Below are 144,179 nucleotides of genomic sequence, written 5' to 3'. Positions count from 1 at the left end.
ATCCTTTAAATAGAAGTGGGGATAAGTTAGACAGGTATGTGTAACACTACAGAAACTAAAATGATCATATGGAGTTATTGCTAGTAACCCAACAAGTATATCATAAAACATACTTGATTAATTCAAAAGAAGTCAAGGAAAGGCAAAAACGTCAGGGATTTGGAGTGGTGGCAAAGGAATAGATGGGTTGAATAGAAGACAAATAGCAAGGTGGCAAATTTAAATCTAACTATAATCACATATAACGATGAGTCACAGCAATGTAAAGGTCTTAACATCCCAATTAAAAGACAGACAACATCAGATTAAACTGTAACTACATGTTATCTCTGGTAAAGTCAAATTAAATATAAAACACAGGTTACAAGTAAAGGATGGTAAAAGATATTCTATGCTAACAGTTATCAAAAGAAATGTAGAGTGGTTATATTAACATCAGTAGGTTTCAGATCAAAGAATATTCCCAATGATAAATAAGTTTATTTCATAATAATAAAGGGCCCAACTGCTTATGAGGTCATAGAAATCTTAAATGTTTATGCACTGTTTGAACTTTCTGCCTGTGCATGACAAATTACCACAAATTTAATGACTTTGAAACACCTAGTGGGTCTCAGAGGTCTGTAGGTCGAAGCCTGGGCACGGTGTTCAGTTTCAGTTGGCTGAAATCAAGGTGTCAGCTGAGCTGTGTTCTAATCTGGAAGTCAGTGTCCTGATTCAAGGTGACAGGATTGTGTCAGAATTCACTATCTTGTGGTCACAGGACTAAGTTCCCCAGTTCTTTGCTGAATGTTGACACATGGACTCCATCATTTTTAAAGCCAGGAACACGGACCCTCCCTCCTACAGAATGCCTATCCTACATCAAATCATACTTGGATGCTTGTCCTTTTAAAGGTTCACCTGATTCAATGAGATTCATCAAGGAAAATCTCCAAGGATTATATAAGCATGTACATCACAGGGCAAGATCTGGGGTCTTAGACTCTTAGAAATTCAAGGAGTATTAGACAAATCCATAATTATAGACTTCAACACTCTTTCCTCAATAATTATAAGATAGGTAGACACACATTCAGTTAAGATATAAAGGACTTAAATAACATTATCAATACATTTGACCAAATTGATCTTTTTAGAACACTCCACCCAAAATGAGCTGCACCATTTTCAAGTGCATATTTAACATCTAACAAGATAGACCATATCCTGAGCCATAAGGCAAGTTTCAATACATTCAAAAACCATTAAACTCATACAGAGAATGTTCTCTGAATATAACAAAATTAAATTATAAACCAATGACAAAAAGCTTCCCCAGAAAATCCCTAAGTGTTGGGAAATTAAATAACACACTTCTCAATAACATATGAGTCAAAGAGGAAACAAAACGGGATATTCAAAGTATCTTTAATGAATGAAAATAAGCAAATGGCATATAAAAATTTGGGACATATAGATAAAGGAAGGACATTTCCAGAACTAAATGCCTATATTAAAAGGAAATAAAACTAGGAAAATAAGTGCAAGTACAATCAAGAATAAGCAAAAAGAAAGGAAATGATAAAGACTAGAGTAAAATCAATAAAGTAGAAAATAGAAGAATAAATTTTAGGAATGAAACAAATATTACTACAGAATCTATAGATATAAGAAGGATAATAAGAAAATATTTTGAGCCACTTACCACCAATAATTTCAAAACTTAGATTAAATAAGTGAATTCCTAGAAGGACAACAACTGTCAGATCTCATTCAAGAAGAAATTAGATCAGTAGATAATCTGAATTGCTCTGTATTAATTAAAGAAATTGAACTGAAATTATAGATTAAAATCTTCCCACAAGGAATCCCAGACACAGATAGCTTCACTTAAGCATTTTACCAATTACTTAAGGAAGAAATAATATTTATACTACACAAAATTATCCAGAACATTGAAGATATGTGAATACTTTCTAACTCATTGTGTGAGGCCACCATTATTCTGATACCAAAAGCAGACAAACATTTTATTTAAAAAGGTAAATGGTGTGCCTGGGTGGCTCAGCCAGTTAAGTGTCGAACTTTGGGTCAGGCCATGATCTCAGGGTTCGTGAGTTCGATCTCTGCATTGGGCTCTGTGCAGACAGCTCAGAGCATGGAGCCTGCTTCACATACTGTCTCCCTCTCTCTCTGCCCCTTCTCTGCTCACACTCAAAAATAAATAAATATTTCTTAAAAATTTAATAAATAATCTAAATTAAACAAACTCATGTAGAACTTTTAAAGAAATAAATCTACAAGTATATTTAAACATTTTAAGTATTTTTTTTTTTATATTTAACAATGTCTAGAATTTTAAAAAGCTGCCAAATCAAGTAGGGTCAATAATGTGGGGCAACTAGAATTCTCATACACTTTGATGAAAATATAAAATGATGCAACCATTATGGAAAATAGATAGATAGTTTCTTAAAAAATTAAATATACACCTATCACATAAGACGGCCATTTGATACCCTGATATTTTCCCAAGGAAAATGAAAGGATACGTCCATACAAAGACTTATATATGAATATTCATAACAGTCTGATTTTTAGTAGCCAAAAAACTTGAAAAAATCCATGTATATATTAACAGATAAATAGATAAACAAATTGGAGTACATGCAGAGAATAAAACTCTACTTAGCAATAAAAACAAATGAACTATTGATATATGCAACAACATGGATAATTAGAAAAAATAATTATGCTGAGCTCAAGAAGCCAGGTGTAATAGTGTGCTTGTAGTACAATTTTACTCATGAAATTCTAGAAAATGCAAGCTCATCTACAGAGACAGAAATGCCATCAGTGCTTGCATGAAGGTGGAGTAGGGGACAGTGGGAGTGAGGAATTGCAAAGGGTGTGTAGGAAGTTTTGGGAATGATAGATACATTCATCATCTTGATTAAAGTGATGGTTTCATGGCTACACACATGTGCCAAATTTACCAAATTATATACCTCGAGTATGTGCGATTCATTGTATGGTGATTATGTCTCAATTAAAACATGAAGGCAAATAAATCTTATTTACCTTGTTTTCTTGGCATTAAAATAACTTGGACTCTATGCCCTGGAGTTCTCGAGAATATTTCTAGATTTGTGGATACATAAGCATACTCTAGATTCTACCTTAAAAAATTAACTCCCAATATAGGTAAACCAATCTAGATTCAAAGAGCAGATCCATACATGCAGCAAAATTATTGTACACATGAATCTAAAATACTTTGGTTTATATTCAGTGTCTATTTACAGAGTGTCTATTTAAACTGACAAATGATACAAATCAGCCCTCCTCCTCACCACCTACACAAACAGTGGTTAAATATTTTACCATCACTAAGTTTAAAGCTCATTATTTGAGCCTCTTTAGTTTATACTTAAGAAAACTGAGTCCTTATTACTTTCTCAAGCCTACTGCTAACTAGTGCAAAAAACAGTTTAGCAAATCAAAATAAGAGAATCCTTTAAATGAGTACCATTGTCTTCATCTATCAGTTTTGCCATATCTTGTTGTTTTCTCTCTTTCCCCTCTATATTCTTTTTCTATTAAACTTCTCTTACTTAGGATCTGTTTTTGGCTCTGATATTTGTTGAAATGGGGACCTGACCAGATATGATGAAAATATGATAAAACTTTTGTCTCAGCATTTAGGTGCAAGACAATTCAAACATGTATTCACATGGAGTTTCAGAAAATATGAAAACCATAACGAAATAAGGTAATTTCAAAGAATATTTCTCTGAAGTATGTGATAATAAATTTACTAAATATATTCAAAAACACTTTAAAAACAGGATAAAGTCTCTGGTTTCAGATACCCCCCCTCTTTCTTGCATAGTGATTCAACAATTCCATGTATCATCGGGTGTTCATCCCAAGTGTGCTCCTTTATCCCTATCACATATTTAACCATTCCCCAAACTCCCTCCCCTCTGGTAACCATCAGTTTGTTCTCTATAATTTGGGGTCTGTTTCTTGATTTGTCTCTCTTTCCTCTTACTCTTTTTCCTCCTCTTTGCTCATTTATTTTGTTTCTTAAATTTCACATAGTGAAATCATGGTATTTTTCCGACTGACCTATTTCGCTTTGCATTATATTCTCTAACTCCACCCATGTCATTGTAAATGGCAAGATTTCCTTCTTTTTCGTGGCTGAGTAATATTCCATTGTGTGTGTGCACGCACATGTGTGTTTGTGTGTGTGTGTGTATGTATATATATACCATATCTTCTTTATACATTCATCAATCAATGGACACTTGGGTTGCTCCCATATATTGGCTATTGTCGGAGGCCGCGCCAGCTCCGACAGGTCCAGGGTCCCTGAAGGATGGACAGTGTCAGCGAAAGAGAATGAGATAGCCCCGAGATTCTTTCTGATCACCAGGCAGGCATCTCTGTCCTGTCGGTTTTGGTGTCTTTATTTTAAGGTTCAACAACAACATGACATCAGAGGACAGAATTTTTACAGGGGCTAATTATTTGTGATAAGATGCTTTGATCAGCAGAAGGTGTACAGAAACAGGCTTTACAAAAGTATTCTTGCAGAACCTCTCCATATTGTTGACGTCAGTCCCCCAGATTAAGGTACTAACAAACTTACCTTATTTTGCATGGGTATACCTCTAGACAATTTTTAATCACAAGAGGAAGAATGTATATTAGGCTTGTTCCTAAATTGCTTGAGCAAGGCTTTTCCTTGATGCTGAATGTGCAAGCACCATGGGGGCCAGAAATGTGTCAGTCTTTGCACCTGGGTTTATGTTTTAGCTACTCTTATCTATCCTCATCCCAGCTGCCAGTGTAAGGGAGGGTGTTTGTAGAAAGTAGGCCTTGAGGAAGGGACTGCTATGCTTCACCAATTAGTAAAGATATGTGTAGTAACTTATGTTCTGCCCTGAAATAGGCTCTTTGTCTCAGGGCCAGGCTCAGTTGTAACTCTTGTGTTCTTAACCCCTTAAGTCTTGGATCTGCAAGGCCCATAGGAGGAGCCTTTTGACAATCATCCATAGAGCTTTCATCTAAAATCTCTCTTGCAAAGGCAGAAATATGCTTTTCCTTATGGGGTATCTGTGTTCAGAATATGGGTCTGATATAGAATATTGTGAGGCCTGGTCAATATCAGCAGGCTTATATCCAACATGAGCCAGTAGTAGTAGAAGGAGATACCAGTTTTCATTTCTCATGGGAGGAGCTGCAAACACTGCTATTTCCTTGCTGTAACTGCCATCCAGAGAGGTTGGTGCAGCTCCCGGCAGGCTATTATAAATAATGCTGCTATAAATGTAGAGGTACATGTATCCCTTTGAATTAATGTTTTTGTATTCTTTGGGTAAATACCCAGTAGTGTGATTGCTGGAGCATAGGGAAGTTCTATTTTTAATTTTTGGAGGAAGCGCCATACTGTTTTTCAGAGTGGCTGCATCAGTTTGCATTCCCATCAGCAGTGCATCAGGGTTCCTTTTTCTGCACATCTTCGCCAACTCCAATTGTTGCTGATTTTCGCCATTCCCTGATGATGAGTGGTGCTAAGCGTCTCTTCATGTGTCTGTTGCCCACTTGTATGTCTTCTTTGGAGAAATGTCTGTTCTTATCTTCTGCTCACTTTTAAATTGGATGATTTAGTTGTTTTGGTGTTGAGTTTTATAAGGCTTTTATATGCTTTGGATACTAACCCTTTATTAGATATGTCATTTGCAAATATCTTTTCCCATTCCATGCATTGTCTTTTAGTTTTGTTGATATGATTTCAGATTTCAAAATATTTTTAAGCTATCAGTTTCTTAACATAGCATTTTGTTTTAAAATTTTCTTTTTTTTTTAATGTTTTATTTATTTCTAGGAGAGAGAGAGAGAGAGAGAGTGAGCAGGGGAGGGTCAGAGAGAGAGGGAGTCACAGACTGAAACAGGCTCCAGGCTCTGAGCTGGCGGTCAGCACAGAGCCCGATGCGGGGCTCAAACCCACGAACCGCGAGATCATGACCTAAGCGAAAGTCGGACGCTTAACCGACTAAGCCACCCAGGCGCCCCTTAAAAATTTATATATTTATATTTATGGGTATTATATGTATTTTTTCTCACAATTAATATATTATTATACTATATGTAACATACGTAATGTATAATTATCTTATATGTCATATTTATAGGTTATATTTATAGATAAAATAAAATTGATTAAAAATAATAAAATAAAATTGATTAAAGTGCCAGTACTTTACATACTTGGGATCCCATTTCCACTTTATTCTCTCTGCTTCCCACAGGTCCCCATGTTTAAAATGTTCCATTCTGTCTGGTATATGTTCCAAATGACTTCATCATTCATCATTTTCACATGAAAATATTCATCATTTCTTGATTATCACTGTACTTAGATCTAATCTACGAAATTCATCATTAAGTATGAAAAAATAAAAGATTTAGCTCTCCAAAGAGCTTGCATTTTAATACATAACTTTTGACTCTAATGGAATCTTATGGTGTGGAATGTTGTCTGAGATATTCGTGAACAAGGAGATTGTTTCTGTGCTTCTTGGCCCATTTGAGGTGAACCACATTTGCAGCACTGCTCTCCTTCCTTCAATACTCTCTCCCATTCCCCAAAGCCTTGCCTAGTAACCACAGATGAAAACTTAACAATTGCTGTATCTCTACTCTTCTCTCTTCAAAATCTGCCCCATTAATTTATTTAGCAAGTACCTTGAAATACTGTAGTGACTACAGCAGGAACAAAATTCTGCCTTCGTGGAGTTTACAGTGCTGTGGAGGATGATCAGGCAACATACAAAGTTATACGTTTATTGTAGACTATATGATAAAATAATAAGAGCTATATAAGAGAAAACAAAGCAGATACAGAATATTGGGACATGGCAGGTGGGTGTTACTGTTTTAAAGAAAATAATCAGATCTAATGTAATGTGACTATAAATAACACTGTATTGCATAATTTGCTAAAGAATGGGACTGAAATCTCCCTCACACACGAAAAAGTAAATATGTGAGATGATAGATGTGTTAATTAACTAGATGGAAGGAATCCATTCACGGCATATACATCTCTTAAATCATTATGTTATGCACTTTAAGTATCTTACAAATTTATTTGTCAATGGTACCTCAATCTTAAAAATAAATGAATAAATAAAATAATCAGGTAAAGCCTCAATGAGACAATTAAGGAAGGACCTAAAGAAATGAGGGAGCATTCATGTGGATACCTGGAGAAGTGTGTTCCTGACTGAAGAAACAGCTTGTGCAAAGGTCTTGTGGTAAAACCATCCAAAGAGGCCAGTGTGCTGCTCATAGTGAGCAAGGGTAGAGTCGTGGTCAGATGTGTTTGGGGCATAGCTGTGTGGCCATATATGCCATTCTATGAAGGTAATCAAGTGGTCTAGCGACAATGACACAGAACACAAATCCCTAAGGAAGGATTCTTTGGTTTAAATCGCTTTCTGCAAGAGCAGTAATGTAAATAAGCAAAATAGATGCTATTTTCAAAACTATCAGGATATTTCTTTGTTTTATCTACTTTCAAGCCATCAATTTTTCATTGTTTTTTCACTCAGTCTTCCTTTTAAAAATGTATTCAAAAAAGAGAAAATAATAATATAATTTCCCATATATCCTATACCCAAAAAGATATTTTGATAAAATTGTGTTTTTTATTCTTTTTCTCCTTTTCTGAAATATTTTAAAGCAATTCCAGATCTACTCATTTTACCCCAATACTTTAGCCTGCATTTCTAAAAACAGAGCCATATTCTTATGTAACTACAAAGCCATTATCACATATAACTATATCAGATTATTCCTGTTCATCTAACACTCAGTTGATAACCAAATTTCCCTGGTTTTTCAAAATGTCCTTTTGAAATTGGTTTGAACTAATATCCAAACACAATGGGACTTCCTAAAAAGTAATGACAATTTTACTGTGCATGTAGTCTCACCTGGAATCATCTTATTATTAAAATATTTGAGTATTAAATTAGAGAATTAAGATATTGATTATAATTACAAGCATCCTGAATTCTATACTATATGTGATGTTGAATGAAGTTGCTCAAAAATAATGCATTATTATTACTAATATAACTAATCTATTCAGCTATTACATAAATCATAGATCTGTTGTTTTATTATTTTTTGTTAGTCACAGAGGACTTAGCATACATACACGTAGCTTAGATACGTTTTAACTTTACATGAAATTACTACAGAAAAGAAAATTTTAAAAACCAGCCCAGGTGATAACATCACAGAAAATGAAAATGGCTCCAGCAGGGATAAGTGGAAGCCCAGTGTCCTTTCAAATAAGCACTTACATCACGTATTACAATTAGAAATGTTAGGTCTTCATTCCAACATTATTGCAATGCATTTACAAAGCAACATTTGATTTAGGTCATATAAACACTTAGCAGGATTTTTACAAAGCCTTCAGTTTTCCCTTAATATATTTTCCTCAAACTTATGCATACATTTTTATAAAACTTAAAAGTTTCTCTCCCCTTTTAGTTCAAAATCAATGATAGCATCCCTCTTTTTCTTCGTGTATATGTTGAGTTTGGCCTTCCTTCATTAAATACCCTTCAATAGCAAACCACATGGTGTAGAGAATGTAGAAAATGATTTTATGCTGATGACCCCATTTATCAAATACCAGAAAAATATGATTTTGTGTCATCTTCCAGTGTACATTATTGACCTGAACTGAACGAAGGAGACAACTTTAATTAACCCTCCTCTCCTTTTCCAAAAGTTGTATGCTGACTGATGATAAACTTTCCCGTGTCCTCCAAGTATGAGGGAGAGGGGATTTGAGAATTCTGACATATTCAAGCCACCATGTAAACTTTTCATGATGTAGATTTATCTCTGACTGACTTTGAGTGTAATGACATCAACTTCCCATAAGTGGAATTGTTTTTCACCTTCACAGATATGCTTTAAATGTAAGGTATCATATGGTTTTCCATTGGAGAGAGTTTGGAGACACAAAGTTGAAAATATGGGTTATACCAATGTCATTATCTTTCCGGCTCCAGAGTCAACACCCAGGACTATTTTTCTCCCCTGTACAGTGATGTATTTTACCACAATGAAATTTCTATTATAAATAAAACTATGTTGTAGTATCATATTTTGTTTTTCTTCTATTGTCAGATGAGAAGTTAAATATGAATTATATATTCTTAGCACACTATTTTCTTAGGAACCAATTGTTTTTCACCAAGTGCAGAGAGAATGTCAACTTTTTTAGCAGGATTTATTCCCTTTGAAATTGGATCATTTTAATAGTATTGCTCTTAGAGGATTGTATAAAATACCCTATTTTTTAGACCTTACCAAATATATCTTAGAAGATATAAAATCGTGTTTATAGTAAAGATTCAAGCAAAGAGGGAAATTGGGGCAGTGGGAAGAGAATACATTTTTTATAGTCTTATTCAAGGTGATTTAAACTAGAGCATAACATTTTGTATTTCTTTTTTTTCTGCCTTCAAATATAAATTGTTAAGGTGCCATTCAGGAAACGAGTCCCATTGTTAAAGTATCTTTGCCTTCTTCTGTTCGCATTATCTCTTATTCACATTCACAGTGAACATTTGCCTAAAATGTTCACTTTCCTGTAATTATTCATTTATTGATTCAATTTTCTTTATATATATTTAACCTTTATTTATTTTCGAGAGAGAGAGAGCTAGCATGAGTGGGGGAGGGGCAGAGAGAGAGAGAGAGAGAGAGAAAGAAAGACGAAAGAATCCCAAGCAGGCTCCACGCTGTTGAGCACAGAGCCCAATGCAGGGCTCAAACTCACAAACCACAAGACCATGACGTGAGCTGAAATTAAGAATCAGCCGCTTAACTGACTGAACTACCCAGGCACTCCTGTTGATTCAAATTTCAAAACAATGCTTGAAGCTCTGTGTCATGTACTAGGTTAGTTAGCATTTGTGTTTGATGCCAATTACTGGAAATCCCCATTAAATCCCCATGGCTTAAACTGGATAGAAGTTGACTTTTCTCTCTATTCAGGCAGTCTGGACATGGTCAGTCCAGCACCCGAGTGATAGATCACCATGCCCAGGACCCAGACTCCTCCATCCTAATGCTATGCCCTGTATGAATTTTGATTCCAAGTTATTCTCAGGATTCAAGCTAACTCCAGATATTCCATGCAGTAAGAAGGAGGAAGGGGCAAAGAAAGATGCAAATGCAATTTTAAAGGACGTTTTCTGGCAGGGGGACACACAATTTCTGCTATAACCCCCACACTTAGTCACATGACCACAACTGGCTGCAGGAGATACTAGGACATGTGGCCCTCATTCAGCTAAAATTAAGGCGTCTCTATTACTACGGAAAAGGGAGAAATAAATATTTGTAGATGATGCAGTTCAAGTTCTCAGGGAAACAGATTACGAGATGGAGATTACCTCCGAGGAAGTTTATTAGGCAGTGTTACTAAGATCAACAGTTACATAAGCTTGAGGCAGTGGTTGTGGGTTGAGAGACAAGGTGAGCTGCTTTTCAGTCCCTGTGAAGATCTAAGCGAAGCCCTTTCAGAAGTATCCCTAGTCAGATTGAGGAAGCTGGGTCTTCATATTTCAACTCTGGTCGTTTTTTGCAGGCTACTGCCAGAAGGAGGTATGGCACTGAACAAGGCTGAGATAATTCCCGAAGAAAGTTGTGGGCTGTCTTCCAGCAGTTGGGGGAATGAATTCTTTATTCCTGGAGAAGAACCTGGGTAGCATACTGCATCATCTACCACAGGCAGACTGTAGATCTGTGCTATAGATAATAAAAAAAGGAAATAAAAAGCATGTCTTGCCCTGGACACATGAGGACTTTATATTCCAGTTATATTCCAAATAGCTCTAAAACAAGTAGAAAGGATTAAGTGTTTAAAGAGAAATACAAATAAAGAGCTATGGGTATTCAGAAGTTACTTTTCATTCACTCAATTTTAATTCTCTCTCTCTCTCTCTCTCCTGAGAAAGACAGCATAAGCAGGGGAGTGGGGTAGATGGAGAGAGAGAATCTTAAGCAGGCTCCATACTCAGCACAGAGTCTGACACGGAGCTCGAACCTACAACACTGGGATCATGACCTGAGCCAAAATCAAGAGTTGGACACTCACTGACTGAGCCACCCTGGTGCCCCTCAATTTCAATTCTTATTTAGAACCTACTGTATGTTAGATACTGTGCTAGGCAATGAGATAAAACAACAGAATGTGATTAACATGTTCCTTTGCCATCATGGACTTTAGTGACTCATTTGGGCTAGGATGATTAAAAATAAATAGATAAGTGGAGGGGCATCTGGGTGGCTTAGTCAGTTGAGAATCTGACTTTGGCTTGTGATCTCATGATTCATGGGTTCAAGCCCGGGGTCAGGCTCTGTGCTGACAGCTCAGAGACTGGAGCCTGTTTCGGATTCTGTGTTTCCTTCTCTGCCTCTTCCCTGTTCATGTTCTCTGTCTCTCTGTCTCTCTCTCTCTCTCTCTCATTCTCACTCTCACTCTCTCTCTCAGAAATGAATAAACATTTAAAAATTTTTAAGAAAGAAAAAAATCAGTGAAATAACCGCTAATTGTGTTACGTGGTAGGGAGGAAATGAACAGTCAATGAGCAACTAATTGTAAAATACATTATTGAAGGAAATACTTGTAGGGACGAGGGAACTATATAATTTGAGAATTAATGATGAAAAGAAAGCAGCCTTGGGAAGCCTGGGAAGACAGATTTGTAGGCAAGAGGCCTCAAGTGTTCAATGACAAAGTGACAAGTTTGAGAACTGAAGGAACATCAGCGTGACAGGGACATAGTAAGCAGAGAAGGGAGTGGTGTCAGATGAGATTGAAGTGGTAAGATCATTAGCATCTGAGAATCTTAGTTATGTTTTAGGCATAATGGGAAAGACAAGAATTTTACACACACAGGAATGTACGTATCTGATTAAAATTTTACATCAATTACCTCTGGCTGCTGTAGAGAAAGTGATATTTGGGGATTAAGAAAGTTCAGAAAACTTGACATTACTTTTGAAAACTGCTTTCAACAATTCTTTAATAAACACATAAATGTGTCACATTCTAGAGATATAGTGATGAGATACAAAGAAAAAAATTTGACTTGCCAGTTACTTTTCTACAAGGAGATTCTCTGTCTCTCTCTCTCCATACATATATAAACATGTACATAAATTTATGAAAATAAATGAATGAAAAGTAACCTCTGAATGACTCCCATGTCTCTTTATCTTCCTTTGACTCTTTAAAATGCTTATTTCTTTACCTTGTATTAGAATGATTTGGGCTATATATACAAACACACACATACTCTCCCCCCATATATATGTAAATAATATATATACACTATATATTATTACACTAAATTATACATGTATATGTATAATATAATATATGTAATATATACACTATATAAAACACTAAATTATATATATTCTATATGCTATGCATGTATATTATGTTTGGATACATGTATATAGATATGATATAGTACATACATAATACTACATAGACATTATATATAATATGCTGTATACTAAATTATGTAAAAATATTGTTTTCATATTTTTAAAACATTTGAATAAGATCCTAATTTTGCTAGAGTAATTTGAAAAGTAGAATCTCAGTTTTGTCATGCCCAATGCTGTCCATCATGGCCATACAATATTTTCTGTTGAAAATCATTTCATATTTTTCTCATAATGAACAATTATTGTTTCAAAAGCCTTTTCATCTTTTTCAATTTTATGTGGAATTATGTGCATCCGGGCATAAGTTTTAATTTTACAATGTAATGTCTAAGGCAGACATTAGTGTCAAAGCAAACATATTTTTATTGACCTATGACTCATTATTTAATTCATTCTATTTGTGATGGGAAAATATATTTATAAAGCAATTCGGTAGTTTTCTACCCAGACTCTAAATAGAGCAGTGTGGTGGAGCACAGAGGAGGGCTGGATGCAATGCTCTTCAAGACTTTGAATTTTTATAGAATTTTGTGATCAAATTTTGGATTACTTCATATGAAGGGCACCTGAGTGGCTCAGTTGGTTAAGGGCCCAACTTCACCTCAGGTCATGATCTCGCAGTTCAAGCCCTGCATCAGCCTCTGTGCTGACAGCTTGGAGCCCGGAGTCTCTTCAGATTCTGTGTCTCCCTCTCTCCCTGCCCCTCCCCAGCTCTCTTGCTCTCTCTCAAAAATAAATGAACATTAAAAAAAAAAAAGAATTACTTCATGTGAGAGATTAATGATAGTATGCTACGATTCTACCTAGTTCCTAAAAGCTAGGTAGCTAATGGAATACTGGTTTCAAACAACACAAAACAAACAAACAAAAAACCCACTGTGTTCCAGTTTTTTTCCCCCCTGAATGGATATCTATATCTATATCTATATCTATATATCTATATATATATCTATAGTCCCTCAAAAGCAGACACTAAAAACTCACTGAAATGTAGTGACAATGAAACTTCCACCCATGTGCATCTAAACTTTCCAGATGTTTCACACATAGATATCTGAATGTGCTAAAATCTGGAGATGGTTTTTCAGCAACAAACAATGCTCTTAGTTGGGGAGTTTCAGCTTATTGGAGAGAAAAATCTCGATGGGAGTACATTATAGATAAGGAAGAACTCAAACTTATGTCAAAGCTTCCACTACTTCTAGCTACGAGGCAGGCACTATGTATTTATAGATCACCTATCCTGTGCAAGACTGGTCCCAAAGGACATAAAAGGTGACAAAGCACAGGCTCTCCCACCAGTTCGCAGAGGAAGATCTGCTTACTCAACAGAAGAAAGGTAACAAAGGCTGAAACAGGCAGAAGCTGAGTGAAGGGATTCAGCTGACTGAAATTTCTCTATGTCCTAGAAAGCTTTGTCTGAGATGCAGACTCCTAAAAACTCACTTTCCACCCACTTACAGGAGCTGTGTAAGACACTATAGAATGCTCTAGCATTAGATTTATCAGTGAGGTGTGGCTATGAAATGCACTCAGGAACGCAGCCCAGGGCAGCAATAATGGTGTTAGTCAAAAAAGCTAGAGCAGTTTATCCTAGTTTCCTTTATTATTTTTCTTGTTTCTAAATGGGATTCTAAATGGGATTCTTGTTTCTAAATTAAAAGTTTAAATCTTAATAGCTATGCTTTCCATATCATGCCTGTTTTCATGCAGGCTTAAATATTACTAATTAACAAAATACGTTGCTCTCAAGAAGTTTGAGAAAAGTCTCTTAGCCTTGCATTATTTGGAACACACTAATCACAATGGTGACTAAACCTTCAGCTTGGATAACACTTTTTAGTAAGGCTCTAGGATCAAATGCCACAGTGAAAGGACACGAGGCGGGCTGGGGTCAGTGCCCTCAGGCATCTTAGTTTCTTGGTCTCTGGGCTTCTATTGCTAGGCATTCACAGAGAGAATAATGGCAAGGCCATTGTAAGGGTGCTTTTCCCCCTGCCCCTCTTAAGCTCCTGTTTCTCTGCTTCTGAAAATAAGTGAATATTCGGAGACAGCCTGAAGAGAGGCCAGCAGAAGTTTCCACATATTAGCATCTAGTATAAACCCATGTGCAAAGGAAATTAAGGTAAGAACGACCAATGCTTTTTTTAAATTAACATGTTACTTGAAAGAAAAAAGAAATTAAGACACAGAAGTTTGCTATTGTTGCTTCTAGTGAGATTACAGGTCTATTTGGAGCATTACTAGTGTTAGCACTTTGTGTAACATACAATGAAGAAGAATTTTAAAGCATTTATATTCCTTTAAAATGTGTGACACATCATTATCCAGTAGTGATGTGGGTAGAGAAAATCTTCTGGCAGAATTTAGCAATATTTATGAAAACAGCCTTAAGAAAAGCATTATACTGAAAACTGTTGCAATGTTATTATTGCTCATGGCCCAGCCAGTTGTTCAGCTACTCTTGCAGTTGACTGACTGAATCATCTACTAAATCAACAGACTTTGCTTTGAGAAACTGTTACTTTTTTGGACGCAGCCTGTTGCTGCTTTAATGTTGCAGATTGATAGAAGCCACAGGCGAAGACAATAGGTGGGTTTGCAAACACGGCTGCTCTCTTTTGAAACCAGGCTCTGTGTTTGCTGTTTCCACCAGTTTCAGAAGTTGACTTCCACTGTTAACAAAAATTAAGAATCTAAATTAATGTATGAGATTGGGTTAACCTGAGGGCGAGGGTTTAGTTTAAGCCGCAGACTTAAAGGGCCTGGATTCAAATGGCAGTTGTGTCATTTTCAGCTACTATACCGCTGTCAGTCATTTGATTTCCTGGTAAAATAGGGATTGTGAGTCATAATATCACAGATTGTTAGAGAAATTAAATACGATTAATATTGTTTATGCGCCACTTAATGCAATGCTTAGCACAGATTCAGTACATGGTGAGCTAACAGGTATTATAATTATTAGCAGAAGGAAAATCAGTGCCAATCTCTCCTTCTATTGGCCTCAGAAGGGAAAATCCAGCAAGTGTTATCATCTGTCCAGTGAGAATTTCTGGAACAGGGTGGGCACACAGAAGGCTTTCCAGTGCTTAGAGTAAGAATAAGGATTAAAGACATTCAAGGGTAGGTGGGTCCAGACTATTGCCCTGGCAAGGGGAGAAGAATGTAATGGAAATTAAGTATGGATGGTAAAGTATAGCTCTGGTTTCTTGAGATAAAAAGATTCCAACTTTTACCAATATGTTACTTTACATTGTATAAAGTGGTCTCATATGCACTAAGCCATGTAATCTTTGGAGGAAGAACACAGAGGTGATAACTGAAGCTTGGCAAGATCGAGAGACAGCCCTAAAACCATACCAGTGGTAGGTGACAGAGCAGGGATGAGAAAAAAAAAGATCTCAGGTTCAAACCTGAAGCCATTTGCCATGCTGCCCTCCTTAAAATAATTCAGAAGAAAGCGGTCAATGGAAATATGAGAAAAACTGTATTAGGGTAGATGTACTCAGAATAGAGATTATTATCTACTGGGATTTGGAGGCAGAAGCACTGATAAATCTAAAGGCAGAAGCACTGATAAAAGTTTATTTGTTGGCTTTTTCAATGAAAATCCGGAGAATTTCTTTGTCTGTATTCATCAGAATGTCTTGAGCAGGTATTTTCCTTTTCTGCTTCTCTAATTTAACCAGGGATACACAGATTTGCATAAAGTAAGAGAAGCAACAAACTATAACTGCTGATGGAGGTAATTTCTTAATTTTATTGGTGTGTTGCTAGCGTCTAGTTAAATTTAAATTGACCTTAAATTCTAATCTGGCAAATAGATACTTAAATACATACTTAAATACTTAAAGTACAATTTAAAATGTCACCTGTAAATTTGAAGTGAACACATTTCTAAAACATTTCTTAAATTTAGGAACTGCTTATTCTAAGGTATTAAAGGACTCCAAGGGAATGTGGCTGTTTCTAGTCATGACATACAAAATCTCCAAAATTTGAGAATTAATGTTGAGTATACTTAGTTTGTTAAAATAAGTTCTTCTAACTGTGAAAGCAAGTGTTCTCATTTTGTGTGAATGATAAGAATAGATCATATGTCTTTTCTTTCCTTTTTGTTTTTAACGAAGGCCTGAGAAAGGAATGAAAGGTGTTTTGTGTTTGTTAAAGTTGCCCAGGGTGAATGTAAGATGTCATTATAATCAGTCCTGTTACTACAACTCTATTAATGGTATATCTAGCATTGATTCATATGCCTACGTACTTAAGTATTGTACACCTTCTTCAATCTATCGATATATTATTGCTAATTATATACTGAATCCATTTCCACAAGGCTACCTTTCGATTTATAATTTAGCTTCTGAAAACTGAACAATAATGATACAACTAATGAAGGGATAGGGTATAATAAGTTAAAATCACAGTTACTAAGAATACCTCAGATGAAAGTGAAGTGTTTTGTGAGCTATTTTTGTTCTGATTATAACTTTTGTTTATGACATCTGGCCATTTCCTAAATTTATTACTAATGAGAGTTTGTCAGCAGCTGATATATCTCTAAATTTAAGCTATGTTTATTTAAATTAGGGTGTTAAATTAACCATTTTTCTGAGGCTTAAGAAAAGTAACTCTTGCCAAAAGATTACTTTCATATTTGAGGACATCTAAATATGATAATGACAGTTAGTAGAAGGACCATACTTTTTTTTTTTTTAATTTTTTTTAATGTTTTTTATTTATTTCTAAGAGAGAGAGAGAGACAGCGTAAGCAGGGGAGGGTCAGAGAGAGAGGGAGTCACAGACTGAAACAAGCTCCAGGCTCTGAGCTGGCAGTCAGCACAGAGCCCGACGCGGGGCTCGAACCCACGAACTGCGAGATCATGACCTAAGCGAAAGTCGGACGCTTAACCGACTAAGCCACCCAGGCGCCCCAGGACCATACTTATTTAATTCCATAAACTGGGGAAATATTATTGGCTTTTTATTTTCCTACCTTAATTGTGTTTTCTCGTGGTAAAAAAAAATAATTGTTGGATTGCTATTCAACTCAATATAGTATTCTTGATATTGAACCATTTTTAGCAATATTTTGGTGTTGGTGTAAATATATAAATAGGTAGATAGAGATAGATGTAGATACCTAAATATATAGACATATGTAAATGCATATATGTGTGTATCTATATGTGTAAATATATTTGCTGTCGAAACAGTAGTTTAACATTTTCCCCCATTAATAAAATTAGAACAAATCTTCTAAGCTTTAAATTGAACTGGGATTGGGTGGTTTTAAAGAAACTATATTATAAAGACAGAGTTAAGTATACAAAGACTACTGACTTGGTTTAGAAACCCTAAATTTTAGTGCTGATTCTAACAGTGAAGTTTCTTAGTGTCCCACAGTATTCTTTTCCTCCATTTCATGTTCCAGGTGTATTAAATTTTTGGTAAATATCAAGCCAACTTAAGTTGAGTTTCTGCCCTGGAGATCATCTCTGCTCTACAGATGAATGGAAGAATTAGATTTGTTGTATTTGGAAAAGGAAAGATTGTACACTTGATTTAAGAAAGATCAACTTACTGCTCAAAAGGGGCAAACATTCTTGATTCCAAGCTTATTAAAATCTTTTCTCACAGTTAAAAAATTAATGTGTAAGTGACATACAATAAAATGTTTAGCTCATAAATGTTCAATTCAATGATTTTGCCAATTGCATATATTCAAAACCCACAACCCAAAGCAAAATGTAAAATTATTTACACTATCCCAAAAAGATCTTTCATGGCCACTGCAATAAATCCTCCTACTCCCATGGGGCACCTGGATGGCTCAGTCTTTTTCGCACCAGACTGTGGCTCAGGTCATGATCTCATTGTTCATGAGCCCAGTGTCAGACTCTGTGCTGACAGCTCTCAGCCTGGAGCCTGCTAAGGATTCTGTGTCTCCCTCTCTCTCTGCCCCTCCTCCTCCTCAGAAAAAAAGAAAAATTTAAAAGATCCTCCTACTCCCAGAGGAAACTACTTTCTGATTTCTATCACCATAAACTAGTATTTCCTGTTCGTCGACTTCATATACATAGAGATCTGTAACATAGGCATTCTTTTTTGTTTCAAATCTCACACTCAACATGTTAGTTTTGATATTCATTCATGTTATTATATATATATATTCATTTTATTCTTTTTATCATATAATTGTATTTCCTTGTATGGATATATCACTCTTCATTTATATCTTCTTCTCTTAATGGACATTTGGGTTGTTTCCAATTTGGGGCTTCTACTATGAATAAGGCTTTTCTACATTTTTTTATATAGTTTTATTTATTTTTGAGACAGAGAGAGACCAAGCATGAGCAGGGGAGGGGCAGAGAGAGAGGAAGTCACAGAATCTGAAACAGGCTTCAGGCTCTGAGCTGGCAGCACAGAACCCGATGCATGGCTCAAACCCACGAACTACAAGATCATGACCTCAGCTGAAATCGGATGCTTAACTGACTGAGCCATCCAGGCGCCCCTAGGCTTTTCTAAATCCTCTTGTACAAGTAGTTGTGTGAACATGCTTTTTTAAAATGTTATTTATTTGAGAGAGACAGAATCTGAAGCAGGCTCCAGACTCTGAGCTGTCGACACAGAGCCTGATGTGGGGCTTGAACTCATGTATGGTGAGATCATGACTTGAGCCAAAGTCAGACACTTAACCTACTGAGCCACCCAGGTGCCCCTGTGGACATGTTTTTATTTCTCTTGGGTAAATATGTCCATGTAAAATTCCTTTGTCAAGGGTGAGATGCATTACTTTCAACTTTATAACTACCACTCAGTTCTCTAAAGTGCTGGTACCATTTTACATTTCTTCTTTTTTAAAAAGGTTTATTCATTTTTGAGAGACAGAGTCTGAGTGTGAGTGAGTGAGGGGCAGAAAGAGAGGGAGACACAGAATCTGAAGCAGGTTCCAGGCTCTGAGCTGTAAGCACAGAGTCCATTGGGGATTTAAACTCACAGACCGAAAATCATGACCTGAGCAGAAGTTGGAGCTTAACCTACTGAGCCACCCACTCCATTTTACATTTCTACTGGCAATAGATGAGAACTTTCATTGCCTTACTCCCTTCTAGCATTTAGTGTTGTGAGGTATTTTGGTTTTAGTTCTCCAAAGGCCTAGAAATGTTATCTAATTATAGTTTTAATTAGTTTGCTTTACTCTGATAAGAGAATATGTTGGATATCTTCTCATGTGTATACTGGCCATTTGTATATCTTCTTTGTTATGTGTCTTTGCAAAAGGCGTTTGCTTATTTATTAATTGGATTATTTGTCTTTTTTATTATCAATTTATAGAAATTTATTTTATATTCTTGATGGATAATTTGTCCTAGTATCTAAATTCCTAATTTTTCTCCAATGTAGAACTTGATGTTCACTTTCCTTAATTGTGTCCTTTGAACAGCTGAAGTTTTCAATTTCGAAGGAGTTCAATGCATCACCTTTTATTATGGTGCAGGCTTTCTGTGCTCCATCAAAGAAATCATTTTTAAGATCATAAAACTATTCTATGTTTGCTACTTGAAGGTTATGATTTAGTTTTTATTTAGTATTTAGTCTATGATCCATATTAAATTAATTTTAAGTTTAGAGTGCACTAGACATGAAGGTTTACTTTTAAAAATTACATAGTTATTGCTCCAGTATCTTTTGTTAATAAGATTTCTTTTATTATTACCATTGAATTGACAGTGCTTTTGTTCAAAATCAGTGTGGGTTGATTTCTGGACTCACTCTTTAAGTGTTTTATTTTTAGAGAAAACTCTCTTTCTCTTACATTATTTGGAACACCAATATTACACTCTTCTGACTACTGTAGATTAAATCTTAAAATCAGTTAGTGTGAACAATTCAATTTAGTTCTTTTTAAAATTTGTGTCACTATTTTAGATTTATTATATGGTGAACTTGCCTAATTAGTAGGTTGTTATTGTTGTTGTTGTTTTACTTTTGAAGATGACAAAGAGTTTCTCTGTGCATAGTTATGCTATTTCTGTATAATAGCATTTTACTTTTTCCTTTCCAATCACTCTGCTTGTTGTTTCTTTTCTTTACCTGGTTGCAATGGCTAAGACTTCCAACACAATAGTGAACAGAAGTTATAAGAGCAAACATTTTTGCTTGTTCTTTATATTAAGGGACAAGCATTTAATCTTCCATGATTAATAAAGATATTATCAGTACACTTTTTGTTGATGCTTTTGTACTTCTAGTGTGCAGAGGGATTTTAATATAAACCAGTATTTAATTTTTTCCATTGCTTTTGCTGTACCTATTTAGAAACATACACATACTTTTTAAACATTAATTTATTTTCTTTTGCTAATATGGTGAATTACATTGCTTGATTTCCAAACGTAAACTAACCTTGAATTCTTAGAATAACCCCCTTGTGGTCATGATATATTAGCCTATATCTATCTATCTATCTATCTATCTATGATATATATAGTGCTGTTTAGTTAAGAGTATTTGTTTTCATATCTGTGAAGGATATTGGTCTGTGGTTTTATTTTTCTTGAAATATTCGGTTTTGTAATGTTTGATATTCATATTTTTCTGGCCTCATAAATTGAATAGGGATATATTATTTCTTCTTCTATTTTTTTTTGGATAAAAGTTCACAAATACTTGTGATATTTATTCCTTAAATTTTTGTTAGAATTTGTTAGAGAAGTCATTTGGGCCTGGAATTTTCTTTATTGAAAAGTTTTCATTATGAATGAGGCTTTTTAGATTTTGATTTTCTATGGCTCTTTCTATCACCTTTAGTAATTTTTTTAAAGGAATGTATCCATTTAATTTAAATTGTCAGTAGACTGGCATGCAGGTCTTCTGGAGACAAATTCTTTCAAGTTTTGGCTAATGAAGATGTCTTTATTTCCCCTTTATTATGAAAGATATTTTTACCAGATATATAATTCTAAATTAACAGGTCAGTTTTTCTTTTGAATACTTTAAAACTGTCATTTTATTGTCATCTTGCATTAACTGTAATGAAAAGTCAGCCTTTTTTGTTGTACCCTTTATGTAATACAATTGTTTTTATTAATTATGGAATGGTTTCAATATTTTTTTTATTTAGGTGTCTCAGGATTTTACTGCAATATGCCCGGGCATAATTTCCTTCTTGGGATTTTCTCAACTTCTTGAGTGTTTGGATTGATGTGTTTTATTAATTTTGGAAAATTTTTATCTATTATCTTTAAAAATTTATGTTGTCCTAATATTTCTCCTTTATTTTCATCTTTATTTNCTTCTTGGGATTTTCTCAACTTCTTGAGTGTTTGGATTGATGTGTTTTATTAATTTTGGAAAATTTTTATCTATTATCTTTAAAAATTTATTTGTTGTCCTAATATTTCTCCTTTATTTTCATCTTTATTGAATCAGATTATATGTATGTCATACTGTATGAAGATGTCCTACAGACCTTAGACATAGTTCCTTCCTGTTCTCTACACACTTATCTTTTTTGTGTTTCCATTGGATATTTTTTTTTACCTGTCTTCAAATTAGCTGATTGTTTTTTTTCTTTGATACTTCCACTGTGCTATTAAGTTTATCAAATAAGTTATTTCTGATCTCATACTTTTTATATACAACATTTCCATTTAATTTTTTTAATAGTTTTGTCTCTGCTGAAAGGCTTTTTTGTGGTCAGATGGGTTGTCCACATTCTCTACCATATTCTGTCAGAGTTATGTTAAATTATCTTTCTAATACACCTAATATCTCAGAGTTTCCTGAACCTTTTTTCTTGCTGTTTTCCTTCTTTTTAAATGCTTATGCATTTATTTTGAGAGAGAGACACTGAGAGCATTAGCAGGGGAAAGGCAGAAAGAGAGAGAGAGAATTCTAAGGGGGCTCCACACTCTCATCACAGAGGGGCCCAGTGAGGGACTCAATCCCATGAACCATGAGATCCTGACCAGAGCCAAAATGAAGAGCCAACGCTTAAACATCTAAGCCACCCAGGCTCCCCTGATGTTTTCTTTCTTGACTATGGTCACATTTTCTTATTTCTTCATTTGTCTCATAATTTTTGAGAACCATTATGTGTAAAAGAACTATAATAGATAAACTTTGCCTCAGAGAAGAGCATACCCTTATTCCTGTCAGGACTCAAGTGTGGAGGCTGAGTCAATTTGTAGTTGAGCTGGGACTAATCTAAACTAAAGTTGTTTCATCTTTTATTAGTTTTAAGTCAACACAGTATTTAAATACTTCAATAGCATGATCAAGACTTTCCTTCCAACTAAGTTTTCTGAGCACAGGCAAAACTCCAGAGAGTTCTTATCCTTTATAACACAGAAAAAGGTTCTCTGAACTTTGTGTGGTATAAGGTCTAAAATTAAAAGTGCAATATTATGTGTTGACTTGACATGTGAAACCCAGAAGCCTTAGATGGCCTAACCACAAGTTGCCTTCCCCACTCTGCTCTGGTGGATAAGGTCCCCTGGTCAAACAATCTTCCTTATCAAAGGGACCAGGCACAGTTCCTGCTTGTCTCTAAGTCATGGGTTTCAATTCCCTGCCAGCATGGAGAATTATTGAAACAAGACAATTGCATCCTCTCATGGGAGCCAGGAGGCAGCCTGCACTCTCATATTACAGAGCCTGCTTCATATAGCCCCTGGTTGTTCACTCTGCTCCTACGTGCTACCTCTGTGTGACCAGCATGGTGTGCGATGTTGTCCTCCCCACTTGAATATATGTTTGAACTGCTGTCAATCTCATCCATCCAATGTCAGGTATCACATATTCTGCCATCCCCACAACCCTTGGGTGGGAATTCTCCCTCATCAGTGCGGTAAAGAGGAAAATTAAAACACTACGGGAGACCTCCAACATCACAATAAGAAATCTTTTTTTAAATTTCTGGTGAGTTCTCTTACTTTTCCAGACCCATCTGTGAATTTCTACACCAATTTCTCCCAACTTTTCCTTATCTCCAGCCTTTGGGGGACCATTGAAGTGTACTCAGTGAAGACCTGGCGTGCCTCAAAGCTATTGTTTCTTTAAGTTCTCTTGCCCTTTCCCCAGCCTTTGGAGGGTTATCACAGTGACTCAGTGGAGCTTTCTTGATAATGAAATTTCTGGCTTTTCTATTGGCCTTTTCTGACACCCAGGGGGAGGATGGGGGCTGACACCTTGTTATAACCTTGTGAGGGTGGAAGTCTAAATCTCTCCACTTAGCTTTTGCTGGCAAGTGTGGGGCTACGATCACATTTTTGCTTATAGTGATTGGTGGGAGTAGTGCAGTTATTGTCTAAATAGACTCCTGTCTTTCTAAGCTGACCATTTTTTAGTTCTTTTGGCCTTTCTTGCAACTTTTACTGTTTGTGCCATTCGTGTTTCTAGTTTGCCAAATTCTCTAGCACTGGAAGATGAGAAAAAAGAAAATCCAGAGAACTCAATGTTATGTTGTTCCTTGGGTCCTCCTAGTCAGTCTGCCTTGTTTTCTCCACCTTTCAGACTCTTCTTGTATTTGTTTTACATGACATGTCCAGGGTTTTTTAGCAGGAGGAATAAGGGGAAATTGTATGTATTCCGTATTTCCTGGAGAAGTCATTCAAAAGCTAGACATAAATTGGGAAGTGAAATATTGTTACTTCTAAAATTTTCAAAAGAAATTAGTCTTAAAGAATTTTAAAATGATCTCTTTCATTTGAAGTGTACGATTCTATTTAAATGGGAAATGTAACTTGAGCACTAGGGTGATTTTATGAACTATCAAAATAGACATTTGCTACTGAGGGATATTTAGTCTTGTCTTATCAATGTGTTTTTTATGTTATGAATTATAAAGTTAAAAATTTAATATTAAGACAAGCTATATTGTGTTTTTCTTTCCTGAAAAACCAATATGCTTCTCTCACTTAATATTAAGAATTATGTAGCCCATTATAATTCCATATTCCTTTTCCTACCAGCCCACTAGCACCTACATTTTGTTCTTAATTTTAATTTGTTTGATACCTTGTTTTTTTTTCTCTGGCATTCCTACTGCTTCATGATCCTTTATGATACAGTTCTTGGTCTTCGCCTTGATTATGGTTTCAAATAAACTTTTTAAAATACATTTTGAAAACAGGTGAGTTAAAAACAATGGGATTTCTAAATTTTATTTAGGAAATATTTGCAAGAGACAATCTAGTTTAAGGAGTATTCTAGGAGANCCCTTTATCTGATGTATCATTAACAAATATCTTTTCCCATTCAGTCAGTTGCCTATTAGTTTTATTGATTGTTAAGAAGTATTCTAAAAGACTTCTGAAGCTGTATTCAGTATTTTTTGTTGAGACTGTGTGTGTGTGTGTGTGTGTGTGTGTGTGTGGCTATGAGTTGGAAAAACAGAACACTCTTTTAGCCCTCTGACAGGTGCTATTACTATGTACAGAAGTACATTCACAGTTTCAACCATTCATTTGTTTATTCAACAAATACTTATTGAATGCCCACTAGGCACTGTTCTAGATGCTGAAGCCATAGCAGTCTTCTGGTGTCCTGGAGTTTCCATTTCCCAAATGAAAGAAGAATATTATTGTGCTGTCAAAAATAAGACACTGTCATCCCTATAAACACTGTGCACAAATTGAAAAAGACACCTAGCCAAAGAGAAAAAAAAAATTAGAAAAGTTTAGACTAAAAGCAAACTTATAAAAACACAAATTTTCTCCTCTAATTCCATAAATTCAAACTAATAGCAATCATTAAATTATTAGTGTGTCTCAATGCATGTTTTAGCTGTGAGATAAAGCAAAAACTAAAGAAGGTAAAAACCACTGATAAATGAATTTAAGATAATTTGACTTTTTTTTAAAATTTAGAATTTAAATCTCTGTGAATTTAGAAGTTTATCAGTTCTTTGGGGGTGTATTATAAGATGGTGGAAAGAATCAGAATAGGACATAAATATCTATTCTGTCAGTTAACTGTGTGTTTACTCCTTGAAATTATTTAGCTTCTTTAAGCTTAATTTTTTATCAGCAAAATGAGGGTAGAATACTTACCTGGAAGAATTAAATAATATGCCAAATTTAACTGTTTGGCTTATCAAAATCTCACTTAAGTCTGTTTCTTTCCTTCCCCCAGCCCTATTACTGTATGCTTACAACTCCTTTTGTCTACCTGTACATTCCACATGTTTCCAGTACTTTCATGTGACATAATATTGTAAAGGGCTTAGAACTTTGTTTTCCGGATTATTTTTTGACAGTGACAATTTATGGAAGAGGGTTACAATGAAGTATTATTTTAAATGTTTTAAACTATTTTTAAAAATAAGAATTTCTCATGTCAAAAGGAAAGAAAGAAGCTGCTAAGAAATCCTACTAATCTAGTGGAAGTTATTCTACATGGATAATACACTCACAGCCATAAAAGTGGCTTTAAATAATAGACAGCACCATCTATAAACAATGAAGTTACTAATTTAAGATCATCATTTAACTCATTTGTATGTTTATTTCAACTTAATAAACACTTTTTTGTTTTTTTTCTAGTTATTAGAAAATTGATTCATCCTTAAGGGAAAAAAGAAAAATACAATGAATCTATTATCTCATTACCTAGAGAGAACTCGTTTTGCAAAATGTATTCAATCTTCTGTTTATAATACAATGAAAAATGACATAAAAATCTGTGATAGCACATAATATGATGAGTTTCTTAGTTTCTTTCTTTTAAAAATACTCAAAGTGAATAAATGGTAATAGAGGAAAACATAAAAACCACCTAGTGGGCAATGAAGGGCATAGCAAAATGATGGGACACATGTATATAAAACTCTGATGGTATAGTTTAATCCACAGATAGTATTTTAAGTAGCCAGAAGAATGGATAGAGTAGCCTTTAGGCAACAATCACAAGAATATTATTTTTCTTAATTGTTATTTGATAAGTATTAACAAGTCTTAGAAAGCAGAATTTGAGTTTAGGCCTTTGACAGTTTCTGGAGTACAGATATTTTGTGTCTCCAATTAAGGGATTATCCATACATCTAAAACCTTCAAATGAGCTGGGATTCTCTGGGGAGTTATATCAAAAGATGGCTTGGTGGACTGATAATGAGATACAGAACCTTTAGCCTTTTGATCACAAGGTCATTTGTAAGCTAGGATGGGGGTAACCAGAAGTCATTATTGGTCAATAACTTACAAGAGCAAAATGAATTGCTTAGCTCAGTTCAGTTTTCATTACCATTTGAGAGCTATTTGCTACCAGTTATAGATCCAATGATTGACCCTTTACCACTAAAGTTCACTTGTCCTGAACAGGATCAAGATGTTTTTCACAAACCTTAGAAACAAATAAGCAAATCTATGTGTGCCATTATTCTGGTTGTTTCTTAAACTTCCAGGAGAGTCTATTCATCTACTTATACTAAATCTAAGAAAATGGATTTAAAACTTTACACTCTAAGAACAATTTACTTGGGCTTTCCAGAATTACTAGTCTTCTCTAAGTCACAGCTAGCTGCTTGTATATTTTACAGATAAAGATGCTGTAATGTCTTTTTCTTAGTACTGAAAATCATGTTTGTGCTGTGAAAATTATGCAGTTTTACTGCTCTGTTTAGTGACAAATTCCTGCCTGGATTGTCTGTGCTGGATGTGTTGGCTTTTACTAATGCAAAAGGCTTGTGGGATTATTCTGTGGTATATCCAAGAAACAGATGCTTTGTACTTCATATCAAAATTAGAGTTGATACTGATTAATATATCTTAGTTTAAATAACCTCATATTATATATCTCTAATGTGTTCACAATATAGTTGTAGAAGTGAGCGACAAACATTAAGGGGAGACAAAAAAGTATTAAGGTCAAGTAGTTCATATTTCAGAACAAAATTAGACCTTCTTTCAAATCTGGTGCTCTGCATCCAGGATTTGGGACAGTAGTATACATCGACAATAATACTTAACCCAATAGGCACGAAGTTTCTAGTTACCCAATTCTGAAAGAAAAATAATTCTATGACTGAATATTCAGCAAGAACCTAATGACTGGCACAAAAATTGGCAGAAAGATTAATTACACATAGATCTGGCCTTCGGCTAACACAGTAGACCATAAGCAAATAGAGAGCCAAGAAAATTCCTGCTTTATAATCTCAGAACCTAAGAGAATACCTTGCTGAAGCTGATTGAGGGTTTGGGTAATTACTGAAAGAATGAATGAATAGATGAACTGTTATAACATATTATTTATGTGCCCAAAGGGTCTGCTGCTCTTCTCTGTAGTAGTGAAATCAAAAATCCCATGAAGCATCTTTACTAGGAAAACAGCTCTCCTAAATTAGACCAATTTAGTTCTCTGTTATCTGCGGCAAATATATTTTTGCACCACAGTAAAAGTAAAAAAGCATTATATATGATTCCATTTTAATTTATTTTTATGTGACTTCACTTTTTCTTCACCCATTGTTATCCAAAATTTTGACTTTTCATTCCATTAAGTGGTTCTGGTAGAAGTTTTGAGAGCAAAGCTTAAGTAAGTTCCTTGTATACCTATGTAATTCAATAGTTTATACTTTGTTGTTATTACATATCATCAAGAGTGACTTCAGGTAATGCTTTGGCTGAAGTATATTTATAAGAACGGGGGTATTTATATATTTTTTTCATAATTCAGTTTGTGATGTGTAAAAGGGCAGAGACCCTGTTAGTCAGGTTGTGTTTATGTATGTGCAAGCATAAAAGCACTTGAACAAAATGTGATTCTCTGGATAGGGCACAGTGGAAAAGAAGTGTCACAAAGTTTTTCTCAATGTCCTTGCATAGTAGAACAAAATGTTAAGTTCCTTGATTCAGCCTAAGCAAACAAAATTCCATACTCCCCGTCATCAATGTACAAGTTCTCTTCAAAATCAGCAACAAACAGAACATGAGTGGAACTAGGAAAGTTACTTCATGCTTTTTTCATGGGTTTTCCTGATAATAATTGCCTGTGTTTTCCCATATTCACCCTTAGCTTTGTCACATACCCTTCACCACCTCCAGAGACACATCCTACAGAGGTCACGGATCACACAAAACGTACAGAAACAGGAACTCAAACTTCCTGAGTCCACTACAAAACACAGAAACCGATTTCCTCTTCATATCTCAAATTGGCAAAGCTCTGAAAGTGGATTCAGTGTGGAGCAGCTGTCTAAAAGACTAGAAGGATTGTATCTCCTAATTTCACCTGAGCTTTCTTCCTTCAAACTACTGAGATGAAGGGAGCAGGGCTATTTGTCCTGCTTTCGAGTTTATGGAATGGGGGCTTTGGTCTTAACACCACGTATACTTGGACTACACCAGAGGATGCAAGCTCCCCGGAGAACATGGCCTCTGCTACAACTCCTCTAAATAAAATGCCGCCAACCCTTCAGATCACATCGGCTGAGATAGCCACAATTCCTGAGGCAAGAGCCTCCGAAGATAGTCTTCTAAAATCAACACTGTCTCCATCAGAGACAAACACACCTCCTGAGGATGTGAGAAACCAAACTCTCACACCCACGGGGAAGACAGAAGGGGTGCTGAAGTTGCAGATTCTTGCCCTCCCAACCAAACCTAGCCTCAAGTCCAGTCCAAGAGCTGAGTCGGTGGTCCTTTCCAACTCTACTCTGAAATTTCTTCAGAGCTTTGCCAGAAAGTCGAACCAACAGGTAATCTCTCCCGACTCGGTTGCAGGCGGTGTGGGAAATCGATCCCCGCGGGAAACGTACCTCAGCAGAGGTGACAGCAGTGAAAGCCAGAAAACCAACAATCAAAAATCAAGCTTTGAAACAACTAGAGGAAAGTAAGAAACATTTTTCTTTTCTTTTTTCTAACTATAAAGTCTACTGTCTCAGTGTCAGAAAATGTTTTCATGTTCAAGATAAAATTCAATCACATTTCAATTAGATAAGGTAATCAAGCATTACTTTATCTAATGGAGAAAAGATGAACAAAAGAAATGCAGCAGTTTAGTTTTAATTGAAGTGGTCAAAGTCACTTATAAAGGGGCTTTTACTGGAGCTATTTACTAACAAACAATGTAACACCACAATGACTGTTAGTTGTTATTGTTAATTCAACTCAAGTGTATGTTGGTGGTGCTCAGAACCACACCCACCACATGAAAGAAAAAAAAAACCAACAATACGGTTGGGACGTGAACAGAACAGAACTTCATCCCATGGAAAATCCAGTGAAAATGATCTTAAATTATCTCTAGAGAAAATCGACTGTACTTAGAAACTCTACAGCCTGAAGTCCTAAGGCTTTCTTTTGCTAATCCTTTCCATCAAATCCAAGACTTCTTACTTCTTATGAGATGCAATTGAAAATAGTAGTAGAGGGGCGCCTGGGTGGCTTAGTCGGTTAAGCGTCCGACTTTCACTTGGGTCATGATCTCCCGGTTCGTGGGTTCGAGCCCCGCGTCGGGCTCTGTGCTGACTGCCAGCTCAGAACCTGGAGCCTGTTTCTGTCTGTGACTCCCTCTTTCTCTGACCCTCCCCTGCTCACACTGTCTCTCTCTCTCTCTCCTAGAAATAAATAAAACATTAAAAAAAAAAAAGAAAATGGTAGTAAACAGTTCCATCCCTTATGGACTCAAGGTTGATGCAAAGAAGCTTTGATAAAGTCTTCCATATTTTCATTTGATTAGCAAGTAATAATAATAGTAAACACTCTGACATCTGTTCCTACTGTACTGCTCTAAGTGAATATATATATCTATATTTCCCCAATCATTTAATCACTACCATAACTCCATGAAGAAGATTCTATTATTCTTTCTTTCCAGAGAAGTTATATAATTTAACCAAGGTCAATTAACAGTAAATCTCAGGGCAAAGATTCAAACCCAGTTTGGCTGGCTGCAACAACATGGCCTTCAACCCCTACATGATACTTCTTCAACCAGAGTATGGGTCTTCAGCAGAAATATAGGTCTGTTCTCCTAACTGGGTAAATGAGAGTGACCAGTTTATATCCCTGCCTATGAGCAGACAGAGGCTATCCTTTGCTTCCAGAATAAAGCCCAGATCTTTAATCAGTTAGTCATACAATGACATCCTTGATCTGGCTTCTGCCCACTTCCCCAGCCTCATCTTCTGTGACTTCCTGGAAGGTAAAATTTGTAGTTCTCGGGTCCACAATATGCTGTTTGCTAAACCTATCTTTCTTCTGGCTAACATCATCTTTTCTCATCATCTACTTCTTTTAGCCCCAATAGTAATAGCTCCAAGAAGCCTTCTCAGGCTGCTAGGTGGCCCTTCTAACTTTCAGAGAGCTCTCCCTGCATTCTTCTATCACTGCGCTTATAATAGTGTATTACAATTATAGGGAACTTTGCGATCTCCTTTCTTACAGAGATGTATTTTTAGTGCTAGCAAAATCTCTGACTTATGATAGGTATACGATAAATATTTAACAAACTGAATGTAAAATTTACCGATTAATATGGGAATATAAAGAAGAATCTTTTCCAAAGACATATTCTTATTTCTCTATGATGCAATCTGGCTGATTCATTTTAGGTTTTTGTTGTTGTTGTATTTGGGTTTTTTGTCTGTTTGTTTGCTTGCTTTTTCCTTACTGCTCTTGGAATTTTATAGTGATTCTAAGTAAAAGGAACACCACCTCTTTCTATAGGATTTTTCTGGCATATTTTTGTCTCATTTTGTACTTTCTCTTGTCCTAGTGCTGTAGAAACTCCTGGCTACACCAGAGCTGTGGTTTCCTATCTGGCAGAGTGGTTGTTGGTCAGTGACTAAGCACTTTGAAATAGGCAAGATAAAAAGAAGCAATTAGAATTAACATATTTATGCATTGAGCAAATATTTGCTAAGGACCTAAACTGTCCCCGGCATTGTGCTTGTGCTGAGGGTAAAATAGTGAACAAACCTTCCCACCTGTTCTACCCTCATGGAGTATCCAGTCCAGTGGGAAGGACACAGGGAGGAAAAATTGAATCACAAATGCTGATGGTGAATCCAAATGGTAAGAAACAATCTAAATGAAGCTTGTAAGAATATGTAACAGAGTGAATAGACTATCCTGACAGCTAGTGAGCCTTTCCTGAGAGGATAGTAGGTGAAATTGAAATGAGGTATTGATAGACATCAATTGCCTACTTTACTTTTCCCACAATCCCAACTCTTGCACACACATACGTGAATCTTGACCATTTCAGTAAATGTTTCGTTCTGTACCTAGAAACACTTGATACCTCCTTGACCTCTTTCTTTCCCTCCTAGCTTTTATCTAACCTACCACAAAGTCTTCTTAGTACCCCCTCCAGTATATCCTAAATCCCTCTCTACCTTCACTACACCATCCTTTCCTAGCCACTATTTTCTACCCCCAGACTCCTACCTTGTCCACATGTTACCACTCTCGCCTCCTGTAATCCATGTTGCACACAAGTGAGAGATCCTTTAAATGTTTTGGAAAGTAAATTTGCCATATATCATTGTGTAAATTTAAGGTATTTAAACTTTTAAATTGGGTTAATGCCCTTCATTTGATGTAAGACTTTATCTTTTGTGACACATTATTTTGCATAGTAATAAGAAAAAGTATGACATCATTATTTCTTGGAGTTTTTAGATTTATTTATCATATATGTAATGTATGATATATATATATATCTTTTGCATACTTAATATGAAAATGTAAATGAAACTGGTTAAGATATTTCCAAGGCAATGGCAGTAACTACTGTCTTAATACAACGACTGAATGATACCATTCCTTTTATTTTATTTTATTTTATTTATTATTGTATTATTTTTTATTTTAGAGAGGGGGCAGAAGGAGAGAGAGAGAGAGAGTGAGAGAGAATCTTATGCAGGCCCATGAGCTCAGTGTTGAGCCTGATGAGGGGCTCGATCCCTTGACCCTGGGATCATGACCTGAGCTGAAACCAAGAGTCACATGCTCTATTGACTGAGCCACTCAGGCACCTCATGATTTTAAAATATGTTCTTAATTTCAGAGATACTGTCTTAAAATCTGTGATATTTAGCATTTTGCTCACATGCTGAATATTACTCAGTAGCTTTCCATTCCATTTAGAACAAACTCCTAAACCCTCACCATGATCCACAAGGACTTGCTTGATAATACTCTTGACTGTCTCTATGATCTCATCTTTCATCACACTCCAAGTTCATTCAACATCATTTCCTCCAGTCACATTGGCCTTCTGTCTGGGTACTGAACTTGTCAAGTTAATTTACATCTCAAGGAAGCATTCTTGCTAAAATGCTCTCCTTTTAGTATAGAGACATTTCTTTTCCTCATGCAACTTCAGCTTTAATGTCCCTCTTCAATGAGAACTCTGATCATCTAGTAAAAATTTGCCATCTTTACCTTTTCACCTTAATTTTTTTTCCAAATTATTTGGTTTGTTTGTATAAGCAGTTTTGCATTTTCTATATTTTCATAAAAGAACATACATCCCATGAAAATAGAAATGTTGCCTTTCTTATTTACTATTCTATTTACAGCCCACAACAGTGCCAGGCACATAGAGAGAGAACTCAAGAAAACTCTGTGCAATAACTAATGACTGGATGAATTTTGAGTTAAAGGCAGAGATTGAGACTGGAGATATAAATTTGGAAAATATAGAAATATGGACACTTGAATGAGGAGAGTTTTTGGTTTTTGTTTGCTTTTGAGTGTTTTTGTTTGTTTGTTTTATTGAAAGGGAGGAGAGAATAAAGTAGAAACTAGGCCTAGTCAGAGAGTTTTCTACCTTTTTTGTTTGTTATTTTATTTTATTTTGTATATATAATGGTCATAAATATGGTAAAATGTTAATGAAAGGTGCCAGACAGGAAATGAAAGTTGAATACTGAACAAGAGGAATATTTCATTTGCTGAGATTAATGATCTTTCCTTTAGAACTTTACTTATTCTTTTTCTATAAGCTATATAACTTGCTTTATGTACAAATAGGTAGTTTACTTTAAGTGAATTATGATTTCTAATATAATGTCTAAAATGGTAAGTTCTACAAATCTTTCTCTAGATCACTTGTAAATAAAAATTTTAAACACCACATTTTTAAAAAGCGAAGTTTAAAAGTACAAAAATAATCATTAAATTGGTTCTATTATAATATACATTTTTCTACTTATCTCCGTAAATTTTGAGTAGGTTTTGGATATGAAAATCTGATAATTAAATTTATGTTGTCTCAGTTCATTGAGACTGCTATACTAAAATAACACAGACTGGGTGGCTTATGAACGACAGACATTTACTTCTCATAGTTCTAAAAGCTGGGCGTCTGAGGTCAGGTTGCCAGCATGAGTGAGAATTCTTTTCAGGGTTTCCAGATTTCAAACATGATGGTAGGAGTGAAGGATTTCTCTAGAGCCTCTTTAACAAGGGCACTAACTCCATCAAGAGGGCACTGTCGTCTCCCAATGGCCCAGTCCCAATATCATCATATTGGGCATTTGGATTTCAACATATAAATTTGAGGGAGACACAAACATTCAATCTATGTCATGTGTATTTTGCAAAGTTATTATCTGACCTAATAGCATCCAAAGGAAATTTTTCTCACAGGCTGTAAAATTCTCAAGAGAAACGCACCATTATGTTAAAGAATATTTTTAAAATTTCCTTGGGAAATTAATGCATCTCCTAGATTACTGCCAGTGAAAACTGTATATATTCTGTATCTTAATTTTTTCTCATTAGTAACCTTTTTTTTATCATTCCTTTGATATTTTCCTCATCAAATTACTAATGAATATATAAATACATATCGAATTATACATGCTGGAATTTAACAAGTGCTTATACAGTCTAGGAGATTAAATGATAAATTTTTGTATTTCCACACATTTTGGTTTTTTCAATATGAAAATATTATTTTAAACATTATTTAAGAGGAAATGCTAAAAGAACAACTGGATTTTAAAAAGAACCAGTTTAAAAGAATCCAGTTTACAAGAACAACTGGATTAAGTATGGAGTTAATCATCATAGTATAGGTTAGCCTGCCTTTTCTGAGGCTTTCTGGTGTGCTCGCTGGGACAGCCTGACACCTACTGGAATAGAAACAGTTCACAATGTCCCCGAATAGGCTGAAGTCACAGTGTGGGGAAAAGAAACAAAAAATAAAATAAAACTATGTAAAATAAAACAAATTTATTAAAAAGTTTATATATAACTCTAAGAATTGTTACTTATATAGGTATATATGTTCTACATTTCTTTTTTTTTTATTTTTTAATGTTTATTTATCCTTGAGAGGGTGAGAGAGACAGAGAATGAGCAAGGAAGGAGCAGAACGAGAGAGGGACACAGAATCTGAAACAGGCTCCAGGCTTTAAGCTGTCAGCACAGAGCCCAACACGGGGCTCGAACCCACGAACCATGAGATCACGACCTGAGCCGAAGTCGGAGGCTCAACCCACTGAGCCACCGAGGCGTCCCTATGTTCTACATTTCTAATTCAACGTATCTCTTAAAAATGCGCTATCATTAGCTTTAAATTTTAAAAAGTAGGCTAGATCAAAAAGCAAACTCCATATATAGTCTGTAGAATGGGGACACATTCAGTTCATTCTCCTAAAATTTTGCACTGAAATTATTGTATATTGTGTGACTCTGAGGCCCTGTACAATCATCTATCATCAAAAACTCAATTATATTTACCATACTGTGCCCACTGTGGAAGGCAAATTAATGATGCCTGACAAAAGACTCTAACTGCAAAAGTTAGCATATAAAAAAAAGTTTCTTTTTAAAACCTAAATTAACCATAAAATTAAAGTTATCAGAATATCAGAAATTCCCCATGATCTGAGTTTAGTTGATCACCTTCCAAAATTTGTTTTAAATATTTAGTTACACGATTTTTTAAATAAAATGAATACTTCTATCCAAGTTCAACTATTAGGTAGAGTTTTTTAAAATATGGACCATATAAACGTACTTCTACTAAAATAAAATGAATCACAAACATACATTTTGTTTGTTTGAAAATAAGTTATTTTCTTAAGGAGATTAGTATCTAGAGGAAATTACCTTTGGACTAATAGCCAAAACTAAATATAAAAGTTAAGTGGTTTATTCATGTGTGATTTACATATCAAGAATCCTTTTACTGAATCTACATACCTTAAATTTCTATTATTTCTTCTTTCATATTGTGTACATTTGCTTTGGAGTACTTTCTGGATTACTGCTAAACTCATGTAAATTCTAGTCTCTCATATTAATAATTTGATAATAGTGTTATTGTTATAGCTTGATTAAAAAATGAAGATGTGTATAAAATAAAGATTTCATAATATTTGGAAAGTATGTATGTTCATAATTTTTTAGGACTATAGAAGCATTTTGTACAGATATCTGATTGATATATAATCTAAGAGCTAAGCTTCATCATATGAAATGGATATAAATGATGATGATAATGTTCTGTAGTGGTTTTCTGGAAATTATTTTGACCTGATATATATACATAATTATATGCATTTTATATATACATATACATATTTGTATATGTATACATATACATTTACATATTTGTATATGTATACATATATACATATACATAAATATATGTATATATATATAGTTGTGATTATGATAAATTTATCAGGTCATTAAAGAGGTGAAAAAGGAACCATATCTCTCCATATAAGGCAAAACTGGGAGATACATAAATATATAAATAGATACACAGATATCTATTCCCTTCATAAAATAATTCTACTAACTCTCTGACTCATTTAATCATCATCAGCAGCAAGTATTTTATATATATTCTATTAATTCATTTGGTTTCACACCCACCCTGTAGGATAGGTAATATTATTATACTTACTGTAAAGATGAGGAAGCCATATTTAATGAACAACGTAATGGCTAATAGCTGTAGGGTCGAAATCTACAAGGAAGCAGTCTGGCTTCAGCATAAGTCAACAACTACATAACATGCCTCTCTATTCAGGAAAAATTTTCCTTATTATTTTGTTTCACTTATGTAGGTATCCCAGTTCCTGCTCTTCCCCTTCCACTTCCTTCAGGGAAAGAACAGCAACAAAACTCTGAACACAGAAATGCAATCTCTTTGAGGACACCTGGGTGGCTTGGTCAGTTAAGCGCCTGACTCTGGATTTCAGCTCAGGTCATGATCTCGTGGTTTGTGGGGCTGAGTCCAGCATCTGGCTTTGCACTGACAGCATGAAGAACCTGCTTAGGATTTTCCCTCTCCCGCTCCCTCTCTCTCTCTCTGCCCACTCCCCATCTCAAAATAATAAGTAAACTTTTAAAAAAGGAAATTCAATCTCTTCTTCCTTTATCTGCATGTGTGGAGTAAAAAAAGAGAATGAAAATCTTGTTCAGGAGGCCGCCCTTCATAATCAGAAATGACCTTCCGAATCTGACTTGCAGAAGTGGGGAAAGCATGTGTTTATGATGGCTGTGAAGCTGAGAGAAATGCCGCCTTTCCCTTCTGTTCCCCTTCCTTCTTTTCCCTTTTCATCCATTCATATTGTAGCATGTGACAGAATTCCCTTCCTTTTAAGACTGAATAATATTCTATTGTAGAGAGACAGATGATAGATACCTATATACCACATTTTGTTTATCCATTCATCTGTCTGTAGGCCTTTTAATTGGTTCCACCTTTTGGCTGTTGTTATTTACAATATTTTAATTTAAATTAGGATAGTGCAATAGGGAGAACATTTACCCTGACTAGTGGTGTTACATGAAATCTGTTCTCTTCTTACAAACTTAGAAACACATATGTATCCTCAGGAACTTAGTAATTGAAATATTGAACTAAATAAGGCTTTATTTGATTATTTTCTTCCCTAATTATGACATCAAAAAAATTAGGCTTGCTAGGATATCTTGCCTTTAAAATAAATTACTTTTTACTAATATATATGAGAGAAGGACACAGAAAGAGGAGTTGACCATATATGTTATTGAGTTGAGAACTGAGTAGGCTGGATTAACAAAAGTAGTAAACACTTGTCATTAAAAACACATGACTACTTTTGATATATTTAGAATATGTTCATCTCACTTATCACTGAATTTGGTGGGGATTTCATTGCTCTGTATTTGAGGTGGTTAGTGTTCAATGATGCACATATTTTCATAATTTTGCTGTTATTAATGGTCAATCGTAGCTCAGATAGGTTTTTGTTGAGATGTATTTCCATACAATCATCATCTTATAATTAAAACAAAAGTGTTTCTCATAAGGTAAATCAGAGGCAGCATGAGTGAATTATTCTCTTGTGAAGATTAATTAATATTTTTATCTATAAATTAAATCCCATGGACAATTTAGTGTTTTCCCTGAGGCATTTATGAATTCGTTAATACATGTATATATGCTTATCATTTATAATTTTTAGTCACCTTTAGTTACAAGGTAAAGACTGATTCTTAAGTCAGGGAGGCATAGGTGGATGTTAGGTGAGATGTGGGAGGCTTATAGGAGAATTACGAAATAATCCTTTTTCTTTGAGAATGTTTTAATTTTCAGGCATAGCCATGTCTGTCTTGTTTAGCTTCATTTTCCTCCTGTTCTTCTTCGAATCTCTAAATTCATTTCAATAAGGAGATGACAGGAAACCAAATCAGAAAGTCGTTTCAATTCAGAATGTCTCCCCAAACATAAACTCTTTTCCAACTTCTTAGGAAAAAATTACATACCATTGGCTAATTTATGGTGGGGGATTTGTTGGTTTACTTTGATGTCTCTTGAATATCCTCAAGACCTTTTATTTTCATACTATTGTGACTATTCAAGCCACAGATTATCAGTATGAAGTTTAAACATTCAGCCTTTTGTGAATAAGATGGCAAGAAATTTAATAATCTGAGTTTTAAGGTTTAGTATAAATGGATAATGTTAAATCATAGATTGTTTTCTTTTATTTATTACAGGAAATATTCATTGTGCTCATTATTTAAATGAATCCTTTTTTGTTTCAGTCCACTCTTGGTTCAGGATAAAAATGGATATGATTGAGTCATGGTTTGGTCAGGATGTGCTTCAAATGGCAAATCACTAATTAATGAAAAAAATGTTTTTTTTTGATTTTGTCTTTTTGCTAGCTCCTTGAAAGACTGAGTTTCTAAAACATTTCAATCAAAAGTACAATAAATTGTTTCTTTACAATGTTTCTCTTAGGTCATTACCCACAAGATTTCAAGTTGTGCAAGTCAAACTAGAATCCTTTCTCTGCCTTCTATTCTGTATGGTCTGCAAGCGAGGCTGATGTTCATAAATAACCAATGCTGTTGCTTTTCCCTAGAACAAACCTTTTACCTATTAACTTGGAAAATCCAAAGAATCAATACAAGCTTTTTTCAGTACATGTTGCCGCACAAAAGAAACAGTGTTATTACCCTTAAAGAGAATCCTAAATGCAGTCTGCTGTTTGGAGGGTTGCGACCCCATGGAAAGCTAAACACTTCAAAGTAACTGCTCTCCATCCACCATAATCAGTCTGGAAAGGTACAAAGGACTTCTAGATTTAAGCAAAATGCTTGTCTGGGATCATTACATTTGCCTTTGTACTGCCTGTCACCATTTTATCATGTTTAATTTTCTAGTTTTAAACTTACGTTTTCTGATAATTTGGTTTTAAATTTTCTATTTACATTTTTAACATCCCTCAACAAGCTTATTTCATCAGTAGCATAAACCTAATTACAAGTCACACTAGGGGCTCTTTGGCTGTGGATAGTTCTTCCAATTTCCACCAGATCAAAGATTGCTGGGTCATAAGCAATCTGCTGGTCTGCTTTCCGCCTACTAAACTCTTTTAGTCATGAGATTGTTTTACTATTTAGGAATTTAAAAGATCTCTGTGGGAGACACTGTGATTTGTCCTCATAAACAATATCTATATCTATCACCTATTATCTATCTATCTATCTACCTTTTCTTTTCCAAAGCCCTAAGTATGTATGGATGATGGTACTTTTTTCCTGCCTTGTACACAACCGTCAAGTTATGCAGCTAGTGTTTATGTGGCCGACTATTTAACTACTTCTGTTAAAATTAGTCATTCTCTGTAATTAGGATAGTCAGTGGATTTGCATTAGAAATCTAACTACATATATTTTAGACCACTTGAATTTCTGTTCATTTATGCCTCAATATTTTTTCCTCTGTACTTCAGTTTGGATGGTTTCTTGTGTTCTGCCTCCAAGTTCGTTGATCTTAACATCAAGGGTCCAAACTTCTGCTAAACCCAGTCTAATCAATTTTTATTCGTATCTTGTGTATTTTTGTTCTAATGTTTTTTGTTAGATTTGACACGAATTTATTCACTGTGCTCATTTTGTCTTTTACGATCTTGAATAGGTTTAAATAACTATTTTAGTCATTGGTTGCTAATTTAATATCTGTATCATCTCTCTTCTATTTTGTCTTTGTTCATTGGATTTTTACTCATGTATTGGTCATAGATTCCAGCTTCTTCACATATGCAGTTTTTATTGTTATTCATTTTTTTATGTTGGGCTGCTATGTGATGAACAGATTTTGTTATCTTCCATTATAGAGCATTGACCTCTGTTCTGGCATGGAGTTATTTGTATCAGGATTTTTTTAAGGCTTTGTTGGATTGTGTCTGGATTATTCTTACTCTCCTGGATGCAGTCTGTTAGGTTCAGATAAATGCTCAGATGTTTAATGAGAACTATCCTCTTTGGCTGGTCAGAATTCTCCACAACTGGGTAAAATCTGGAATCTCTGTTCAGCTCCTTCAGCTTTACAATACTCCTTCTCTGGTGGCCTTGCGAAAACTACCCTTTGCAAGCACTGCATGGTATTCAACCCAATATTGACTTTTAAAATGGCATCTCTGTCACTCCCCCTCATTTTATTCACTTTATCCACATATTCTAACCATCTCAGTAGCCCCAAACTCAGATCTCTGTTTCATTCACCTAGTGCTCTCTCTCTCTTTGATCCCCTAACCCCCATGTGATGCAGTTTGAAAACTGTTTGGAAGCAGAAAACTAGATTAAGTATGGAATCTATATCATGTTGTCACCTTTTCTAAAAAACTAATATCATTACATTGTCTGTTGTTCAACATCTAAAAATTNTTTTTTTTTTTTTTTTTTTTTACCAAGGGAAAGTAAATCTGATGCTCTATTATGGACAGAGCCAGATATTTCTTTCTTTTTAAAAAAAATTTTTAAAAATGTTTTATTCATTTCTGAGAAGGGGGGGAGAGAGAGAGAGAGCGTGAGAGCGCATGAGCAGGGAAGGGTCAGAGAGAGATGGGAGACACAGAATCTGAACGAGGCTCCAGGCTCTGAGCTGTCAGTCAGCACAAAGCCCGATGCGGGGCTTGAACCCACAAACTATGAGATCATAACCTGAGCCGAAATCTAACGCCTAACCGACTGAGCCACCCAGGCGCCCCTAGAGCCAGATATTTCTAAAATTCATGTTTTAGTTTACTACATAAACAATTGAATAAGCTTATTAAACTTGTATCAAAGTAAGGTTTGACTTAAAAGTGCACTAACTTTGTAGATTAACTTGAAGAGAATTGATATATTTAAATTGACTGTTCTCATCCACTAACAGAATTTATTGGATTTTATTTCAGGCCTTTCAACAAAGCTTAAAAGTTATATATATATTAAATTCACACTTCTTTTGCTGGATTTAATAAGAATAATGTAATTTTTGCTGTTATAAACGGCATCTTTTTTTACTTTTTTTGTTGGTACATTGAACTGTAACTGATCTTAACTATGTGATTATACTTTTTTATTATTAAAAGTGTATATTGATCTTAACTACATGGCTGAACTCTTATAGTCATATTTAGATTATATCTAGACTCATATTTTCTTTATTCACAATTATATTATCTGCTTCTAGCAACAGTTATTTTTTCCTCTCTTTGATTATTACAGCATGTATTTATTTGCTTTTGTCTTACTGCACATTGTCCACCAGAAATAATGAACCTAGGTCTGAGTCTCCAATCTAAGTACTAATATTGGTATTTGACATAGGGCAATCCTCTATTTTGACTTAATTTATAGCTGAACAATATAGATTCTGGTTTTAAGTCTTATTTATTCTCAATTTCCTTTTTCTTGTAGTGTTTGTTTACTTTTCATATGTACTTTTCATATCTACTCCACAACACTGGCAGCCATAGATAGAGGTCTATGAAAAATACTTTTAATGAAAAGAATTCTTTGTGACAATGATTTTTTTCCAACAAAAATGATCTCTTCCTTAGGAATTGGTGTGCTTATGTCCATACCAGATTATCTCCCACAGTGATACTAGACAACCAAGTCACTTATCTTCCAAATGGGAGAGGGCCTTGTGGCTGGACCAGGGGATCCTGTCCTCAGAGGTACGTGATACTGTTTGAAAATAGCCACTTCTTACTCTATATTCATGTATGTCCTGCAATATGTAGAGAAAGCGAATCATCCCAGGTACATATGTTTCATAGGGTCATCACATTAAATTAGGCACATGATCTTGGGTAAGTTAAAATGCAGATAATAATAACACACGCCTCATTGGGAGTTTTTAGAAACTGTGAGACAATGCAATAATAACCTTAGTGTACTGACAGAGCCTTCCACAACTGTTAACTTGCATGCTTATTTCCATTTTTACTATTACTATTATTTTTATTCTATAACCTGATCAATAATCCTGTCTTTTAATTCTTATGAAATTCATACACAGTTCTAAAATTTTATTGATAATTTCCCTTTCATACTAGGTCAGAGAGAAGTCCATAACTTGGCAAGCCATGAATTTCAATAATGGACAATAAAATAGCTAAGTGGGGCCTTTCTTTATATGTCTATTTTAATGATTCATGTTACTTAATTTTCATTTTTTAAAAAATCTATTCAGGACATTTAAAAATTGTCCTCAAATGTGAGGCTGAGTAATTGACAAATTCTCTGAATTCATACACTCACAATAGCTTATCTGAGCGTGTTTCAGAAGACCCTGAAATAAAAACTGAAATTATTATTCAGGCCATGATGGCTCATGTTATGCAAATTGTCATACAAATAACTCAGGCAATGAATCTGACACATTGGCAATCTGGAACAGTGCATGGTAAGGATTGTAAAATCAAGGTGTTTCTTACTCTCCAGAGGAATAGCTACGGTTCATGGTCCAGAGAACTAAGCACATCTTAGGGATTTGGGAGAGCTGAGCTCCAGTTCTGCTTTCAGCATTTACTCCCTTTGTGGCAATTTCCTTGTCCACATGAGAAACAAAGAATGCATTGTTAATTCTTCAGTAACGAAAATATTACCACAGTAACCCCTATTACACTGTCCTTCTGAGTTCAAGGTGAGTTTTTTTTTCTTTCTCTCTCTTTAAACAAACCAGAAATGCATATCTTTACTCTCATTTCTTATCTTTCTCTACCTTTGAATGAGTCTCTCCACTCATTCACTATTTCGGTATATATGCAATATTTGTTACTTTTTCTTTCATTATAGCTATGTGTCACATATACCAGGGATCCAGTTTGCTAAAGCAGGGACATTGACTCCTTTAATAATGCAACCAACTGTGTGGATTCATCCTAATAACTCTAAAGAGCCCTTTTCCAAACAGCCTTCCTTTCAATTCAGTTTTCACTATTGGACTGGAGATAGTTCACTGGACAGAGTTTTACCTACTGAATATAATTTACTGAAATAAACACAGGTGAATGATTAACCTGTTTTTTGAGATGGAAAGAGTCTTATAACTCACTTTAAAATTGAGGAACAACCTCCCACATACTGAATTACCCTTCAAGTCACAGCAAGTCTCCCAAAGCTCTGCTGGTTACAATATGTTTTCCTCCATATGATCAGGGTTTACCCATGAAATTGACTATTGTCTCCACAAAGTTGCATGGGACAAACTCCAGATAATAAGAGAGGCTAACCCATTCAGAATGGAGTAAAATCCCATATGGATCACTGTTAGATATGAGACTTTGAGCAAATTATTTCATCTCTTTCTTCCTCAGGTTCTTCATCAGCACATCATACTAATTATAATTTTTTTCCACATAGAACTAACAAAATTAAACAAGATAATATACACCCATTTTATAGACCCACTTGATAACTATTAGCTAAATATTAAGGTCAGAGACGTAAGAGTAAATATGACAAAACTTTATTTATGATTGATATTTACATATATAGAGCCTACACTTCAGTACCATTCACCATTTCTATTGATTGCTTCTTGATTTCCGTTTCGTGGTTTCTTTTCCGAAATATTTTCTCATGTTAGTTCCCTGTCTCTCTCCTTCTTGTTCTCTCCCTCTCTTTACCCCATCTCTCTCTCTATCAGAGATAAATACCATATGAGAGAAATAATAAAAATTAAACCTCTAAAACTTGAGAAAAGAGAAAGTGCAGGTTAAAAACCATTGTGGTTACCGTAATTTCAGTTAGATCATTGATACACAGTTTGTTTGATGTTGATCTGAGAGAAAACAGATCCTTTTAACTATGACTATATAAGGAATAATAAGAATTGAAATAGAATAAATTATCCTCATAAGCTGATTAAAAAGTAGAATTAAAACAAGTTTTAATATTTTTAAGTTTATTTTATTTTTGAAAGAGACAGATACAGTGTGAGTGGGGGAGGAGTAGAGAGAGAGGGAGACAGAAAATCCCAAACAGGCTCCGTGTTGCCAGCGCAGAGCCCTATGAGGGGCTCAAACCCATGAAACCATGAGATCATGACCTGAGCTGAAATGAAGAGGCAGACGTTTAACCAACTGAACCATCCAGGCGCTCCTTAGAGTAAGTTTTAACATTGGTTTCATTAAAAGTATTATCAAGGGAAAAGCTCTACTATGTTTAGAAAATGTAATGATACTTACATTTAGAAAATGTAAGTATAAACTTAAAATCCCCAACAGCATAACTCTTAATGCTTTTCATAATATATTTAAAGATATCTAAGTTTAACAATAATGTTGATGATGAAGACTATAGCATTAATAATAACAGATAACATTTAGTGAATGCTTATTATATTTTGGGCATTGTCTCCAAAACTTTAATTATCCCAACTGATAATTTAATGAGAGACAAATAATCCCTCTCTTCTCTAGATCTCAGAAGATATCAAATCCTGTCTACAGGATGCAACATAAAATCGTTACCTCATTGGAATGGAAGTGCTGTCCTGGATTCAGTGGAGCAAATTGTCAGCTAACAGGTATATTCTGATAGTAATTTTATAATAACAATTAGAAGCATAAAACTTCCGAAGAATAAGCAGCTGATTCCAGTGAAGAGTTGTTATTTTTCCTTTTGAACCAAAGTTAATTAACTCACAGCCAAATAATTAAAACTGTTACCTCTCTAGAGTTTCCTAACTTAGTGCCTATTTCAGCACCCTAAATCTCTTAACAGAGATATCTCATATGTTCTAATATCATTATGTTAGTTTTATAGCATGAGTAAGTGGAGATCTGACTATTCACTTTTTCTTTTTTTAATTTTAACTTTTATTTATTATTGAAAGACAGAGAGAGACAGGGTATGAGCATAGGAGAGGCATAGAGAGGGGGAGACACAGAATCCGAAGCAGGCTCCAGGCTCTGAGCTGTCAGCACAGAGCCCGACTTGGGGCTCGAACCCACAGACTGCGAGATCATGCCTTGAGCCGAAGTCGGACGCTTAACTGACTGAGCCATCCAGGTGCCCCCACTCTTTTTTTTTTTTTTTAACATTTATTTATTATTGAGAGATAGAGAGAGACAGAGTATGAGACACTTTTTCTTAACTGTATGCTATGGAAACATGCCTTATTTAAATATCAGAAATCCTAATTTTATACTTTTAAATAATCATTAGAAGTGACCCTATGTGATAATAAAACTAACTTCTAGTTTTGTTCTAGTTTAATTATTTGAAATGATATCTATGAATGAGATTCAGTTTTAAAGAATATACAAACATGGCATGAATAATTGTGCTTTTTTCTCCCCTTAAATCCTAATAGAGTCATTTTATCAACTGTAATTTTAAGGATTTTCTGGTGGCAAGGCTAATCAAACACATGGTAACCTGCTGTGGCATAACATCCATGTGGCTATTATTATGCTTTTGGCTTTAAACAGGTTTCCTTTGAAAAATAAGATATGGCATCAGCATACATATTTTAAATGAATGAATATTACAAGAAAGACCATTAGCAGTGGTGAGGAATTCAATCAGCAGCATGAGAGACTGTGATTAAAAATTAATGTAAGTGTGGAAAAACCATTATGATTCACATTTTGAAAAAAGAAAGTTGTAATACAAAAATCTCTAGGAAACTTGTAGTCTTGCTAAGGATATTATGTATGGTTTTTCCAGGCCATTGGTGAGAATCTGTAGGCAAATTCAACTATATGCTATTTGTTCTGGGTCTGGCCTGAATTTCAGAGATGGTATAAGAATTTAATACATTTTCAGGGTATAGTATGAATATGTACTTCATTTATAATCAAGTAAAATAAACTTTTAAATGAAATATCATCTGTACCAAAGGTATTTAGAAACGAGGCAACTTAGCATATTCTAAAGAAGTCCAAATATGACCCTGCTTTCAAATGATTACTGATTTCTGGCAGGTGCACAGATATATTCACAGTAGTAAAACATTTTTGCCTTTAGTCTGCATCTGGCAGATAGTTAAAAGTTCTGAACAGTATTAGAATTCTATTTCTAAAGTCTAATATTAGTTTTTATATTTCTCTTCTTCTATGAAGATATCCTTGTATCTTAGGAATGTGAATTCCATTATTATTTCTTAGAGATTCAAGGGTTAGTTCACAGTATACCTTCCTAGAAATTTAGAATGTCATTACACACCCTATTGCACATAGGGGACTGAATGTTGATATGTGGCAGAAAACAAAGTCTTTATGTCAAAGAATGTCATGGGCTGCAGCTGATAAGAACTGTAGTTGCTTCACACTTGGTCCTTTTATAACTACTAATTGATTATTAAACACTGAGGTGGACTACATCTGTGAGGAAAAGAACCATAGAATTCCAGCATTATAAATGCACGCACAAGAAACAAGGCTAATTGACAGTTTTGAATAACTGCTATGTACTATCATTCCCTTTTTTTCAAAATATTATACATGAAATATTTGAATTGAATTCAAATAGTTTAGCTTTGATTGTTTAATGACATCTCATGTTCTAACTGGAAGCCACCTGTGGATGTTTTTAATACTAGACTTACAAATCGTTATCTTGAACCCTCATTAACAAAAATGTCCCAGAACAGATCTGTCTCTGATCTTCTGTCACAATACTATATTAGAATTACGCATAGTTCAAGCATCTGCTGATTAAGCTGTTGTGGAAAGGTTATCTTTCTATTGAAATCTATGATAGGAATAATTTTCTCATGGCAGATATGCCCATGATGTCATGCTATACCATCAATTCAATAAAACTGTGATTTCAAAAAACCCTACTCTTGCTCCCTATGATATTCTGACCATCTTACTCTTCACTTTTATTGCAGTATATAAAAGCTGTCCAATTTTTTATTAATGCATTTGATGCACTGGCAGTGTCAAGAAATACTGGGTCCCTTTGTCCCTTGAACCCATCTTCATTATTTCATCTATCCTGGGTTTCTTCCTTCCTTCCTTCCTTCCTTTCTTTTTTTCCTTTTTTTAAAAACATATTTTTCTCTTTTAATTCCTCCCCCTCTACATCCAATTCTCCCTCTTCTTACCACACTTTATATATGTGCCAACAGTCTCTTATTCTTATATGGAATGGAAAATTGTCAGGTTTCCTTTGACAACACTCTGCACACTGACTCATTTAACAAGCAGTCCCAAATATGGCAAGAATAATCAGTGTGGCTCATCCATTCTTTAAATGTCTTCAGAGCCCTCAAGGGTTTAGAATAACCTGGTCATGTAGCTACTGTGATAATTACTTCAGTGCTAGTCCTTCACATCAGGAGATTATTTTATCCATAGAAGATATGTAAAATACGAAATAAATTTTACAAATCCCCACTTCCCCAAAAGTTTCATCCCCACAAATAAAATAAATTTCATAATACAAAAGTGACAATTTCTTTTTCATTTAGATTGCAACAGGGAGATATTTTTAAATATATAGGGAAGATCCATAGATCAGGAATAAAATAGAATAGCTAGCAACTGTACTCTCTTTTATTTCTCCTCCTCCACTTCTTCACCTTTTGCTCTTTTTCTTTCTCTTCCCACCCTTTTATAACTCCACTTCCAACCTGTGAGAAAGGGGTGCTATGAAGGCCCCTGGGTGGCTCAGTCAGTTAAGTGTCTAACTTTGGATCAGGTTATGATCTTGCAGTTTGTGGGTTCGAGCCCTGTGTGGGGCTCTGCGCTGACAGCTCAGAGCCTGGAACCTGCTTCGGATTCTGTGTCTCCCTCTTTCTTTGCCCCTCCCCCACTTGCTCTCTCTCAAAAAATAAATAAACATTTAAAAATTTTTAAGAGAAAGGGGTACTGTGATTCAAAATCAATAAAGAAATTCTTCCTGCTGTCTTATTCTACAATATGCTGCTTATAATATTACTGAACCTCTATACATGCTCATTTTGCTACAATTTAGATAATCAAAATTCTGGTAAAAAAAAGCTCTAGATTAGCTTATTAAAAATATTAGTCATACTGGGCGCCTGAATGGCTCAGTCGATTAAACATCCGACTTTGGCTCAGGTCATGATCTCACAGTTCGTGGGTTCGAGCCCTGCGTCGGGCTCTGTGCTGACAGCTAGCTCAGAGCCTGGAGCCTGTTTCAGATTCTGTGTGTCCCTCTCTCTCTGACCACCACCCCACCCCGCTCACTCTCTCTCTCTCTCTCTCAGAAATAAATAAAGCAATAAAAAATTTTAAAAATATATTAGTCATACTATCAAGAGAAAACCAGTTTTTTTTTTAAAGCCTATATGAATAGAAATTTGTTAGGGAAAAAAGGAAGAAGTATTAAGTCCAAGAGCAAAGTAATAGTTTTGATATATTTTACATTTGTTATACCTTTTTGAGAATCAAAGAGTTCGTCTTCAAAAAGGGACCTGATTTTGTGATGTGGGATCCAAGACATTTTTTCAGAATGTGAGCAACAATTTACTTTTTAAAGCATTTTTATAAAATTTGCAATAATATGCTTTTCCAGTAGATGTCTCTAAAATGTTCTGAAGTACAACAAGGAAATTGTGGCTTGCTCTAATGATAAAAAGACAGGAATGTAGGCTCAAATAATGTTAGATTAGAGAGGAGGAAAGAAAAGCTTCTTTGTAAATCTGTTTTTAAAAAATCCAGCCAGCTCTAGTCAGATCTTTCAGATAGGAAAAGGGTATTTTATGAAATTATGTTTTGGAATACATATCGCAGATACTATGAATGCTGAAAAATACAATTATACAGTTATTGAAGTAAACTGATCTCTGCCATTTGTTATGAACATATGAAAATATTTCATTTTCCAAATGCTGTGAAATAGCTCAACAAATTTTATAAGCTATTGTAACCAGCATTTTAAATTTGGAACTTCTCCAGTAAAATTACTTTAAAATATTACTTCAATTAATATAAATACTTAAAACAGAAAAAAGTATATAAATTTATTACATATTTGCATATCTAATTCTTCCCAATGGGGAATAATGCTTTCCTCTTTAAGAAAGAACATTACCTCCTATAAGCATCTTGCTCAATTACGATACATTTAGTCAAAAGACACCATGTACCTTAGTCTTTGTTGCATCAAATTGCTTTCTTTGATTTAACTACCACATCTCAGTAAATCTTTATGTATGTACTGAATATCACCAAGTAAGCACTCACCTGATATCACAGGATCAGCAGGAAACCGTCAGATAGGAAGCTTTCTGGTACTAAGAGCAAGCTTTCTCATGACTGAGTTGCCAGTAATGATTTCATGAGCCTCAAAGGTCTGGAAGAAAAAAAAAAAACAAATGCTCATAGACAACACCTGTCTAATAGAAGAAGGAAGAGGAGGAGGGGGTGAGGGTTGAGGAGAACGGAAAGGAAAGGGAAGGGAAGAATAAGGAGGGAATAGAAAAAAAGGAATCTAATTTTTTAAATACATTGCACTTTCATTTATTTAGTTTTGTAAATGTTTATTTATTTTTTAGAGAGAGAGAGAGCACACAAGGTGGGGGGAGGGGCAGAGAGAGCAGGAGACACAGGATCCAAAGCAGGCTCCAGGCTCTGAACTGTCAGTCAGCACAGAGCCTGGCGTCGGGCTCGGACCCAGGAAGTGTGAGATCATGAGCTGAAGTCAGACGCTTAATCGACTGAGCCACCCAGATGCCACTGTATTGCGTTTTTTAAAAATTTGAAGCCCATAAAGCTCTTTAAATGTTATTTGACATAAATAAATGTCCTTCTGTCCTAGCACCTATCTCTCAGAAAGGACCAAGAAAAAGAGACTTAGAAATCTGCTCTATAAAACAAAGGTCTGTACTGAAGTGCAAGATAAGAGTGCTTGGGAACCCTAGAATTCACAGCAGTCCTTCTGGTAGGGAATACATTTGGGAAGACAGAAAGATTGCTACATGGAAAAATAAAAGAGCATCGATCAAGCAGAGGAACTTTATCACAGGAAAGTAACTGACTCCACTTGTGAGAGACCCTATCAGCACTCTCCATGGGCTAAATCCTATGCAATAAACTGGGATGAATGCAGGTATTGAACTCTAGTCAACAAACAGAGCTAGGAAGAGATAACATAAACCACTGAATTTGTTAAACAGGCATTTCAGGTTTTTAACAGCCTTGGCAGGGACCTTATCCAATGAACTCCAGAGAAAAGAGGTTCATATGACAATCAGATTTCAAGGATCTTTGTGCAATGGTTAATGGTTGTTCTTTTACTTATGAGTACAATTTTCTCACTTAGTTCCTCTTAAACAACTAACTTAAAAATAAATATAACTAAGAGCAAATGGAAAGTTCCACATGCACATACACACAGATATGCAATCACATTAGATTTTGTCATTTAACACTTAAAATATTTTCCCAATATTTTAGTTCAAATCGGTCTTCTTAAAACTTCACAAAAATATGGAGAACATTTCATTTTTCTTATTTCACGTATATTATGTTTTCATATAATGAGGAGTGAATTACCGAACATCTTCTTTCCCTATACAGTTAGAAAAGAATTGACATCTCTATTAGAATATTATCTCCACTTTTTTTTAAAAAGGCTTATTTTCCAAATGCTAAACATAAAACTGATTCTTAATGATATGCCTATATCAGAATTATTTTAGGTAAGTTCTATAATATTTTCTTTTCTCAAATGTTCCATCATTTCAATTATATAATATTAAAATTCTAATTTTATCTTTTAAACATTTTCTTTTGCTTTTTTTTATTAATACTATTTGATAAAGTATTTTTGGAATTTTTTATTTCAAAAACTTTCCTTTACTTGGAAATTTTTATTTCACGAGTTATTTCATGAGACTAATTTCATAAGGTTCTTTAATATTTTTCTCTTGATTGAAAATAAAATTTAACTGATTTGACTCTAATTATGAAAAGTAAGTCAAGTGATTTTAATTTTAAATTTAAATCACACAAGTTTAGAGTATTATTTGAATCAAATATTTATACAGCAAGTAAAAGTCTACTAATTTTTACTGAAAATAAAATCAAGTTGATTTTCATTCCAGAAACACACATTGTCTTATATTGAATTGATTTTTGATATCAATATTTTGTTGTTTTAAATATTAATATTAATATTTTGGTATATTACATATCAAAAGTGTTCGAGACTTTTTCACTGTATCAATAGATAATCCAGGACCAGTTTCATTATTAATAAAATTTCTATTGTTTTTCTTTTCTTAAAAAATCACACTCATAAGAAATGCTTCTAAAATTTAAACTTTCATCTGTTTCCTAGTGTTTTTAATAATGCACTATAAGCTTTTCAGTTATGTTTATCAAAATTACTTCCTCCTTATAAAAGCCCACTTCTCTATGGAACAATAGGAGACTCAATGTTGTAATATGTTAGAGCTTTAATAAATCAGGTCTTTAACATGTTTTTGTTATCAACAGGCAGGAGAGTTTGTTTAAAAATCTATGAAGATTGGGGCGCCTGGGTGGCTTAGTCGGTTAAGCGTCTGACTTTCGCTTAGGTCATGATCTCGAGGTTCGTGGGTTCGAGCCCCGCGTCGGGCTCTGTGCTGACTGCCAGCTCAGAGCCTGGAGCCTGTTTCAGTCTGTGACTCCCTCTCTCTCTGACCCTCCCCTGCTCACGCTGTCTCTCTCTCTCCTAGAAATAAATAAAACATTTAAAAAAAAATCTATGAAGATCAATTTCTTGATTACAATTTTAGTATGAAAATATCTGGAATTTTCTGTCTTATAACACGAGTTATTAGAATTAGAAATTTTGTTATAAGTTAGTATTTCTTAACCAAGGTCATAAATCAAAAATCAATTGTAGAGTTTAAAATTTTATATATATGTATATATACACACATACAGATATATATGACACACACACACACATATATATAACATGCATATATTTTACATAAACATACACACACACACACACACACACACACACACACATATATACCTGCTCAATTCTCTGGAACAGATCTACTGAATCAGAATTTTCAGGTAAGGAAATGGAAGGACATGGACACTTTCAGTGTTTCAGAATTTACAGGTGCTTCTGTTTTTCTTTACTTCCTAAGAAAGTATCCTCTGCTTACCACATTATGGAAATGCCTTTAAATGTACCGGCTCTTTTTGTTTTCCTATGATTGTTTTAATTTCTTGTGATTTGATTGAAAAGGTAAACAGTAAAAAAATGAAAAGATCATTTGTTCATCCTGTTGAAGCCACATGTTCCTTTTGCTATAAATACTTACACGTCCGTATCCTGAACCATCTTCCATTGCTAAGAGAAATAGGGAAGGCAGTGAGGTGAGAAATTGCTAAGGAAGATATAGCTTGATGCCTTCTTCAGTGGTTCTCAAACTTTAGCGTGCATTGGAAACACCAACCGAGCTTGTTAAAACACAAATTATTGCCCCATTCCAGACTTTTTAAAAATTAGCAAGTCTGGAATGGGGCCTAGAAGTTATATTTTCAAAAATTTGCAGGTGGAAAATAAAGAAAAAAAATACTACCCATTAAAAAAAATAAGTTTTGAGGGATGCTTATCCAGCAACCCTGGTTTGAGAACCATCACTTCACTTTCTAGTTACTCTCATGGTTAGACTTGATTTTAGCTGCCAGAAAAATTCTTTCTTACGTCATCTAAGGAGGAAACTTGATAAAAATCTATGCAAGTATTTAATAGATATATTTGTATGAATTAATTTGAATTTAGGCTTTAAAAACCTTATTGCTAGGACCTAACAGAAAATTAGAACTTGTTACCAACTTACTACAGCCCGGAAATAGGTATAATCTGCCCAAGCTTTTATTTGTGTTTTTTTGTTTTATTTGTTTTCTTCCAAATAAATCAACAATTATACAGGACCGTCTATAATACGATGGAAAGAAAAAAAGAAACAATATCAAAACAGAAAACTTGAACAAGAATGGAAATTCATTAGTTTAGCTTGATGCCCTGAAGAAAAGCAATGGAAAATTCAGTTTGACAGAGACTAACTCACATTGATGCCAAGTATATTATTCTTTCTATGGAATAGAGTTTCTTTAGTATTATTGTCACAGCCACATATGCCTTCAGAGCATCATTAACATGTGCCAGAGGCACAGTTTCATTGGTACATAATTTCATATAGTTAGAGGCACAGTCAGATACCAAACCCATGCTTTCCCGTGTCTGATATGCAGACTTCAGTGAATACCTTTATCCATTAAAAGTCTGCAAATTACAGATCTACATTACTTGATGTGTTCAATATTTCTAAAAAATTTTCCCTCTAAGTTTTCTTCAATGAAGAACTGTATTTCCATCTAAAATATTGATTCATGGGAAAGACGAATCAATTCTTTAATTGAGTAGATTTATTTTATAAGAATACCTATTTTTCTGAAATTTCACTGATTTTATGGATTGATCCCTTGAGACATGTGATGTAATAGTTTATTTTTACTTGTATTCCTTATATGCTGAGTCTATTTCCTAAAAATCTGGGAATGGCCCATTTATTTAAACAGATATTCTTTCATTAAGGAACCTGTAGGTTCCCCCTTTTCCAAAGAGACACCAGTTGGAAATTGCATTGTTAAACAAGCAGCTTTGTGGCAGTCCACTTATATAGCCACTAGAGCTTCTCACACAGCTGATTTTCAAGTCCCTCAATTATGCAGACAGGTTACCTCCGCCTGTTTGCACAGCTGCCACAAACTACCATCCATTTGCACCTAAAAGGGGACCTGAATAATTTTATTTTTGCCAAAGAGATTTAGAGCCCTGCACTTCCAGCACAAAGAGGTAGCACATTACCCCTCCCCGATGGGGGCCAGCAGCTCACTCTGCAATCATCGCAGACCATCATGCTTCAGTACACGGGAAAATGAACAGCAGCCACATCGCTGCTCGGGATTGGAAAAATGAGGCAGCCCCACAGCTTAACTCTCTCTCTTCTTTTTTTTGTCTATCCAGCCCAGGAACAGCAGCACTTGATACACAGCAACCAAGCTGAGAGTCACACCGCTGTTGGCAAAGAGACAGCCAAACAGGAGCAGCAGAAAGACTGTGGTGACCCAGGTCACAGCTTGTAATTACTAACATCCCTAACCCATTTATTGTCAACACTATAACAACTTCGAAACAAGAAATCCCTCAGCTGTCAAATGTTTGATGGTGACACGTCAACATACCTCTCAATCCTTTTCTATTGGTGCCCCATGTTAGGAGACACCGTGGATGAGCTTTAGGTTCCTAGCCTGAAGGGACCACCTCTAATTTCGAAGCTCTGTGTGCAAATACAGAAGCCGATTAAAAATGCTGTTATATTAGTTGTAAAGAAATCACAGGTTTCTAAAGTAAGGTCAAACTCTTGTCCTCCAAAGAGTGCAATCAATCATGGAAGTATCTTGACGTGGAAGGAATGATGTGATCATTTGAAGGAATTAAGAAGTCTCTCTTTCATTAATAGAGAAGGGATCACTGAGAATGTTGATCACTGACCTGGGAAAATAATTGTGACTAATTGAGAACTTCCTGTTGATTCAACGTCGGGAGGCCACATATTTTCTCATTTTTCTAATCATAAGCATTTTACCATTTCTTTTAATTTTATTTATTTATTTATTTTTATTTTTTAATCTTTATTTTTGAGAGAGAGAGACAGACAGACAGATACAGAGTTCAAGCAGGGGAGGAACATAGAGAGAGGGAGACACAGAATCTGAAGCAGGCTCTAGGGTCTGAGCTGTCAGCACAGAGCCCCACATGGGGCTCGAACTCAAGAACCACGAGTTCATGATCTGAGCAGAAGTCAGACGCTCAACCGACTGAGCCACCCAGGCGCCCCTTACCATTTCTTTTAGGCCTTTATTGGTCTGAAATGGGAGGTTGTGGGGCACCTGGGTGGCTCAGTTGGTTAAGCGTCAGATTTCGGCTCAGGTCATAATCTCACGGTTCATGGGTTCTAGCCTCGCATTGGGCTCTGTGCTGACAGCTGGCTCAGAGCCTGGAGCCTGCTTCAGATTCTGTATCTCCCTCTCTCTCTCTGACCCTTCCCTGCTCACGCTGCTTTCTCTCAGAAATAAATAAAACATTTAAAAAAAGAAGAAATAGGAGGTCAGTTACTGCTGAAAACCTTTATGTGTTTGCCATAGATCTAGTCATATAAACTAGTGCACTCAAATTGAGAAATGTGACTTAACGGGAACTTTTTAGGAATAAATCTAAATATATCATAGAAACTGTACTGTTTTTTAGGGATTGGAATTCAGTATCTTCATAAAATATGATAAGATCCTCCTTGAATTAGTGAAGTGCATGTCTAAAAGTATGGAAACTATTATAGCTATGTTAAGTGATTCAAACTAAATCTGAATCTTTAGCACTCATTAAAGAAAAGCACAGAAAAGAATAAAATCCTCAGACTATAGATATGACTACATACATATGTATCTATAGCTATACATATTTAATTCTGTAACACTGGATTTGGAAGCAGAAGACAAGGGGCATCTGGGTGGCTCAGTCAGTTAAGCGTCCAACTCTTGATTTCGGCTCAGGTCAGGCTCCCAGGGTCATGAGATTGAGCCCAGTGTCAGACTCCATGATGAGCATGAGCTTAAGATTTTCTCTCTCCCACTGCTCCTCTCCCTCGCTTGTACTCTCTCTCTAAAATAAATTTAAATAAATAAATAAATAGGCAGAAGATGAGGTATGTGCTCTGCAACCTCAAACGAGTTACTTTGATTTTCTGTCCCTCAGATTTGTCACCTCTTAAGAANATATTATAAATTTTTACCAATATTCTGAATTTCAGGCTGCCATTTGCTAAATGCATATACAGTAGCCTATATTTTCAAATATATAATACAAACATGATTTATTTGAAATACCTTTATACTTATCACAATATTTGAGTGGTATTATATATATATATTTTTTCAAATGCTTCCAATATTCCTTTCTTCTACATGCAGCAGTGACACAAAAGATGGCTGAGCAGATGAACCACCAGGCAATGAAATTGACCCTTCTACAAAAGAAGATTGACAATATTTCTTTGGCTGTTAGTGATGTAAGAAACACATACTCCTCCCTGGAAGAGAAAATCAATGAAGATAAAGGCAGAGAATTTCAATCTCTTCTAAAAGGTACAAGTAAAGTAAAATACATTATTCATTCAGTTAAGACAAGAGGTAAATGACTCATTTATCTTTTCTCATATTGCTTTGGAATTTTTCCTTTAGACTGGGTGGTATAAAGTCTCTAAGACTTACGTTTTTGAAATAAGATATTTGTAAATCAATCTCTGAAATAATTTGAAACATCTAAATTTTTTTTACTGTATAGTCAAATCTTTAACTGAATATTTCATCTAATTTATTTTCATTATGTACTGGTTACAGCTTAACTTGTAAAATGAGCCATACTTAATTTACTTCCATTTTGGTTTCCAGTTCAAGATAAAATGAGGTTAAGAATGATTATGAAGGAACTAGATACATGGCTGTCTCAATAATATTGATGAAGATGATGAATATAAATCTAAAGTACATAATTATTCCAGAAATTATCTAGCTTATGGAGAAATATATCCTAAAACATCACCTAAAAAGGGTGATAGAAATAATAATTTCTTTATAAATGAAGTAGTTTTGCTCAACTTTTGTGCTCTTAAAACAGCATGCTATGTTCCTTTCTGGAGGCTTTACAGGATAATCCAAATCTTGTAATTCCAGTTGTCAAAATTCATTTTCTTGCAGTTGTAAGACTGAGGTCCTGTTTTCTATTGCTGTAAACTAAAGCTTGTTTCCAGCTTCTAGACGCCACTACGTTTCTTGGCTCATGACCTTCTTCCTCCATCTCCAAAAGCCAGTAACACTGTTGAGTTCTCGTGGCATTTCTCAAACCCACTCTTCTACCTTCCTTTTCCTCTTTAAAGGGCTTAAGGTTTACACTGAACACCCTTGGATAATCCATAATACTCTCATCTCAAGGTCTAAAACCTTAATCATATCTCCCAAAGCCCTTTTTCCAGGTGAGGTAACATATTCATAAGTTCGGGTGTGGACATTTTGAGTGAAACAGCATTAATTCTGCATACCTCAGGGATCAATGGATAGTGAGTAGTTGCTATGGTAGTTTATGCTTAGGGCACTGTGGGACCATTTGATAGTTTCAGAAAATCTAGGCTAAGAGCACCAGGGAAGACTTCTACAAAAAGACACTATCTCAACTAATAAGGTATGGATCAGGAGGAATTAATTAGGCAAAGCAGTTTAAGTAACTTGATCACTAGGAATGTCTCACTTCCCTGGGCTTATTGTATGTTTCCAAAGATTACTGGTCCCTTTCACTTTATTTTATACATAAAAACACACTCTCTGTCCAACCCCATATCTATTACATGTTATTTTTTCTTTATTTTTCACCTGTGGCTTGCAAGTAAAAGAGATAAAGTGGAGGTTTCTGTAACATCTACCAGTATAGCAGCAACCATGATTTTTTTTTTAAATTATATAAACAATTAGTGCCATCCAGCTCATGAATGAAAGACCCTGCTCTTCATAGTCCTCTATGGCTAAGCTTACCAATAGCAAGCATATGAGAGGAATTTATTTTCCCTGAAGTGATAACATGTGAAAGAAGACAAATAGAAACACTATGCAAGTGACTATAACCACCATAATGAAATTTGTTTAGCAAAATTTGGTTGTCACAACCAAAGAGAATTAGAGACAATTAGGCCTCTCAACAGCTTTTTGTGAAATTACTAACAAGATTTCTGGCAATGACAAAGGGATAAAATTTACACTCACAACAACATAAACAACAAATCCTCCCCTCAATAGGAGGTATTAGTGTTGTAGTAAGCATAATTGATTATGAAAACCAGAGGGCTAGTTGTTAATGAATGTTCATTCAGGAAACAGAAACTAAACCCACTCCAAGGAGGTGCACTTGCCTAACAAAACCTCTTCTCTTGCTTACTCAGCATCCAAAGTGAGAAACACTGCGTATCAACTAGTAGCCATAACCTGTTCAACGACAAATGTCCCAGTTCCTTAAGAGGTAACTGAATGTTATGAATGGGCCATACATGCACAACCACAGAGGAGCACACCAAGGTGTCTGATATCATATGTATCTGTGAAGTCACCAAACTCAATGTCCTTTTTTAGGAGGTAGAAGCACGTGAGGCACATGAGACAGAATCAAACAGAGTTAAAATTATGTTCCCACTCAGATGTTGACATAAGGCACTTTGACATATTTTTGCCAAATCAGATTCTTACACAGATGATTTTTTAGCAACAAATTTATTGATATATTAAAGCTCCTTTTCCAGAAACAATAATCTGTTTCTAAGCTAATAGTCTATTCAATTTCTTTTCAGACACTGTTCTGATTTTACCCTTAATCCAAGGTATTTTCCGTTAAAGATTTAAAACATAATAGCTAAAGCACCTCCTAATTTTCATTTTCATCATTCACTTTCTTTTCCTAGTTACCCCCATCAAGATTCTGAACTAAACTTTACCTGTTTAGTGTTTCTACCTATCATTCTTATCCTGACTTTCAGATCACATAGGTTTTGTTGACTGAATTTAAACAGCTATTTTTACTGTCCACAATTATTAATTAGTTAACTTACACTTAAGTTTTATTTTACCTTTTAAGTCTTGAAAAATTTTTAAAGCCAAATGATAAGGTTATAAATGATCCCTAACCTTAAATATTTTATTGTATTTTATCAAGTCATCATGAAAATGTAAGACAATTTTAACTAACAGGAAATGACTAAATGACATTGTGGGAAGTACAGTAAAAAAACTTTGCTATTGAGTAGCACTTTACACCCAATGACACTAACATATCCTATTTTTAGTATGAGAAATATAACTTTCCAAATTTTATTTTCTGTGTAGCATGTGAGCATATCCTCAATGTAAATTTGTTGTATATGTAGGCAACTGGTTAAGTGCTAAGTAAAATTTAGAAAATAAAAATACTTTAGAAGCCTTCTGGTGTGATTATTCATGCTCTTAAATATAAAAGCTAGGACTGTTTCAGTACAATCTAACTTAATTGTAGCTGTTTAATCTTTTCTAATGAACTTAGCCCTTACTTAGTACTTTGATGCTGTGTCATTGTTAGTATTCCGATACTTCACATTTTTACTATTAGTTTTTCAATTACACACAAATTGATGTTCAATGACTTATATTTTTTGGACTTTTAAATGTATTTCAGTTTCTGCTATGTTTAGAAATGTAAAATAACTTTTTTTAACTCTAGAAATACTATTCCCTAAAGATCAATTAGCAACATTGACCTTTAGGGTATATGATTTCCAGGAAAATATTTGTTCATGAAAACAACATTTACGGCTTTGTCTTTGTACCAGATTAATAACAAGATGCTCAAGCAATAAATCATTCTATTTGCTATAATTGATCTTTCACATACCTTTTATGTAAGTCTCTTGGGCATCTTAAATACTTTTTTAAAACATGCTTACAAAATAGAGACATGTAGAGACTATATATTTTTATTCCGTAATTATCCTTCTTAAATAGGCTTTATGATAGCCATAACTCATTTTACAATTATGTAGGCTTTCCTGTTCAAAATGCTTTGTAGTATATTGCATTACAGTCATTGCTACATTTTGGATTTGAGTGGCGATATCTTCCATTTATATGTGCTTCATAGCTATTTACTATAAGTAAACCTCAAGCATATATTTTATTTTTTCCCATTTCCCTGTTTTTGTATGTAATAGGTTTGGTTTGCTGGTTTTTTACATTTTTAAGTATTCATTTCTTATTCTGAATAGTTCTGAGTTCTGAGTCCTTCAAGGACCCTTTTCTGTTTTTTTTTTAATACTACTTTGAGATGTCCATAATTCTGATTTATGATCAGTCCATGCTTTCTAATACCGGAGATACTAATATGTGTTTCAGGAGTAGCAAGTTTCCTCTTATTTTTGCTAAGAATTAATGTCATATTATGATAATTGAGGTACATCTTGAATTTCTATTTTCACCTGACTTTGTTTTGTGATCCCCAAACCTCTCATTATTATTTTATTTTATGATAAGCTATCGTGAATCTTGTGACTATTACTTCATATTGTTCCTCATTTGGGAATGTCATTAAATTTCTTCTCTGCAGTCAATTTATTAGTTTTTATGAGCTCAAAACAAGCTCTGAAACCTAATTACTAGAAACCTAATAACATAGTCATGAGATAACACCAGGTATTATTTACTGAGGCAGATAGCCCAAAGCCATTTATTTTCATACCAGAGTAAGCCTAGAGTTAGAATCGTAACATACAAGGTCTATTAATTGAAATCAGTAGCAGTTCCTTCATATCTTTTGTTTATGGCGCTGGTGTGTTCTACAACCCAGTTGATTTCTTCCCTCAATTTTATCAGTTAACAAGGTGATCTCCTTCTATGAACTATAGTCATTTTTTAAAATTTCATAAGTAAATCTAGTGAAGAAGTATTTTTACTATTACATGTTATTAGGGTTTAGTCTCAAGCTTTTTATCTCTCTAGAGATATCTAAAATTTATATAATTAAAATCATATATCATTTATTAATTTTATTATTTCTTTCTCTAGGTCTAAAATCCAAAAGCATTAATGACCTGGTGAAGAATATAGTAAGAGAACAATTTAAATTTTTTCAAGATGAAATGCAAGAGACTGTAGCACAGCTCTTCAAGACTGTATCAAGCCTATCAGAGGACCTTGAAAACACCAGACAACTAATTCGGCAAGTTAATGAATCCGTGGTTTCTATAGCAGTCCAGCAAAAGTCTGTTTTATTGCAAGAAAATAGACCCACTTTAACTGATGTACTAGATCTAAAGAATCACATTGTGAATATAAGACAAAAAATGACTTTTACATGTGAAAAGCCTATTAAAGAATTAGAAGCAAAGCAAACTCACTTAGAAAGTGCTTTAGAACAGGAACACTCAAGGAGTGTTCTGTATTATGAATCCCTCAACAAGACTCTATCTAAAATGAGGGAAGTACATGAGCATCTGTTATCAACTGAACAAGTATCAGTTCAGAAAGGTGTTCTAACTGCTGAATCACTTAGCAATAATGTCACTGAGTACGTGTCTGCTCTACATGAGAATATAAAGAAGCAGGGTTTGATGCTGCTGCAAATGTTTGATGATTTGCACATCCAAGACAGCAAGATTAACAATCTCACCATGGCTTTGGAGATGGAGAAAGAATCTGTCAGAAGTGAGTGTGAAGACATGTTATCCAAGTGCAGAAAGGATTTTAAATTTCAAATTAAAGACACAGAAGAGAATTTACAAGTTTTAAACCAAACTTTGGCTGACGTTCTCTTTCCAATGGACAATAGGGTGGATAAAATGAATGAGCAGCTAAATGATCTGACTTATGATATGGAGATCCTTCAACCCTTGCTTGAGCGGGGAGCACCATTTAGAGAGACGATGACACATGAACAGCCAAAAGAAGCAGTAGCTACAAGGAAAAAATTGGAAAATCTGACTATTGCTGTCAACAGTCTAAATATTCTTATCAAAGAACTTTCAAAAAGACACAACTTACTTAGGAATGAAGTGCAGAGCCGTAGTGATGCCTTAGACAGACGTATCGATGAATATGCCTTGGAAATGGAAGATGGCTTAAATAAAACAATGACTATTATAAATAATGCCATTGATTTCATTCAAGATAACTACATGCTAAAAGAGACTTTAAGTACCATAAACTATAATCCTGAGGTCCATCATAAATGCACCCAAAATATGGAAACTATTTTGGCATTTATTCCTCAATTCCAACGTTTGAATGATTCTATTCAGATGCTGGTCAATGACAATCAGAGATACAACTTTGTTTTGCAAGTTGCCAAGATCCTTGCAGATAGTACTAAAGATGAGAAACTAAGTCAGTCCAACTTTCAAAAGATTTATCAAATGTTCAATGAAACCACTTTCCAAGTGATAAAATACCAGCAAAATATGAGTTATTTGGAGGAAAAAATACTCTCAGCCACAAAGATTTCCCAAAATTTTGAAACTAGGTTGCAAGGAATTGAGTCTAAAGTGACCAAGACACTCATACCTTATTATGTTTCACTTAAAAAAGGCAGTGCGGCTACAAGTGAGAGAGACCAGACCATTCAACTGCAGGTACTGAGTTCCAGATTTAAGGCACTGGAAGCAAAATCCATTCACCTTTCAAGTAACTTCACTTTACTTAACAAAACTCTGCATGAAGTTTTAATGATGTGTCATAATGCTTCTACAAGTATATCAGAACTGAATGCTACCATACCTAAATGGATAGAAGGTTCCCTTCCAGATATTAAGCTTCTTCAGAAAGGTCTGACAGATTTTGTGGAATCAGTCATTGAAATAAAAACTCAAATTGCCATATCCAATTTAACTTGGTATATAAATCGAACATTGTCTGGTAGTCTTGTAAATGTTGTCAAGTCTCAGAAGCAAATAAAACCATTGCTGAAGAAACCCAGTTCGCTCAAAAAACCCACAGGGAATCTGACCACTGTCCTGATAGGCCGGACCCAAAGAAACACAGACAACGTTCCAGTTCCTGGTAAGTTATTGCTGAAAAAATAACTTTTAATTGCTTTCTATTTAAAGGGTATTTAGTCGATCTGTGTGGCTTATCAAGACCTTAAAATATAAAAAGTACTTTCATGAACTTGGGTGAATAGTTAAGTAATTCAATGATCACTGATGTACCATTGGAATGAGATTCCATCCAATAGGCATCAAAACAAAACAAGTGTGTATAGTGTACATATTTGTTTAAATGTTTCTTCTTTTCTTTTTTTATTTATGTGTATTTATTTTTGAGAGAGAGACAGAACACAAGCAGAGGAGGGACAGAAAGAGAGGTAGACAGAGAATCTGAAGCAGGCTCCAGGCTCTGAGCTGTGAGCACAGAGCTCAACATGGGGCTTGAACTCAGGAACCGCGAGATCATAACCTGAGCTGAAGTTGGACGCTTAACCGACTGAGTCACCCAGGTCCCCTCTTAACTTCTTTCCTGATAAGACCTCTATAATACAATCAAATTTTCCCATAAGCTGCTATAAGAAAATACCACTGACTGGGTAACTTTCAAATAACAGAAATGTATTTCTCACAGTTTTGGAGGCTGGAAGTCCAAGATCAGGGAGTCAACCTGAATATCTTCTAGTGAGGGCCCTCTTCCTCACAGCTGGTGATTTCTTGCTGTGTTCTCACATGGTGGAAGGTGTGAGAGATCTCTCTGGGGTCTCTTATTTCTATTTACCTATTTATCTATTATCTATCTGTTTGTTTGTTTCTGGAGTTTCTTTTAAAAGAATGCTAATCCTGTTCATGAGGACTCTACCTCCCAAAGGCCCCACCTCCTAATTTCATCAACTTTGGGATTGAGAATGTCAACACATAAATTTTGCGTAGACACATTGAGATCACAACACTAAGGCATTTAGACATGATTTTGTAAAAAGGGGTCTTTGAAAATTTGGAGCAGAGGGTTGAGTGTGGTAAAAAGTATCTCTCAGAAGCGTGACGTTAGCAGTAGTATACAGCATGTCTGCAAAGAATGAAACTAGAGATACCAGTTAGGACAATATTAGCAAAGCATAAGAGCCAGATCTAAGGAAGAGGTGGTTGGAACAGAGCGGACAGATGTGAGACAAAATGCAAAAGTAAAATTAATAAAAACAGCAGGAGAGTGGAAAAATTGGTGATCCAAGCCACAAACAAATTATGATTTGAATTCTAGTGGTTTCAGTAAGTTTCTCTGTAACCTTATGCAAGTTCACCTGTCTGTGTCTCTGTTTCTTCCTTTTAAGTGATGGGATTGTGTTAGGTATTTTGCTGAGCTCATTGGTAGAAATATTTGCAAAGTACATTATTGTGAAAAACATGAGCTGTTCATAGCCTGGGTGTATGGCACTTGGGGAAGGAGAGACGTAGAATATTCTGACGTTTGGAATTTGGGAAATGAGAGGGTAGCAATATCATTAATAGAAGTTGTAAACACCTGAAGAGAATCATAAATTTGGGAGGAAGATGGAATTCAATGCAGTATGTATAAACTACCTAATAGTCTCTCTATATGAGAGAAGTGTTTTATGAATATGTTTGGCACATGAATAATATTAAATATTCTTTCCACAATGAAAGTAATAGCTACTGATTCTCACTAAAAGAAATGACACTGTTCCTCTCTTTTGAGTGTGCTGTTAAATTATATGCCCAGTTGGATGAATTATTTTTATTTTATAGATTTCTAATTATGAATGATCATTATCCTAACACAATATAACTCCATATTTAATTTCTGAATGTTTTGATAATATTATAAATCACAGAATAATACAAAGCTGAATTGTTTCTTCATTACCTAAATTATTGTATTTTACTTTTGAGTTCCTTCCAGTTAGTCTGACCCAGGAAGACTAATCTTAGAATCATAGAACAAACAATTCAGACTTAGCGTTTCCAAGACAAAAGTAGTAGTACTTCATTACAAGATGTTCTTAAAATTTTAGGAAAAATAGTCAGTTATTCTTTTTCTCATTTTATTTCCATCCTTGGTCTTCCTGTGGACATTGCAAATGTTTCCTAAAATTTTAAGTTCAATAAGTTCTATAGCACATGTGATCATACACCAGGTAAACCATGTCCTTTCTTTTTTCTTAAACCAAAAAATACTTGGATCCATACACTAAGTATAAAATTTAAATAGCTCCAAAATTTATTGAGGTAAAATGTTTAATAGAACATAAGAACTTACAAACCTTTATAGTGTAAAGAATGCATGTTAGAAGCTTATAAAAATTGTATTTAGATATTTATATAGCAGCTGACTCAGTATTGGGCTTAATGGGCTAATAATTAACTTAGTTCTGATCCTCATTTTTCCAATGATGCCTTGATAAAATTGCTTCCTGTTCCTTTATTTACTGGAAATAAAATATTTTATAGGGCTATCTACAAAAATTGATAATTAATTAAAAGTTCTTTATTTTATTTCAGTAAAGATAGCCAATAACAATGTCAGGGCAATAAAGATATATTGGCCTAATTTCATCAACTGGTTGGATATTCACTTTATGTATGACCAGTAGCATAATGCATAGTACCCTTTTAGTGGATGTGTAGATATGCAAGCTCATTAAGCCAGCTTCTATGGGCCATAAAACTGATGGCATTCATGGGACAGCTGAGCAGATGAAGTCTATCCATGGTGATAAAACCAGTGGACTCAGGCTAAGTTCTTCCTGTAAGAATAAACCCATTTCAATTAACTACTTTTCATACTCTGTTTCACACCAGGGATGGGACACACTGGCACTCTGGCTAAATTTGGCTGTGTGTCCTTTGACCTTTGCTATTCTATTATAAATACCATGTAGCCAGATTGCTCCACTACCTAACCAACATCAGAAGATAATTCACCATCATCTTATGAATCTCACAACATTATTCAGATTATAGCCACTATTATTTGCAGACTAATAAGTACAGTTAGTAGAATGAAAAACCATATAAATGTCATTTTTAAAATGTAATCTTTATTTTCATACTGATCACTTCAAGCCTAATAATAGTAATATTATAATAGCATAATATTGAATTCTACGTATTAACACTCAGTATATCACAGGTACTGTAAAAATTATACTACCTATGTTAGCCTAATTAACAATACTTAAGAAATAGCTCTCATTATTGTTATTGTTGATGATAAGTCAACTAACCCTCAGAAAGATGAACTCATCTATTCTGCTTAGTTCATACAACTGGCTAGTGATTGAGCCTGGCCCCTGGTCTCTTGGGCGCAGGGTCCAGTCTTCAGCCACTATACTTAGAGATTGTGTAGTATTGTTCACCTGCTTTTCTCTTCCTTCTGCTTCTGTTCAGCACATCAAATCTATCTCAGTGTCTGGCCATACCTGAATATTCCAGATGGCCAGAATTGATACTCCTAGAGTTTCCTTTCTCGAAGATACAAATATTGTCTTCATTCCTGCACTTACCAGGAAGTAAAGATGCTACTTTTCAGGGGTGCCTGGGTAGCTTAGTCAGTTAAGCATCCGACTTTGGCTCAGGTCATAATCTCACAGTTCATGGGTTCAAGCTTGAGTCCGGCTCTGTCCTGACAGCTAGCTCAGAGCCTGGAGCCTGTTTCAGGTTCTGTGTCTCCCTCTCTCTCTGACCCTCCCCTGTTGCTGTTTCTCTCTCTCTCAGAAAAAATAAATAAATACAAATAAAAAAAGATGCTACTTTTGAGTTTGGATTCTCTGGGATATGGCCAGTGGACAGTTGTCACTGAAAGTCACCATCAGTGATTCACAAGATCTTTCTTCAGCTGAAGCAATAGAAGGCAAAAATTCAGAGTCCTCCTCCCTATCAGTTTCTTGTGAGCTATGCCACATTCGGTTCTGTTAATTATGATTCCTCCTAGGCCGGCGCTGATAAGCTGTTCCGGTTGAATCACTAAATATTTGATTTGTGTCTAAACAATATTCCCATAGACACCAAGAGGGTTTTATTTCATCTTTGAAGATTTGTTTGTACAGCAATCGGCAGACTTGTCCCCACAGAGAGGGTTTGGCTGCTTGCCTTCTAAGAGGAGCTGAATCCTGCCGCAACCCATCAGCAGCAACAGTGCTGAGGATGCACACCCCCTCCTCGTAAAACCACTGACTTTTTATTGTGACCATTTCCCAGTATTTACTTATACTAAACTCTCATAATAAGCCACTTTTATTCGTAATTGCCCTTTTAACCACTCCTCTTAAGAAAGATTACATTCTACATAAGACTTGGTAGTATACTAAATATACTTCCTAAAACTATTGCTGAGATATATATAAGTGATTTAAAAGAGAAAAATAGGAGCCTGGATCCTTAACTGTTTTATACCACTTTAAAACCATATCTAATTTTTGTGACTCTGCATTGAGTTAGTTATGATAACTAAGGAGCACCAATTTTGGAATCAGGAAACCAAGATTCGGGTCCCACCTGGCAACGTATTTATTTGTAAATGTCATTTTTTACATTTATTTTTATTTTTCTAAAACTTGCTTTCCTCATTTATAAAATATAGAATAATATATCTACCTCAAAAGTTTATTTTGAGGATCATGGAACTAACTTGTATACAGTATATCATTAAATAAATTGCACCCATGCGTATTATGATTACAACCAGAGCCATACCCAATGTTTATGGTTTTCCCTAATATTTTCACTTAATATTTGACATATAATTCTTTACATAAATCAACACAACTTATAGACTCATGGTATTCCAACATTCTCTATCTTTATAAGTCATTGCATTTTATTTTTTTAAATTATTTTTTATGTTTATTATTGAGACAGAGAGAAATAGAGCATGAGTGGGGGAGGGACAGAGAAAGGAGACACAGAATCCGAAGCAGTCTCCAGGCTCTGAGCTGTCAGCACAGAACCCAATGTGGTGCTCGAAACCATGAACCGTGATATCTTGACCTTAGCTGAAGTTGGCCGCTTAACGACTGAGCCACCCAGGAGCCCCACATCATTGTATTTTAAATTCAACATATGGGGGCATCTGGGCGGCTCAGTTTGTTGAGCTTCCGACTCTTGATTTTGACTCAGGTCATGATCTCATTCTCACAGTTTGGAGGTTCCAGCCCACATTGGGCTCTCCACTGACAGCATGGAGCCTGCTTGGGATTCTTTCTCTCCTTCTCTCTCTACCCCTTCCTTGCTTGCTCTCTCTCTCTCTCTCTCCCTCTCAAAATAAATAAATAAATATTAAAGTAATTTCAACATATGCTTATAACTAAGTTCATGCCTACCCTATAATGATAACTCAAAAAGAATAAGATACAAAATATAAAGGCTGAAGTATATAAAAATGCATGTGTATTAATAACTGCTGAAAAATATCTGCAAAAAATTTTGAAATTGTCTTCTCCAAAGTATTTTATACTTTTCATGTGTTTCCATATTATAAAAAATTAACATTTGCAAATATACCTCAAGATAACTAATAAGTTGAGGCACCTGGATGACTCAGTTGGTTGAGTATCCAACTCTTGATTTCAGCTCAGATCATGATCCCAGGGTCCTGGGATTGAGACCCATGTCAGGCTCCACTCTAGTCCTGGAGCCTAATTAAAATTCTCCATCTCTCTCCCTCTGCGCCTCTCCTTGGCTCATACTCTCTCACTTTCTTTAAAAAAAAAAATAGATAACTAATATGTTGACTTCTGTACAAAATAGTTGACTATGAGCTAATTAAATTTTGAAGGATAAGAGCTTGAATTTAGAATTGATGCTGTGTTTTATAAAGGTCTCTAAAACCACACACAAGTTTGGTGATCTGTCAGAAGCACTCATGGAACTCAGCAAATAGTTATGCACAGAGCTAAGGTGTATTATAGTGAGAAGATACATGATAGGATCAGAGTGGGCAAATGGTACAGGCAGAGTCTGGAGAAATCCATGTGCCAGCTTTCTTATGCTCACTCTGTCCTGTAAGGAAGTACGCCTGTGTGTGCTCTTTTCTCTAGTCCCACACTCCACCACACACACACACAAATGCAGTAATATATGTGCAATACGTCTGCCCAGAGAAGTCCTTCAAATGGTCAGCACCCAGGGGTTTTATTGGTCAATTCAGGCTGCTGTAATGATGTACCATGGATTAGGTGGCTGATTAACAATAGTAATTAATTTCTCATAGTTCTGGAGGCTGGAAGTCTCATATTAGTGCATCATGGTTGGGTTCTGGAGAGAACCCTTTTGCAGGCTGCAGACTGTCCACTTCTTATATTCTCACATGGTAGAAAGGAAGGGAGTGAGAGAGCTCTCTGGGGTCTGTTAAAAACAAGGCACTAATCCCATTCATGAGGATTCCACCCTCATGATCTAGTAAACCCCCCCACCCAGGAGTCCCTACCTACCAACACTATCAGACTGGGGGGGAGGGTCAGGATTTCAATGTATGGATTTTTAGCTGACATAAACATTTTGTCTATAACAGGATTGATCATGTAGGCACCCTCTTCTTAGCATATATCACAACTGCAGACCCTCAGAGGAAAACAGATGTCCAGGACACCCATATTATTTGTACAAAAAGTCTGGGCACAGTGAATGACACTTACTAATTAGGAAATGGCAAGAAGCCAAGTGCCCAGAGGTGGGCTAAGGGCAAAACCTTGCAGGCAGGCCTCTCTAAAGCTAGCAGTCTCAGGCCTGCTCCATTAATTCTTTTCTGCTCCTGATGGTAAAGATATCCATTGTGTCAGAATTGATTGGCAAGCCTGTCTGCTGGGAATAGTCTCTCCAGTTTGTGTCAATAAAACATACCAGTGTTGAAGAGAATATTAAATGTACTATTTTTGTTCATGGTTCCATGGGAGAAGAAAAGAGTCCTCAGGTTTCCATGTGATTCTCCTTCAGATGGAAGGATGACAATTGAGGAGAGGATGCTGACAGAACCGACAGACCCTCCTGTACCTTATCTTGCAGTAAAGAATCCATGGTCTCTGAGTGAGCAGGCAGAAGCCCATGTGTTTGACACTCACACCTGAACCAAAATTTATAACACATGGTCAGACACAGAAAAGAAAAGGGGACAGAATACCAGGTCCCACTTAACACAGACACTGCACCTGCTTCACTTATTTCTTTGACAAGAATCACAGGAGCTATTTCTACAGGAGACTATTTCTTTGGCACCCGAGAGTTGAAACCAGATTTGATTATTAACTGGTCTATAACTAAATACAATGAATAGATGTCTTTGAACTGGTCGTCAAAAACACTAAATTCAACATGATTGTATGATTTCATATATGAGTTATCAAACATGAGAAGGAAAGTGTGGGGATTATTAAATCACGTATTGTGAACTATTGTACAGTGGTCTGAGTGGACATTATAGTTATATCTTGACAAAAAATTGAAGCATAAAAATAATAGCTGTACCAAATTTTAACTGCATATGAAGTTTGAGAAACAATTGATTGCCAATTTCACTATATACAGCTTAAAAGTGACCCTGAAAATAAATAAGTATTTTATCCCGAGTTTAATTTGAACTATTCAAATATGTTTATATTGAATATCATTCGTTGGGGAGAAACTATGACTGGGTACCTTTATTGTTATCATTATTGATTGAGTTAAACTCAAAACTCTTCACCTCTAAAAAATTACCAATAAAATCATTACACAATGTTTGGAGAATTAAGGAAATCAGTGGAAGAAAGTTATTGCATGGCACTGTTCCAGAATGATAGAGGAACCAAAATATATATCTACCTTGTATGAAAAAAGGAAGCCATTTTTTATGGTTAATCAATACTCCTTTATGAATTCTTTTTAGACTTTATAATCATAAGCAAGTGCTAAGTTTTAAAATTTGTGTGGATATTTAGATTTGAGAGGAATTGGTATAAAGATAAGTGCTTTGAAACTCTGGGTATGGGTGAGATAAACCAGGGGAATGTATGTATTCTACGGAGGGATGGGAAATAGAGCAGAATCAAATCAATAGAGCAGCCTCTAAGGGTTGGTGGAGAAAAAGAAATGAGAAGAGAGTACTGAGAAAACACCAAGAAGTACTAGGATGTGCACACCTCAAGTGGATGTTAGCATCTGACTGTATTCCCCAAGACTGCTGTATTAAATTGGAAGTTATGAAAAGTATTCAAGTAACCCAAATAATTATCTGGGTAATAGTGAGGAAACTACTTTCCAAATATCACCTAAAATCAGTGACTTTATTATAAACTATGACATTTTCTTAAAAATCTCAAATTGCATGTCTACCTCTAGATCTTTAAAAATACCTTCCTAGATTAAAGGTGGAATAAAAGTATCAGTTAATTTTTATGTGTCAGTGTTATATTAGCTCAAAATGTTGTGCTCAAACTCATTTAAGTGGTTTTTCTCTTGGGGTCGAATAACAATCTTTAGAGTTGTTACTGTTATTTGAAAATGGTTATAATTCATAACTGTTTGATTCAATTCAACAAATATAATTGAGTGCTAAATGGAATCAGGTACTGTTCTAGATATTTTGGATACATCATAATGTTTTAGAGAAAAAGCTATCTTCCTGAAGTTTACACTCCAGCGGGATAGAGGGGGAAAAATAACAATATAAATTACATTGTATGTTAAAAGGTAATAAATGCTCTGCATAAAAGAAAAAGCGAGAAAGGTAAGGGAATCAGTGCACTGTAGGAAATGCCAGGGTGTGTTGGGAGCAGATTGCAGCATTATTAAATAAGATGGTAGGATAGGCTTCAATTGTTGAGAAAATAGTTAAGTCAGCAAGAGGTATAGAAAGCAAGGCCCTGGTCCAGAAACTTTGTAATTTTATTTTAACAAAAGTTGATAGTAGAGGATGTACTTAGAGAGTAATGTGATATTTGGTGGTTGTTATGTTTTACGTATTTTTATTATTTTTAAATTTTTATATACTTATGAACAATATACATTGTAATAAAACTATTTTAAATATGAAAGAAACAGATCAAAGCATGTACTAAGCACTAAATGAGTGCTATATGTTTTCATTATTATAAGAGTTTTATTTCTTATTGAGAACTGGGTGTTTGGGCAAATCTTAAGTAAGAAGTAGATTTGGGCTGAACATTCATACCATTTACATCCTATTCTGAGTGTGCTATGTTCAGATTCATTCTCTTGGCAACAAAGATTTTTTTTTAACATTTATTTACTTTTGAGAGACAGGGAAAGTTAGAGCATGCACTGGGGAAGAGAAGAGGGATTAGGAGACATAGAATTCAAAGCAGGCTCCAGGCTCTAAACTGTCACTAGGAGCCTGGAGTGGGGCTCAAGCTCAGGAACTGTGAGATCATGACCTGAGCTCATAACCTGAGCTGAATTTGAATGCTTAACAGACTGAGCCACCCAGGCACCCCAAATATTTTAAAGCAGGAATATGGCTAATTATGGATATGCATTATTAAGTTTGAGTTCTTCAGACAGACCAGTTAGCAAATTATTATAATAGCTCTGGCATGAACAGATGAAGATCTCAAATAGGTGATAGAGACAGGAATAAAATGGAAGCTGGGAGTGACAGTTAAATGTGAATATATATTTAGTAGAAACATGTAATTGAAAATACAAAGTCTTAGAATGAAGAATAACACCAGAGTCTGAATAAAGCATCAATCTCATAGAAATGAGAAGTTAAATCATTCCACTAATGGAACTAATAACGTTAAGGAGAAAGCACAGATATATACAGGAAAGGAAGTTCAGTCTGTGATACATTAATTTAAAGATCAGTTGTTTCTGTGGGGGCGCCTGGGTGGCTCAACTGGTTAAGCAGCCAACTCTTGATTTCAGCTCAGGTCATTGTCTCATGGTCTGTGAGTTTGAGTTCCACATTGGGCCCTGTGCTGACATTGTGGACTCTACTTGAGATTTTCTTCTCTCTCTCAAAATAAATAAATAAATAAACTTAAAAAATCTATTATTTCTATTAAAAGTCCATGAGTTAATTAGTAAGGTAGTCCTGGAATCAGAAAATGGTTTTCAGATAAGAGTTAGAAATTACTTGCACAGAGGTGATGTTCAAGGACACAGAATTAAATTAGAGAGCTAAAGAAAAATAAAAGAAGCTAAAAACTGGAGATTTCCTATGTTTGATCAAAGTGAGAGAGAGAGAAAGAAAGAGATCAATGAAGAAAAAAGGAGGAATGATAATAATCAGGAAAGTATATGTATCTCCAAACTCAATCTTTAAGAAAAAAGAAAATGAAAACAAAAAGAAACATAGGGATGTGGAAGGATATGGAAGGATGTGTGTGTTTTTGACAAAAGCAGTCATGTAATCACCACAACAATCAAGACAGAGAACCTGTCCATCACCCATCATCCCCACAAACTTCCTTATGTACCTTGTAGTCAGAGTCTACCTCCACTCCCAGTCACTGGCAACAAGTGGTCTGTTGTCTTCCCTCACAGTTTTATCTTTTCCAGAATATTTTATAAATGAAATGCATGTACATAGGGTTTTGAGTCTACCTTCTTCCACTTAGTACAATATGTTTGAGATTCATCCATGCTGTTGAATGTATGCCTTTTTATTTCTGAGGAGCCTTCCACTGCATTGACTACCATAGTTTGTTCATCCATTGACCAGTTGAAAGATATTTTGGTCATTTCCAATGTGGGCTGATTATGAATTAAGCTGCTATAAACATTTACACATAGGTGCCTAGGCGCACACAGGTTTTCATTTCTTTTGAATAGGTATATAGCAAAAGCACAGCTTGCTTATAAAATAAGCATAGTTTTATTTTTATAAGTAGTGGCCAACCACTTGCCATTTCCACTAGTAATGTACGAGAATTTCTCCACAACCTTGCCAACCTTTGGTATCGTCAATATTGTTTATTTTGCCATTTAATAGGTGTGTAGATGTATCTAATTGTGACTTTATTTTGCATCTTCCTAATGACTAATAGTGTTGAACATATTTTAATGTTACTTGTCATTTTTTAAATACTGTTTTTGATTAAAGGTTATGACTTTTTAAATTTTTTAATGTTTTTATTTATCATCGAGAGACAGAGCATGAGCATGGGAGAGGCAGAGAGAGGGAGAGACACAGAATCTGAAGCAGGCTCCAGGGTCTCAGGTGTCACTACAGACCTCAACGTGGGGCTCGAACTCACAAACCATGAGATCATGACCTTAGCCGAAGTCAGACATTTAACTGACTGAACCACCCAAGAGCCCCACAGTTATGACGTTTAAGAAAAAACTGAAAACAGTTGATGATATCAAATAGAAACATTCAATTTCCTAGGTCATGTCTTAAGATAAATGAATGATAAAAGCACCTGGGTGTAGAGCTCTGTGCTGACAGCTTAGAGCCTGGAGCCTGCTTCAGAATCTGTGACTTCCTCTCTGTCCCTCACCCACTCAGGCTCTGTCCATGTCTCTCAAAAAATAAGTAAATGTTAAAAAAAATTTTTTAAGATAAATGAATGATAATTTGATGATAAGGTTAGAGTAAATCTTCTGAGACAAAGCAAATACACTCAGGAAGGATTGTTGATATGATTAAATGAGCTTTAAAGCTATATTTGAAAGGCTGAGAAGAAATTTCCCAGAAACAGTATCAAGAGCAGCAGTAGTGATTTAAAAAGAAGAACAAAAATAAAAACTTATGACTTGAAGGAAAAGTAGTAAAGATTTTTAGAAACAATATTTCCATCCATCTATCTGCCAATGGACAGAATATGACTAATTAGAACAATGAATTTGGAAACTTAATATAAACAAATAAATACATTTCTTGAAGTTGTTGGAAAGAAACATATGAACCACTTTTAGAGCAATGCACTTTTAGAGCAAATAAACCTTACTTGACAGGAACAGTTTTGATGAATGGGGACACAGAATAATGCTGAAAGTTAGTGTGTCCATAAGTATGAGTATGGAATCATTTTAGAGGGCATTGGAATTGGAATGAAAAATAAAGTTCTAGTGTGTGGAAATGTTACCTTGGGCAAAATTGTGCAGTAGATTTGTACATCATACTCCTCTGTGTATGACAAAATTGGCCCAGAGGCAATATTAGGTTTCCTCACCCCTATTTTGGAAACTCCATTCTGCCCCAAGCAGAGATCAGGATTATCTACCCTCTGCAATGTTATTGTTTAAATAAAGAAAGGAAAAAAAAGATCTTGATACTAGAGCAGAACTAAGCAATAACATTTTTAAATGAAGTAAATACTAAATAAAATAAAAGNTGAGACAGACAGAGAAAGTACAAGTGGGGGAGGGGCAGAGAGAGGGAGAGAGAGAGAGAATCCCAAGCAGTCTCCATGCCACCAGTGCAGAGCTCAATAAACGGCTCAAATCCACAAACCCGTGAGATAATGACCTGAGCGAAAACCGAGTGTCAGACGCTTAACCAACTGAGCCACCCATGTGCTGCTGCCACTTCATTTTATTCATTAAGGATTTATTGAGTAAATGTTGAATGACCCCTGAGAAAGACTGCGTGGACAGAATGGTAAATTCAACACACTCCCTCTTCTCATGGACCTCATAGATTTTGCAAATAATTATAATAAAGAATGACAAATATTAGCAAAGGCAGAGTGCTTTGAAAATGTAAGGAGCTCTCCAGTCAGTTCAAATTTAACATGAACATTTATGAAATATAGAAGTAGAATTAATAGGAAAGTATAACTTGAGCACATATTAGGGGCCAGAAAGCAAAGACCAGAACAAATTAAAGCTTATGGAACATTCCAAGTCAATGGCAAAGGAATTTTAGTCATGTTCAGAGCAGGGAAATGAATATTGAGGGATTAGTTATGCTATTTGCACAAGATAGTAGAATGTTGAGTTGGCAGAACTGTTCAACTAATCGTACTGACCTCCACCGAAGAAAATAAATGGGCGAGAAAGAGTTTAAGACATTAGTGAAGCCCAAGGTAGGAGACAAGCTGTGGAAAATTTGCTCGAGATGATTCCAGGTCTCTAGAAAAACATGCCAATGACATCATAGCATCGAACTCTACCCAGTCTTTGAGGAATGTGGAGAAGGGTTAGAGTGTTGGATTAAGAATGTGGTCATCTGTTCAATCTTTCATTAATTTGTTTATCCATCTTCATCTTATTTTTTTTAGTTTTTATTTTCACTCCAGGGAGTTAGCATATGGTGTTATTAGTTTCAGATGTATGATATAAGTGATTCAACAACTCCATACATCACCCTGTGCTTCTTTATTCAACTTTAAAAAAGACATTTTAGCATTTGGTGTGTCAGGCACCATGCTGGTCAGTAGTGACACAAAGTTTAACAGAGGGCTCAAGCCCTGACTTCACAAAAGCTCACAAAGTCACTGAAAGTGAGGAGGATATGTGAGCAATTAAAGTGGAGTGTGATAAATTCAACAGAGAACTTCTGAGCATCTGACAATAAGAGAATTAACATAATTAATTCTGTTGATGGGGATGAGAGAAGATTGCAAAAAGAAAATTATGCTTTTAGGAGGTCTGGCTTTTGTTGTTAATTCAAGAAAAAAAATGCCTTTTGAGCACAAGCATATACAGGAACTTATAGATACCCAACCAGTTTTTAAGTATTTTTGTAATAAAGTAAAAAACGTGAGTTAGATGATGTACAAAAGTAGATTTTTAATTGATTGTAGAACAAACCATAAATAATTTCAATTTCTAAATCAATGTCAATCAGTCATTAGTTGTCTATTATAAAACTCTGGCTTGACACTGATCCATTAAGTATTTTTATCAGTGACTTGGATGAACACATGAAACATAAGTTTGGAAATGATGAACCTGGGCGTATTAATTTAAAATATTGTATGAAGAATTAAAGCAAAGAACAGTTTCAATGGACAGATGATAAGTCAAGCCTAATAAGATAAATGCAATTGTTGGTAATTGCAAATCCATGCTAAAATGAATTAAATAAATATGAGATTTTAGAAAATTTCAATGACATCAGGACATAGAAGACCTGTTATGACACAATGTAATGCAGTTGCAAAAATTGGAAATGGACACTTAATGCGTATATAACATTAACAAAAATATAAGGCCATTTCATTTCAGTCTAAGGTCATACCTGGCAATTGTTACTGCAGTCTGCTCTAATTAGAGTCAATTCCCCATATATCCAGTTCTGGGAGACATGGGCAAAATTTTATGTATCATAATGTGGAGTAATTAAACAGAGATTTGCAGACCAGGGATATCTAAAATATCAGAGAAGCCAGAGAAAGGAACTTAAAACAAAAGCGGCAGAAGCAGACCAGTGTGTGAGGCATCCTGGACAGGTGTTCAGTAGGAACACCAGATTCCCCAGGAGGCAAACCATGTGTATTCTCTGCAACCTCCAGCTACTACAACAATAGGAGGAATCAAACTCAAGTGAACCCCTCCTCCAGATGAATGACCTTGCAAAGGAATAGGAATCAAGGGTAAAATGTCATCCTCTGAAACATCTTACAGAGAACGAGGAAACACCCTATTCTTAGAGGTAATGAAATGGAGGGAAGAGAAAATTGAAAGGTACGTCCTACCCATTACCTAGAAAGCAAAGGCCCTGGTTGTGTAGACTCACAGGAGAGCCAACAGGAATACAAAAAAGTACATTTCTAGAATTTCTGAAATTCTCCTGCCTAGAATAGGTTGATCCCTGATTCATGCACAGGGGAAGAGTCTATAGGTGAGAATAGCATTTTCCTATCTGGGAAAACAGATTTGTAGAGCTGATCAGATTGCATAAATAATTCAGTGGCCCCTCAGCTCCGCTTCACAGTTGATTCATTCCTAGTGAAGCACTGTGACGAACACCCCTGTGAGTCGACCACTATGCTAGATTCAGAGAACATGAAAAAAGGATGAAACCAGTGCTTTGACATAAAGAATTCACATTTCTATAGAGAATGGAGAATCATTGAAGTTTTTAAAGCTAGGAAGTAATGGGCTAGGTTTTAGAATGATAGGTAACAGTAAATGGAAGGGTTTAATAACCTATTCACTTGGTTGAGAAATGATGTTAAAATTTTTTTTGCCAATTTGCAACATTTTAAAAAAGATATTGCATATATGTAGAGTTTTCCATAATGGGCAAAGTAGTTTGTGGAATTTTGAAGAAAATATATCAAAATACTTTAAACCAAATTCTAATTGTGTAATAATATATATATTATATATATATATTTTTTTTTTGCAAAAAAAATTCTAATAATGTAGTTCAGGCATGTAGTTTAGTCACATTACATGTGAATTTGAGTTATTTAAATATGAATTATAATGTATATAAAGTATTTACAGATCTCACTTCTTGAGAAAAATGTTAAACAAAGCAAATAACCCTAAATTTGAAAATCATCAACAATCAGGATTTGAAAGGACTAAAGTGTAAGCCGTTTACACTTTTGTCACAAGGTGGCGCCATAGCGGTAACTGTGGCCAGTAATGTATTCTTCCCTAACCTTTTCTCTGTTTACATAATTATGTATTACCTTTACAACCATATTCATAATCTGAGGTTTTCTGCATAAGTGAAGTTATTCTATACTTAATGAGTGAACTGGAACTTTGCCATCAGTAAATCAAATGGGTCAGAAATCTATCTCATACTTTAACTGCTGTCTAATACTCCTTAGGGAAAAGATACCTATAGTTTATTTTACAATAAAATGGTCATTTAGGTGTCTTACAGTTTTTCACTAATGCAAATTATGTCATAGAGAACATTTTTTAAACAATTCTCTTTGCATACATAGGCAAGTGTCTCTGGAATATATATTCTTCCAGGAGAAATTTCTGGCTTTGAGCACATGAACCTTTTTAATTCTGATAAATATGGTTAAATTGTTCATTCTAAGGTTCTAACAATTTAAGTTCTAACCAACATTGTATGAGAATGCTCATTTTCTCCATAACTGAATGTTTTCTATCTTTTTGAATGTTGCCACCTGATGTAAAAATGGTGGTGAAAATTTACTATTCCTTAATTAGTAGTAAGATTGAAAAGGCTTTAAAAATGTTAATGAACTTTTGTAGGATTTGTTCAGTATTTGGACAGTTCATATCATTTGTCCATTTTTCGCTTTTTTTCCACAATCCTTTGGATTGGTCAGAACTTTTTGTATGTTATGTATATTATTCATTAGTTCTTTGTGTCCATCAAAAAAACTTTTCTCTTAATCTGTCACTTATCTTTGAACCTGATAATGGTGACTTTCACTACAAATGTGTTTTCGTTCTTGGGTGGGCAAAGGTCAGAATTTTCTCTTATGGATTCTGGATATTTGTTTCGTTTTGCTTTAAGATCTTCAAAATTTTAAGGCTCTACAAAGATATGCATTTTACTTGATTGTAATCTAATTGTATGGATTGTTTGAGTTTGTGATCTTGGTTTTCTTTTTTCACATTTAGTGTTTTTGTATTTGGAAAATACGTTTTTATGAATATTAAATTTCTATTAGTACCATGTATTGAATAGATGTTTTTCTTCAATGATTTGAAGTACTACCTTTATCATGTATCAGTTCCAAATATATATAAATCTGTGTCCAGATGCCCTATCCTGTCCTACAGTTAACCAAAATCTTAACATTTTCATGCAATGGATTTTCCCCACTTTGACTATTATAGAAGATCCCCACTTCAAAGAAACAGTAAAGGGAGCTCAGAGAGTGAAGAGGCTTGATGAAGTCCTGCGACCATGCTGACCACCAACCTGGGCCTAGGGACCCATTTTTCTTATTTCTGCTTCAGTGTTTTTCCCATTCAGCTGCAAACTATAATTTAAGATCAACAGGAAAATAGGTCACTTTCAGCCTCCCTTATATTGATTCTTTTTCAGGAACAGAGAGGTATTCAGACTGCAGTAGGTCCCCATGTCAGAATGGAGGCACGTGCATAAACGGAAGGACTGACTCTATCTGTGCTTGCCGGCATCCGTTCACTGGCGAGAACTGCACGGTCAAGCTGCTGGACGAAAATGCTCTGGCTCCAGGTATGAAAGTGCACGCAGCCTTGGATTTGCTCCGTGTCATAAAAACATTGTTTGAAAATATTCACAAATGCATATTTAAACCTGATTAATCAGGACTCGTGTGAGGATTAATTCCTTTTACTTCTGAAACTTACTGAATGACATACATGATTTACAAGCGGAAATGTCTGTCAGGTAAATCCAGATTGATGTAGGCTTGTTGAAATCTTCAGTTTTGATGTAACAGAGACAGTCATTTTTTTTCCTTGTGCATCTTAAAAGAAAATACAGATGTACATATCTGATTAGTATAATCTCTCCTCAAAAAAGATGATAAAGAAATATACCTTTGATTCATGTCAGATTTAGTCATTTAAATGAAGCTTTAAATTAGCACCATGTCTTCTATGAAGGTTGAGCTAAACGTGCCAGTATGACTGGGTGAGACTTAGAATATGCTCAGATGTACTAAGTAGAGCAAAATGTCTTTTTTTGTCCATTTGCCTTTATAAGTGTTGCCTGTTATAAATTAACTTTAAGAGTGTATCATTTCTGATGTTTATACAACAAAATATGTGCAACATTTAAAATATATTTTCTTTAATGACAACAAAAGCATATTTTAAATCAGGCTTTTTTCAATAATATGCTGCATGCCAAAGAGTAAATGTTTTAGTCTATTTTTAAATCTCAGCCTTTGTGAGTCCATTTGGCATTAATTACATAGAAAATTGCTTTTGTCTAGTTCTCTATAGTGCATATGACTTCGTCTGGTTTCCGTTTTAGCCTCTAGAAACTGTTTGACAAGGTGCTGGAAAAATTGTTTCTACATCATGTCAGCTTCAATTCCTACAAGGGGCTTTAAAACATGCTGGCACACCATAATAACCATAGAGTGCTTTGAATTCCTTTATCTCTAGAGAGATCAAAGTAACATGCAAATTAATCTTTGAGGTGATTCTGTGAGGAATGTATCAAGTGTTATTATATTCTATCCTGATCTGAATCGAGAAACTGAGGCTCACAGAGGGCAAGTGATTTGAGATAATTCAGCAAAGAGGCACGCAAACACCTCTACCCTTGTTAAATCTGATGAATGACCTTTTTCCTTCTGCTAACCCTTTTTATAACTGAGATAAAATGATAAAGAAATGAGGAATGACAATATTTTAAAAAACATGAAAATTGACTCCACTTTGTTTTCCTCTAACAGATTTCTCCAAAGGATCTTACAGATATGCACCGATGGTGGCATTTTTTGCATCTCACACATATGGAATGACTACACCTGGTCCTATCCTATTTAATAATTTGGATGTCAATTATGGAGCTTCATATACTCCAAGAACTGGAAAATTCCGAGTTCCGTATCTTGGGGTATATGTGTTTAAGTATACCATTGAGTCATTTAGTGCCCATCTCTCTGGATTTTTAGTGGTTGATGGAAGAGACAAGCTTGCATTTGAATCTGAAAATATTAACAGTGAAATACGCTGTGATAGGGTTTTAACTGGGGATGCCTTATTAGAATTAAATTATGGGCAGGAAGTGTGGTTGCGACTTGTAAAAGGAACAATACCAGCCAAATTTCCCCCTACTACTACATTTAGTGGTTACTTGTTATATCGTACATAAATTAGTATGAAAGACAGACTATCACCTTTACTGAGAAGCAGTCAGTGTTTTTCTTTATCTCTGCATGCACATCTGCTCTGTTTTTGGCTTTCTACATGAAATGAAAATCAACTTCTCTTTTAATCTGAGTAAGGCTCTAAGTTTGTTTATGTCATAAAATTATTTCACTATCTCTTGGATAACCTGTATTTGAAGAAATTTTTGCTCCTAAAGAGATTGCGTGACACAGAAAACAAAGTGCATTTGTTAACATAATGATTTTTATCTTCTCCAGTTAAGTCACTTTAATATAATGTTATATGATTAAATGGCAATCATTCAATTTCATCAGTCACAGTAGTCTTTCCAATAACATATCTACCTTTTGATAGTTCCTATGTATATAAATATATAACATATATTTTCTAAATCCACAATTCAAATAAATTTCTCAAAAACCAAGTAGTGTGTTTTTTAACTTTGATTTTTACTCTTCATTATTGGATAGATCAGTTTTATATTAAAATTTTCATTTGTAATCAAAATGAAGAAAGCTGTATTTGAAACTTGAAATATGCTACTGTTCTCTGTAATTTAGAGGTTAAAGTAATAATTGAAATATCGTGGAACATTTACATCTATGTTTACGCATATATTAAGTGGGTCTTTTACTTGCCTCCATTATACAATATCTACAGAGAAAAAATAAAAGTTTCCTCTAATGAGGATCCTTCCAAGGCAGTGCAATCAGGCCTGCTCATATTCTTATAAGGGGCACATAAGATTCCAGAGTAATGCTATGTATGATTTTGCAATGTTCACTCTGTCCTGATTCTCTTCCAAGGAACTTACATGGAATGTCTCATTGATGCCTCACAAAATCTCTTGCAAAGTGGACATTTTTATTATCATTTTTTACAGTCGAAGAAAAGAAACAGAGAGATTATGGAAAGGACCGAGCTTCGCAACTAGCAAGGACCAAGGCAGGATTTAGAACAAAAGAGCGTCTTCTCCAGGGAGGAGGGTCATCTCTTCACCTTCATTGCCTCCCACAGATGTACCACAATTTACATAATCATCTCTTTAGATTGCTTAGAGTATTTTATCATAACACCATTGTTGTAGTGAACACCCTCAAATATACATTTCTTTCATATTTGATAAAGTATTTCTGAACAATGGATTCCTATAAGTAAATAGTAAAAATAATAATGAAAAAAAGTTTGGCTTGGCAAGCATTCTTCAGGGATCAGTTTACTTAATGTTCACTAGAATCCTATGATATGTACATATAAACCTATGATATACATATTAAGTATTATCATCCTCTTGCTACTGGTGAGAAACTGAGGCACACAGAGAGTACTTACAGAAAACTATGGAGGATTTCTGTAATAAAGGATAAGCATATTTTTCTCATTTTGCTAAGTACTGTCAAATTGAAAAGATTTGTGCCGATCCATAGTCCCATTTTGCTCACGTAAAAGAGTGTTCTTTATCCCCTATACATCCTCATCAAAATTCACAATTTTTAAAAATATTGCCTATCTTGAATGTGAAAATGATATTTTCTCATAGCAGAAACTTGAAAATATTTCAAATTGACCAAAACTTGAAAACACATGTCCATACAAAGACTTGTATATGAATGTTCATGAGAGCTTTATTTGTGATAGCTAAAAACTAGGAACTGCCCACATGTCCAGCAACAGATGAATGGTTAAACAAATGCTAGTATATCCATACAGTAGACTGCCAAGCAATAAAAAGGAATGAACACACAACAACACGTATGAAACTCCTAATAATACTGTAGGAGAAGATTTCAAACTGTAGTGTGATAAACTTGGCCAACCTTGCAGAAAAGTATCAAGTGAGTTATTTTTTAGTTGTTTCTGTTTATTTATTTTTGAGAGCAAGAGAGACAGAGCACAAGTGGGGGAGGGGCAGAGAGAGAGACAGGGTGGCATAGAATCTGAAGCAGGCTCCAGGCTCTGAGCTATCAGCACAGAGTCTGCCGTGGGGCTCAAACTCACAGACAGAGATCATGACCTGAGCTGAAGTCAGCTGTTTAACCGACTGAGCCACCCAGGCACCCCACAAAGTGAGGTTTTTTTTTTTTAATTGAGATATAATTGACAAATAGTACCGTATTAGTTTTAGGTATATTATATGATGAATTGGCATATGTACATATTGCCAAATGATTACAACAATGAGTTTACTTAACATTCATCATTTCACAGAGGTGCCTGGTTGGTTCAGCTAAGGTCTTAATCTCACAGTTCCTTAGTTCAAGCCTTGCACTGGGATCTGTGCAGACAGTTCAGAGCCTAGAGCCTTCTTCATTGGGATTCTGTCTCTCCCTCTCTCTCCCCCTTCCCCTACTTGCACTCTGTCTCTCTCTTTCTCTCAAAAATAAACAAACATTTAAAAAGATAATCAATTCGCATAGTTATAATAGCTTTTTCTAGTGATAAGAGCTTCTAAGAATTACCCTCTTAGCAACTTTCAAATATACAATCCAGTATTGTTAACTTTAGTGTTGTCCATCTTCCGATGACTCATGTTGAGCTGAAATGACTGGGATCCATACCCACACCTCCCTCAGTGATAGACTCGGGGTGTCAGGGAAGAGTATGAGCTAGATACTGACAAGTGGAGGCTTGGTGACTCACGATTTCTATTCTGTTACGTGTAAATGTGTCATTTCCAAAAATTTAAAGTTTTGATAGTTTCTTTGGTGCCTGCTTAAAATCACATCACAATCTAAAGGTTTTTCATTTAATTTTTTCAGATACTCTTAGATTAAATAGAATTTTTATCTTACAGAGACGCTTTCAACATAGATTCCAATGATATCAGTGTACGTTCATATTAGCAGAACAGAAGGAAGTAAATCATTTGACAGTATTTTTCATTGCCATGCACAACTTGGTTAAGTAATTTTGTAATTAGATAATTAAGAATATTTAGCTTTAAATGATGCTTTGGTGTTTGGAATTTTAATTATTAATATAATTTTTTATTTTATACATATTTTAGAAATACGCAAATGACAAATCGCTACCAAGAGCAAAGAGGCATTGTAGCGACTTTTAAGTTGCTATAATCTTGTTTGGTTATTCTTTTTAATCCAGCCAATATAATGTAAGACAATTAATTAGTAATGCGTTTCTAATTGATATGACTAAACATACCCATGGATAAAAAATACAGCAATGGGGTTTTCTTGATTTCTCCTGTGGAGACAGCAACTTTCATGGATATTATTTTATAAATTGAATTCCAGAGCTCTTCTTTGTTCCCAGGCCCTCCTGCCCAGGAAGCTCCTGAAGTACAATAAGACCTTAGTTACTGATGACAATCTCATATGCATTCATTCATAAATTATTTAACAAATACCTACTTTGTGAAGCCAGGGTAAGTCATATTTTTAAATGATATAAAAGTAAAAATCAAATAAATCAGTACAGACAGATGCTATATTTGAAAGACATTATCCCAAGTCATGCTGCATTTACTACCAACAAAATCATGAGCAGCAGCTCTGTAACTATGGGAAATGTATCTGTAATAACCATCCCCCCTTTTTCTGCATCTCTGACCAAGCTTCCATTACCTCTTTTGGATCACTCCAGGAACTGAGAAAGTTCATATTCAAAGCCAAGTGTGCCTAAATTGCTCTTATTTACTTTCTTTCATCAGTTAAAACTCTTATTTTAGAAGAATGAGCTAATAAGATTTAAGCATTAAGAAGTGACAAGTTAAATTTATTAAAATAAGCTATGTTGATTTTTGGATGACTAGCCTATTTAATCTTCTTAGCGGGGATTTTTTTGTTATTTTTCATCTGTTTCAAAATTTAAATTCACTGAATCAAATGAATTTCTATTTTCTAGAAGTTCAGTTATATTTTATATAAATATATGATTTATATATTAAATATTTATATTATATATACATTAAGTTATATAATAATACACTTAAAATTTTCATTATATAATATACCTAATATAAATATATATCTTTATTTGATATATAAATTATATATATTTATAAAACTTAAGTTTTGTTATCACNTACTTTACATTTAAGTCCAAAGAAAATGTAAAGACAACTTAGTACCTTTTTAAAAAAATTGTTATTAGTGTCAACTTTTTTATATTAGAAACAAATTGAATAGTATTCTTTATCTTCATTAAAGGCAATCTTTAATGTAACAAAATTTTCCTTATTATTCAATCTGTTCATCTATCCTGTATCCTTGTAAGGCACGTACAGGACACATTTACGCAGGAATGATTAGCCTGCCCTTGTTAGACTGTACATTCAGTTGGGTTGATATCCTCCATCGCAGGTAGAGACGTTTGCTGCCCCAGTGGTTTCAAACCCAGGGTTTCATCAACAAGCCGAGGAGTGTTATAAAGCCCCTTCCCATGAGAGCTTTTACCACAGCTTAGTGAGAATCTTCAATGAGCTATACTGCGTTTGTGTTTAGAGAAAACAACAACAAAGTAACGTTCATTTTCCTGGGCTGACATCCTAATTAAACAATCCGAACTCTGGAAAAAGTCCAAATTTTGGAGTTTTTGTAACTTTTTTCATGGATTGCTTCTTGAAGTGTCAAAGGCCTTTGGCAAAACATTTTCCAGTTACTGAGTGTTGAATGTAGTAATATTTAGAATATTTTAAAATGTTACTTTCATGGTTAAAAAAATATCACTTTAGGGCAGATCCTGGTTGTGATGTGATTTTTCCTATTAGATTCAAATAAATACTTACAGCAAGCCCACTGAAGATCACAGTAAAAGTGCTCTCCAACACAACCTACCAGTTAGTGGTTTGTTTGTTTTTTCTTTCAGTGTCTTTTCAGTGTCTTTGAATCTAAATCTGAAGATTTGGATTCACACACTTACTTGAATTTCCTATTTTTCATATTAAAATAAATTCTATGTCAAGTTCATTCAAGTTAAGAGTGAAAATACTACATGATACAATGCAAAGAGTAGGTGTTCTTATAAATACTACTCTACTTTTCCTACTGCAGCCACGAATGAAAAAAATAACTCATTAGATTCTTCTTACCAGGATACAATTAAAGATAATTTCTAAATTTGTTTTTTTGTAATTTACTTCCCCTCATTTATCTTTGCTGTCACCATCATTACCACTAAAGCATTTGATTGTGCATAGTTTGCATAAAGGGGACCACATGTCTATTTCTTTATCTATATGAAGTTTGTGGATTAGGATGACAGTATTTTGTTGGGAAACATGTGTAGGAAAATTTCATTTATTTTTATTACCTAGCCATTCTCAAAAATTATTTGAGCTTGCTAGATGGATATTAAATGATAAGAAAAATAGCAAACTTTGACAAAGATAGTGACTACTTATACATCAAATATAAGTCAAGAACATGTACTTTTCAAAATGTTTATTTATTTTGAGAGAGAGAGAGAGGCAGAGATCAGTGGAGGGGCAGAGAAAGGAAGAGACAGAATCCCAAGTAGGCTCCACACTGTCAACATGGAACTCAACATGGGATTCCCTCTCATGAACCGTGAGATCATGACCTGAGCCGCAACCAAGAGTTTGACACTTAACCTGCTGAGCCACCCAGGCACCCCAAGAGCATGTCGTTTTTAATCCTGATTTCTTAGATAAATTCACATGCACTGATTTTCGTGATTTGCCATGGAGTTATCTTGCTTTTAACAAAGAATATCCCACAAAGATGCCTCCCACCGTCTCAAATTGTCTTTCAATTCCCTACTATCCCTTACTCTCCATCCCATCATTGCAGATTTGCTATTTAACGAACATGTTTAGATCTCTTTAATCCTGCTGAGGAGGCAGCTAAATAGTGTGGAAATTATTCTGTAGATGAAATTTAAAAGACCCTCCAGAGATTGCATGTCTTTTTAATGTGACTTTCATTGCCCTTTCTGAATCTTCTCATTAAATCTTTTGAATCGGGATTCTATTTCATAAGCTTTAATTCTATTTCCTTTAAATGGTCAGCACACTGAGAAGTCATCAGTAGGTTTTAGTTTATCACACAGCTCTCTCTACATTAACAGCAAACTATGAACTCGACTCCCTGCAATGAATGGAAGCAATAACCAAAGACTATCACTAAGGTTCTGTATCATTTTGGCTTCTCTCTTTCCATGTTGTATACTCAAAGTAGAATATGTTTGAGAAAACAACATCTATATACCCTAAAGGCACTCACGAGTATCATAAAACAAAACAAAACAAAACAAAAATCTATCCTTTTAAATTTAAGTAATACATTGTAGATATCGTGGAGCAATATTAGTATCTGAAAACTGATTCTGTAGTCTATTCTGAAAAATAGACAGACTAAGATGACTATACAGCATCTGAGAATTCCATGAGGCTCCAGGTACCAGCTGCTTATTGATAATGTTCTTGGAATGGCACTAGTGGTGGGTTATTGAGATTATTAAATGCATAAAACGTCTTGGGAGTGTGGAAAGAATTAAATGTCTTAAATTCATTAATTAAATTTTAGAAATTTAGAAAATTTTCTAGGAGAATTCATTTTATTCAGACAAATGTAGACAAACTTGAATTTATAATCATTATCCGAAAAATATTAATTTTTTTTTGTTTTTGAAAGAGAGAGCATGCAAGTGGAGATGGTGGCAGAGGGGGAGAGAGAGAGAGAGAGAGAAAGAAACAAAGCAGGCTCCATGCTCAGTGCAAGGATCCCTATGTGGAGGCTGATTTCACAACTCTGGAATAATGACATGAGCAGAAATCAAGAGCAGGACACTCAACCAACCAAGCCACCTAGACGCCCCTTTCATTTTTGTATATAGAAAATTAAAGTGTGACCTCTATATTTGGCTAATGTTGTTACCTTTGTTAGAGACAGATTTAAGGTCTATGATGAAGTGTCAGATTTTCTTAAAATGCTCTCATTCTGGGCTGTAACAAATATCTTCTTCACGCCCTAGATATAACCTTAATATATCCATGCAGTTTTGCCAACAAGATACATCTTCACATCAGTGGAAAAATTGTCTTGGCAAGTGACCTTGTGAGAAAACCATTTTCAATAAGGCCAGTTACCACCTCAGGGAAAATGTTCACTCTCAAGAATTAGGCAGAACTGGGTTTGCCATTCTCTTTTTGAGGTATACAAGACACGAGTTACTAATCTCCCTTATACCACTACCATTTAAAAGTTATAATATCATTTTCCCCTACAATTATAAAATCAAAGGCAACACAAAGTTCAGGGAGAAAAATGCCTGTGTATTTTCTTTCCCTATTGCTTTCTGGTGGCTAACTGTCAGAAAATAGCAGAGACCTGAGGAAGAACAAGTAGAAAAAGAGCAAATCAGAAATAAGGAGGAAGAAGAGGAAGAAGAGGGCAAGGAGGTGGGTGTCAATGGGAGGAGGAAAGCAGGACAAAGGAAGAGGAAAGAAAAACAAAAACAAAAACAAGAGCCAAATTGGTCAGTGGTGAGAGAGAGAGTATGGCTCGGCACAGATTGGGACAGGGAGGAAGAGTGAAAAACAACAGAGTTAGTTGTAAGACACTGCTACCATTTCATCAACTTCCCTCTAGCCCCGATGATATAAAAAAAACTATCAGAGGAAATTTATGATAGGGAAATCATTACTGTCTCTACTCACCCTAGCTGCTATTTGAAAACCTGTGAATTTGTCTTGAAAAATTTCATGCATTGTCCTTTGGACTTTGTGGAATGCTATTTTCTGAGTAACTCTAACATTAGTCTCACAAACTAGGTAGGAAAGGAACACGGATAACTCTATCTCCAAAAACTCTTTGTGGTTAATGTGTTCTTATTTTTAATTCCTCTGTTTCTTAAAATTTGGCAAATTGTCAGACAAATTGTCTAACAAGAAAAAAAACTGAACACCCCACATTTTTTTCAGTAGAATCCCAAGATTCTTTCCTAATAACACGATTATCAGTGTGCTATTTGGCATACTTCTTGAAAAAGTCCTATGAGGAAGCTATGTACATTAAAATAAAAGACATAGATGGGGAAATTGGGCACATTTTTTTAATAAATGGAGCTTAAGTTCCAGTAATGGAATTGCTAAGTTTCTACGCAGACATTGCCACTGAATAAATGTAAGAAGTTAGCAAACTTACAGTTTTTGTGGTTTTGGGGCTTCAAAAGTGAAGAAAATCTTATAAAGTTTTTTAAAAATTTTCTTAGAGTACTGGCTTTAAAAGATATTTGTACTGAATTCAGATTGCCTTAAATATAAAGTAGGTTCTGTATAAAAATTGATCAGAAAATTATTGTAATAATACATATTTCTCTCTCCAAAACACACATCAAAAGATAAGAGAATTTCACCTAAAGTAAAATTTCATTGATTTAACCTGCATTTCTTTTGGGAAAGGAGAGAATACTGGTAAACAAATATATAAATAAATAACTGTGGGGGTGGAGTTTGGTAGAATAGGTTTCTATAAAATCTCCTAACAGAAATCAGAGGCTCATTCTTCTGACTTTCCCTTCCTGAGACAGAACACCAGGCAAGATTAAAATGACGATTTTTTCAGAATGAATGGAAAGACTTTCTGGAAGTTACACTATTTTGTTTTCCAAGCAATTGGTTGGAAAAGGCAAAGATATGAGAGCAATTCTGTTTCTTTTCTGCCCACTTTAAATCTTACGTTGACCTCTAGGGTCACTCTCCCCGTGTTTCTCAGCAACTCTGCACGTTTCCTCGGGAGCCTCTCAAACTACTGTCATTTACCCAGCATCCAAGATGCTTCCGGGTGCAGACAAATGGCATTTGCAGTGCCTGAGAACTAGCCAAGACCTAATTGCCTCTCTCCAGGTCCCATTGGCAGGAACTTTTACTCATTTCTCCCCCACCTCCACTCCTTTTCTATGAAAGCAAGCCTCAAGGCAGGAGATCACCTTCCCATTACCCAACAGCTTGATTCTCTACATGAGCCTCTGACCGTCCGCAGAGAATGTCTGCCCTTGCACGTGAAAGGAAAAGCTTTGGTCTGTAATTTTCATGATCCTGTTTCTCCTCTTGTGACTCCCTTCTCCTCTTTCACCTTTCTCCTTGTCCTCCCCCAGCTCCTCTTCCTCCTCCTCTTTTTCTTCTTGTTTCTAACTGCCTGCATTTTCTCTGCTTATCTCCCTTACTCCTCTTTCTCTTTGTGTCTCTCTTCTGCTCTCCCTCTTTCTTTCTTCTTCTCACTCTCCGTTTCTTACACAGTTTCCTATAAAGCACCATGTAAAGAATGTACAGATTATAATATCGTGATGTTCATTTTCCTGCTTTTATTTTTACCCTGTATTTTCTAAGGTCCAGTGATGTTCAAAACACTGCCTAGGAAGTGCTAGGTTTTCAATGAAATTTATTTTTATTGTGTATAGTACTGAAGCAGGCTTTAACTGTATTTTCTTTACGAAAGTATTACTGCTAATGTGCTACTCATAGGACTCTACAGCTAAGCTAAATAAACTAAACTCCCATCTGAGCAGTATATTTCAAAGAAATAATTTAACATCACCATTTACAAATTGCATCCAGTTTAAGCATAGATGATATTTTACATATGTAGGTGAAGTACTTGCCATATGCAAAGAAACATGGAATGACCAAAAAAAAAATAAGGAATCTATAAAAAAACAATAGCTACCTTTATAATCCAGTAATATGAAAATAATTCAAACTAAATAAAATTATTTATAATAGCACATGAAGAAATCCTTGAGGTAAATTAGCCACTATACAAAAATATGCCCTAGTCAAAAAATTTGTTCTTAAGTATCAGAAGCCTTTTGAGTATACAGCGCTCACATTATTGAAAATCAGTACATTTCAATTGATGAAGATTAAGCATGATGAATGCTTGATTGTCTCAGATGAAATCACATGTGCTGACAGAACATCTGTTACAGCCTCTCTTCTTGTCATTTTATTGCAAATTTACAACCTATTGCAATTAAAATAACATGATTAAAATTATAGACATTTTGAATAAAGGATAATTTATAGACCTCTCAAAATAATCAAACCTACTTTGCAAGTGATGAAAATTTTAGAAAAGAAAAGATTTCTGAAACCCTATACATATTGCTTTTCATTACAAAGAAACACTGGGACTTAGTGTTTATATTCGAGAATAGCTACAGCAGAAATTTAAAAAAAAAGAAGAAGAAGAAGAAGGAGGAGGAGGAGGAGGGGAAAGAATCCCTGAAGCAGAAATACCTACTTTATAAAGCTCTTTTAAAGCTATTTCACAAGGCTTTAACATTGGTTTTTCTTGATGTTTACAATATTCACAAGGTCCAGTCCAATGGCTGACATATAGCAGGCATTTATTTAGTTTCTGTTTACTGAACGCTTGACTTGAAATATAAATGTATGAGTGAAGCATTCATAGGACATATGTTTTCCTTGCACACAAATGTATCATGTTGCCTAAGAAAGTAACTAAAATTACTTCAGCAGAAGGATGCCATAAATAATTGCATAATTTATATACGCAGGTGTGTGAAGTATTAAAAATCATATCACATGTCTATAAAAACAATCTCTCTTCTGTAACTGCAGTTCCCATGATCTTCTGTCTGTTCAGTGTAACAATCAAATTAAATCTATAGAACTGGACCAAATCCAAATAGAAGGCTATAAGAATCATTTATAAACTACAGTTTGACTATTTGCACATTGCTAAAAGATTTTATTTCATTATTTTTTTACCTTATAGCAAATTTTCTGACCAGAAGTAATCGCAGATTTAGATGCCAAGATAATCAGGTGTTCCTTTCTTAACAAGGCCAGAAAATGAGGCAGGGAAACTAAAAGACCCCATGAAAAATGGCAATTTTTGCTCCTTTTCCTGCTTCTATTTTTGCTAGGTCCTAGAGCCCTGCCTTACACAAGCTTTACACAATAGGTATGTATGTCTATATCTATACAATAGATAACGTATGTCCTCCTTGTAAAGGTCAAGGATTTAATGATTTCTTTGGAGTCTTCCAGAACAATAGATAACATCTAAGGAGTGACTGGGCAGCAGAACGTTTTCCAAAACCGGTGACTCATTAGGACCCCTGGCTCCAGGGCATAAGTGACTTATGGAGAACATCTAAACACTTGTCTTTGTTCCTGGATGCCTGAGAAGACAGGTGCACCAGACCACCATCCTCAATAAAAACCCCAGACTCCAAGCAAAGATGTGGCTCACTCTTTGTCCTTTTTTGTTTTTTTCTTAACAACTTTTAACGATCATTCATTTTTGAGAGACAGAGAGAGAACCCAAGCAAGAGAGGAGCAGAGAGAGAGGGAGACACAGAACCCCAAGCAGACTCTGAGCTATAAGCACAGAGCCTGATGCAGGACTTGAACCCATGAACCATGAGATCATGACAAGAGCTAAAGTGGGACGCCTAACCAACTGAGCCACATGGGTGCCTTTCTTTCCTTTCTGAGTCTCTTAGACACTGTCTGTACTGCACTCTTATGTCTTTAGTAAACTCTGCTCTTACTTCCTCTCTGGTCATGTTTGATTTCCATCCTGCACAAAGTCAAGGACCCTCTTGGCTGGTCCTATAGGACCCCCTCTGGATACTCAGACCTGCCTGCCTGCACTAAATCAGTTGTCAATTGGTCAGACCAAAGGTCACACATACTTTGTGTGAGAGGCCGATACAAAGGATGGGAGATCTGATGGGCAAGGATTGACTGAATTCAAACTCCAGTCATAAGCCATTTGACTTTAGCTTTCCTGTGCCTCATTTTCTTTATCTGTAAATAGACAGAAAAAATAGTTCCTACTTATTATTAGGAATCCTATGTGGATGACAATGCATGTAAAACATTAAGCAATGACTGGCATTTAGCAAATATATGACTGACTAGCACTGTCACGCTAGAAAGAAGATTGGGAAGGGGAAGGGGCACGCAAGGAAAAGAAGGGAAGACTAGCAAGCTCTCAATAACTGCTTTACTGTTGGAGTCTTTTCACAAAGAAAAAGAAAAGCAACAAAATGAACAGAATTAGTGAAGTAAAAAAGTTCACGAAAATGCGTAGGGCACAAGATACGAGGTCACCAGAAAAAAAATTTGCTCAAGCATCATGTGACAGGCTGAGAAACTGAAAGGAAAAAATAGATTGAAAGATTTTTTTCGTGCACTGGATTGCATACATCTGAAAGCAGGCTTCAACAACCTCCATTTGACTTCAGTCTGTACTTTCTAACTGATTAAGTTCCTCTTTCCAGCTTATCTTTTAACTCAGGCAAAAGACCCGGCAGAGAATCCTGTGATGGGAACCGAAAATACCCTTTCAAGTAATGCGGTCAGCTCTGACGTCAGCCAGTCCCTGTGTGATTGACCCCAAGACAACAATCAGTTTGACCTTCCCTGCGCACCTGCACATACCCACCAACCTATGTCCCATGTTTTCTTAATATAAACCTGTAAGTACTTCCAGCACTTCGGAGACCGTCTGAGATGCTGGTCTGTCTTCCCAGTGTTGGCCTCACTGAACTAAATTCCTTTCTGGTTTTTCCACCACTCCTCTGTCTCCCTTCCGGTTTCGTCAATAGTGAGTGGCCAAACCTGATCAGGCTGTCCCCATACCCCAGAGCAAAGTGTTCTTGCGTCCTTGGGCTCCAGTTACAATTCTGAAATGAAATAGCCTGTTACTTCAGCCTGACATAACATATCCGTGTTTAGGGAAAAGACATAGGGAATGAAGGTATATGAAGAAGAAAATGCAACAGAAATTACTTGTTGAACTTCAGGTGTTATATTAATTACATTAATTCCTTACTTCTCTTTATGTTTAGTAACACGTTTTAACTTCGCAGGGATGTTAAAAAAAAAAAGGTTAGCTACAAAAGGCTATAAAAAATCATTGCCAAGATAAAAAAGAATTGTTCACATAAGTAAAATTTTAAAATCTATCTTTAGCTTAATTGTTGCTTTTTTAAAAATCAGTTTCATCATAGTTTTCATAGATTCTTTTAGGTGTTATATGAATGGTAAATGTAAAAATAACATCACATTGAATAGGTAGAAGTTAAAACGACAGGAACTTCACAAGTTGTTCTAATGCATCAAAATTGCAAGAAAATAAAGGAAATCCTTTTATGTTGCTAAAAGTTGTTTACTTCATGGCGAACCTGGGTGGCTCAGTCAGTTAATCCTCTGACTTCAGCTCAGGTTATGATCTCATGGTTTGTGAGTTCAAACCCAGCATTGGGCTCTGTGTTGACAGCTCAGAGCCTGGAGCCTGCTTCGGGTTCTGTGTCTCCCTCTCTCCCTGCCCCTCCCACACTTGTACTCAGTCTCTCTCTCAAAAATAAATAAACATTAAGAAAAATTTTTAGACCTCCCAGGATCCTGTGTGGAGAGTGGTTTATATTCTGCCAGCTTCAGAGACGGGAGAGAAAGGAAGCCTGACAGAGGTACGCATTCTTTTCCCAGTTTGCTCAGTAGCTGGAGACTGGAAGACACTGCAACAAGGTTCAAGGAAAAGAAAAAAAAATAATTTGTTTATTTCAGTATTCGTAAAATGGTTTGCTGAACTTTCTTGATTGAACTATCAAGATAAGAATTTTTGAATGTTGGATAAAAATACTCATCCCCAGTCTAGCACACTAGAAAAGACAAGAAAAAGAAAACAGATTAACTAAAAGGTTTTGTGTAAAAGGCAGATTGCATAATGGTCACAAGCAAGATTTTTTAGCTCAAAACCTGGCTCTGCCACTTACTTGCTGTGTGACCTTTAGTTAGTAATTTACTCTCTCTGAGTCTCAGTTTTATCGCCTGTAAAATAAATAATAATAATACCTAACTCATAGGGTTGGTGCAGGGATTAAATTTAATAATATGCAGCATTCAGAACGTTGGTTGGCGCATAATCAGTACTCTTTTGAGTATTCACTAGCAGTGTTTCTAGAATTCTTCACGTAAAATATGATGGCGGGGTGCCTGGGTGGCTCAGTCAGTTGAGCATCGGACTCTTGATTTTGGTTCAGGTCATGATCCCAGGGTCCTGGAATCAAGTCCTGTCTCAGGCTCTGCACTGAGCATGGAGCCTGCTTGGGATTTTCTCTCTCCCTCTGCCGTTCTCCCCAGCTCATGCTCTCTCTCTTGCTCTTTCACTCTAATATAAAGTAATAATAATAATAATGGCAACAAATATTTGACAACCTCAAAGATAAGAAAACGTGGTACAAACTTTTTGGGTATCAGACTAATGTTGCTCAGAGCTATCCACTTCAATTTATTCCCTAACAAAATATTAGTCACTAATTTCAAAAAGATTTCACCTGAGGGTGCAGATGGCTGAGTCAGTTAAGTGTCAGACTCCTGATTTTGCTCTAGGTCAGGTTTGTGAGTTCAAGCCTCACATTGGGCTCTGCACTGACACTGTGCAGCCTGTTTGGGATACTCTGTCTCCCCCTTTCTGCTCCTCTCCTGCTTGCTTTCTACCTCTCTTCCTCAAAATAAATAAAAATTAAAAAAAAAAGATTTCACCTGAAACACATATTTTGAGATTCTCCAAATCTTGCCTGAAGCAAATATAAGAACAAAGCTATAGAAAATATTTTATAAAGAATCTCTGGGGTTCCCCAGGTGGCTTGGTCAGTGGGGCCTCTGACTTTGGCTTAGGTCATGAGCTCAGAGCCTGGGGACTGCTTCAGATTCTGTGTTCCCCTCTCTCTGTCCCTCCTCACGTGTGTGCTCTCTCTCTCAAAAATAAATATTAAAAAATTTAAAAAAAGAAATCTCTTGAGTGAGCCAATGTAGAACAGAAACATTCAGATACTAAAATGGATTTCCAATTCATGATTTTCATCTCTCTCTGTTACCCTTCTAAAGCTTTTTTTTATATAATGAAGTTCCTCCCCTATGGTACAGATAACTAGCAGATTTCAAACTTAATCCACTTGGATTCCTGAATGCTTGACTTAGTTATGTGTCACTCAAGCAGAAGGTCAGAAATGTTCTGACTAGGTATTTCACAGAGTGGTTAAATCCACATGTGATGTGGGCGATATAATAAGAAATATACATTTGGTCTTTATCTCAGGTTCCTGGCGCAGAGTTCCTAAAACCATTGTAATTTCTTGAGTGATACAGTTGAGTAGAGTGTCTTCTGTTATTCATAAACTCATTTCAACCACACCTAGTTTATATTAATTAGATGACTGGTGGCCGGAATTGTACAAGGCCTCAGGATGAGGGCTGGTTGCCAGAAGCACCAATCATGTGATTAAAGGGTTGAAACTTTGAGCTCTCCTGACTGGACCTGCTAGAAGGAAGAGGGGCTGAGGTTTGAGCTAATCATTAAAGGCCAGTGATTAAATCAACCATGTCTAGAAAATGGAAACCTCCATTAAAACCTTAAACAAAGGTGGTTCAAAGAGCTTCTGGGGTGATGAACACATCTACGTGTGGGAGTATGGTGTGCCCCAAACTTTATGGAAACAGAAGCTCCTGCACTTGGGACCATTCCAGTCCTCACCCTATGTAACTCAAAATCTGTCTATTCATCTGTATCCTTTATAATATACTGGTAATAATAAGTGGAGTTTTTCTCCTGAGTTCTGTGAATCACTATCGCAAATTATAGAGCCCGAGGAGGAGGTCCTGGGAACTCCCAGTTTGTAGCCCAGTTGGACAGAAATGTGGGTCATCTGGAGACCTTTCACTTGTGATTGACATCTAAAGGTCAGGAGGCAGTTTCGTGGGACTGAGCCCTTAACTTGCGGGTCTGCATTAACCCTGAGTAGTTAGTGTTAGGATTAAATTAAATTGTAGGAAACCCAGCTGGTGTCGACAAAGAATACAAATTGCTTGGTGTGAAAAACCCACACATTTGATGTCAGAAGTGTCTGTATAGATAAAAAACAAATCATAATAGTTGGCCACTATAAAAAGGTGTTCTGAGTAAAGGAGTATTGATGAAAGAATAAGCATATGAAAACAACCCAGCACCCACTGACAATGAATGCAGTTACATAGAGCAAGATGGGGCTAAAATCAACTAGATTAAGACCGACTCAGTTACGCTGTCAGATTACTGATTTGGCAGAGAGAAAGAAAAGCAGCATGGTGAAAATTTACAACATAGTAAAATAAATATTATGGATTTTTTTGTAACACATATATAAATATATGTATACATATACAACTAAATAACTGAAATACTGAAAGAGAAAATAAAAAACACCAAGAGAAAATGGTTTTGTTGTCTGGATTTCCCATCTAGTTCTGAAATGTAAATGTGTCGTTAATCTCTGTTAAAACAGTCAGTCTGTGAGGAAAAAGCTGGATATTTAAAATAGGAGCACAGACACGAGAAAGGTAGTAGGAAATTATTTTCTAAAATTCAGAATCCTACTTACCTTTATGCTATTGTATAAAGTAAATACTTTGTTCCATTTAGAGTTGAAAAAAATAACACTGGCATGAACTATAACATGATTATTGGTTCAAACTATTTTTATTATATAAAAATACCTGACTTTAAGAAAAACCACAATGGTAACATTTTTTTATTGTTAATATCGTATCACACATAATCATATATGTGTGTTCACTTTCCTTTAACAAAATATTGGGAAAAAAAGTTTAACTTAACATCTAATATGAAAAGGGGACAAAGTTACGTGTCAGCTGTAGTAGTATCAACCTGCCACTAACACAGTGTCCAATCCATTTCCCTTTATCCTAGAACTGGCTCCCTCCACCCCCATGGGAAACCTGACTCCTGACTTCATGGTCCTGTGCAGGGGCCACAATACCCTGAGGAGTATAATCCAATTACACTTCTCAACCCTTATCCCTATCTTCTTCCTTCTTACATCTGCTTCTGTCTTGGAGAGCAGCTCTCTCACACATTGAGAATAAAAATTTCTTCACTCAATTTGGTCTAGTCATTTGATCAGTCATGACTTAGGAAACAATACAAAGAGTAGATATACAATCAGAGGCAGTCAACATTTTTGAAATTATTCCAAAAATTATCCCATTTGCATTTTATGGTAATAAAAATAGTTCTTTTATCATAGCTGTTAAGCCACACAATGGACTGCACAGTTAATTCTCTGCGGGAAAAAAGAAAGCATCAATGTGTAGTGGTTTTTATATTGAAGAGAACATAACTGCTTCATACAAAAAGAACTTACTATAAAAGAAGTTCTCATGCTGATTTTTAAATTATTAAATTAGTAATAGTAATAAATTAATAATAAACTTAATAAATTTTTTTATGTTTTTTATATTCTATGTTTGTTTTTTATGTTTTTTATTTATTTTTGAGAGACAGCTCAAGCAGGGGAGGGTCAGAGAGAGAGAGGGAGATACAGAATCCAAAGACAGGCTCCAGGCTCTAAGCTAGCTGTCAGCACAGAGCCCGAATCAGGGGTTCAACCCACGAACCATGAGATCATGGCCTGAACCAGGTGCCCCAATAATAAATTATTATAAACAATAATTTAATACTAAATCATTAGAGGTGCTTGGGTGGCTCAGTCGGTTGAGTGTCTGACTCTTGGTTCTCGGTCTCTAATGGTTTGTGAGTTCAAGCTCCATTATCAGGCTCTGTGCTGAGAGCACAGAGTCTGCTTGGAATTCTCTCTCTGCCTCTATCTCTGTACCTTTCATTTCCATACTGTCTCTGTCTCAAAATAAATAAGTAAGCTTAAAAAATAAATAATAAATTATTAAATTAAGAAGAATAACACGATAACTATCCTATTGTATTTCAGTCTTTGCCCTTCCCAAAACCCTGAATACCTTCAGATATTAAAAGGGTGTGTAGCTTTGTACATATCCGTAGGTCTCTTTTCTGTGGGTGGAGACAAATCAGTAATTACATACCAAATTTAGATAACATGCAAATAATTCAGTTAATTAACAGTAGAAATTAAAAGAGAATATTATTTCATGGAAGTAAGTCTAGGGATATCCTGCCTTTGAACACTTTATTGGACAGAGGGGGTTGTTATATAATGAGAAGACCATTCTATTTTAATTTTTTCATAGTTTATTTATTTTTGAGACAGAGATAAAGGGGGAGAGACAGAGAGAGTGGGAGACACAGAATCCGAAGCAGGCTCCAGGCTCTGAGCTGCCAGCACAGAACCTGATTCAGGGCTCGAACCCATGAACCGTGAGATCATGACCTGAGCCGAAGTCAGATGCTTAACTGATGGAGCCACCCAGGAGCCCCGTTAAATCCATTCTATTTTAAGGCACCCATATTGTTATCAATATTAAGGTAAAATACATTTCCTATTATTTTCACAAGTGAATTTAGTTCTGTTACCTAGAGTCACATAGGAGATAATTTCTATGGTCTTGCAGTTTTTCCTCAATGTCTCTTTCAGAGTGTCACACCAGAAGGGAATGCTGTATTCCAAGGAACAATTTAATTGTCATGTGGGAGGAAACTCAGAACAGGAATTGTCAAGGTTGTCAGGCATTTGACATTGGGATTGCCAATGTCCACCCTTCAAAACTTCTGATTTCTCTGGAAGTGTCACTCAAGGATCATTTGAGATAAGATTATAGGCACCTTTCCCTGCTTTTGCAGCAGCTGAGATCTAAAATGAGTCTAGAACTATTTCACATCATTTAGGACATTCCTATAAATGAAAATAAAACACAGAACTTAATGGTAAAATTTACCAACTATAACCAAACTCTATTAATCATAAGATTATACACATAATTCATATAAAATATATTGTCATGGGATGAACTGTGCACCCCCCAAATTCATATGCTGAAATCCTAACTCCCAGTAACACAGAATGTGACTGTATATAAGAGGTAACTCAGTTAAAGGATGCCTGGATAGCTCAGTCGGTTGAACATCCAACTCTTGACTTCAGCTCAAGTCACGATCCCAGGATTGTGGGATCAAGTCCCACATCAGGCTTCACACTGAGTGTGGAGCCTGCTTAGGATTTTCTCTCTCTTTCTCTCTCATTCTCTCTCTCTCTATCTTTCTACCACTCCCCCTCTCATGCATACTCTCTCTTTCTGTCTCTCAGGAAAAAAAAGGTAACTAAGTTAAAAATTAGTCTTTGGGGTGGGCCTAATCCTTTGACCTATATCCTTATAATTAGAAGGGCATACTCTCAGAAGAAAAACCATGTAAAGACACAGTGAAAACATGGCCATCTCTACACCAGAGAGGCCTCAGAAGAAACCAAACCTGTTAATATCTTTATCTAGATTCCTTGGTTCCAGACAAAATAAATTTCTGTTGTTTAAGCCACTTAGGCTAAGGAATTTTGTTATGATATCCCTAGCAAACAAATACATGTATAATATGTAATTATAAAATAGTTACATATAATATTATATATAATCATATATATACATGTATTAATTATATACAATAAACACAATGACACATAAATTAATATGTAATATATTACATATATATTAATTTATATATGTTAATATATATGTTAATATAAATTGGTAGCATTGTGTCTATGCTGTATCACCTATACCATAAACTTGTAACTATTCAAATTGGGTGAATTCAGTAGGAGGAAATATTAAGTTCTATATAACTTATTTATGTCAGCAAGCAAATTTTTATAAGTATTTGTCTATACTGAAAAACACTAACCATGAATTAAAAAAAATAATCATAGAATGCAGAGGTCATTCCTCATAGATAGCTTGTAGGGGATGTTTAATTCTTCTTTGCTACCAAGCAATTTGCCTTCTCCAGCCAAGAGCATTTTAAAAAGTGCTGACAACACACTTATACAATTGCCTCCAACCTAACAACCTTAATGAGAAATTTCTATCTGTGTTTTGATCTTTCCACAGCATGATGGCTGCCTCTTTTGCAGTACTGTACCAATCATTTGCTCAGGTGTGCTGATAACAGCATTCTGTCAACTTCTTTTGTATTTGACATACTTGATCTGTCTTTTGTATTTGACATACTTGATCACAGGTTCACACATTCCTATATAGCATATGTTATTGCCTTAAAGAAGGCTTATTCTTTACTCACACATTATATATAGCACCTTATTGCTAATATTGCTGAACATTGTACCATCTGTTTTAAACATATCATTAGAGGTGTGGGATTTAATTTTTGAAAAAAGGTGGCTTTAAAATGGTCTAATCTAAGTTATATTCTCCTTTTAAGACTATTGTTCTGAAGTGCAGTTTCAGTTGGCATTGTTATGTTTATGATATATGAGTTTATTTTTCATCTCTCAAAAAGCAATTTAAAAATTGATTAAGTGCCCGAGTGTCATTCGTAAACTAAAGTTGTGAGCATCCATCCATCACTTGAATGGCACTTTATAATTCTTACTTTCACATGAATTGTATTTATTCCACAACTATAGGGACATTTTGATTCATTTATTTAGTGACAGTAAGAAACTTTACTGGATCCTATTATTGTTTAGGTTGAAAACATTTTGGTACTTTACTTCTTTTAAATGCTTACAAAAGTGGCATCTTAGAATATCCTCATACTTGGGCATCTGAGTGGCTAGTCAGTTGAGTGTATGCCTCTTGATTTTTACTCTGATCGTGGTCCCAGGATCATGGATTAAGCCCCACATGGTACTCCATGCTGAGCATGAAGCCTGCTTAAGATTCTCTCTCTCTGCCCATCTCCCCTGCTCGCACTCTCTCTCAAAATATAAAGAAAAGAAAAAAAAAAGAAAAGAAAATGAAATAAAATAACATATTAAGATATCTTATATAGAACAATTTGAAACTCAGTATGAGTCTACCAGGTAGACATTGTTATCCTTATTTTACATAAGAAGTTACCGAGACACTCACAAAGTTTAGATTATCTACGACTCTGCACTGAATGTCTGAGGGAAGATATGAGCCATTTCTGATGCCAAAATCCACTCTCTTCCCTATTAGGCTATGCTAACACATAACACCCATTTAAAACATTGGGAATGAAATATAATTAGGTTTTGCAACTAAAGACTCATTACTTTAAGGCTGATGTTATTCCATAAACCAAGTGCTTCAAAATAGTTATTTAAATTCATTGGTTGATCACATGGTTAGTATCAAGCATTAAACATGGTTGTGTACATCCTATCAAAATAGGAAAATAATTAGGTATTTCGTTTGACACTAAAATTAGCAATTGGTCCACATACAAAAATAACATTAAGAAACTAAAAGACAGCCTACAGAATGGAAGAGATTATTTTCAATACCGATAGCTAACTAAGGACTTATATTTGGAACATACAAAGAACTCTCATAAATCAACAAGAAAAATACAGCCTAAAAGACAAACGGGCATAAGTCTTCCACAGGAGCCTGACCAGATAGGGATATTCAAATGCACACAGAACATTTAAGAAGGCGCGTATCAGGAAATGCAATGAGAAGCACAATGAAATAAGTGTACACACCACTGCATTGCTAAAAAATAAAATGATTGAATATAGCAAGTATTGGTAAGAATGTAGAGGAATGAAATTGAGAATTTTCCCAAGTATAAAATCAGGAAACAAGAATCAGAACATTGTATTTGTCAAAGCTCATCTTTCAAACGTGTCGTGGTAGGGCTGAACATGTTAATATTTGGAAAAGCTTCCTCAAGAGATATATATGACAGTTTCAAACAGCATTAGGCCTGACCCAATTATTTTCAAGATCTGCCAATTCTATCTTCTCATCCCTCCCTATGACAGCTTTGAGTGACTGGAGCATTCATCCTAAATCTGAATGGCTTCTTCTCTTATATATTATGGTTTTTCACCTAATAGGACTGATGTGAAACTGGGAAACATTTGCAATGATGACTGACAACAGTAATTGTACCATATCAATACCCTCAAGTCATATAGGATTTAATCATCTAAATCATCATTTAAACGTGATGTGTGGAATATAAACAAATAAAATGGGAAAAGTGTGCTGATCTGGCTGTAAAAACGCTTTGGGAAGCATGAAAAGCCTGCTAGCCCTCCCGGCTCCCTCACTAAGGGAGGATCTTGGCCACACAATGCTTAATTCTATTTCTCCAGGTAATTGAGGGGAAATAATATTTAATTACCTGAATGACTAATACATTGAAACACAGATCTACACCCTGCTTCCAAACACTGGTTCCTCAGAAGAAACCTTTCCAGAACCCTCAGGAAAATTGTCCACAAATCCCGGCTCATAAACATTAATTGAAGACACTAAACTCATAATTTAACAAAACACTTTGAATTATGAATTGGTACTATCAGTGGGAAGTTTCATCTGTATAACTATGAAAATAGTTATAATAGTTTTTAGGGCTATCATTGAAATGGAACCATGCAATTTATGATTTCTTTTAAAATTTTTCATCCCCAGTCTCCGTGTATCATTTGACTTTACAAAAACAGTTTCAGAAAACAGAACAGTGTGTCACCTGCTTCTAATTTAATGTGAGGTTTCTGCAGCAAGGAGACTGGCATCTGGCTTCAGCCCTGTTATTAAGTGTGTGCCTGAATAGATCGCTTCAACTCTGCATCTATTTCCTTCATCACAAATGTTATATTAAGTGATCTCTGAGGACTTGAGTAGGCCAAATAATGCCCCTTTCTCCCAAACATAATTCCTGGAACCTGTAAAAAAATTTATCTAATAAGGAAGGTAAGGATCCTGAGATGTGAGGATGATCCTGGATTATCCGGTGGGTCCTAAATGCAGCTACAACTCTTTATAAGAGAGAGAAAAAAGATATTTGATAAAGAGGAAACAGCAAGACCTTATTCAATTGCAAATCTGGTTATTTATTATGGAGATGTCTTCCTGTTCTATGTCTTGCTGGCTCAACTCAAATGTCACCTTCTCTAAGAGGAATGCCATTCCTAGACTTGACCTAAAAGTGACACTCTACCTATATCCTTATCATATCATCAGTGACTCCATTTATTGTACTCCATGGTAATTAAAATTATTTTTTATATTGGTTAACTTGATTATCCCCTGTCTCCTGAATTGGAATGTGTCATGAGGGAAGAAACTCCTCTCTTGTTTTCTTCAGAGCTACATCATCACAGCAGAGAATGACTCCTGGCATGTAATAGAGACTTAAATAACATCTAGACAATGACCCATAGAATTGGGAGTCTGTTCTATCAAGATTGGACACCATGAATTTGCTATCATACCAATTTATACTATTGTGAGAATTCAGTATCTCCTGTTTGGGAGAAGAAAGGTAGAATTATGTGGATCTAGGATTTTTTTTTTTTTTTTTTTGCCAAAAGGATACAACAAAATGGAAATAGATTAAGACTATGAATATTGGCAAGAAAGAAGCTGGGCAGCAGAAGAGCAGGGCGCAAAGCACAGAGGATGATGTGGATATAAGCTTTCCAGAATTATTAGTCAAAGCATTATGCTGCTGGTAGAGGTGAGGGAGAAGAGATTGGAAGGCAGAGGGATTAGACCTCTCCAAAATTACATATTCTATATTGAGTAGTTGGATTAATGGTTCACCATAGAACAAGTGGGCAGCAAAGAATGTCATTTGTAATTTCCTGGCCTCCACTAAGTTTTGGAAAGTGTAAGGGTCTCTCATACTTGTAGAAGATATATGTCTTGGGACTTTGTAGGAGTAAACATTGGTCAGTTTCTAATTAATACATAGCTATCTTGGTAGAATACCTTAATACAGTATAATGCAAGCAGCTATGATAAGTTTATTTTTTGTCTTCCTGCAGCCCCTACGGAGATGAATCTTGCTCAAATTAAATATTCCTGGTGACTGCAATTAGATCAATGAATGCAGTCCCTGCCTTTTCCTGCTGCAATTAACTATGTCTGGTCATTTCCCAAGAATGAGTTTTGAAGTAATATGTGTTTAGATGAAGATACAGTGGGCAGATGATCTGTGAGGTTAACAGTAGAAAACCAGAGAGAGACTGAGACTGTGATCCTTGACCTATCCTAATGGGAATAAAACAAACAAACAAACAACAACAACGAAACAACTTAAAAGACTCAAATGGTCCAGAATGCCTGGAACCTAACAGAATGAATTGAATGAGACATAGATATTTTTTTTTCTCTTCTAAATTTCATGATCTCTTTCAGGCCACTAAAGTACAATTTACTTCACTAGGAGTAATTTACTAAATGTATTCTGAAGGAATCCCTGAGTCCATGTATCACTGAAAATGAGCAATTTATTCTTTTCTTGTAGTAACAGGCCCAACAATTACATAGAAACAGGAGAAGAAGAAATGTCATTAAGTATATTGAACAGATTGAAGTAGTGGTTTTCAAACTGTGTTCCAAGGTCAGAGGCCACTTGTAGAAGAGCAAAGCAGAGGCAGCTTCATAAGGATCAGATCCATTTTTACCTGTTTTTTACACTGAGCTTCTACATGGGATTAAATTTAAAAACAGGATTCTGCTCCACAGTAAATTAAGAAAGCATTGGTTTTCTAATGATTTTAAAGATTTAAAGATGATTTAAAGATTTAAAGATTTTAAAGATTTAAAGATGAATCATCTTTAAAATATACCACATGGCGATATTCAAATACTATATAACATATCAATAAACATAATGTTTTGAATCTCTGTAGTTATCATTTAAAAACTATTTTTATATATCTAGCTTAATAATTTTCTTTTTAAAATATTTGTTAATGTTTATTTACTTTTGACAGAGAGAGAGCGACAGGGACAGAGACAGAGACAGATACAGAGAGACAGAGTTAAGCAGGAAAGGGGCAGAGAGAGGAAGACACAAAATCCAAAGCAGGCTCCAGGCTCTGAGCTGTCAGCAGAGAGCCTGACTCAGGGCTTAAACCCGCAAACCGTTAGATCACAATCTAAGCCTAAGTTGGAGGCTTAACCAACTGAGCTACTCAGACACCCCTAATTTAGTAATTTCAAAACAATAAGAAAGTAAGGAAGAAAAAATGAAAGGGAGGGAGGAAGAGGGGTTGGGCTTTATTCCTGTCTCTAATTTACTCCTTTTTAAGGTAAAACATTTATTGACAATTCTTCAAGTCTAAGACGACATAAAAATAGATTTTAACTGGACATGTGATTATTTCCTTTTATTCATAAAGCTAATGAAATAATGCTTTTAAAAAAAGAAAATGTCCCCAGAAGGAGGAATCAAATAATACTAAAATTTACTAGAACATACTAGACACCCTATGGATATTTGTTAAATAAATAAGTGATGGAAAAAAATCTCAAGAAAAGATATAAAACACCATTGCCTTCATTTAAATATAGGAAGATTATTAAAACTTTGTGAAAATATATTTCCACACTTTGTTAGGAAATATTTTACCCTTCTCTTGGTTCTCAAGTAAAAGACTTACTCAGTTCTCTTTTTTTTTAAATTAAGGTGAAATTCAGAAAACAAGGTATTTAAAGTGAATAATTCAGTTGGATTTATTACCAGATTCACAACGCTTTGTAGCCCCTATCTGTATCCAATTCCAAAACATTTTTATCTAGAAGAAAACCCATACCCACTAAGCCATCATTCTCTGGTAACCTCTTTCCTCAGCCCCTGGCATCCACTAATTTGTTTCTGTCTCTGTGGATTTATCTATTCTGGATATTTCATATAAATGAGATCACACAATATGTGAGTTTTTGCATCTGACTTATTTTGTTATAATGTTTGGGGGTTCATCCTTGCTGTAGTGCGTATCAGAACTTCACTTCTTTTTATCACTAAAAATGTGCCATTGTATATGTACACACTGTGTTTGTCCCTTCACTGCTTGAAATGTTTGGACTGTTTCTACTTTGGACTATTGTAAATAGTCCCACTCTGAACATTCATATACAGATATTTTATTGAATACCTGTTTTCAATTTTCCAGAGTATATATCTAAAATGGAATTGCTGGGTCATATGGTATTTCTGTTTTTAATTTTTTGAGAAACTGTTTATCACAGTGGTTGCACCATTTTACATTCCCCCCAGCAAAGTGTGAGGATTCCAATTTTCTCCATATCATCACCAACATCTGTTATTTTCCATCTGGCTGTCTTTAAATCAAACATTCCTGTGATTAAATATAATTACTAGTTTTAGAGGAGACGAAGTTATTAAAAAAATGAATTTCCTTTTTCACATAGTTGCTTTGCTATTTTTCCAAAATTGAACTCCTTACTCCTCATTCACTATATATAAAAGAATAGTTTCTGGCTTTATTAAGGCCCAAATGTAGAACACCATATTATTATACTGTGGGGACCTGCTTTATTTAAATGGAATGTCAGGATTCATTAGGAGCTCAGGTGACATTCCTCATAGTTTTTACCACTTCCCCCTTCGTTTCCATAAAGACATATGTTTTCCTTTTACTAACTGCTTTTCATGCACAGTATCTAGGTAGTTATGGTGAATGTTGAGAAAAAAAACAAGAAATAGAAATACAAAGATGTGAATTAGAAAATGTTTTGAAAAATCACAGCTTACACAGTTATATCCATACTGTATCCTTTTTCACATATGTATACAAAATTATTTCATGGCATAAGAAAATGTAAGTCTCAGAACAATAGAAACATGGATATTTTGGCCCATTTTTGGCATTTTACCATTATTTTATTTGATTTTGTTGGTAATTTTCCTATTGTTCATATACTTTTATTTTTCTGTTCCATGGCTGCTTTATCATCTAGAATTGGTTGTTTAGGTGACTCTAATGTGGCCACATATCAGTTTAATACATTTCTGCTCAAGCAGTGATCAGTCACTCACCACCTGCCAAGCATTGTAAATGAACACCAAGTAGACAATTTTGACAGGCTGCTCCCGGGAGATTCCTGTGCTGTTTTGTAACAGGCCATAGCCCAGCGGGATCACAGTCTAGGAATGTAAACCCAAAAGCAAGAATGAAAAAAGATGGAAATAAAGAGGGAAGGTGACTAAACACAGGTAAAAATCTTTAAAAACTAAAAATAAGGATTGAAAGATTATAAAAAAAAATATGAACACTGGAGAGAAACAGTATGGGTGGCCTCAGAATTAGAAAGAGAAGTGAAAAAGACTACACAGCAGGATAAACAATGCAAATTAAATGCATGACAAACAGAAACGCAGAAAATAACAAAGCGGAGAATACAGCATTTGGCAAATTTTGCCAAATTAAGTTGGAAGGATAGAGGATATAAAGTCTAACTCAACAGCACTAAGCAAGGAAACCCAGGCTGCACACAAACAAAGCAATAATTCTGAAAGTCTGTAGTTCATTGCTAGAACGCCTGCCTTCCCTGTGTGAAGCCTGGGGGTTTGACCCATCAGTACACATTTCTGTGCTCTTGTGAAAGAAAAATCGATATGCTTTGGTTCTTAAAGAAAGGCATGCTATGTAGAACTTTTACATATGTAAAACATAAAAAAAATCATTTGTTTTTATCTCTTAACCTGGGAAACATACTAATTTGTATTTATTGGCATTTCTTAAATATGTCCTTCCTCTGATAATGTGTCTTTATTCTGTGATGTACTTATGAGGAAATAGTGCTAGGTAAATCATAAACATAATCAAAAGAAAGATTATTTCTTTAAGAGTCCTGTTAAGAGTTGTAGGCTGGACTTCAAATGCATGACGTGGATACCCAAAGGTTTTCTCCCATTTGACTGGGTGTGGTGTGGCAGGTGGGAAGACCAAAGACACACTCTGCTTCCTCCTGTCACACTGAACAGCTTGGAGAACACACAAGCAAAGAAACTGGGACTGTTGCCTTGAATCCCATTCAAGAAGAAGACAATGGTGTCTTTGTGCTTGCTTCTGCCCTAGGGAGAGTCTTGTGGGTACGGGATCTGTTACTGAAAACCTGCCTAGAAGGAAAACATATTTGAGACCAGATTCTGGGTAATTGGACATTCAAGCTTTTGTGAACTAGAACCTACAAGGGACAGCCCTGATTTGGTTGGTAAATATCTGTTCTCGTTAAACTGTGTGGTAATATCTTCTTTTGGTGAAGACACTGAAGCTGGCTTTGTGATAGGAAGCTATTCGAGTGTTACAGTTGTTCACCTCATTTTTATGAATGCAGAATGAACAAGATAAGTCACAAAGACAGAAAGTCCAGGGACACAGAAAAAAAAAAATGACAGAATAGTTCTTTGAAGACAGAATGAAAAAGTATTTAGAGTTGTAGTAATGTGGGGATTGTGGTTAATTGCACATTGTCTTTTGACATTAGAGTCAAAAGAAGTTTGCATAAGGAGTGTCAAATAGCAATTTAATCTGCCTCTTTAGAAAAATAATGTTAGAAAAATTTAAGAGTGTATCCTCTGACTTTAGAAACTCCACCATTAATTCTTTAGAATTTAAATATAACCCTATATTTATATACTACATGGATTCATGGTTTACAAACCAGTTTAAACAAAACATGTCCACAATGAAGTCACAATTCCACAGATGTAGTGTGACTAATATTCACAGAAAGTAAGTTTAATTCTACATAGCTATTAATAGGTACCTTCAAAATAAGGTATTTCTGACCTCTGTGAATTTAAGGTATAGCAGAACTAAGCATAGACAGATCCGATTCAGACATTATTAGGTAAAGAACACACCTTCCCTAGTCACACCATTGGTACTCCAGTTTTGTGATTACAAATATATTTGGCCCATGAGTTCAGATACCTCTCTTAAGGTCAACAAAATAATGTTGTTAATCATTGAGGAAGCACTGTGAAATGAACTAGTTATAGTCTACTAAGCAGAATAAGTGTTTTAAAACAAATTTGAATACTATGCAGGTGTAATTACAATTAAGTTCTTGGTAATCACCAATACCTTCTTAGTCCTTGAAGACACCTCAGCCCAACAAACAGTTCTGTAAGAACCCTTTTGTTCCTTGATTTCTGTTCCTTCATTTCATGATAACTATATTCTACACAGGATTCTGCTGAAAAAATGTCAGATCATTTGCTTTCATCAGAATTGATGAGAAAATTCCAAAACCACTTAGTAATTGAGAAAACACAGACCTTTGGCCAGACCAACCTGAGTTTAGATGTTATTTCTGTGCCTTGGACAAGTGACATGACCCCTCCAACCCTCGGACCCCTCAGTACAAAATGGGACTACACCATTCAGAGTCATGTGAGGATGGGAGACATCTTGCACAGGGCCTGGCACAGAGTAAGTACTTGATTAATGGCAAATTTATTTTCCTTCATTTTTTTCCCTCTAATTGTTCTAGGTTCAGTCTCAAAGCTGCAATGTTTTTCTTTCTCCAACAGATTTTACTAATCTGATTTTTATTGCTCTATTTCTTGAATAAATTGTTGATACTAACACCTATGTAAGAAGAGGAATTCTGGCAGTAAGGGTCTGTGAGGAGTGTACACACAATTGACAAGTCCTGTGTATACATCTCTCCCACAAAATACCTTCTACTGCAGCTGCAGTAGGGGTTGTATCAGTATTAACTTATGCGGGAAAAGAAAATCTTCTAGGCCAAATGGGGCCTGAACATACTATTAATGAAATTGTTCTTTACTAATATATTTAGTGCATCTTTACTATTTCAGAAGCAGATGCACTCAAAAGCTGTTTCTTTGCTGAATTCTAAATTATAATATTTCATCTACTATGTTAAATGTACTGGATATGTTTTCACAAGTATAATGCATTTATCACCTGATGTACAATCATCCCTTCAAACGATTAAGATAAATTTGAACCCTATTTTATACACATGTATAATTTGCTAAGGTTTTTTTAAAAAAATGTTAATGTTTATTTTTGAGAGAGAGAGAGAGAGTGTATGATTGTGTGTGTGTGTGTGTGTGTGTGTGTGAATGGGAGAGGAACAGAGAGAGAGGGTGACACAGAATCTGAAACAGGCTCCAGGCTCTGAGCTGTCAGCACAGGGCCTGACACAGGGCTCGAACTCACAGACTGTGAGATCATGACCTGAGTGAAAGTCTGACTAAGCCAGCCAGGTACCCCTCTAAGATTTATGAAAGACTTATCTGAAAATATTTACTACAATTTAAGAAAATTCTCAAGAGTTTACATTTAAATGGTCAATTCTAGTTCCAGGGATTTATTTGCACACGTGCTATGTCAATCCATTTGTGAATCTCATGCTTATATGTTAATCTTCACTAAAATTACATCATTCATTCAGGACAGGCTTGAAGTAAACGTAAGTAAAGACTTTGGTGGGAGTGGTGGAGTTGAGGGAGATTTACACTGTAACAACACCAACCATTTCCAGCCATATTCCAAACAGAATATGACAACCATATTCTTTATGAATCTTCTGGCTATCATGCTACTTGTAACTTTCACTGGCACTGGGTTCCAGAGAATGACTATATATAAACTACCTCACTCAGTTCTTCTCATCCCACATCATTTTCTCTGTTGTTTTCTTTCTTTTTTTTTTTTTTCTTAATTTGGTCCCTCAAATTGTATACTAAAGGAGGACTCTCATGTTGTACATCACTGTGTTATCTAAAGCTGTTGGTCAGAAAAAGTCTTTAAATTCCTTTAGTAAACATTAGTTGAACCAGTTTGGTCTTGCAGTGGAAACTATGCTGTGCTACCAAGATTATCCTTCAGGAAGGAATTCTTCCATAGCCACTAGTCATGTCTCTGTGGTCCTGGAATTGGCTCAGGTGTAGAGAATCTCTTTGGCCAGAGCGAGCCTGCCATTCTAGGGGCAGCTCATAATTAATAACTAGTTTGTATGGACATATAAAGGCCTAACTGCTCACTCACACTCAGGAGATTTTAACAGGCTGTCTCAGCCTTGTGCTCCATGTGGGGCCAGCTGTTTGACAGAGCTGAAGTCTTTGCATTGACATATTACTGTTCAACCTCCCCTACCCTCCCCTTCTCCCACCCTATCCTCAATCCTGCTTTCCTCCTTTCCTTTCCATGGTTGTTGTTCCAAAGACCACTCTTTAATCAACTTTCTAAACAGAATAAAATCAGCTTCCGGACAAACCAACGTGCAACAATCCCTTATTAGGAACATGTAGTAAGTAAAATAAAGATGTGGGAGAGGGATGGAGAAAATGCAAGTGTGGAGAGATCTAAAACACAGTTAAGAATAAGTAAGAGAAGAAGTATGAAACAGAATAATCAACATTTGCAACATTAAGAATGAAAATTTTAGTTGTAATATCTTGGCAATATCCGTCTGGTAAAGGAAAGCAAGTAGCAACTGATGCAGATAAAATAGTAAGAAAGGAAATGATCTATATGAAAAAGTGTCATTAAACTACAGGGATATTTCTCTCTAGGATTTAAATTATTTCATGCTTCCAGCAGCTTTGAAGTACACAATGTTGTATTTCCATAAGATACAATTTTTGGTTCATTGATACAAGTCCAAAGATTCTTACTTTTCACCTAAATATAGAAGCAGAGGTTAAATGCCTAATTATGAAAACAAGGAATATTTTAACAGCCTTTTTCAAAAATGATTCCCAAAAGACATTGGCTGTGAAAATCATGAAAGATAGTTCCTTGTGTTTGGTCACAGTAGGTTTACATCTGGCATTTGGTCAATCACTCATTAAATATTAATTAGGATTATTTATGCAATTTCAATGTTCTTTTACCCTTTTAATGGGGGGAGATTTGAAGGAAAGGAATCTTTGTAAGATAGTTAGGTTCTTTCTTACTGATCTGTCAATGCTTATCCAATTTAAACAAATTTATTTTTCACATTCTCCTTTATCTTATTAAGCGTGAAATAGAAACAGTGAATTAAGTGCAAAGAAAAGATCTTTAGTTCTCATCTTGCAATTTTACTCCAAATAAAGAAAAGATATCGTGGTAATTAATAAAGAAGAAATCATGACACTTTTTAGCATTTTCTGAGTCTGCATTTTCAGGGTTTTTTAACGTTTTGTTTATTTTTGAGAGAGAGAGAAAAAGAGAGACAGAGAGACAGAGCATGAGCAGGAGAGGGACAGAGAGAGGGAGACACAGAATCTGAAGCAGATTCCAGGTTCTGAGCTGTCAGCACAGAGCCCAACGTGGGGCTTGAACTCACAAACCGTGAGATAATTTCTTGAGCTGAAATCAGATGCTTAACTGACTGACCCACCCAGGGATCCCTTCAGTTTTTTTAAGTATCAAGTCATTTTCAAATAACATAATACTAAATGAAGGAGTTTTATACATAGAAAGTTATGCATATGTCTAGCATTTGCTAAAACATGCTGCACAAATTTGGTTCTTCAATGTGCCAACAGTTTAAAAACTATTCAGTGAGAATGCAGAAATTTGGAAATATTTCGGAAGAGAAACATGTCTCAATGAAGTCGTATAATTCTTTTCTCCCAATACACAGTTGAGCCTCTGTTATGTGCCAACCATTCATATTAAGGGTTTCACAAGTAAACATGACCTCCTGCCTACTCAGCAGGAGTTTGCCTTCTAGTGAGGAGACTAATGAAAAGTTAGCAATTATAATATAGTGAAAAAAAGTACTGCAACAGATATCTACATGGAGAGTTAAGAGAAGAAAGGACTAATTAAGCCATCCTGGTGAAGGGGGCCTGGTTAAGAACCACTTACTTAGGAAGCCTAAAAGAATGCTAGCCTTGCACAGGTGTGAAGTGGATGAGGGGATAACCCTGGGATAAGAAGGAAAAGTATGTTTGAAGCTGGACCTTGTGAGGGATCCTGGCAAGTTCTGAGAATGTAAAGTGTGTCACATCACTGGACAAAAAGGGATGTGTGTGTGTTTGTGTGTGCATGTGTGCGCGCTTGTGTGCGTGGCAGCAGATGAGACTGAACATGTATCTCATGAGAAATTAATGAAAGGTCTTGTATACTCTGTTAAGAATTTTAATTTTATTGTGAAGCCCATGGAGACCCAGAGAAAGATATTCCAAGAATTGTATTCAGTAAAGATAGAAGCAGCTAGGACTTCAAGAGATTGATGGAGGTTAATCGGTTCCGTACTTATAGCCCTGGGGCAGTAAAGGGGTCTGTACAGCTAATAATTCTTTTCAGGGGCCCTGCTTATGAACAACACAAAAGGCCAGACCTCCTTAGATTACCAATACCAGAGGTTCTCAATGAGAATCACCTAAATATGTGCTTTAATTTGTCCAAAGAAGTCTCTGGGTATGGGTATCTTTAAAAAACTCTTTTGGTGACTCTAATGAGCAATAAAGGTTGGAGCGGCTAACTTTCCATAAGACATGGAAGGTAATAAACAAACACAGACTGTTGTGTGGTTTATGAGGAACAAATAGAATTGTAATGTTGAGATATCTGGGATATATGTATTCCCTCATAGTCTAACGCTAATAGTAGGTGTTCAATAGGAGTTGTAATAAATAAATGCATTTTAAAAGAAGGTTTATGAGCTAAAACAGTAATCAGATAAAGTCAGTGTTGAGAGATATCGTTCCCCCAGGACACTCTACACACACCTTTCTGCAAACATCCTCTGTGTTTTTCTGTAAATGTGTCTCTGCTATCAAAACAACCTCTCTCAGACTGTTCACATGGAGACATCTTACCCATCTTCCAGTCTACGTGGCTGGGGATTTTCCCAAAACCACCTTTGCATCCAGAAAAGAACGGATTGTTGCTAGGTGCCTCGATCACAGTTTTATCACACTGATAAAGCACCAAGTTCAGTGTGTCTGCTATCACTGCTGGACTGCACTACAGGAATAAACTCCCTTGAATCCTGTCTGAGGTGCCTAACAGCACATGTTTGCTGAATAGCTCTGAGTATGGAAAGGGGAAGGAGAAACTTGCAGATTGTGTATTCAAAGCTGCATAATGGGGAAGGTGCATGAGCAGAGAACAAAGGGTCTGCACACCATTCTGAGAAGTATTTTGCTTGACTGAGAGACTAGACAGAGTTGGAAGAAAAAGAGCTTTGGTTATGATGCAGATTGACAGGAAAGGAAATCATTGTGCCTTTCCTGCCTGCGGTGGACTTGGGCTGTTGCTGATCTGAGTAGGAAGGCATAGAAGGGGCCCCACAATCCTAGCTTCCATTTGCATCAAGGCTATGTGGAGTAAAGTGGCGAACAGGTCCTTGTGGAAATTCTCAAAGCTTTTTGTGACCTAAACAATAAACAATTACTTGGTGGAACTTGGAATATTTCAGCTGCTAATGTCTATTCTTGTGGCTTCTGCACTGTAAGAAGCCTTTCATATTTTCCTATCTTTATTTATTTATTTATTTATTATTTATTTAAACTTGAGACTTTGGATACATAGACAAGCAAAGGAAAAATGTAAAGCAAACAAACAAACAAACCTTCTTGTATCACTTCATACCAGAAAAACAAAACAGAAAATCCCACTAGAACGAAAGCCACTATGTATTGGGGTACTATTACATTTACATGCCTGAAAGCATAAGTTCAGAGTCAGTCTTTTTAAAAATTTTTAATGTTTATTTTTATTTTTGAGGGAGAGAGAAAGAGTGTGTGTGCAAGTGGAAAAGGGGCAGAGAGAGAGGGAAACACAGAATCTGAAGCAGGCTCCAGGCTCCAAGCTATCAGCACAAAGCCCAATGCAGGGCTCAAACCCATGAAGATCCCAGGAGATCATGACCTGAGCTAAAGTGGGACACTTGACAAACTGAGCCACCCAGATGCCCCCAGACTCAGTCTTTAAACACACCTATGGTGATAGAGCACATTATGTCTCTTCCTCATCTACTGGTGTGGATAATTTGAATATGCTTTATTAAGCATTGTGTCCTCAGTTTTCTTTGTAGTTTATTTCTGGATTTATAAATATCAAATCAAATCTATTCTTTACTTTTCCTTAATGTATGTTTTTCAGGATATCAGTATCTCTACCATTTGAAGATTATTAATTTTGGAAATAATATAAAATCTGTATCATAAGCTGTTTTGTAATGTGCTAGATATTAATAAGCCTCTGGGTTATTGCAATATTTGCTAAAATTGAAAGACATATAGATTAGATGTTTGAGATTCAAAATATACAAACATAGTAGGTAGAATATAATCAAATCTAAATCTTTAGATTTTATTTTCTACAAAGTCACTATAAAAGACCTTCTTATTAAGGATTAGGTAAAACTGAATAAAAAGCCAGCTTCTTATTTTGTTCTTCTTTCTTGCTGATCTGATTTTAAAATGAAGTTCAGATGTCAAAGCTACTGTTGAGATAAAATAAAAAGTTTGATTCGATTCTGCATCGATACACTGTGTAACCATGGAATAGGCCTTTAACCTTTTTGAAATTCGCATTTACTATGTCAAAAAGGACTTTATTATGAGGTTAATAAGATCATGTCCGTAGAGTATTTGAAGCCCTTTTATTTTCAGAATGTTAAGCAAATGTGAGGTTTTATTATCATTATCATTGGCTTCAAAGGGAATTTGGCTTTCATAGCTCTGTGGGGTGAAAAAAGATAAGAGCCTAGCTGCTGGTATTCAAATAAACGTCAGGGTTAAAATTCAAGGAGAAGGTGAAGAGACAGGGAGAAAAGCCCTGTTTCATTGATACATCAGTAATGAGAGCTAGCTTGAGCAAGATTGAATCCTAAATAAACTATGAGGGCAAATTATACATATTCTTTCTTTCTCTTCTCTCGCAGGCTCAATCTTTTAAATTCACTCCTCTGTTATTCAATTTAATATATTACTCATCCTCTTATGTTAAATTCACAAGATAAAATCATTCTAAACATATTCCTCACTGCTATTCTTACTGCATACTTTAGTAGAATTTCCCTACACGTTTAATGTTGCATATATTAATAAAAAATACAGCAGACTACTTCTGTTAGATTAGTCCAAAGCACAGTCTGGTCCTCAGAAGTAACGTCTGTAATCTCCCAATTTGAAATGGATTGTAATATTGACAGGAAAAAACTTCTTACGGTGGTGGGTACTCCAGTGGTAGTGAAATCAAAAGTGATACTTTATTTTTATTTTTTTATTTTTATTTTTGAGAGAGAGAAAGAGAGACAGTGTGAGCAGGGGAAGGTCAGACAGAGAGGGAGACACAGAATCTGAAACAGGCTCCAGGCTCTGAGCTAGCTCTCAGCACAGAGCCCGACATGGGGCTCGAACCCACAAACCGTGAGATCATGACCTAAGCCGAAGTCAGACACTTAACCAACAGAGCCACCCAGGTGCCCCAAAAGTCATACATTTTTAACATAGTTTAATATTTGAAGAACTTTTCACTCAATGAAAAGCAAAAAAGAGAAAACTGCTCATCAAACTGTAAATCACAATGATAGTTGTAGAAATAAATGGACAAACAGCAGGAAAAATAAAAACGTATTACCTCTATACAGCCATTTGTCTTCTGGTAGCGTGAGTAAAGCTTAAGTCAGATACAATTAAATGGACTGAAGCTTTAACAGTGACTTTTGAACTGCTTGAATTAACAAAATCAATCCTCATAAATTAAGCTATCAGTGATCTATGATATAATTAAGTTCCATAATCAAAAAATGCTACAGTGCATGCAGTGTCACTGGGCTATCTCTACCACTGAATTGTAACTGCTGCTGGCTAACCCTTCCTGCAGGGCTGTGTAAAACTCCATCTGGCTCACTAGACACTCACACCATACACGGTTTCTTTTCCATTCTTCAATTTAGGCTGACATCTGGTGGTCTAGGGAAATGACAAGTAATGCTTCTGAATGTAAACCATTCACAAATGTGGCTTTTTTTCAGTTTTCCCTTTGTCTTTCTGAAGTGCTTGAAACTGCCACCAAACCAGTTAATTACATGGAAATTCACACAGAATAACAATTTAAACAGCAGAACAATGAGAGTGAAGAAAGTGACCTTCACGTGATGAATTATATACCTATAAGTAAATCGAACTCTGTAGTGACTAAAAAGCATCAATAGAAAGCACCATATATTGGCCAATTAGACCCACTCAGAAAGGGTACTATGTAATGGCACCACACTGGGAATCATAATGGAAATGTCCTACATGTAAGATTTCCTTCTTCCTTTCTCCTTGTCAGAATAGTTGGAGGGAGGGAAAATGAGAAGGGGGAGGAGGGAAGGAGGGAGCTACTGTGTATAGTCAGAAATTGACGTTTAAACAGGCATAAGGTAGTGTTCAAAAGCATTTATCTTTTATTTTTGCTTTGGGAGGAAGGGGGCATTTCCAGCAGTTAGTGGCAGTCCAGATGGCAAAACACATTGGGCCAGAAGCAGGAGCAATTTAACTTTCCCTATGCTTAGGATTAAAAAAAAAAAAACTTCCAATTAATTTACTGTGATACATTCCACTAATTACCAAATTGTGGAGGAACAGAATAATACACTGTCAACTCTATGATTTTCATACCATTTGTACAATTTACCAGCAAAGAAAAAAGAGAAAAGAAAAAAGATCTAATTTTTCTCACATTCAGCACTTAACTGAATACCATTCTATAGTATTTTGACTATGAAGAGACTTAATAAATGAATATTTTTACGGTCAGATTTTGACTGTTTTTCTGTTTGTCTCTTGCAGTGATTGTAAATAGTACAGGCGATAAATACAATGCTCAATTGACTTTATTCTATCTCCCTATTTATAAAAGTTTCTAGATTGACAGAATTGTGGTCAGACCTCCCTGTAATGAAAACAACCACAAAACAGGACAAAACTAAACAAAATCAAACAAAAAAGACTTTCACCTTGTTCAAGAAAGACCATTGTGAATGTTTGGTTTGGTCCCTGTTTCCACTTGACCTTGTGACTCGCAAAAGGTTATTGGAAGGAGTGCCAATTATGTCAGTGCTTTTGAAATATGGCCGGTTCCTCTAGGAGGTAGCCTCAAGCTGCCAATACCTAATCTCTAAAGGTCACTGAGAAGTTCAAACTAAATTGCTTTTAGTTACTATAAAACTCACCTGAGTTGAAAAGAGTCCACAGAAGGTAAAATGTTTCCATCTGCTCTTACCAATCCTTTCTCCCTTCTTTTTTTTTTAAATATTTTTATTTATTTCTAAGAGAGAGAGAGAGAGAGAGAGAGNAAAGTTGGACGCTTAACCGACTAAGCCACCCAGGTGCCCCCCTTTCTCCCTTCTTAAGGATGAAGTTTTCTTCTAATCTGCAGCCATCAGATTTCTCAGAAAGAAGGATTTTATTTTCTTTTAATAAACTTACAACTACTTATAAACTTTTTGAAAAGAAGAATGAATACATGTTCTGTAAGAAAAATGTAACAAAATGTCAACTGGAAAGGCAATGCCATTTATTACATTTATTAAAGGGTTAGAGCAGAGAAAAATTTAGACTGTGATTTTAGAAGTACTCAAGGAGTCTTTGCATCTCTCCTAAATATTTTACACTGATTACTAATGAATGAGATCTCAAATTAGAGATCGATTCTTTGGCTTTGGGCGTTGTGGCCTTCTTGAATGTAAATATTGTTCCAAGGAATCACTTCTGGAATTGTGTCTCATTTTTATCAGCTTAAATTTCTTTAGAAAAAAATTAATAAGCGTAACTTCCATTTCTTCTAGCTACTCTGATCCAAGTATCAAAACTGTGCCATGTTCTGAGTAATTAAAACTATTTCATTGGAAACACAGTATCTTTATCTTCTTCAAAGACTTTTCTCCATATTAGACAAAGTCCCCAAGGCCTTCCTGAGTGCCCCTGTGTAAGTCCTGTATTCTGAGAGGTCCATGAGTCACCCATGAGAAGTTTCCTCATCAGCTCTACCAGCACCACTGCTCACTACTACCACCTCTATTACCACTGCCTCCTCCTGCTGCTGAAGTGGCTGTGCCAACAAAACCCACAAATGCCAACACTAGACCTCTCAACACAAACACTTCTGCCATTGCCCATAGAAGGTGTTGTGGCTTTGGCATTGGAGTGCAATGGCAAAAATCCTTTACTGGTTTCAAATTTAGATTCCCTTAATTCCTTCCTCTTTTCTTTCCTTCCTTCCTCCTTCCCTGTGGTCTATTGGCTTGTTATGGTTTCAAATCCCCTTGTTTATGATTTAATCAAAATTGCTTTGATCTCAGGATGAATTTGCTTACATATGGGGAAGCTGTATCAAGACGTTGTCATTGACATCTGCTATTGATAATCACTCAGTAGCCCAACTGTTGATTTAGTGGGCACCACTCAAGTCTTGTCGATAATACATGGAAGAACTTCTGAGATGAAATGGACATTTAAGCTTTAAATACCCAGAATTTGTGAGGACTTATTGGGAGTTTTCAGTCTGGGCCAGTCTACTTTTTGCTGATCTAAATAGGTCTCCAAAGATTATGCAACACTTGCTTCTGCAGTGGGAAAGACAGTCCTGATCTGTAGTGGTGTCAAGCCATGCAGTCGTCTCAGGAGGGGAAGGGACATCTATTCCTGCATTGGCAGGACTACACCACATAGGCAGTGGTGCAAACTGTGTGACAGTGCTTAGAGTGATAAGCTTCAGAGCAGCCCACCATCACCTGCTGACTATGTACCCTAGCAGTGAGGGTCCTACACCACCAGCAGATCCCCAGCTTTTAGTCGGAAAGACCATATCTACTGAGAATCAACTAGTAGGAAGGTATACCTCAGCTAAATTTGGGTTTTAGATCTTTCATCCACCTTTTGCCTGGATCAACAGTGTAATTAATCTACCATTGGTTTGGAGTATGTTATTTTTTTATTGCCTTATTAGAGATAGTATCCTCTATGCTACTGGCTTATAAAATATTATTGTTTTAAATTACAATTTCCACAGTGACCCAGTGTTCAATAAATTATTGGCAAAGACAGTCTCAGTCTGTGAGCATAATTTGCCTCAAACAAAACATTCCCTTTCATTTCTTCCTTCTTTATTAAGTGGAGCACCTGGGTGGCTCAGTCGGTTAACCGTCCGACTTCGGCTCAGGGCAGGGCATGATCTCACGGTTGGTCGGTTCGAGCCCCGCATCGGGCTCTGTGCTGACAGCTCAGAGCCTGGAGCCTGCTTCAGATTCTGTGTCTCCCTCTCTCTCTGACCCTCCCCTGCTCACACTGTCTCTCTATCTCAGAAATAAATTTAAAAAAGAAATTTTAAAAATTAAAAAAAAGAAAAGTGTTGCTCAACTAATATGTATAGATGCTATTTACATAGAACGAGATACAGTTACCATATAATATGGTAATATAACCCCACTATTTCAAAAACAGAGAAGACTCGCAGAAGGAATCAGGGTTTTATAAAATATTGAGGACAAGAGCCAAGAATGTGTCTTTTCCTTTCCAGTGGAGCAGAGTTAGATCATTTTTAGATAAACATATCCCATCATTGGTGCTATTTTTGTTCTGTGATACTCTGGTAATTTTATTTAAATTTTGTTTCTTAGAACTGCACAGACTCATTTTCAAACTTCTAATCAGATGTCAGGCAAAATTTAAAGATCGAATAATATACTATTTTATTTATGTGTATGGATTATATTCATACCCCTCTTATTTTTCTCAGATATTGTATGAAGTATGATTTACAAATGTTGCCGATTGGAATAGTGAAAAAGAAAGGAGAGAGGGGATCACTGAATCTAGGATAATTTTTTGTCTTTTTCACATTGTTCCCTCAAATCCTCATGAGGGGAGGGCTGGACAAATACAAGAGTGATTTTATTAGAACTCTATTCAGAGTAGTTTCATTGCTTCTTTACTATAATCTATGGAATTGTTGATCATAGTACAGGTATATCACTTTGCTATATATAAAACAGTAATAAAAAGGTATCTAGTAAGATAGAATTGTTTTTGAAAAATAGACTTATCGTGGGTAATATGTTTTAGGTTTGGTTTTATGTAAAAATATAAGGAATATGTTTAAAAGTTAAAAAGCATTTGTAATTTATTTACTTATTAATGGTTTCAATGCCATTATTTTAAAATGACAATCATTGTCTCATTTTTTTAAATTAAATTTGACCCTTTAACAACTGAAATCCAGTCTTATATCAGTTCACAGGAATTATGGCTTCATTCCAGAAACTTAGAGCACTTTCTGTTGCTCTAACAGTTGGATTTACTATAGGGGGACCCTGGTTTGGGGCCAGGGATACTGTGCCTGTCTGTCTGGATGTCATACACACAAGGCGGCTCATCTTAGCAAGCAGATTCCATTTCCAGATGGTTAGCTTGAGTAGACAGTGAGCCTAGATGCTCCTCTTGTCAGGCTGCCAAGAATTCCTGGGATGGTCTAATATTTGTGTTTAGGAAAAGCAAAAGCTGGATAAAGGTAGGCATCATGGCTGCTGAAATTTCCTTGGTACAGAGGAAACAATGCCACTTCTTTGTTAAGAGGTGGGGCTTTTGTTGTTATTGCTGTTGTATTTTTACCTGCATATTCACAGCAAGGATTAAAATGGTTGACATTTGTTTATCTCCTTTGAGAGCCAGGGCTTTCCCTGCCCAGCTGCCTGTAGTTCCAAAAGTCATTATGCATGAGGTTATAGGAGCCAAAGAGCAATTTCCTTGATGCTTCCCTGAAAACTTTTCCTTCTACCTTCTTTCTTTCTTAGATGTTCACATGGCCTCTTTCTTCTTCGATGTCCAGAAAATGAATCAGCCAAAAGTGGATTGAGGTTTTCTAAATGTGGGTAGTTGAATAGCAATGATTAAAACTGCCCCAAACACAAGTGAACAGATGAAAAATATTTATTTTTCTTTCCACCTGGAATGTAACCTGGAGTTTTCATGATTATAATCATTATTTGGTTTAAGGTATTATCTCTGCCAAAACAAATTATACACTAATCATTATTCTAGATATTGTAGGCAAAAGATGACTAAGGAATTGTCCAACTATTAGTATATAATGACATAATGTTTCAACAGAAGTACACAAAGTGCTGAAAATGATTGTCTCTTTAGCCAATAGTGATGGGAAAACTTGACAACTACGTACATGAGAATGAAACTGGACCATTTTCTTACTCCATACACAAAAATAAACTCAAAATGGATTAAAGACTTAAATGTGTGACCTGAAACCACAAAAATACTGGAAGAAAGCACAGCAGTAATTTTTGTGACATTGGTCCATAGCAATATCCTTCTAGACATGTCTTCTGAAGCAAGGGTATCAAAAGAAAAGAAAACTATTGGCATTGTGTCAAAATAAAAATATTCTGCACAGTGAAGGAACTAATCAACAAAACTAATAGGCAACCTGCAGAATGGGAGAAGATACTTGCCAATAACATATCTGACGAAAGGTTAGGATCTAAAATACATGAAGAATTTATATAACTCAAGAGCCAAAAAACCAAATAATCTAATTAAATATGGGCAGAAGACATGAACGGATATTTCTCCAAAGAAGACATCCAGATGGCCAACAGACACATTAAAAGATGCTCAATATCATTCACCAACAGGGAAATGCAAATCAAAACCACAATGAGATATCACCTCACACCTGTCAGAATGGCTGAAAGCAAAAACTCAAGAAACAACAAGTGTTGATGAGCATGTGAAGAAGGATCCCTTGTGCACTGCTGGTGGGAATGAAAACTAGTGGAAAGCAGTATGGAGATTACTCAACGAATTAAAAATAGATCTACCGTAAAGAAAAAATAATAGAACTACCCTATGATTAGTAATCACACTATTGTATATTTACCCAAAGAACACAAAAACCAGAATTCCAAAAAATATATGCATTGCTATGTTTATTGCTGCATTATTTATAATACCAAATTATGGAAGCAATCCAAGTATTAATTAAGAGATGAATGGATAAAAAGATGTGAGATATATATATACATATATACAAATACATATATAATGGAATATTACTCAACCATAAAAAAGAATGGAATCTTGCCATTTGCAGCAACATGGATGGATCTAGAGGATATAATGCTAAGTAAATAAATCAGTCAGAGAAAGACACAGAATGTATGATTTCACTCGTGTGGAATTTAAGAAAGAGAAAAAAATAGAAAAGGAGTCAAACAGAAAAACAGACTCTTAACTATAGAGAACAAATTTCTGTTTACCAGAGGGTAAGAGGAGTGGGAGGATGCCTGAACTAGGGGAAGGGGATTAAGAGTATACATACTGTGATAAGCACCGAGTTAGGTGTAGATTCTTGAATCACTGTACTGTACACCTGAAGCTAATATAACACAACGTATGTTAATTACACTGGAATTAAAATTAAAAAGAAAAAATACCTAAGTAGAAAGCAACGTATTAAAAAAAAAGAAATACACATATTACTGAGAAGTGGCTAAGGATGGATTTGCCTAGCCAAGAGAAGGGAGTCAGTGACATTAAGACTTGAAGAATTAGTGCATTTAGCACGTGGGGAGAGTAGCCTAGTGTTTCACAAAAAAGAATGAAAATATACAACCTATGAAAATAATGGAGACAAGACGAGTGGAAGGCAAAGCCAGAACATGGAGGGGTGTGTATGATTGCATAAATAATCTAAATTATTTCCTTTAGTTTTAAGAACCTGGATTTTAAGCAAATCAATAGTGTGATCAGATTTTCAGCAACATGACAGATCTGAATGCTGAGAGCTGGGACAGCACTTAGGACACTGATGCAAAGAGCCGGTGTGATGGAGAAGTTCCAGTGAAAGTGGAGAAGAAAGGCCACAAATAAGATGCAATTAGGGAGGAAAAATTCTGCACCCAATACTGATAGGTGTGTTTTTAACAAACTACCAAGCAAAACAACAACAAACCACCAAGCAATTCTCTGACCCAGATGAGTGTCCTTATAATTTAACTCAATTCTGATACTCTCTACCTGGAGATAGCATCAGGTTTCACAAATTAAAGGCTCAATTCCTCAAGACCGCCCCAACCTCAAGAGCCAAACACAAGTCCAGGTTGTTACCTGTGTTTCTGACCAACTGGTTATAAATCAGAGGTTCCCACAACCCACTTCCCGAGTTTGATTAATTTGCTAGCTAAAGTGTCTCACAGAACTCAGGAAGTCAATTTACCCATTTATTACAAAGGATATTCGGGGCACCTGGGTGGCTCAGTCGGTTTAAGCATCTGACTTCGGCTCAGGTCATGATCTCACAGTTTTGTGGGTTCGAGCCCCACGTCGGACTCTGTGCTGACTGACAGCTCAGAGCCTGGAGCCTGTTTCAGATTCTGTGTCTCCCTCTCTCTCTGACCCTCCCCTGCTCAGGCTGTCTCTCTCTCTCTCTCCCTCAGAAATAAATAAAAACATTTTAAAATTTTCAAAGGATATTAGAGAATATAAACCAACAGTGAGATGAAGAGATACAGAAGACAAGGTCCAAACTAAGGAATTTCTGTCTCCATAGAGATTGGGGCCCAACAATCTAAAAGCACTCTGAACCCTGTCATTTTGGGGTTTTACGGAAGTTTCAATACAGAGGCATGACTGATCAAATCATTGGTCATTGGTTCAATCTTCAGTTCCTTGCCCTTTCTCAGGGACCAGGTGGGTGGGGCTGAAAGTTCCAACTCTCTAATCCCAAGGTCAGCTCTCTGAGTAACCAGCCCTGTTCTTAGGTATCCAAAAGTTACCTCATTAACATAAATTCAGTTGTGGTTGAAAAGGGTTTCTTATGAATATCAAAACACCTTTATCATTCTTTTTTTTTTTTGTCAGAAAGAGAGAATGCATGAGGTCATGGGCCAGGGAGAGGGGCAGAGGGGGAGAGAGAGAGAAAAAGAGAATCCTAAGCAGGCTCCACACTCAGCATGGAGACTGATATGAGGCTCAATCCCACAACCTGGGACCACGACCTGAGCTGAAATTAAGAGTTGGATGCTCAACTGACAGAGCCACTCAGGTGCCCCAACACTTACATCATTCTTTTTTTTTTAATGTTTTATTTATTTCTAGGAGAGAGAGAGAGAGAGAGAGAGAGAGAGTCAGCATGAGCAGGGGAGGGTCAGAGAGAGAGGGAGTCACAGACTCTGAAATAAGCTCTGGGCTTCGAGCTGGCAGTCAGCACAGAGCCCGACGCGGGGCTCGAACCCACGAACTGCGAGATCATGTCCTAAGCGAAAGTCGGACGCTTAACCGACTAAGCTACCCAGGTGCCTCTCATCATTCTTATCACTTAAGAAATCCCAACAGTTGTAGGAGCTCTGTGCTAGAAACAACAAATAAGGCCAAACATATATTTCTTATCATAAATCACAGTATCACAGGAGGAGTATACATTTGTTTAGGGCACAAAACAAGAACATCTCTCCTTTTGAAGAATATCCATGACATAGTATGAGGCACATATGCATTGGATAGGTTAGCTATAAAATTGAAGAAATTAAAGAAATATAGCAGTTGGGGCACCTGGGGAGCTTGGTTGGTTAAGTGGTCAATTTCAGCTCAGTTCTGAAATTCTCAGAGTGCATGAGTTCAAGCCCCACATGGGGCTCTGTGATGACAGAGACTGGAGCCTGCTTTGGATTCTGTGTTTCCCTCTCTCTCTGCCCCTCCCCTGCTTGCATGTTCCCTCTCTCTCTCTCTCTCAAAAATAAATAAACATTAAAAGAAAAAAACGGTGGGACACCTGCGTGGCTCAATTGGTTAAGCATCTAACTTCAGTTCAGGTCATGATCTCATGGTCCATGGGTTCCAGCCCCACATGGGGCTCTGTGCTGAGAGCTCAGAGTCTGGAGACTGCTTCAGATTCTGTGTCTCCCTCTCTCTCTGCCCTTCCCCCACTTGTCCTCTGTCTCTCTCAAAAATGTATAAACATTAAAAAAACAAAAAATAAAAATAAAAAAGAAATATAGTAGTTGGTCAGGTAAGTTTAAGGGACAAGATCATAATCTAGAACTTTCCCATGAAAGAGAAGAGACACCTGATTTGAGCCTGCAGGAATAGAGCAGTAAAGGTATCAAATTCACAGCCATGTGCGAAGAAATCCAAGTATGAAGAGCATTTGTTTCCCAATCGCTGTACCAGGAATTTCTTATATAATAACAGATTTCTCAGATAAATAACATTTTTATTATTTAATTTTTAATTTTTGACTATAACAGCTCATGGCTCACTATAACAGCTCATTGTGGCCCTTTTACAACAGTTTGGAAAAAATGAAGATAATTCTTATCAAGACCATTTTCCCCCAAATTGAGTATGTAGCATTGTTCTGAGGATATATAAAGAGAGCATCAGTATTCTTAAGGAATATTTCCATCAGAATTTAGCCAATGAATAATTTTAAGTATTATTTTTTTTATGTTTACTTATTTTTTAGAGAGAGATTGAGAGAGAGAGATCAAGTGGGGGNTTCTAGGAGAGAGAGAGAGAGAGAGAGAGTCAGCATGAGCAGGGGAGGGTCAGAGAGAGAGGGAGTCACAGACTCTGAAATAAGCTCTGGGCTTCGAGCTGGCAGTCAGCACAGAGCCCGACGCGGGGCTCGAACCCACGAACTGCGAGATCATGTCCTAAGCGAAAGTCGGACGCTTAACCGACTAAGCTACCCAGGTGCCTCTCATCATTCTTATCACTTAAGAAATCCCAACAGTTGTAGGAGCTCTGTGCTAGAAACAACAAATAAGGCCAAACATATATTTCTTATCATAAATCACAGTATCACAGGAGGAGTATACATTTGTTTAGGGCACAAAACAAGAACATCTCTCCTTTTGAAGAATATCCATGACATAGTATGAGGCACATATGCATTGGATAGGTTAGCTATAAAATTGAAGAAATTAAAGAAATATAGCAGTTGGGGCACCTGGGGAGCTTGGTTGGTTAAGTGGTCAATTTCAGCTCAGTTCTGAAATTCTCACAGTTCATGAGTTCAAGCCCCACATGGGGCTCTGTGATGACAGAGACTGGAGCCTGCTTTGGATTCTGTGTTTCCCTCTCTCTCTGCCCCTCCCCTGCTTGCATGTTCCCTCTCTCTCTCTCTCTCAAAAATAAATAAACATTAAAAGAAAAAAACGGTGGGACACCTGCGTGGCTCAATTGGTTAAGCATCTAACTTCAGTTCAGGTCATGATCTCATGGTCCATGGGTTCCAGCCCCACATGGGGCTCTGTGCTGAGAGCTCAGAGTCTGGAGACTGCTTCAGATTCTGTGTCTCCCTCTCTCTCTGCCCTTCCCCCACTTGTCCTCTGTCTCTCTCAAAAATGTATAAACATTAAAAAAACAAAAAATAAAAATAAAAAAGAAATATAGTAGTTGGTCAGGTAAGTTTAAGGGACAAGATCATAATCTAGAACTTTCCCATGAAAGAGAAGAGACACCTGATTTGAGCCTGCAGGAATAGAGCAGTAAAGGTATCAAATTCACAGCCATGTGCGAAGAAATCCAAGTATGAAGAGCATTTGTTTCCCAATCGCTGTACCAGGAATTTCTTATATAATAACAGATTTCTCAGATAAATAACATTTTTATTATTTAATTTTTAATTTTTGACTATAACAGCTCATGGCTCACTATAACAGCTCATTGTGGCCCTTTTACAACAGTTTGGAAAAAATGAAGATAATTCTTATCAAGACCATTTTCCCCCAAATTGAGTATGTAGCATTGTTCTGAGGATATATAAAGAGAGCATCAGTATTCTTAAGGAATATTTCCATCAGAATTTAGCCAATGAATAATTTTAAGTATTATTTTTTTTATGTTTACTTATTTTTTAGAGAGAGATTGAGAGAGAGAGATCAAGTGGGGGAGGGGCAGAGAGAGGGAGAGAGAGAATCAGAAGCAGGCTCCAGGCTCTGAGCTGTCAGCACAGAGCCTGACTCGGGACTCAAACCCAAGAACTGTGAGATCGTGACCTGAGCCAAAGTCGGACACTTAACCAACTGAGCCACCCATGTGCCCCTTAAGTATTATTTTCTATCAAAATTACACAGATAAATTGATGAGAACACATGGTACACATAAACCATAGGACATGGAATTAATTTAACATGAGGAGTTAATTCTCAATGTTACATGTCCTCTCTGCAGTGAGGAGCACTTGAGTGAAACACTTCAAACAATTTCCATTAAGATATTTTCTAAACATAGGGCACCTGGGTGGCTCAGTGGGCTGCACATCTGACTCTGGCTCAGGTCATGATCTCACAGTTAGTGAGTTCAAGCCCCATGTCAGGCTCTGTGCTAACAGCGTAGAGCCTGGAGCCTGCTTCAGATTCTGTGTCTCTCTCTCTTTCTGCCCCTCCTCCACTCACATTCCTCTCTCTCTGTCTCTCTCTCTCTCTCGAAAATAGTCATTATAATTTTTTTAAAAAGATATTTCCCAAATGTTATTTTAGGTTTCTACCTGAAAATGAAAGTATTTGAATATATTTATGGCTAATCAAATCAAAAGAGTAAAACTGGTAACTAATGTGCCATTTTGTCTTATTCCAGTATCTCTAACAGGACTCAGCAAATAATGTCCCCTTATCTTTCTCATAACCAAATGTACTAATGGTGGTGTTGATAAGCAAAAGAAAAAGATGACCTTTGGATTAATATTGAAATTGTTGGGGAAAGCTTTCTCTCTTTAATGTGATGAGGTTATCTCAGCCCACAATGCCCCATTATTTGAAGTTTCATTTAGCTTAAAATAAGAATATACTTTTCTTGTTTTTTAATAATTTTTTCATTAAGTTTATTTTATTTGAGAGAGAGTGTGTGTGAGTGGGAAAGGGGCATAGTACAAGGGACAGAGAGAGAAACCCAAGCAGGCTCTACACTGTCAGCACAGAGCTTGATGTGGGGTTCACACTCACAAACCATGAGATCATGACCAGAGCTGAAATCAAGAGCTGGATGCTCAACTGAGTGAGCCACCCCGGCACCCCAAGAATATAGTTTTCTTAACATGATACTTGATTTCATTTCAGCAGTGCTATCACACTAACATAGTAACATCACTGTCAATATTTGTAATTAGATGGAATGCTTCTTTTCATTCACAAACCATGCCTCCAGTTCAGGACCTCATTAATTTTTGTCTTACTACAATAACCTTCTGACTGGTCTCTTTGCCCTTAATCTTTCCTGACTTGAATCCATCATTCTTCCTGATTAATCTCCCCTTAGTACCATTCCACTGTCATCCCTACCCTTCTCAAAAAGCTTCAATAATTCTTGACTCCTAATCTCGAAATATATTTTAAAGTCTTTAGATCAATTATTTCTAGAATTTTGGATTTCTTTACCAATAAACCTATTAATCTGCTGAAAGTTATTGGCCATCGGCCAACAAAACTGCAATTGTATTTACATCTACACCAAAGTTCTAGGGGTGCCTGGGTGGCTCAATCAGTTAGGTGTCTGACTTTGGCTCAGGTCACAATCTCACAATTCATGAGTTCAAGCCCAGCGTTGGGCTCTCTGCTATCAGCACAGATCCTCTGCTCCCCTCTATTTCTGTACCCTCCCCCCACCTGTGTGCACATATGCATTCTCTCTCAAAAACTAAACATGAAAAAAATGGTCTAGATAATGTTCAGCTAATTCACAGATGCTTTGAAACACCTAGAAATAAGAACCCCTGTCTTTCATTCATTCCACAAATATTACTGGGCTTTTACTACATGTCAGTCACTCTTTTAGGTGCTAAGAATAAGTAGTGAGCAAAACAGATAAAAATTCCTTTCCTCATTTGGCTTATGTTCTAGACAATAAAGAAGATAAATAAGTAAAATGTAAAATATGCCAGACTGTTATAGATGCTAAGGAGAAAATAGAAATCCAAAAGGTGGGATGGATCTAAAATGCTGAAGGACAGATATGAAATTGAACAGTTTAACCAGGGAAGCTCTCACTGAGAAAGTTGTTTCTGTGAAATACCTGAAGGAAGTGAATGAAAAAATCATATGACTATTTAGGAATAATATACAGGCATTAAAATCAGCAAATGCAGAGGCCTGTGAAGTAAGCATGCTTGGCAATTTTGAAGCGGTAAAAAGACCCTGAGATCTGTAATGAAAAGGAGGAAGTGAGTAGTTACAAATGAAGTCAGAGAGTAACACACAACTAGACATATAGGGCCTTATAAGTCATAATAAGTACCCTGGTGTTTACTCTGAGTGAGATGTCAGCCTGCAAGGTATATTCCACTGATTTTAACCACATTTTTGTATTTACTGTGTCTACTCATCCAACCATATAACATAATTTTATTTAATTCTCACAGTATAAAGTTTAATATGTATGTATAGACACACATATCTGTCTCTGTGTGTATATATATATATACAAATGTACCCAAATATACATATATACATATATTTTAAAAGTGAATATGTAGATATGTATGTAAGAATATTTTTTCTACGATGCTCAGCATCCCTCCTCATCAGGGAAATACAAATCAAAACCACACTGAGATACCACCTCACGCCAGTCAGAGTGGCTAAAATGAGCAAATCAGAGAACTCTAGATGCTGGCGAGGATGTGGAGAAACGGGCACCCTCCTACACTGTTGGTGGGAATGTAAACTGGTGCAGCCCATCTGGAAAACAGTGTGGAGGTTCCTCAGGAAACTAGCAATAGAACTCCCCTATGACCCAGCAATAGCACTGCTAGGAATTTACCCAAGGGATACAGAAATGCTGAGGCATAGGAGCACATGTACCCCAATGTTCACAGCAGCACTCTCCACAATAGCTAAAACATGGAAAGAGCCTAAGTGTCCATCAACAGATGAATGGATCAAGAAGATGTGGTTTATCTATACCATGGAATACTACATGGTAGTAGTAGAGAAACAATGAAATCTGGCCATGTGTAGCAACATGGATGGACCTTGAGGGCGTTATGCTGAGCGAAATAAGTCAGGCAGAGAAGGACAAATATCATATGTTTGCACGTATAGGAGGATTAGGAGGAACTTGACGGAGGAACAAGGGGGAGAAGAAGGGCGGAAATGGTGGGGGAAAGGGAGAGAAGCAAACCATGAGAGACTCTTGAATGCTGACAAAAACTGAGGACTGATGGATGTGGGGGGGAGGGGGGGATGGGCATAGAGGAGGACACTTATGGGGATGAGCACTGAGTGTTATGTGGAAACTAATTTGACAATAAACTATTTGTAAAAAAAAAAAAAGAATATTTTTTCTGACATCCACTGTTAGTAATTAGCTCATGCAAACTAAAATTTCAAAATTAATGTGCCAGGGGCGCCTGGGTGGCTTAGTCGGTTAAGCGTCCGACTTTCGCTTAGGTCATGATCTCGCGGTTGGTGGGTTCGGGCCCCGCGTCGGGCTCTGTGCTGACTGCCAGCTCGGAGCCTGGAGCCTGTTTCAGTCTGTGACTCCCTCTCTCTCTGGCCCTCCCCTGCTATAAAATTAAAACATTAAAAAAACATTAATAAAACATTATACATAATGTTATTAAACATTAAACATAATAAAAACATTAAAAAAAATTAATGTGCCAAAGTAACACTTGATTTTTACGGCTTATATTATAAATCATACACATGTTTAAGAAAATAGTATTTGTCAGACTGTTACCAAGGTAGAAAGAAATCATATCAGATAATTTATGTTCCAGTAATTATAAAATAAAAGTTATTTCTTATAGAAAACATTGATTTTCAGCAACTTATCCAACCATTAAATAAAGATTTCATACTTCTTCAAGTATTTATGAATCATCCATGATGTTCCAGGCATTTTGCTAGGGACTTGAAGATACAATGATATGTCAATTAGATTTTACTGTGTAAGAAAGTATACAAAAACTTAATGGCCTTTATTCTTTTTGATGAATCTGTGGATCCTTAGGGCAGTTCTTTTGATATGAACCAGCTGGGTGATCTCTGTGGTTAAATAGTGTCTCTGTTGAAGTTGTTTGGTCTAGGATGACCTCATGAACATGTCTGGCCACTGGCCATGTTCTTGACCTTGGGAATACATCTGATATAACTCCTGTTAGCTCTCTGTGATCACATCTTTGAGAAAGCTAGTCTGAACTTCTTTACAAGGGTTACTTACAGTGATCCCAGGAGCAGCAAAGAGAGGAAATCCCATAGTGCAAGTGCTTTTCAAGCCTCTGCTTAAATTATATTTGCCATTGTATTGATGAACACAAATCCTATGGCCAAGCCCAGAGTAGGGTGAGAAGAGACAGTTGGGGGCCATTGCTGCAATAGTCCACCATAAATGGTGTTGGAGTTGACAATTATGGCAGACCTTCGCTTACAGTTGTAGCAACTAGACATTTAATATTGCAATATACATGAGTGGCATTTTGAAGAAAAAAGCAAAAGACAAGTTAAACTTTATAAAACTTTTTTTTAAGAAAGTTATTTTTCAGATAAACATGCTACTAAGAATAGCTTCTATTTATTGACTACAAGGTGGTTGGCACATATTTTCTAATTTCATATTTATAGACAATCTACCACATAGCAACTATTGCTACTTTTGCATAGAAAGTAATTTTAGGGTCACAGGGTTAAGTTCCTTGTCCAAAATTGCGTAATTCTGTTATGAAATTAGGATATAAACCAAGGACCTACTGAATATAAAGTCTCTGTTTTTTTCTCTATCTCTCCTTCTGTATTGAGAATAGTTTGGGCTAGAAATTCAGAAACAGGTTGCATTTTGACTACCCAGGCTGTCATCATGTAATCAACATTTTACTTCCTAAATTTTTCTGGACTTATTCCTCTACTCTCCATCTTGCCCACCAGTTCCTTAGTCCATGCTGATATCTTTTGCCTGGATTTTTACAGCAAGAAACACCAGAGGCACTTTTTCAGAATTTAAATCTGCTCATGTTCCCTTTCTTACAACCCTTTAAGGGCTCCAGAACCCCTATTTCTTTTGCTGTATCTCCATTACAAAAATGTCACAAGACTCTACAAGGCCTAGCCTCTAACCACGACTTCTCTAACCTTTGTGCTCCAGACACATGCCTTCCTTCAGCAATCAATAAATCAGTCAGTTCCACCAATAAATATTTTCTGAATGACTATTATGTATCTGTCCATGATATTTAGTATACGTCAGCAAACCAGACAAAAATTGGTGCCATCAACAGAGCTTATGTTCTTTCTGAAGAGTCATATATATGCAACAAGCATTATATTTACATAAATTATAAATAATGTGAAAAATTGATAAGTCTTATAGGGAAACAAAATAAAAAGAGTAATAAAGCCAGATAAAGCAGTACAAGAAGATGGATTAGAACTTGGTTTTAGTATTATGGAAAGCAGACTTCACTGAGAATGTATATATGATGTATGTGAAGGAACTGGCTAAGGTGGTACCTTGTGGAATGTGGCTGACGTGGTCAGGAGGTAGCAAGCTCAGGATGCTTGGAGAATGGTGGAGGTCAGACAATGTGATACACACTGAATGAGTGAGGAGGAGAGCAGTCAAGAAATGTCAGAGGAATAATGGAAGTTTCAGACCAGACCCTTGCTTATGCAGTCTGTTTCTACTTCCATCCAGCTCTCAGGTCAAGTTTACTTCTGCTGGAAAATCATCTTGATTAAGTCAAGTAGGTCATCCTACTATTGCAGTTATGTTTCACATTTTTGGCATCCTTATTTTGTAATATTCTGGCTTTCTACAAGGTTACAAACTCCATGAAGACTAAGCCTATTTCTTTTCTTTTCTTTTTTTTTTTCAATTGATTTACTTATTTTGAGAGAGACAGAGATGGCATGAGTGGGAAAGGGGCAGAGAGAGAGGAGAGGGGAGAGAAGGGAGAAAAAAAGAGAAAGAGAGAGAGAGAGAGAGAGAGAATCCCAGGTAGGCTCCACACTGTCAGTGCCGAGCCCTACATGGGGCTCGAACCCATGAAGCCAGGAGATTATAACCTGAGCCAAAACCAAGAGTCAGATGCCTGACCTACTGAGCCACCCAGGCGCCCTGAGGACTAGGACTATTTCTATTCATGCCTACCACAAACTCCATGGTACATAATACCCTGTCAAAACCTAGCAGATGTGTAAGAAACTACATTGAGATAGTCAGTAAATAAAACAAACACATATTAAACACCCAATATGGAATGATGCAGCAGAGTGAATTTGAACAAATCACCACCATGTGCCAGGTCTATTTCATCCACGTTAAATGGGCAGATGCACTGAACTATCTCCAAGATCATGTGAGGGTGTATAATCTTGTAATTCTGTGAGAAAAATTTAATTTGTTGTTTTCTAATATATTAAATATTTAATATATTGCTAGTTGTTCTAATGTATTTACGAAGAGATATTATAGAGGCCCCTGGGTGTCTCAGTCAGTTAAGCCTCCAACTCCTGGTTTCGGCTCAGGTCATGATCTCACAGCTGATGGGATCAAGCCCCACACACCAGGCTTTATGATGACAGCATAGGACCTGCTCAGGATTCTCTCTCTCTCCCTCTCATTCTCTCCCCCTCCCCCACTTGCATGTGCTCTCTCTCTCTCTCTCTTTATGTCTCTCAAAATAAATGAACATTTTTTAAAAAGATATTATTTATAAGTACACTTTGTTATGGACCAAATTGTGCTGCTTCCAAAATTTGTATGTTGAAATCCTAACCACTAGTACCTCAGAATGTGACTGTCCCTTTGGAGATAGTCTTAAAGAGCTAATTAAGGTAAAATGAGGTAATATGCGTGAACCTTAATCCAATGTGACTTGTGTCCTTATAAAAAAGAGATTAAGACACAGATAATATAGATCAAAGGATGAACATGTGAAGACACAGCAAGAAAGCTACATTCATAAGCTAAGGAAAAAGACTTCAGAAAAGACCAATGCTGCTAGTATCTTGACCTGGACTTCTAGCCTCCAGAACTGTGAGAAAATAAATTTATGCTCTTGAAGCCACCCCATCAATGGTATTTTTAAATGACATCTGTAGCAAATGAATATGTAGTTTAAAAAATGTTTTGTTGAGGGCCACCTGGCTGGTTCAGTGCGTAGAGCATGGAACTCTTGATCTTGGGGTCATGAATTCAAGCCCCACGTTAAGCATGGAGTCTACTTAAAAAAAAAATGTTTCTTGAAGTTCATTCATCCTCACTTGTGATTTACAATGACCTCTGATCTTCATTTACCATACTCATATTCCAACCACATTCCTATTTCAGGTGTCAACTAAAAGAGAACTTTTTAAGAATCAGTGTTCTACCAGTGGGGAATATGAAGCCAGGAAAATTAGTGGTTTTCCTAAGATTTCTAAGCCTGCCAGATTTCTCTACACGCTACTATTTGCCAGGTAAACTATCTGGTCTCATGAACCTAGTGGACAGTCTTTGGGAGAATAAGTTCACAGATTCTTAATGCTTTATAAAAACATTTTGTGCAAGCAACTTAAGAGAAATAAAAAGAAGTTCAAATGCATCTATAATCATTATATATTTTAATATACTCAGTATGAGGTAATGCAAAGATGGGATTTCATTCTTTTTATGAATCGAGCAATAATCCTCCACAGTGCAGCTTCTCACAATACCATTTGTTTGAAATAATTAAAGCTTGTATTTTGAATTTCTCTTACAGTTGGAAATATCTTAACAAACAATCAAATTTGTTCAAAATGAATTGTAGATTGTTCTTTCACAGTCACTACTCTTGTTTTATATTTTTATCTGAAAATATTAAATAGGATGAATTATTTTGAGCCCTAAAATGAAATGTAGCTCTGTTTGAGTTATATTGCATACATAGATTATTATGAATAAACTAACTTTTTACTGACATTAAACGTGACTAGAAATTAATATTTGTTTTGGAAATAGTTTAAAACATTCTTTCTATTTCAACATACGACTACTAAGAATCTAAATATAATCTATTTCACTACAAATATTAGAATTATAGATTTCACCAATATCACTAATTGTTGCTACATTTAATAATAGCTTCTATTTAAAAGGAAATAATCACTTTTTCTCAGCTCTCTGACAGGACTTGGAATGTGTTTGGGTTGCATTGTCTGGCAACTGCATGGAGTAATATTAATCTATATCTGCTCTATGTTTTATATAGTTATGGTTTTCATTACTACCCTGTAGAATAGTCCCTGATCAGTGTGTAAAACGGCATTCAGACCAGTCTTCAAGGTTAGTTACTGTGAAAACTAGTTTTTGCCAGTCATCTCTTACCTTACTGAAAATGCAGTTCCCATTTCTAAAATATACTTAAATATATTTTATCCTCATTGTACTTCTAAGGATATCAATAAAAGTCAAAATATTTCTAATCTATAACAACTATGTGTTTAATAGTGACATTATTAAAAAACACACACTTACATGGAAGATTAATTTCGTTGGCCAATGGAAATGTGTTACTGCTGTACTTGTTGTAGATTAATATCTCCTTTAGAGTAATAATTTATATTCATTTAACTCAAAACTACTATGATATTCTCGGTTGCATATTGATCTTGAGGGGAGACTATTTTATCCAAGTTTATCCTTAGGATGCATTTCCTCTTTGCCATTTTGAGAGAGCTTTGATTGTAGCCAGGTCCGTTTAACATAAAAAGAAAATGGGGGTGCCTGGGTGGGTCAGTTGTTCAAGCATCAACTCTTGATTTCAGCTCAGGTCATGATTTTGAGGTCTGTGGGATTGATTAACATGTTGGGCCTAGGCCGACAGCACTGAGCCTGCTTGGGATTCTCTGTCTCCCTCTCTCTCTCTGCCCTTCCCACACTTCTGTGCACACGCACTCTCTATCAAAATAAATAAATACTTAATTAAAATATACAAAAAGAAAATGATAAAATTCATGGTTTACCAACTAGAAAAGAATGAAATATATGCACTAAAGAAGGAAAACATTTTCAAAAAAATTTTTTTACATTTATTTATGTTGTAGAGACAGAGAGACCGAGCGCAAGCAGGGGAGGGGCCCAGAGAGAAGGAGACATAGAATCTGAAGCAGGCTCCAGGCTCTGAGCTGTCAGCACAGAGCCCAATGTAGAGCTCGAACTCACAAGTTGTGAGATCATGTCCTGAACTGAAGTCGGACTCTCAACTGACTGAGCCCCCCAGCTGCCCCAAAGAACATTTTTAAACATCCAAGAGATAAAGAAGAAACTGATTGGATTGACACGTTTTGCAGCCAGAAACTGAAAGTGAAGGCATTTATGCTTATTTTAGGTTTTCCCGATGTCTTTTCTGTCTTTTTCTGGTAAGAGCAGCTAGTTTCATTTCAGGGCTTTGGCACAACTGAATTGTGCATGATCTTAGTAAGACTTTAAATCAAGCCAAAGCATGGGCATTTAACCCAAGTAGGTGAATCAGGCTCTCTGCTTTTTATGGAATATCTCCAGCCATTAAAAATTGAGAGAAAAACCTCAAGAACAGACAGGAACACATAATTTATAATCCAGATGCTGTGAAAAGTAAATAGCAGGGGTAATGCTATAGACTGTACACCTCAAAATTCATATACGGAAATCTAATCTCCAATGTGATACTGTTGGAAAGTGGGACCTTTGGGAGGTGATTAAGTCATGAGGATAGAATCTTTATAAGGGGTCAGTGCCCTTATAAAAGAGACTTTTGTTCCTGCAGGCATGTGAAGACATAGTGAGAAGATGACCGCATATGTACCAGGAAGCAAGCCCTCACCAGGGACTAAATCTGTTGACACTGTGATTTTGGACTTCCCAGCCTCCAGAACTGTGAGAAATGTTTGTTGTTTAAGACACCCAGTCTATGATATTTTTGTTTTAGTAGCCCAAACAGACTAAGATATGTTGATGAACTCTAATTCTAGAATTCATTATGTATTTGATTAGAGCATTATGGAAGAGAATGTAGTATAGTATGAACTTCATTTGTTTCTTCTCAGGGGAGGGAAGATTTCTTGAATTGTGAAGAAATAGGGCCTCAAATTAAGAGCAGAAAGTTTGAGACCATCTCTAGCACTGTACCACTAGCGGCAATCAGTTGCATCCTCCTGAGTCCATCCTCCCACCCACAGCTGTCCAAACATAACAAAGAGAAATTTGCAGCTGTTAGAGAACAAGGTGGTGGGTGCATGGACAAAGATGGGGAGAGAGTGTGATCAAGTCATTGTTTGAAAACTCTCCAAGAAATACTATAGGGAACAATGCAGGGCCAAATTGGAGGCTTCTAGAAGGAATTGTTGTTTTCATCAAAATCTACAGAATTTGGGTTCTAAAATTCTCTAATACGTTGCATATTTATCTACCAAGCAGAAGTATATTGTAAAATAGGTCTGCCTAAATACATAGGCTATGATTTTTTTTTCATTACATGCAACTTCTTGGTAAAATTAACTTAATTTTTAAAAATTAAAAATCATCTCTGATTCAAAAGACAAATATCATGACTTCACTCATATGTGGAATTTAAGATACAAAACAGATGAACATAAGGGAAAGGAAGCAAAAACAATATGAAAACAGGGAAGGGGACAAAACACAAGAAACTCTTATAGAGAACAAACTGAGAGTTGCTGGGGGTGTCATGGATGGGGAGATGGGCTACATAAGCAACAGGCAGTAAAGAGGACACTCTATGGAATGAGCACTGGATGTCATATGTAGGAGTGAATCACCAGATTCTACTCTTGAAATCATTATTGCACTATATGCTAACTAATCTGGATGTAAGTTAAAATAAAATTAAAAGAAACAAAAATAAAGAAGACATAATAAAATAAAATAAAATATTAAAAATAAAATAAAATACAAGCAGGCTTATTTAAAAATGTTGAAAAGCTAAAATGTACTTAAAAGTGCTGTGTACTTAAAATAGTTAAAGCAAGGTTGAAAAGATTAATAAAGTTTTAGACCTTAAAAAAATAATCTCTAGAAGCTTACACTACTTGAACATTATAATTTATTTTTTAAGAAACATGAAAATCACTAACAATGAGTATTATGATAACTATCTACTCTGAATTTCACTAGGAAATTCATAGGAATTCAAATTCACTACTGAAATTCATAGGAAACCAAAATAATCTAGATAATGAAAAAAAGTGGAAATAAAGCCAGAATCCTTAATTTTAATAAAGCATGAAACTGTCTGTAATATTCCAATATTCTAATGGCCAGCTGTGGTTCCCAGAGCACTTCTTGGATATTTGAAGTGAGATTAAAACACAGTCACACTGGGTGCCTGGGTGGCTCAATCAGTTAAGTGCCCAATTTTGGCTCAGGTCATGATCTCACAGTTGGTGAGTTCAAGCCCTCCATTGGGTTCTGTGCTGACAGCTCAGAGCCTGGATGGAGCCTGCTTCAGATTCTGTGTCTCCCTCTCTCTCTCTTCTCCCCTGCTCGTATTTCTCTTCTCTCAAAAATAAATAAACATTATTATTTTTTTAAAGCAGTCACATTGTCTTCACAACTAGTAGCATTTCCACCAGCAGTAAGACTTGTCAGCTTCCTCCTTCTGAAAGTATAGTACTAGGGAGTACGCCCCTCCATCCAGATTCCTCTTAAAGAAATGGCTGTTTTAAGAGGAAGCCTAACTATGTTCTAGAACTTCAGCCCTGTATATGTTAAGTGTGAGGCTTACACTTGTGGTTTTGTTTTTCAATTCCACATAGGAACTAGTATTTCCCTTTACCTTAGTGTTACTTAGATTTTACCACACTTGAAGATTGGCATAGATAGTTCATAAGTGTGAAAATCTGATGATCTTTCAGTTAGGCACCTCTGCTGTTAATAGGTTTTACACATTGTTTCAGATTTGACTTTCATCCTTCCCAACATCTTCACAAAGTATGAATACCAAGAGTTACTTACATCTGTTTTTTTTTTTTTAAATGCTTTTGCCTTGTAACTCCAAGATGTCACCCTTTAAGCTCCCATTCCTTTTATTTGATTCATAGCTTGACTGTATTTTGTTATATTTATCAGAGCTCAGACTCCATCTGCATGGTCTTTTTTTCATTTTTCTTTTGATCCAACTGTGTTGTACCCCTTGTTGAACTTCCTCATCTCAAGACACTATTATATGTTGTAGCACTACTGTTTTATCTGGCAAATGGCCTTTTATAATTTTATAATTTAATTTAATTACAGTTATAACTGACAAGGACAAATATCCAATGTGACTAAGAAAATAAGCAAGTGAAATGAAAATGAAAAAATATATATATAATTAAAATATGAAAAATGGATTGTCAACTAATTTCCTTTGATTTTTCAGGCTGTTTGATGTTGAACATTAAGTTGAAGAGGGTTTTGTTTTGCTTTTCTCTTTTAAAAGGATGGAGGGGCCCCTGGGTAGCTCAGTCGGTTGAGTGTCTGACTTTGGCTCAGGTCATGATCTTATGGTTTGCGGCTTCAAGCCTGGGTCGTGCTCTATGCTGACAACTCAGAGCCTGGAGCCTACTTACGATTCTGTATCTCCCTCCCTCTCTGCCCCCCTTCCTTGAAAACCCCTCTGCACTTGGATTCTGTGTCTCCCTCTCAAAAATAAATGAATATTACAAATACTTTAAAAGAAAAAGTGGAGAGAATGCTTTGGAATTAAGCTCCCTGTTCTTCAATTCTATCATTCTAGCCACAATAATGGAGAAGAGCTTACTACTTTATTAAGGGCAATGGGAATAACTCAGACCTGGGTTCCACTTCTGCACCATTTACTAACTTTTAACCATACCATTTAACTTTCCCATTCCGGACTTCTACGTATTTAAAATGAAAGAATTAGAGTATCTCATATTCTAGGCATAAAACTCTGTGATGACATGAATTCATTACATTTCTCCTTTTCTATTTCTTCTTCCTTAATGTTAGTTCTCTAAATATCCCAGGTTCTTTCCAACCCATTAGTTAGCCTTATGCTATTCTTCAAATTTATAAAGTTGTATAATTTTAATTTAAGCAATGTACCCATCATGTGTGTGCCTCATAGGTAGAGGAAACTCAGTTTCGGTAGGTGTGCCATATAATACTACATTGTTCATAAAAATTAATAATAGAGGGTGAATACCTAACTAACCTGTTTATTATATATGTTTAGAACGTGGAGGCCAGATTGATTAAATAACTGATCAAAGTTTTTAACTAATTGTTGATAGCACAGAGAATACAGGATCTGACTTTTTATGCATTTATTACATTTTTTGCTGTACATTTCCTCTCCTTTAGAATTATCTTCAATTTGTGGGGCGCCTGGGTGGCTTAGTCGGTTAGGCGTCCGGCTTTCGCTTGGGTCATGATCTCGAAGTTCATGGGTTTGAGCCCTGCATCGGGCTCTGTGCTGACTGCCAGCTCAGAGCCTGGAGCCTGTTTCAGAGTCTGTGACTCCCTCTCTCTCTGACCCTCCCCTGCTCATGCTGTCTCTCTCTCTCCTAGAAATAAATAACAACAACAACAACAACAAAACATTAAAAAAAAGGATATAGCCTTTAAAAAAAAAAGAAAAAAAAGAATTATCTTCAATCTGTTAATATTGTTCTTTTTTTAATTTTTTAAAAGTGTTTATGTTCTACTCTCAAACTAATGATTCATGGTCAGCTTGTTGTGAGCTATGACCCTAAGCCATTTTTCTGCCAGACTTATGGGATATTTTTGTTTTCTCTCTCCAATGCAGAGCCTCACAATTGTCTTTATTGGACTACATTCTGTATCTGTATTTATTTATTTATTCAACCGTGAGTTTTTCCCATCTTTTTACCTTACCTAATCTTTCTGGGCCTCAGTTTCCCCATTTGTAAAACAAGGGACCTTAGGTGGGTTAACTTCTAAAGGCATTTTTTTACTTCCCAAACACTCCATTCCAATTTGGGACCAAATCAGTCTTGGACTCCTTAATGCCACTTTCAGGTTCAAAGAATATGTTCTGTATTTTATCATCCAGACATTCGATGAGAAGATAGACTAACACCAGGCCCCAAATCAACTCATCCAGGACACCATTTGTCATCTTCTCCTGAGTTGACACTAATGCATTGACTGCATCCCTATTGCTCATTTATATTCTCTGCAAATGTTCGCAGTTTGGGGAGCATTTGTTGATGTTTTACAAAATTTCTGTGCAGATTAATTATATATTCTGTATCTTTACTTGTTAAAAACTTGCTTCTTCAAATTGATGACATTATACAGATTCATTTTATACATTATTTTCTGTGACTTTAAAAAGATAAAAATGTTAGATCAGTTTAATTCAGTTAAAAAGATCAATATTCTATTAATTATAGGGATACTAAATTTATGTAGTATTTAAGATTCAGAGACAAATGAACTATAATTATTGTCAGAGGTTTAAAAAGCTGGAATTCATCTCACAGAGTAATTTAGCTTTATTTTGTCTCCTAGAACCCTAATGGAATTAAACAAACTATATGTTTAGGCCTCATTATTTTTCAACAAATAAACATTGTTATTTTCCAATAACTTCATTTAGCGTTGCTATAGACTGCAATACCAAACTTGCCTCCAGTCCTTTCAAAACATTTCCTTAATTAATTCAAATCTGTTTTGTTCCTTCTGTAAAATGTCTTTGAATATAATGTGCTGTTCTGCTTCCAGGATTTTGTTGCTATTGTCTCTAGAAAGAGACTAGGATCTTAACTTTGCCAGCAGAGGGCACATAGACATATCCTTCTTTGTTTGTCCTAATCGCTAAAGAGGAAATTAAAAAAAAAAAAAAGCCACATTTGAGGTTCTATAATATCCTACCTTATTTGAAGAGTCTAACTTAAAAATAAAACACTACCACAACCACAATAAGATTTCTATCTTAAAAGTCTAATGCTTGAATGAAAACCAAAAGACACTCAGATAACAATGTCACTGAACCAGGACATTCGTTTAATGTATCTATTTTTGCTCTATAAAATTTGCCTA

General features: G+C 35.7%; 1 protein-coding gene and 1 non-coding gene across 2 annotated transcripts; both read left to right on the top strand.

The window, feature by feature from the left end:
- The first annotated feature begins 28,822 nt into the window (after window positions 1-28,822).
- On the top strand, window positions 28,823-81,511 carry MMRN1 (multimerin 1). Its single transcript, XM_077765090.1, has 8 exons — window positions 28,823-29,394; window positions 41,861-41,980; window positions 44,732-44,838; window positions 54,270-54,374; window positions 56,273-56,446; window positions 60,932-62,920; window positions 79,751-79,897; window positions 81,090-81,511. Exons 1-8 carry the CDS (start codon window positions 28,823-28,825, stop codon window positions 81,509-81,511), a joined length of 3,636 nt encoding a protein of 1,211 aa, XP_077621216.1.
- Window positions 81,512-94,877: 13,366 nt separating this feature from the next.
- On the top strand, window positions 94,878-95,015 carry LOC144232348 (small nucleolar RNA SNORA7). Its single transcript, XR_013335371.1, has one exon. It is a non-coding gene; the product is annotated as a small nucleolar RNA SNORA7 (small nucleolar RNA).
- The last annotated feature ends 49,164 nt before the right edge of the window (window positions 95,016-144,179 follow it).

This window comes from Crocuta crocuta, unplaced genomic scaffold (assembly GCF_008692635.1).
Source record: "Crocuta crocuta isolate KB4526 unplaced genomic scaffold, BGI_CrCroc_1.0 scaffold134, whole genome shotgun sequence".
Classification (NCBI taxonomy): domain Eukaryota; kingdom Metazoa; phylum Chordata; class Mammalia; order Carnivora; family Hyaenidae; genus Crocuta; species Crocuta crocuta.
The sequence above is the reverse complement of the archived record's forward strand: the minus strand, read 5'-3'. Positions and strand labels throughout refer to the sequence as shown.

Bases quoted from the DNA above. Each gene is read 5' to 3' on its own strand.
- MMRN1 (XM_077765090.1), top strand. From the start codon at position 28,823: ATGAAGGGAGCAGGGCTATTTGTCCTGCTTTCGAGTTTATGGAATGGG. The intron at 44,839-54,269 runs GTATATTCTGAT...TTGTCTATCCAG, and splicing joins AGCAAATTGTCAGCTAACAG to CCCAGGAACAGCAGCACTTG. The intron at 56,447-60,931 runs GTACAAGTAAAG...TTCTTTCTCTAG, and splicing joins ATTTCAATCTCTTCTAAAAG to GTCTAAAATCCAAAAGCATT.